Here is a 122,438-nt window from a genome sequence, read left to right on the forward strand (position 1 = left end):
GGTTGAGGAAGACCCTGACCTCAGGTCTCCGGCTTCCTTTCTGAAACCACCAACTCACTTAAGGCACACGGTCATTGTCGTCACTTCTGCCTGCTCTTCCAGCAGCTGCATTTTAAAGCAGATGATCAAGCCCTTATGCTAAGACAGTGGAGGGCATGGAGACCAAGGGAGATGCAGCCTGTGAGAGACACTCTGGAACCAGGGGCTCCCTGGCCAAGGCGCCAGCCTGCACCCCTGCTCCAGGCACTGAGGTCCTGCAGCCTGCATGCGTGCCAGGTGCTCAGACACCACTGCCGTGTCTAATCCCAAGGACTTTCAGCCAGCAAGGGATGGACCTGAGAACCCCCAGTTCCCTCTGGACCTCAGACAGATCAAAATCCCTGCTACGCCCAAGCCTAGGAGCGAGCAAGGTTTGTAATTGCCTTGGGAATGAGATGTACTGCATGCGCCTGGAAACCTCGTTCCCGCAGCGCAGGCTCTTGATCTTACGGAAAACATCCAGAAATGGGAAATGCGAGAAGCGGGGGCGCCGGCCCGGCAGGCCCTTCCCTGCCCGCAGCCCGGTGAGAAACAGCCCGGTGGCCGAAGGGCACGGGTGGGCACTGAGCCGGGGCAGCCCGAGGGGAGCAGGACAGCTGTGGAGGGGAACACGGGGCTGCGGTTATAAGTGGAGTGCAACGTTACCTCCTTGCCAGTGTGAAAAATAGAATAAAAATAGAATTTTTTTTTTTTTCCCCTATTTTGCATTCTATTTTAAGACGGGGCTGCTGTTAGGTGGTGTGCAATATTACCTCCTTTGCCAGCGTGAAAAACGCAAAAGGTGTCAGAGTGATCAATCTCTAATCGCTATCGATAACTACCTTCATACCTGGCAGTCCTTGTGTGCGCAGTTGGTGAGACCCAGTGCTGGTTTCTGGCACCTGCTTGCAAAACCAGGCAGTCCCATCCAGTCACGGACCCGATGCAGGCAGCAAGCCCAGGCTTATTTCTCCCCCAGCCACTTTCCTGGGGAGTGAGGAACCGCTCCCTGCATCACCTCCGCACTCGAGCCTCTCTGCATCTCACCCACCTCACTCCTCACTTGAAGATGGTTTCACAAGGCAGTGGTGGAATCTGTGCACTCACAAGCAGGGAGCTGGGAAACTGGGCCCTTAAAACATGAGCGGCTGCTATTCTTGAGCTGGCTGTGTGTTAGTGGGGGGCTAGGACAGCCCCCTGCGAGGGGCACATCTACTCTGCCGTGGATTTTGCTGCTTGTTATTCACAGCTCTCATTCTCCTCAGCATCACTCAGATTTACTACATGGAAATTCACAGCGGAAGTCAGCTGCTGTCCCTCTTTATCTCCTTGCAACGCCAGTGAAAAACAAGGTTGTTCTGTGAAGATGTCACATATCTTATAGCCCTCCTGAGGCTACAGGCAATTTGGGTGGGCAGATGGCCCTCTTGAAATATGCTAATAAAGGACTGGGAGTGGGGAGGAATGACACAACATGGTAATTAACAAATGATGGAGGGGATCAGTAGAGCCTACAGAAATTTCCAAGCTACATAAATAACCTAAGGGGCACGGGCTTAATAGCTGAGAACATATGGGTGCTAATTGTGTATTGCTCCACCAGAATGGGAAGAAAAAGCGCCTTGTTCATAGACCTGCCTCTGTCCCAGCTCAGAAATTAACTCTAGGATTGCAAAGCTCAGCACAGAGTGTCCTTGCTCTGCCATCCAGGCAGTGGCAATTCTGACACCAGCTGAATCTCTCACAAACCCCCAGGAGGGTTGCTACATCACCACTTACTACAATAACTTTATACCTTTTGTGCAAGGGATCATCCAGAGTGAGTCTCTCTCTCCCCCCATGAACTTCCTACCGCCCTTTTTGAGGTGGTGTTCCTTGGATCCTTCATCCCATTTAGCATGATGTTAGGACACCTTCCTCAGCCCTGAGGACCATGGAATCTGGGACCGCCTGACCTCAGCACTTCCCCCTAAATCCACAGATCCTCTCACTGCCTCCACGGATGTAGCTGTGCTACCCTGGCACTTTGCAAGAAGAGGAGGGGAGGGAGACCGAGAGAAGACAGCCTGCTTTCAGGCTTCCCCTCCCCAAATCAGTGCTGGGAGGCTGCGCGGGTAACACTGCTAAAGAGGAGGGGAGAGCAGAGGCATGGGACAGGTAGCCATGGACAAGGCAAGCACAAGGAATACAGCCGCATTAGTGGCTACTCTTTTGGTATCATTTGGTGCTGCACGCGTTTGAGAACTGCAAAACTAGAACAGCAGTGGGAGACTGAAGACTGGTGCAAAAGTCTTAAGCCCCAGCAGCAAAGGTAGAGTCCTGATAGAGGTTTGTGCAATATCAGCTCTAATCTGAAGTCAGGCAGGTCCAAATTCATCCCTGAAATAATACCTTTAACTTCTACCACAGCTTAATTTGGTCCAGGGCTGCAAGAAAGCTGCTCAGCGGAATGGTTTGATTTAATTTCTGTCTGATTTCTCTGGTCTACATGAACTGCTTAGGTGTGGCCATGAATGTAGCACGGTCCTGAAAGCACAGTTTTGGGATAAAATAAACCATTATCTTGCTGGCATGAGAAACACTGATTTGACTAATCCCATGATCAGAATCAGTTCTCTTTTAACACAGCACTTTCAAAAGCAAGAAGTTAAACATGAGAGCAAGACAAGTGGCCAGTCAGACTCTAGGGAGACCTCAGTTTATCCACAGGAAGGGAACAATGGTACTTTGTGAGTTAATTTGGGATGCTCAGGGGTAAAGCAGATATGAAGTACTACATACACTAAGACAGCTGCACTTTCTCGGTTGGGATCAAGTCATCAGCCCAAGAGATTTCCTATTCTCTCCCGACCACAAGGATAACTGTTTCTCTTGACAAAGGAACCTGCTGTCCCCAGCACCAGACCCTATGGCTCTAACAGTGATGAATTCTCCTAAGCCTGCTTGGCCTGCCTTGTTTGCGGGTGGCCTTTGAGACAGAGAGTATCAGGGCAAACCAGCACAGCAAGGGGCTGCCAGCAAAAATGACTGGGAGGTTAATTTTAGCGAAGTCTTAAAATGTTAGGAATTGCAAGCCTGGTTCCCTGAAGCTTCGGGATTTAACAAGCATACCCTGAGTGGTGATGTCCCCCCTCTGCTCTGTGCAGCCTTCTGGTGTTTTATTCAGTTATTTCAAACCCTCCTCTGATGTTAAAGCCTTTGAGACAACTTCATTCATCTCCTTACCACTCTCAGGCAAGGTCTCCTCTGTTTTCAGCTTTCAGTTCCTCTGCCACCAATCTTGCCTTTTCCCTAGAATACACTTTAAAAGAGTATTCATAAAGTTTGCCATCACTTGACCCTGTCTGAGCGATATTACATTTCCAATTATTCTATCCTGTGTAATGCACTGACTTGCTCCTTGTTTCCTTTACCCAGGGCTCTAATTATTTTTGATTTTTTTAAAAAACCTCCCCTGCCTCCTTTCTGAATTATATTCCCCTCTCTCTCCATTCAGCCAAGATGAATGAGTTTTTCCTCTGTTCAGTTCTTGTTCTATAATGAGATATTCTTGCCTGATTTTCTGATGTCATCCATCCATCCCAAGACTGTGAAAAAGCACCCTCTTCTGACTGTCTGTATTGTGGTAACACAATGCAATCCCAAAATGTCAGAGAGCATCCTACACATCAGAGACTGGAGCCTAGAGGATTTCCAGGAAAAACTGGGATCGCAGGTAGACATTAAGCTTTATTTGCACAGTGTCACTTTTGGGTACTTCCATGCTCATTCCTATGAATCACGTGCTGATTGTAACTTGGTTCCTCCTAGCACAACTCTCTCTGCCCAGCCTTGCCCAGAGGCAAGCTGAGTGACTGAGAAATAATGACAGTGGTGAAAGAGGAAGGGGGGAAGAGGAAGGAAATTTGGGTTGCACAAGTAGAATGAATGGAAAGGGGCAAACACACCATGGTATAGGTGAACAGCCTGGAGATAGGGAAATCTGAAATGGAGGGGTTGGGCGACAGGAGAGTGGTCCACAGGGCGGCTGTGGGAAGAGGGGGATTGGAGGAGGATGTATAGTCCCTGCAGCAGTGCAGGCACAAGCCTGGCTCTTGAGGCTCTTGGGGCTTGGTTTTCAGTCAGCAGCTGGAGTTACACCATTTGACACCTGCGTAGCCTCCAGAGGGCACTGGGGTGGATCTTGCCAACCCTGCTGCTGGCCTCCCGCCTCCCAACAGCCTCCCTCTGTCCTGCTCTGAGAGGCAAGCCATGCTGGTCCTGCCAGCCAGATACCAGTAACTACTCACCGGCCAGCTCCAGTTCCTGGGGACCAGCTGAAAAATCCTGTTTCTGGAGTCACAGCTGTGCCACGTGCCGCTGAGCCACTGCTCTGCTCTGTCTTGGAGAGGGACACGCTTCACACACTGACAGTAATACTCTTTCAGATGAAAATGAGGTTTACAAGAGGGAAGAAGTTATTTCATAATTAACTCGAGGTGCCTGAACCCAAGATGAGGAACACTTTTTAACCAGCAGCCAGATGGTTCTACAGGCTCCGTTTGTTAAACCGTCTATCAGCTTTTCATCCCAGAGACTGGCAGTCAAACAGCAGGCCCTGGAAAGTATCTTACCATCTCTCCAGCAGGGTTTTTTGTATAGAGGTCTTGCTGGTGGGTTTGCAAACTTTATGTAAGTAGCTTCGTTTACTACAACAAGACTTGCTTCACTAAGGGAATATAGGACAAAGCCTTTTGTTTTGCATGGGAGGCACCTCTCTAGGGTTGCAGTATTAAGCTTTCCTTCCCTTTCTTACCTAAAAGAAAATTAAAAACTAATCACTCCTTAAAAAGAAACATCAGTTAAAAGATTTTCTTTGAGCCCCCTTGTGTCTGTTACAGACACAACTTTCCAGATCTTATTTGCTCTTTGGCATTTATGCTTTTGTTACAAGCTTTCTCACAGCAGCCCAGATAGCTGTTTTCCTTCACCTACTGGTGCTAGAAACCTATTCAAGAGAAACTGCTGAAGACTTCCCGTTCTGTGGCTCAGTCCTGGCATGAAAACGCACATAGCACTGCAATCGTGCTCAGGCCATCAGCAATGAAGGATAAATGCAGCCATCCACCACTCCAACTTACACAAAATTATTTTTTTTCTTAGAGGAGAATCATAGAAACAAGCATCTGCTGCTCTGCACAGAAACTGATGCGTCTGAGAATGCTGACTTCAGACATGAAGCATTCGTCGCAACACTCGGTGTCAATTCCAGAAGCTCCAGATTTTAAGGCCCACAGGAATCCTCTCTCCCCACCTCCTGCATGGCACAAGCCAGAAAATTCTCCCCATGATTCCTGCATCTGAGCCCAAAGCACCTGCACAGTCATATCTTCTCACTGCATCGAAGGAGTCGCCCACTTACTCTGATGGTTAACCATCCCTTTATCATTATGAATCATTTTAACATCAAATTGTCATGGGATGCTACTCTGCGTTGGTCTGCCACACTGAAGAGCCATCAAGTTCCATGTTTACTCCAATGAAAGTAACTCACTTTGATCATCATCTTACTACCAGATAGCTCAATTCTTCTCTCGTGTGGGCCTCTGATGCTTTTTCAAACAAAATGGATACTATAATGGGCTTGTTTTGTTCTGTTTTTTTATAGAAACACTTTATTGCTGCAGTCAATAACCCTGTGTATCACACACAACCAATTACAGTTTAAGAAACTAAAAATAATTCTGCAAGTGGTAATACTGAGAAAACGAACATACATGAAAGGATACAAAACTATACATTTAAGTTACTAGAAATTTACTAACTAAAAAATTCTGCAGAAGTGTGAAGTGTCTTGTATAAACTATACAACACATGCCAGTGTAAAGTTGTTTAACATTATACAATCACCTATCTACAAATGTTTTACCTCAATACAAGATCAGCTGCAATTTTTAAACAGTTATCTTCTATACAAAGACAAGTGCTTTCAGTACTTCATTGGAATATACAGACACTGCAATACCTCAAAACTAAAAAGTAATCACAAAATAAAAGGTCCCGCTTAGAAGTTTTCTTTGCATATCTAGTATAACGCTGTGAAAATCCAGCCAGCAATACCCTTGCTTTTGTATTTGCCCTGTTTCACCCCCGTTTGTGAGGGATCCCACCCAGAGTCACCGACCTCCCTTTCATTGCTGGCCACAATCTCCACAGCAGACTACACCAGAAATCTGTATCTTAACACACTTCAGCTTTAGGAGAAATTTGGACCCGGGTCCCACTTTGTTATAGATACTTACCCAGCCAAACACAGGGCAGAAGCAACCGGCTCCCATGTGTGGCCATATCCACGCATCACTTCAAAGGTTTCTGAAGAGTGGCACGCCAAGCAGATCCCTTCCTTACAGCACCGCCACAAGTGGGACTGATGCCCTGATCAGTACAGGGCATGGGCAGAAGTGGGCTTGGACAGGGAGTTACTATTGCTTCCCAGGATTTCCCAGGTACAGCCCAGCAGCCCAGCACTTCTCTAACCACTTGCAGGCTCAGTGTAACCTTTGTTGAACCCCTCCTGCTGAAGCAAAGCCAAATCTCAATGACATTCAACCAGAGGAAGCTGTCCCCAGGTCTGGCCATCTCTTCAGAACACAGGGCAACATTTTAAACACCGTCCCTGCTCTCAAAATACAGGGTTACAGTTGAAGAAAGTCCTGAGAATTCATAGGAATTCAAGGTCTCACGATCTCTTAAATGGGATCAACCTTCTGCAGCACACACCTGTATTTCTAACATAATGCATGTTCATGACCTGGCAGATATACCAAATATGACATGGCGGGCAAATTTCCTTGGCACAGCTGGCACTTTTTGGACAGGATTTAAGTCAATAGAACAGGAGTCTGGTCATATGTCTAGGGCATGGGACATGTCAGCAAAGGCTCTGGCAATCTAGGGAAGGGATCGCGGTAGACGGTATTAAGCCTATATTCCCTCCTACTTAAATTCTGGTCTCAGAAAAGTCCCAGGTAACCTGAACTAACTTTGGCCAAGGAACAAGGACCAAAAAAAGTCAGACTTCTCTTTCAGTCATTTCAAAAGCTGCCAGAAGGAAGTGTTGGAAAGCCTGACCTGACAGGGGGTGGTTGTTCCCCTTACTGACATCTGGTCAGGAAGGACAGAGCTCACCTGAGCTCATCAGTGCCTCGCAGCTGGAAGCTGAAAACAAGTCAACAGTATCTCCTTGAGGAGAAAGAAGGAAAAAGCACCATTCAGTCTTCTCACACCATTCGATGGCACCATGCAGAAGCAGAGAACTGCAGCTTCAGAAGCCCACTGTTAACACCAAGCAAGAATCAGCGTGACAAGTGTGACCAGCATAAATGAAAACCCCTGACAGATGGATCTCTTCTGCAGCCCTTCCTGGTATGAGCATTCCTAAGCAGTATAAAGAGTTTAAATATTAGGCTTTAATTTTCATTCAGAAAAGACCTGCTGGGAGACAGAATGGTTAGCAGCAACACTGGCTAAAACAGTTTCATCCGCAAATATTTTTCCCCAGATGATTTTGCTGGAGATGATTTTTCTTCCCAAGTTAAGACACACAGGATACCGAAGGATTTTGCTGTTCCCCTGAATACACTGAACACTACCTGGCATGTGCCACATGGAGCTTCCAAAACACCAAATGAGATTTCACAATGTTTCACCAAGAATCAGGTATGACAGCGATTGAAACAGGACCAGCACGTTACAGTATGCCATATCGGCACTTGCCAGATCATCGGTCAGTGCCTCTCAGGCATGAGCTGGAGAACAAGCAGGTTTCATACCAGAACTTGTCCATTTTCATTTCACCTACTGGCCACAGATCGGATGAGAACGTGCACAGCATCAGTCGGCAGCTGATTCTGTGCATCTTGCAGCTGTAACGTGAGCATCTTGCAGACATGTAAGCCTCGTGCACTTGGGCATTTCAGAATGATGAAGGTGTGCAAGACCTGATATTTAACCCACCTGAGTTTTTCTAGTAAATCTTTTCACAGAACAAAACAGAAAACAAAACAAGACAGTGTATTACCTGGGTTCTCTAATAGAGGATCACCCACAGCGAAGTTCAGGAAAGGGCCCAAGTAATTGCACTTTAAATTATGGCAGGCATAGGCAACAAATTCTACGTGCGTATGGTCATGAAGACTGCTGCCCCGATACTAGCAGGGTATGCAGGGTTTCTCTGCCTGTATCATGTAAGCATGGGACATCCTGACACCCAGCACAGTACACAGACCCATGCCAGCGCAGCTTTGCTAGGACTGCCTAGAAGTCCGAGTATTTTAAAACATCTCAAGAACAAGGTACCATGTTGTTCATGAAAATCACAGCCAGTAAGCTTCAAGCGTGAGATCACGCAGAGGCACGCATGCACACACACGCTTTTCCTCTAACAGCTCTTAGAAACCACTGGTGTGTGTTCTCTTACCATAGTCCCTTCTCTGCCTTCTTTTAAAATATTAATTTAGAAATAAATTAGTATTACATTTTAAGGAAAAAAAATCACCGATCTCTTACTGTTATTCTTTGGGAAGTCTTAAAGCAACTACTTTTATTATGAAAAGAACTTGCCCAATGAAAGTTGTACTTGAAAAAGACTAAGTAAAACCTGAACCGGAGATGGGGATTTAGTTCAGTATCTCAACAAGTAAACAGAAGCTTTTACCTAACTGTGAAGTCCAGACAACTCCTACTAAGACCTACCAGAGGATTATCATTGACTTTACAGAGATTTAGATAGGGCTCAGGTAGGGAAAGTCAGCTTTCAAATGCAGAGGCCTCGTGTGCTGACTTTTCGTGAGGCTTTGTTTCTGCTCCAGTCACACTGAGACTTTGGTTAAATGAGGGCTTGAAGCTGGACAGTGGTTCAGCGAAGCAGATTGGTCAAGTGAATTAACAGCAAACACCCCAGGCTTTGGGCAACTCCGTCTAAAGCCCTGCAAACAGATTTTAGAGCTGTCCCTCTCTTTTCATTAAGGCTGACTGATTAAAAATCAGTCCCAAATTCAAAAGCACAGACAAAACTATGCTCTGACCACGTAATGCATCACATCAGGACTAAAACCAGGCAGGTATTTTTAAACTCATCCACTTCATGCAATATTTACTTCCTAGACTTTGATCTCAGCAGCTCCTCTGACAATGTCAAATTCTTGGGTAATTCACACATGACACAGCACTAAAGAAGGAAAACCAATTTCAGCTGTATTGACTAAGTATCTTTTTTTCCATAACAGCTCACATTTTTACCAGTATAGCAACAAACCCTTTGCCAATGGTTTGGAATGAAAGTTACATCAGGTATATATGTGCAGGTGTGTTGATGGTCTGACCTATTGAAAAAAATAAACAAAACCAATCCCCAAAACAGAGCACTGAAACCATTAAGCACTGAAAACGAACACTGTACACATCCACTACTCCCCATACACAAGTCACAAGTGCAATATCCTTTGAAAAAAATTGCTCCTCAAAGGAAACCCAAAGAGGCAGAGTTTTTTAGTGTTATGTTTAGTAAGATAATGTGGGCATGTGTTGCAAATCACAGGTTGGAATTTTTTTTTAATTTTTTTTTTTTTTTAATAATAAGGCAAGAGGTTTATGTTCCAGAAGAACAGATGGGGTAAAGAATGAAGAAATGTTTCAAAAATGACACATTCTTTCAAGTTTCATTCTCATTGGACATACATATTACAAAATAAAGATTTTTAAAAGTGCTATATGCTTTGTAATTCTCATCACAATATGTAAAGCAAAATTTTACACCTGCTGCCTAAGACAAAATGTTAGTGGCAGTGTCAGCGGTGGATTAGACTCTAGCTCTCTCATTTCCCTCAATGTCTGGGACAACCTCCTTCATCACGCTTAAAGAACAAACAAACCGCACTCTACACATATTCCAGAATCATTTAGAGTCATCTTCTAAAGTAACAGACTCCATGAAGTTGATGACGGTTCACTAGCGGATTTCTTGATACCAAACCCAAGGCCCATTCTACCCAGTATCCTGTGGCCCTTTGATCAGCTACTATGAGAGACAAAACGTTGAGAGGTATGCAACCGTGATGACATTGACAGATATGCCAAAGGGATTTAAAAAAATTCCAACAAAAAACAAATGTAAAAAAATTCATCCGCCAGCCCTCAGCTGTTAGCCGATTTTAAAAAGGTAGAGTAGTTTGCAGTAAACAATGATATTTTAGATCTTCAAGGACATACAGAAACACCCCTCCCACCCAGCAATCAGACGTGAAGGATTTCTGCAGCACAGTCTTCTGGCTCTGTGTAATGTGAAGAGTTTGTGTCTGAATGGTGAACTCCAAGCATTTCTTTACTTTCGAAGTTTGGCTCCATTAGTGCAGGTTTTTCAAAAATATTCTTTTTGCTAGTTTCCGGACAGTTTTGTACATATATTACTCGGTTATAAGCTTTAAGTCTCTTCCACAGCTGTATGTACACTTTGCATTGCACATACATGAACAGAAGTCCTCCAGTGAAACCAATAGCCACAACCACCAGCTTAGTCCAAAATGGCCACTCTAGAATCCCTGGAAGAAAGAAAATAAAAAAAGAAGAAAGAAAAAGGACCTGGTCAATATTGGCTGGACTACATTGGATCTCTCAAAAACATCTTGCAAGGAAACTGTCACAGAGTTTGGGCCATGCAAACTATTCTTATTTTGCCATTTTTCTTGTTTGGCCTTTTTTTTCCCCTTCAAGTCAAACACATGCAGACTTCTACTTCACATACCAGATTTATTCTCACCCACCAGAGGAAAACCAAAACAATTGATTCTCTGTGTCTGAGCCCTCGTACACCACAATCACAAACAGAGTCAAGGCAACAGCCAGGAGTAAGTTTAGGCCCTTTTACACCTGTTTTTAAACAAAAATTGGATCAGATTATGAAAGGGATTCTATGGCATGGTTTCCTCTTCGTAGCAGGAGACTCAACTCAGTGACCCAAGAAGTATGTTCCACTCTGTGATCACACAGTACATGGAGTCATAGTCTTTAAACTCAAAAGGAAACGATTGTTACCATCTAGCTTGACAAGTTTGTTATGCAGACCAGACAATTTTATCTGCATCAGACCCAGTAACTTGTAGTTGATCTAGAGCATCTCTGATGATGCAAAACTGCAAGTGTTGGAGATACTGAAGCATTCTGGCAAGCTTACCCTCTGTCATTAAAAATGACCACCATTACTTTTCCTGAATTTGTCTAGCTTGAACTTTTAGACATTGGATCTTGTTACATCTCTATCAACTACTTTTAAATGAGAGACTATTCATTTTATACATATTCTGCTTACATAGGTCCTGTATCCACCCAGCCCCTCTCCTCTTTAAAGATAAGCAGCATCACAAGATGGGTATGAAACCATGCTGAATCACCCACTATCAGGTTTCTCAGGGAATAAAATCATGGCCTTCCAAATCCTCAAAGTTTTTACCAAGATACAGGCCAGTGTTCTTTTGGAAATGCATGGTAGCATGGGAGGAATGAAACTATTTTAGTCCCAAAATACAAAGGGCACTGCAGCGTGACTACTGATGAAATCCCACGTGTGATTAATACCTGAACCTCTGATTCACAGGTGAGCTATCTGATGTCATCTGTAGGCAGTGACAGTATATGCTTGCCCCTGTGCAGATATGAATGTATACCCACCCACACTCCCCACACCCCCCAGCTCATTACAGCACTCCCCAGATTTAGAATCCAAATGGAGGGAGCAAAGAAGGCACTATAACATGTACTAAATATTCACTATTCCTCCTATTCATGTTCATCTAATGTATTTATTGGCTAAAATAACCTGGAGATGATAAATCTTTGAAAGCATATGCTTTTCATTATCATATGGAAACCTTACACTGAAAGGCCAACAATTTTCACCGTACATGGAAGAGATGGGGTTGGATAGAACAGAAACTAAAAGATTTCATACAAAGCAGCTTCCTGACTGAAGTCACGAACAATCAAACTACAGCCCAAATGAGAAATGACAGCAAAACTGTTCAGTTTGAAGTGTGATTCTGCTCTGAAGAGACATTAACAGCTCTGTGGATTTGCAGGTTTATTGATGCTCAGCTACCTCCCCAGATGATGCTCTTCAGTCACCAGCAAAACATTTTCCACCTGTATGTCTAGTTGGCATGCAATGCTCTGTGAGCAAGGACAGCTTGCCTTCTAATGGCTCCCAGCCTTGGTAGATACCCCATCCCTTCTATCCCCACCTTCAGGGACAGCTCAGCTGCCTGAGAAACAGTTCTGTGACAGCTGCAAATTTGCAGGCCAGCATACCCAGGTAACAGATTTCAGTTTGGTAAGTTTACAGCTGGCATACTAAAGAAAACGTACTATTCAAGAAGTTAAGATGGCCCTGCAGTGGGGTGGCAGCCACTACATGAATTGTAGTGCACCTCATCTCAGTTGTGTGAATCGGAGTCCTAAGAATCAGCCTGAATTTCTTATGCTTCAGGCACAACTGGTTATAAAAATTTCTCCAGTCCAACATGGCTTTCACAGGAAACTTGTGCTAACCCGCCTCACAGATGACCAAATAGAAAGAAAACCCTGCTGATTTACCTCAAAGATTTGGATTTAGGTTCCTCTTACTTCTTCTCTTTTTAAAAACTGTTCTGCTTTTGCCCAGTTAAAACATAGCAAACAAATGCTTACATCCTTACCTGCTCAGTAAGTGTTCCAATTCAAAACTAAATTAGCTAAGGCAGTGCAATTTTGTGTCTGGCTACAGTGGATTAGCTCTCATATCTGTGCAGTTCACAAGTGAAAATTAAATTGACTTGAAATAGACTTAAAAAGCACCCACAGATGAATTTACACTGATTTAACTAAATAATTTTAGAACTGTGCTTTTAAACCAACCCAACCTCAGACTAAAGCTGACTAGTCTTAAGTATAAACATTACCTGCACACTCATGCTCTGCATCCTCTCTGCATTCAGGATAAATAATTATTCCAAGAGAATAAGTGGGAAGATAAGCAAGTAACATACCAGTAGTCTGTCCCTGTTTAATCTCTTCAGCGGTCCTGTCGATCAGGACATAGAGAGACCACACAACGCAGGTGATGGCAATGATATGGAATGTTACAGAGCACATGATCTTCCTCCTCTCGCTGGACGTCATCTGTAGCTTCTCCCACTGCCAAGAAAGCCAGAAACAGAGCAACAGATTAGGTGTTTATTGCAGTAACTAGAGAGTATAAAAAGAGAACATTGATAAGAACAAAAACCAGGCAGGAGACCAGTTTCCTCCTAACATGGATTTTAAAAGTCGGACGGCATTATTGCTCTGACCACAGCATATGTGCGATGGCTGGCAGCTCACCCTGCTGTGATGGGAGCCATACTGGTGCTGGAGGGGACCTCCAGCACTCAGCTCCGATCCGGAGCCTCAGCACAATGTCATCGCTTACCCACGCAGGGGCAACTCCAGCACGGAGGGACCCTAACGCGAGGCCTTGTGCAGCGCAAGCAAGGCTGCTCCCTTGTGTGTTCTCCACTCAACAGCGGGTACCCATAGTCACAGCTGAGCATCGTGAGTGGCAAAGGGTACCCTTGCTCAGGCAGGCATTCAATAAAACACTGCAATAAAAGTGGTACGTGATCCAATTGACCAGTGCGCGTTAAGACATCTCACGCTGAGCTCTGCTGGAGTTCCTCGGTGCACAGTCAAGGCTGTTTAGCTCTCAGCTCAAGGCTGTTTAGTTCTCACCTCCTACCTCTGGGGGTTTCATTCAATCTTCACATATATTTAACACTACTTACAGCAGTGACACCCATATTTTATTTTCAGTGTTTCACGTGCACTTAAATACATGTGCCCTAAGAATATATAGTAGAACTGGGATGACAGCTTTTGTAAGTGAGAGGACGCAGCAAATTAAATCCCCAGACCTGCATCTATCGTTTATAAAGCCCAAACAGAAACCACAAAGTCAGGTTGCTGTCATTTAGGAAAGATACAAAGAAACTAGACAATTATTACAGATGCTTCTAATATACAAGGAATTGTTCAAAACCAGCTTTTTTTTTTTTTTTTTTTACCTGAGACACCCAGAAGCTTTCTTTTTAATTATTTTTTTGGCAATCTCCCCTACATATATGATGAAAGTTTTTGCATGTGGAATACACATCCCTCAGCATATCTGCTTGGAACAGAGAGTTAAGATGGGCTTTTCTCACACTTTCACAAAATATATGCTGGGGCACGTAAGCTTCTCATACACACCCATGTGTTTCTAGAGATGTGCATTTGATGTCTCCTAGAATAACTTGTAGAAAAAGAGGACTTTGAAAAGGAGGAATAATGTGGAAGAGAGTGAGGATGACCTGACTAGTATGATTGAGATCACCCATTATGTTGAATTATTGTTTCCACTGCTACAAATACAAGAATGGTTGAACCCTGAAACAGAGACTTTGTGATCCTCTCTGTCTTGCCAACAATCTCTTTGGCCAGTCCAAGCCACATCTCCAGTGCTGGGGATCCAAATCTCATTGTGGCACAAGAATTGAAGACTTCCAGCAATGACATGCTAGATTCATGTCATGCTAGAAAGCTATATTCTTTCAATTGTCTTAAAAAAGATTGGACAAAACATTCCCTTTGGATGTGGTATTTTAAACAGAAAATTGCTTTTGCATCTAAACAAAAGGTGTTTACTTTTGATAGAAAGTATACATTAATTAATTTATTTTGCCAAAAAGTAAGCCTGTGAAAACTATTTGTGAATGCTTTTACAGAGCCACAAGGACTTGTGTTTTGACTAATTTATATTTCTCTTTTCTGTTCCGCAGCTTGAGCTCCTCCGCTGGACAATACCTCCTGTGAACTGCTGGCTCCACAGCCACCAAACCAACCCGCACCATCTTCAAGAGATATGACTGCACAGCAAAAGAGAAGATATTCTGCAAACTATGCACCAGCCCAGAGAGGAAACTAGAATATGTAGGTCCCTGCTGCATTATTCCGATGACACAGCATGCGGCATTTCCCAGTTAAAATAGTCAGCAGTTCTGTTTTTTTGAAGTGTTGTTAAAACAAAAAATTCAGCAGAAAATTTAGATCTAACATCTTTTTTTCCATTGAAATTTTAAAATGAAGCATCCCTCTCTTGTCTCCCCTCATCTTCACTTGAACCGTGACACGTTTTGTTTCTCATTCTCTTCCCTTAGTAACTTAGTGTTTGAACAGCCCAATGCTGCGATACAACCTTAAGATGCTGAGGAAGTTTAATTCCATTTCTACCCCACAGACAAGCACAAGCCCTATTATTTGTCCCATCCTGTTCATAATCACCAGTTCCAGACTGTTTTCTCCTGACTGACAGGATACCATAAAGGCTGAGTTGAAGATACGGAGGCAGCTTATCTTCTGGCTGCAGCTGAACCTCTAAACAGGCTCTTTAGATATATTTGAGAAGTAAATTCCTTCTTCTCCTTCTGTTTATGGCTCTGCCCCTACCTTCTGGCATCTGGTCTCTTTCCCACAGATGACCTGTTCAGATATAACTAATGGTGCTGAGTGAGTCATTTCTGAAGGTGCCCAACAGCTTTTTCTCACAGGGCACAAATGTTCAGAAAATATTTCCCACCCACTCCAGGGCACAGAAAAAACAGCAGCCAATTGCCAACTATAGCAACTCTTTTTACTTGGGATTCTCTAGAATAATTTCTTTAATGTCCTATGGCTGGGCTGTGCAAAGTGTTGTCTGTGCAGATAACAGAGCCTATGACGGCCAATATTGCAGCTCAGAGGTATTACACTGTGCCAAGGGGCTACCAAGGAAAAATCTGCAGTTCTTAGAAGGCAACGATTCACCGCAGTCATAAGTGGAGGTCATCCTATCAACCGGACATGCTAAGCTATATACTTTGCAGACTGTACATCTCCGTAAAAAAAAAAAAAGAGGTGTTTGAAATCTGCTCTATTTTCTGCTAGGAGTCACTTTTAGGAATTGGACAAGTTCTCGTAACAGCTTTCGGATGGCTGCAGTCCAGACTTCCCACCCTACGTGATTTAGGCTCATCATAACTGAATTTAATGTTTCTCATTTATTCTAGTTCCAGACTGAGGTTATTGTTATTAACCTCTTCCACTTTGGTAGACGTGGCAAGATTTGTCTGTGCTAAGAATACCAGTGACTTCCACCTCAAAATCCTGATGGTAAGGACCAATTGAAATGGAAAGCCTGGAGGATGTGGGAGAACAAAAAGGATACAAGTGCAAAACTGGCCTTACAATACAAGTAGCATTTAAGTACCTGTGTCTTGTCCAGTACCTATACTTTAAATCACCAGATTTATGAAAGGTACTTCTCTACAAAACAAAAATACAGGTTCTAGCAACCTGAAGTACTAAAACCTAGTCATTCACAGTCTAAGAAAAGGTGAAAATGAAAACATTATTATTGGTGAACCTTCTTCTACTTACACTGTAATATTTTCACTAAAATAGGTTTGCTCCTTTAAAAAGAAAAAAGCTACAAATTTTAACCAAATTACACTCAGGAAGCATGATTTAAAGTAAATTTAACCTGAAAACCTCTTATTTTCAAGAGAACTTAAAAGCCATGTGGATCTCGGAGCAGCAAACTAAAGCAGATAACAGTAATACAAAACTCTGTATTTAAAAAAAATGTGGATAACCACAAATACCTTTGTGCATCAGCTTATAAATATAACTGTAAAGAAAAAAATCAGGTTGCTGCATGCACATATGTATATGTGTGTGTATGCATGTACATTTACACACAGAGAGCTGCCAGGCTATGATAGCTAACTCTCAGAGCTGGATTCCTCTGATGTTGAATTTGCCAGGCTGAGTGTTAATTTAAATCCTTTTGCACCTATACAAAACTGACCAGACTTACTAAGGAGCCACAGAAACATGATAAACACGTGGGGGGTGCTGCAGGCTCACGGGCAAGGACAGCCTCTTTTCAGAGTGGATCTGTGTTTCACAAAGCATTTCCTCGGGGAAGCAGGTCTTGTGCCTACCTTTCGCAAAGGCTTCAGTTTTGTCTCCATGATGAACTCATACTTGCACAGTTCACAGCATCGTGTATCTGAGCTCTTGATCCATTGCTGCAGGCAGGCTTGGTGCACAAAATGAAGACTTCCCGTGCAGTGACAGGGGGTAATCAAAGGGCTCTCATCATCTCCTTCACAGTGACATATCCTGAATCAGAAGCAAAGCTGCTCATTAGGAGAAGAGGAAGCAGAAAGGATGTGGAAGAGGCATGTAATATCTGTGATCACACACGGCTGTCCATAGAGGATCCTGAGACAGACATATCAAAGGAATGTGTTCCATAAAGGAGCTAAAACTAAAGAACTCCAATGCTGCACAAACATACACAGGCACAAAATAATTGAGCACAGACACTGCTAACTAGACAGCTGCTTTCTAACAGATGAGGCGGACACACAGAGCCTGACAGAAATGCAGTATCCAAAAGAAAAACAGGGTAAGAAGTGACAACACTTCATCTAGAACAATAGCACTTAAATGAAAATAGCATTTAAATAGATGAGACAGCACTTCCCAAGACAAAATATGCACAAAGACGTACAGCTACTCATGGATTACGATCTGAAACAGAAGATAAAACAAAATTCCCAAACCAATGGTGAAACAGCCCACCCCAGTATCATGAAGAGTTAATTTAGACAGCCTGGATTTTGCACAAGAGAAGTGATTATTTCTAGTGCCAATTGCTAAGAAACAGATCCACACTGCAAAGCTACAGCACTGAATCTCCCCAAAATAAACCTACTCTAAACGGACTAATGGTTTTGCTCTCCAATTCTTACTTTGCAAGAGCTGCTAAGGAAGCATCAGCTCTGCAAAATTCCCCATTTCCCTCACAGCCTAACTGTGCAGACAGCAAGGACACCCGATATAGCGTTACTACCAGGTGCTGGCATTTGATTTCCAGCTTCGATTTATACACAACCCTGGGGTTGCATCAAACATCACTAAGTCCTTCTAACCATGTGGAAGAGGTCATGAATTGAAAGGGGGATGGTACGGAGCTCAGGGAATGAATGTAAGTTACTAAGCATATGTGAAGTACATCCTGGCATGCTGCCATCCCTGTCTATTACTGAAATCTCTTACTGATGTGTAGCATCTTGCCTCTTGCGACCTTGCTGATAGCTGGCAAGCGGAAATGAAGGAGTGGGTGGATTACAACAGCGTCTGGTTGATGACAAGCCAGTACGGAACTAGATTTTGCTGGTAATGAGGGGGGAAATCAAATAATATTGGCAAGTAGTAACAAAGCCAGCTTCAGAAAGTGCTGTCAGGGAGGAGAAAGATTAGTATAGCAAAATGCTAGGTAGAGGGATGGGATATTTGCTCCTGTACTTGGTGACTCCTGCTCCTCAACCACATTTTGGAGCTGGGATGGGGCAGACCTGCAGGCAAGTCACCATGAAGACAGTCCAGAGCTGGCTGTTCTCACCACCTGTGCACACGATTAATCCTCTGTAGTTGGAACAAGGACATCCATTGTTTTTGGGCCTCACACTATGGACATCACACAGGCCCACCACTAACACCCAGTGCTCAGGTCCCCCTTTTGACTAAGGCATCCAAGAAAGCCAAAATAAAAGAGTGTGGTGGGATACAAACTGTGAGGGAAAGATGAAAAAAAAGAGTAATCTTAAGCTACATTGACCTGATCTCAGCAGCAATTTTCAAACAGTCTGTTTTCCTCCTGACTTCCCACCCTCTGACCAAACCATCAGTGACTGTCAGGACAACACATTGCTCCTTAAAAGCTAAGACATGTTCAGCTTGGCCTTCAGTATGTGTAGCTGATTCTCTCATGATATTCCCAGTTTGGGCACTGATAAGAGAAAAATACAGTCTCAGAACCCCAAACCTGAAACAAATTACAAGAGAATTTATTTGACTCCAGAGGAAATTCTTTTGCTTAGTAGCCTTGTTAAGTGCATCAGAGGGGTGCAGGACAGCAGAGAGAAGGCTGCATGCTTCAAAGTGCACATATTAAAGCAAGGTGACAGAGTGAAAGAAAAGACAGAAACAGCACAAAGGCAGGACAAAGCAGAACGGTCACGACTGCACATGGGAGGGCTCGAAGGTAGGCGGTTCTCTGGTAAACCAACCTGCAGGTATCCCCCGATGTGGACACAGGGGAGAGAGGGGGGAATTTTTCTGACAGGGGGGAAGGGCAGTCAAGGTCACTGTCCTTCTCAACTGAACAGAGCGGCGCCCGCTGCTCTTTTGTTTTCAATTTCACCGAGGTGCTGTCTTCAAAGACGTCATCGTCTCCCATATCATCAGAGCAGAAGTCTGTGCTTTCCACCAGCACGCTGGAGGATTTCTCAGCTTGGAAGTAACTGGAATAGCTCTCCAGTTCGTGGAACTTATGCAGGCTGCTGGTGCTGGAGGTGTGGGAGAAGGAAAAGAGGTAACGCAACAGTTTTTTGCTCCTTGAGTTGTCATGGTCCACTTTGTCCTCCAGCAAGGGGATATGTACAGCGCTGTGGTTCTCTGCTCCTCCTGATGCACTCGAGTAGTTGGAAAGGGAAGGGATGTAGGAGTGCTTAGAATTGCTAAAAGAAAGAGGCCTGAGATTCAGCGGTTTCCTCTCTTTAAGATGGAATTTGTTAATCCTTAAACACTGCTCTTGAGTCGGGGTCAATTTGCCTTCTGAGCATGTTCGCTCCACATAGTCAAAGCACTCACTGGTGCTCTGCGCCTTCTGGTCCACGTCATTGAGGGACTTGGAGAATTTCAGAGTGTGGGTGGGCTTTACATTCTTAGCAGACCTGAGCGCCTGGCCCCGATCCTGCCCACGGGAGTTTCTCTTTGCTGCATGTAACGTGTCCTGACAGATTACTGTCACAGTGACCCCTTGTGTCAGAGGGCTCTGGCAGTGAGGACTTTTCAAGACAACAGCAGACTGCACTGGACTGTGATGACAACACTCAGAAAACACTGCACTGGAACTGCATGCAGAACAGTGGAATAAAAGCACAGAAAGTAAAAAACAATTACATAACAGAACACATATAATTAAAAGTGAAGAAATGAGAATTACGGCTAGTGTGGGAATGGCGAACATAGCGGGGCCAAACAGTCAGTGGGATTCAACGAAGCAGTGTTAGACAGCAGTCGAGTCAAACAAATGGGATGCTTCATATGGGACCCCCACATCGCTTACTTCCCCATACACGTGCTTTTTCAGTTTTGTTTTCTCTTAATTTGAACCTCGCACAAGCCTCACTGCAGCCATGCAAACAACACACTTTACCTGCAGATGTCCTGGTTGGATGGTGTCACAGAAGTCCGAGAGAAGCTATGAGGGGCAGAGATAGAGGTTGGACTTCCAGCCTGCAGTGAAATTAAAACAAACAAACAAAAAAAAGCAAGTCACAAGTCGGAAGAGTTTGGTATGCACAGCAATCACCTTCAGGGTTAAACACAGCATATGGAGTCAGATATTCTACATGAAATATTCAAGGGCTAGTTGCAAGAAAGTGGCTTTGTTGTCAAATGCTAGAAAGGGAGGGCACACAGCCTCATCCTTGGAAAAGTAGTAATCAGAACAGAAACGTTTTCCCCCAAGGTCAAATGCAGCCATCTCTAGAGCAGAACCTGCCAGCTGTCAAACACTGCACAGAACAATAGCTCAGTAAATGAGCAATGCTACAGTAATTAGAATAATTAGATGGAGGTGTGTGTATAGACTAGTCGGAATTTAGCTACCACATAATAGCTAATCCTTCCACTTACAACGATGACAAGAGATTAGAGGCTTGGGTGTTTTTTTCACAAGACAGAACCATCAGTAATTCAGTAACTCACACGCTATTTGGGGACTTACTTTCCGTCCTAGCATATGCACATAAGCACCATCTGCCAAACCAGACCATTCCCTGAAGTACTCTTTGTACTTTGTGAGGCCTTTCATCCTGCTCTTACTTTGACAGGATCTTCCACCTGCTTGGAGAAGAGGTGTGGCAGCAGTCACATTCGTAAGACCCAACAAGAGCACAGTGAGAAACAGAGTAACTGAAGAATTCAGAATTCAGCTGAGCTAACTCAAAAGAATAAAGTTAAGCTCTTGGCAAATTTAACACTTAATAGACAAGCCTCTAAAATCAATATGGTAAGAACAATCATTGTCTCAGAGTTGGGACTCGATGGGCTATTATTATAGGCCTTTTCTGCTGCTATATTCTGTGGGTCGCTAACAGAAACTTCTCGACTCTTCCTAGAGGTTTTGGTGAGGAGACGGGTGTTGATAACCTCGTAATAGAGAATCTTTAAACCTGGTTCTCCCATATTCCACAGCTGCTGGAGAGGCTGTGCCGCTCACCCACTGCTGCAAAACACTGCTCTCATTTCAAAATTCAAACAAAAGTTTACAGCTCTTTTGATCTGCAAAGCGAAGCGTGAAACCCAGGAAGGAACAATGCAATCACCAGAACAACGGAACTGTCAACACCATGCTGGGCTGCACAAAAACCAGCACAGCCAGCACAGACCTGGGCCAGGCAAGTGCACAAAGCCAGACTAGGAGAGACCTCAGGTCATGAAAGGTGTGTTGCATGTTGCCAGAGAACCATGCTGTGCCCAGCCCTGTACTTCAGCTTGAGACGCCAGAGCTAGCTCAGTCATCACTGCTTTGATGATCTCTGGTCACGGGGCAACACACACGCACTGTATCTGTTGCAGGTCTCTTCGATTTTATACTTAATTTATTAAAAGCCCCTATGGTATATTTAAACAAGGCCGCTGCAGGCTTTTACACTCTCATAGCAAAAGCAAGGTTCCTTGTCACACAATATACTCTTACTTTGTGAGAGAAGATGGGTATACTAGAATACACATGCTACTTTATAAATACAGATACAACCACCATCTTCCGTGTTACAGGACTCATCTGTTAAGGTTTTGTTTCTCTACCAACAGCACTACAGAGAGCAATGTATCTGGCCTCACACTGGGATGTCTCAGGTGCACCGAGCCTGAAAAAACAGGTATCTATTTACAGCTGGGTCTGCAAGAGTCGAGGGCAAGACCCAAACACACACCTCTTCATCCGTAGCAAGACACTGTAACTTATTTCCCATCCTACCCAGCTAGGTACATGTACAGAATAAAAACCAAGAGAATAACCTTGGGCCAGAAAGCAAACTGAACTATGTTATGACCGTGACAAAACAAATTAAAGACTTAAAGATCAATTATTGGCTTTATCCTGGAAACTATGGTTCTTTACATTTTACATCACCCTGCACATGCTAATGATATAGAATGCTGAACATACAGTAAGGTGAATTCAGGTATTACTTGGAAATTGGCTATTTGATGCTTAACCTGTCCTAAAAGCAGGTACATCTCTGACTTCAAATCCTATCTTTTAAAAAGAGTTTGTGCAGTAATTACTTTTTTTTTAAAGAAAGACCGACAAGTTTTAGCAGGGCCTGTTGCGACAGGACAAGGGGGAATGGCTTTAAACTAAAGGGGGTAGATTTAGACTAGATATAAGGAAGAAATCTTTTATGCTGAGGGTGGTGAAGCACTGGCACAGGTTGCCCAGAGAGGTGGTGGATGCCCCATCCCTGGAAACACTCAAGGTCAGGTTGGACGGGGCTCTGAGCAACCTGATCTAGTTGAAGATGTCCCTGCTCATTGCAGGGGGGTTGGACTAGATGACCTTTAGAGGTCCGTTCCAACCCAAACTATTCTATGATTCTATGATTCTGTAAGTTAGTGAAAGACCTGATGCACTATAATCTGCTGCTATAATTATGCAAATGAAAATTAATAAGACTTACATAATGAATTATTTAAAAAGACATATTTAGCAATCTTCTAAAAAACAAAATATTGAACCAGTAAAACAGCGTGTTACATTCTGCCATGGAAACAGAGCCACACATTGTTGGAACTGAAGTCACAAATCCATTAATAAATCTGTCTCAGGTTTTATGTTATGAGCAAATCACAGAAGGTAACTTGCTTAAAATGAATCCAATATCTCTAGTCCTTTGCTTTAGCAATGAAGCTTTCCAAAAAAAGACAGCGATATATATGATGTGACAGTCTAATAGCAGATGACTAGATTCAATGATCCAAAATTTCCCTTCTGAAACCATGTTACCGGTTTCTTGATCCAATTGCCTGGCACCAAGACAGTATCAAAGTCTCGCCACTTGGGAAATCAAAAGGCTGTGACAAACAAGAAACTGTGGAATTTCATTTGCATTTCAAGCTTACTGTTCTGTTTCTAGATGCCAGCACTGTTCAGGACAGCTTGCAAAAACCCCACATCTGAGGCACATTTCCTTTTCCTCCTGTCTTCCTGCTTCAATACAAGAGGTCCTTTGCTCCATCTTTATACATAATGCAAATGCAACCAAAGTATGAACAGAAGTTAACACACTTGGAAAGGCACCACAATTTTGGAACAACAAAACGTTGGAGGAAGTTACGCCCCACCCTCGGTTTAAGCTAACGTAAGCTGTGGCCACCACCCAAAGCCATGGTTCAATGAGCCTCCAGTCTCTCAGACCGTCCTCCTTTCCTCCCATGCTTTTTGCTCATGAAACTATTTCCACAGCTGCATTGCAGATCAGATTAGGATCGTGAGGTGAGGTAAAACTAACCACTTCTTTTACTGAGCTTTTTTAATGCCAGTCACTTCCCTAGCTTCAGCTGCTGGAGGAACCTCAGTCAGTTAGAGCAATGAGCCTCTAATGGTGAGGCACAACTCACTGACAAGAGAAGAGCATAGTAAAATGCAAGCTGCTGCCAAGAGACCAAGAAGTAAGTTCTGCCGGTCCTAGAAGCAGAGGTGCATGCAGCTGACACTCACCAGTCCACACAGCTCACCTGGATTTACTGACTCAGATACAGCAGCTATCAGGCAGAGACGTGCCACAGAAAAGAAGCAGCACTGGAAGCCTTGGGCCAGAACAGGGCAAAGAAGAGGCAATGTGATGGGTGAATGCAACAGAAGGGTGGATCCAGCTAGCTCGGAGCTCTGACGTTGCTCCCACGCAAGGCTCAGCTCTGAAGAGGCTGGGAAAATAAGCAATCAAAGCCTTCACCACTCTGTAGCTTCTGGCACACACACCATCCTTAATGCCCCAGCAGCAGCCTCCCAAGTAGCAGCACCTTTGGTTGAACTGGCTACTTACAATGGTGACAGCAGTAGTTGGTTTTAAAGCACTCTTTGGCATAGGAGGTTTCTGCCATGCTCATTATGTGATGGGTAGCCCAAGCCTTGATAGCCTGAATTCAACCATTCTAAGCCCAGAATCACTTGCTGAATCTCTGTGGACTTTCATGCCCTTCACATTGAGAAATATCACCTCCGATGACAAGCCTTGGAGCTATGTGCTAGTGAGTTACTCTGTACAGCCAGGCTGGGTGCCTAAAATAGCTCAGGACTAAAGGTCAATAGTTAGTTAAATTGTGTATATTGACATTCCCATATAATGCAATTCAGTGAGGTCACAGTGTGACCTTCTGCACTGGTGTTTAGATTATCACAGCAATTCTGAAGGCAGCAATCCCTGGAAGCCTACAGCTCTCTGGAGGGTTGCCATCCGGAAGAAATATGTATCTTTTTACATATATACATATATGTGTGTGTGTATGTATGCATGCATATATATGTACATGTGTGTATATATATAATTTGCTGCCATAGCTGGTTGTTCTCATTCTGCCTCCACTCCATGAACAGTGTGATCTGTTGGTGAAAGAACTCAGCCTTTTCTGATTACCTACTTGTGATTACATGCTGCACACCAAAAACCAAAAAACCCACCCTGCCTCAGAAAATAAAGTCATCTTTGAAGTAAGCCATAGTGAACATGCCAATGGCTTGGGCATATTCCAAGATAACCTGCTTATCTGAGATGGCACTTCTGGGTACAGTTGCTGTCGTCTCACTCTGGCTGCACTTCACTACTAGCAATTATACCTCATTTTAAAGAACAGGGCCCATCACATTCTAAAAACCTTATTAAATTATTCATTGAAGGTAAAAAGTTAGAAACAACTTAACTCCAGAAGAACTCCTCCACTGATTGGAAGTCTGAAGGAAACAAAAACGTTTTCCCCCACACCTGCAAACTTCATAATTTCTAGGTATTACATGAATAGGAACAATACTGTGGCCCTACTATTCGTGCTACAAAAACACCTAGAAGTGTCAGCTAAGGATCTGGTACTAACATACTAAGCACTATACACATTTAATAATGGAGCACACCTCTCCTTTGGGCAGACAAAGGGTTAGAGAAAAGAAGAACAATTTTAAGTCTTTTACTCAGGAGGAACTACAGCACAAGGAGCTTCAGACAAATACAAATTTAGCAATAGAGCAAGGAGCCAAACACCCCACAACCCAAATTTCAACCTGGCATTTTGACTGTGGGTTTGCCTTTATTCTACACTGTGATGAACTCATTTCAAAACCATGCTCTTCCACTGGGCTGACAAAAAAAAAAAATAAAATGAGAGCAATAAAAATCCTAAAAGGTAGCTGCACCTGCTGTCAAAAAGACTGATGCTAAAAGATGTCTCCAGCGCCACTAGACCATTACAGCAGTTTCTGTCTGCCTCCCTTCCCTGTAAGAACAACTGGAGCACAGTGATGGTCGTCTCCACTGAGCCAACTCCAACTACCGCCAGTCCCTCTGGGGATTAAAGAGACACAGCTAACCATAGTAGGTTTTGGCTAAGTGGAGACATCTCCCACCACTGCCCTGGAGTTGTCCTCTCCCAAGCACAACCAGTGATCGAGGCCCACTACCTTTAATCCCCCCACCCCCAGCCCCAAGCAATCCCCCTGCACTGCGATGCTTTTTCAGCACCGAGATCACAGTGCTGCAATCTGCAATGGGCCGCTGGGAGTTTTGTTCAAATCAGGTTTGTCTCTCCTGGTATTAACACATCAGAATGACGAATGTGGCAGAACCACATGGGAAAGACAGAATCAGAGGGACGGTTATCACACCCTGTGTTTTAGAAGAACTCATTGCCAAAGAGCTATTTTATCTCTCTCGCACAGATCCTATTTAAATGTTTATTAAGAAGGCAAGGCTGCTGCTAGACACGGACATGGCAGGCACTTATCTTGCATGGTACATCTCCAGAGGCAGCGAAAGCCCCAGGCTCTGCTCCCTCCCTTAGTTTACACCACAGAAACCAAGGCCAACCACTCCATACCTGTTCCTCTGGCAGGATCTAGGTACAGACAGTGATCTAGGAAAGAAAACAACAGTGATGGGCCTTGTGAAAAAAGGCACCAAGTGCCACTGCAAGGCGCTCCATAGCTAACCTGGCTAGTCTTCAGATAGGGAAAGGACATCTACAAAGAGACCCAGGGAATCTGACTCTGTTTGTGCCACCCCTGCCCCATTCACCTCCCCTCCCTTTGACAGGGGCAGCCCCAGCCCCATCTCATCCACAGTGGCAAAATTCAGTTCTGCCTGCTGTGCTGAGAAGCCCTGAGCCTGGGCTGAAGGCAGGCAGGGAGGTCCTGATTAAACCCAAGGGACACATCCCTCATTTCTCTCGAGCCACTGCAGAACAAATATAATGGCTTGGCTCCAGCCATCCACCAGGATGCAACATATTTGTGTTTTTATGCTTTCAGCAAGTGCTGTATTCCACCTACACGTTGGCTGAGGGCTCTCGCTGAAGTGCACTGCAGCTGTAACGTCTCCAAAGCTCATCTGTGGAACAGACATGGTTGTTTCACTGCATGCATGCCAGAGGAGGACTCCAGCTGAACTAGCATATCCAGGCAGCAGTGCAATAAGACCAACCAGCTGCGCCAAGTTTACTAACCTGACACGTGAGATAGCCAGAACAGGCCACCTACGGCCAGACTGGATGTTGTGAAGGGCAGACAGCCCTGCTGACAGGCTGTTTTTGAAAGCTCTTCCTAAATACCAACATGGCAGGAGCAAACATTAGTAACTTCTGGTCTTCTCCATTAAATTCTCCCTCCCAGACTCGTACCATTTTGACTTCCAGCACATATTAAAGACAAGTGTCTTTAGCTGGGATAAGATGCATTATTAGAATGGAGAGTGGTTAAAAAAACTGGAGGGGGGGGGAAGGTGTGGGAAAGAGGCATCTGAAATTTTCAGGATGATCAACTCCACCACATAATTTTGACAACAATTCAATAGGAACCAGCAGTCAGCTGCTGGAAGAACTTTGTTCCGTACTTTATGTAATGTATATGACTATAATTAAAATTATAACTAGAAACTAGAAGTGAAGTTGAAGTCAGCTTCCCCTCATTCTTCCTAAAGAAATCTAAAGGAGGATTCTGGCAGGAACTTTCTCTAGAGATACCAGAGCCGAAGGCACTAGAGAAAGGAGGCTATCCATCCTTTCAAAATCTCCCCAAGCGTAATTCAACCTGCCTATAGCACAGGATTAATGTTGACTAAACCCAGTAACAACTACGCAGGTTCTGCAGGGAGAAGAAGGAAAAAAAAAATATGGCCCTTTGACTTTAAAATCTTCCTCAAAATACCTTGAATGGACTGAGGGAACAAAAGAGGAAAGGAAACTCCTGCGGGTTCCTCCTTCACAGGGTGCCCTCATACCTGTATGAACTAAGAATCCAGCCTGAGGCAGAGGGAATTTATCACAGCACAGGGAGACTGTCGCACTCCTTACGAACATGACTGCACCGTGCCCCAGCATGAGATTACTTGCTCTTGTGGGTGGGGAAAAGAACATACCTTAATCTTCACACTATACAAATTTTCCTGTCTTTTCCTTTTCCCAATAGTTCAGTAGAGGGATTTTTTTTATTTTTTTAAGCAACTTCTCTTTCCCTACCCCCAGGCTCATGTACCTGAACAGAACACCTTTGAGCAGCAGTTCTTTTCAGTAAGCCTTGATCATCTGATAGACTACAGGATAGCTAAGCTCTGCGACCGAAAAACCTGAACTGCTTTTCTACGGGCGAATGCTCACTGAATCCATCAAAGCTTCAGGCAACAGTGGACATGTGTATTCATATGCTTTTCTAAATCTGTTCCAGGCTGATGAACAGCCCAAATGGATTTTAAATTTCATAGCAAGCTTAGGCTACCACTTTGCATCTGCAATGGCTGCCATTCAGCCCAGGAATAATTTAATACTTTACAGCGTGCTTCTGCTCAAAAGATAAAACTGTACAAGCCTTCAGAAAAGACAAAGCATTTACATTTTTTAAGAAGTGCACTTCTGATTCCTTTGCTGTGATCCCAGTATTAGCATTTTCAAAGTTTACCCCTTAGAGGACCACGAAAATAAGACTATGCTAAAATCAGCCCTCCAGAGCAATCAGATGACAGGAACAGCACACAGATGACCTGAAGATATTTCCATACGTCACCTCATCAGTTTCAGGATATATCAGACACTTTAAAGCTAAACAATATCACTAATTTGAGGATAACTGTTTACAGACCAGCTTTGCTAGCGACCTCATTCAATCTGCTTGTAAGCACAATTCCTTTATCTAAGAGCAGAGGGCATGGATTACCACCACTGTGAAAATCCCTTTTTTAGCTGCTCTCAGTGACTAGCTGTGTTTTAGGGTCAATTTCACCTATATTTAGAGGATGAAGCTTCTATAAAGCTTAATTATTTCTCTGTGTGGCTTGTATGATGAAGGCACTTACCAGTGAATGGTGGCTTCTTGGCAAAAATGCTGGCTTAGGGTGAACAGTTGAGATGTGGTTCTGGGCTGTATACCCCTGTGCCAATCGGGGGTGTTTCAATCAGCATCCCTGTGCTTGAACAGCGCAAGCTGGGAATTGTGCCGTGCCCAAGTCCCATGACTAAATCAATTCAACCTGCCTTCAACGCTATTTTTTTTTAATTTCAAAACAAACATAGAAAAGATTCCAGAAATTAAAACGTTTCACGTGGAGCAGATTTAAAAGGAGTTTTTGAAATACACACACCAAAAAAGCAAAGAAGGGCCTGGAGGAATGCCACATCCCCCAGTGTGCAACAGACTGCACAAAACCTAATGGCACCATATGAAGATCCTCCTACATCTTATTCCGTCCTCCTTTTTCTGCTGCTTCTGGCCTCCATCCCTAGCCAAGTATTCAGGTGATTGTATTTTTCTTGGCCTGCCCACATGTACCAGCATCTCTTCAGCCTCTCTTAGCATCTGCCTCTTGGAGAACTGCCTTTTTGCCCCTTCCTCCCAAGGGACGGCTCCACCTGGCCCCAGCACTTGGGGTCTGTGTTCGGAGAGGTCCTGCTACCTCTGTCAGCTGATCTCATTTTCAGTGGCACCATCTGTCTGCCTCCCTCCTTGATCACTTGTAGCCCTAGGGCATTGCTTTCCTTGGTCACACCGAGTAACACAGCATCCTCTCTTGGCTAGAGGCTGAGTTCTGACTCAATCCTTTCCACTCGTACTGCACTGTGCAACTGAGAGCAGTGGAAAGATACACAGTAATAATCACAGCAGGTTCATAATGACATATCAGCACCAGAAAGGCTTTGAATCAAGTATCAGTGCCAAGCATTTGTAGCAGATTTGCTACATTGCTATGCTGTAAGCCAGATTTGGGTGGAAAAATAATAGCTGAGACTGTCGTCTGCAGGAAGCGTGATCATTATTTCCGTACACACACACACACATCAACGTATCTGGAAATGCAGCATATAATTGATTAAACTCAACTTTGGTTAAATGGCTCCTCTTAAAATGGTGTAGTATCAACAAGCTCTGAGGATTTGTCCTGGTTAAACCACGACAGGATTTCAGAAAGGGCTATACAGGCAGCCAAGCATTTCCATGCTTTTTCCTTTACATGTATTCAATCTGCCTTATTGGCCAAGTTGTTATACTATTCTAAACAAAAATAAAAGGCACTTTCCTATTAAACCTCAGAACTAATGAAAAATTTTCCATGTACTTAAGCTTCCACGCAGCATCCCACTACTATAATCTTTCCTGTTTTGTCCTACAAATTGCTTGCAACAACCAACCCACCTGCAGACTGCAAAATAAATTGTTGCAGCTTAGCACTGAACTGCCTGGATGCGCAAAGCAGCATTTGGATGTATGAGGCAAATCAGGGGACTGATTTCACCGATGGGACTTCCACCTCTGTGCTGGTTTTGGCTGGGATAGAGTTAATTTTCTTCATAGAAGCTAGGATGGGGCTGTGTTTTGGATTTGTGCTGGAAACACTGTTGATAACACAGAGATGTTTTAGTAATTGCTGAGCAGTGCTTACACAGTCAAGGTCTTTTCTGCCTCTCACCCCACCCCACCAGCGAGCAGGCTGGGGGGGCACAAGAAGCTGGGAGGGGGCACAGCCGGGACAGCTGACCCCAACTGACCCAAGGGATATTCCACACCATGTGATGTCATGCTCAGCATACAAAGCTGGGGGAAGAAGAAGGAAGGGGGGGATGTTCGGAGTGATGGCGTTTGTCTTCCCAAGTAACCGTTAGGGGTGATGGAGCCCTGCTTTCCTGGAGATGGCTGAACACCTGCCTGCCGATGGGAAGGAGTGAATGAATGCCTGTTTTGCTTTGCTTGCACGCGCAGCTTTTGCTTTACCTATTAAACTGTCTTTATCTCAACCCATGAGTTTTCTCACTTTTACCCTTCAGATTCTCTCCCCCATCCCACCGGGTGGAAGTGAACGAGCAGCTGTGTGGGGCTTAGTTGCTGGCTGGGGTTAAACCACAACAACCTCTTGCCATTGTTAGAAGCTATCTCCAGAGTGGAGTAAGTGGCCAGAATGGATCAGACAGAGGCGACAGAGGAGCAGTAAGAACATCAATACCTCTGGGAAGCTCCTGTTTGCAACCAAAAAGTCTCACCCATTGAACTGGCAAAGCTGACTTTTTCTCCCCTTGAAACTTTAGCTTTTGCAACACACAGCAATCATGCTGAACGTTTCAATGTTTCAAGATGAATGCAAATATTGATGTCTCACCCACCAGCACTCCCAGGGAGAGCTTTGCCAGAGTGTAAGGTCCTTCCCACTGCACTGCCACACTACCAGTTCTCAATAAATTAAGAATAAACTGTGCAGCTTTGTATGGGTACCAAACTGCTGCTGCCAAAAGGCTTGTTGTGCTGAATTTCAGACACTCTGGGAAAAGTACAATGACAATGATAAAACTACCATCTCTGCTGAACAATGCCTGAAAATCCAGTTAAGGATCCCTAAGAGAAGAGCCAGAGTAAGAAAGAACAGGCACAGTCCCATTTTAGAAAAGCACAGATGAGAAGTTATACTCACATGGTATTTATTTACGTGAATGCACATTTTCTGATACTGAATGCAAAACACAATCCCGCATCACTGCATGATAACACCACCTTCAGCTTGGTCAATACCTTGTGCACTGGACAGTTGCCCTGCTCATTATTTAAGACACCCGGTAATCTTGTCTTTCTGCTCCAAAGTGAAAGTTGTCTGGGCCCATATAAACCGTAAATTAAGTGCAGCCACTGTTTCCTCTGCTGGATATAGGCATGAATAGCTTCCTATATCCTGAAGTACCCAGAATAGAAAAAAGGGACTTAAGCTTGTCACAGCCATAATGACTCAGTCTCTCATTAAAAGTCACTATTACCAGCAACATCAACTGTCGCAACGAAGGGTTGAGGCTTATGCACCCCATGAAAAATACTGGTCAACCAGCACAGCCTTGCTTGCATGAAGGCTTTAAGCAACTGTACTTGTGTAAGCAAAAAGGCATCAGGCTTCCAGCTAATTAAAAATCTTATTTGTAGAAGTAGGAGTAGGGTATGTATCGTAATAAGTTATCTTGGACAGAAGATACTTTTTTCCTAATGGCATAACAAAGCAACTGTGCTTTGATGTGTCCATCAGCTATACTGAAGCGTGACTAGAATGGGTAGAGCATCGTGCTTCCCTTACAGGATCAGGGCCTGTAATAGCAAACACTTTAAAATACTTACATAGTCATGCCCTGATAACAATGCATTTCATGGTGCTAACAATAATTCAGTGTTGAAGTGACAATAAAATAATGTTTAACCACACATCCAATACATATTACGGGATGCATGGCTATACATATCTTACAGAGAACATTACATCAGACAGCTTATGGTATAAAAGAACATACTTGACTGATGTTTTTGGAGCGATTTTCCCCCCAAGATAAGATCTCAGCCATCTGTCATCTTGCTCCCACCAAGCTAAGGAGGCTGACAGTGTGAAAGAGAAAACCTACTGTAGCTTCCATTTCATTTGAACTGTAAAGAGAGTCTGCAAAACACCAGAGTTCTAATGTTTCAGAAGTGACTATCAATGACAGAGAGGCATAAGAAGCATTTTCTACTGGTCACATTGTCACATGTATCACCCCAGTTCTGAAATGAAAGAAATCCCAGTATCCCCAAGCATATCAAAGACTGAGTTATACCATGGAACATACCTTTGAGATGTTACTAGAGCGGCTCACGGAATGCCCCAAAGCCTTCTCATTCTGAAAGAGGAAGAACAGGATCACTGCAGCAACAAATCACATTTATGAGGATATTTCAAAGCTGGTATTAGAAACCAAATTCCATGGAGAAAGACTTACAGCTGTGGCTTTTAAGGATTTTGCGTCTATTGACATCAGCCTGATTTACCACAATCACTAAATTGCTTTGTTTGCTTAACAAGATTTTTTTTTGCAGAAAACCACATTGGCAAGACAAGTACAAACTGAGAAATACTAGAACCATTATTTCTTCTCTCTATGAATACTGCAAAGCCCTTTCCTCAGATGGCATCTATTTTGGAAAGGATATTTCTCAGCCCTGCCTCACCTACACCCAAAGGCAAACATCCAACAACTACAACTGAAAGCTCTTGCTTAAACAAAAACAAAAGTATCACAGTGATGTCCGGAAACGATTGTGAATAACCACATGCATGTCATTTCAGGAGACGAAGCAGAATTCCTGAGGAACTTCCTATTTACCGCAGAACTCAGAATTAAACTGGAAATATCATACAAGATGAAAATGCAGAAGCTGCAATTCTCAAAACTGAAATGAGTGACGAAATGTATCAGTTACTTACTTTTCAGTGCACAGACCCTGACTGATAAGGATGACAATCTTACTTCCTACCAAAATAAACCGTAGTTTTCACCAACATATTTCATCCTTTAAGAGTTCCTGGTTTCTGAACATCGATGTACCGTAAATATAACAAGACATGATTGATCCACTGGTAAGAGCCTAGAAATTGCTCTGGAAATGCTTTTCTGAATAAAATACAACAAGAAATACTTTCTTCTAAACAAATATTACAAACAGAGCAAGTCATAACGGTTGGTTACAGAACAGTATCTACGTTCCTCTAAGTCTGTGAAGCTGGCATGCAAATTGGTTTGAGATTTAAACCCCCTGAAAAATGGGGCAAATTTACTACTTTCTCGTAGGGACTCTATGCTGGATTAGAGTTTCTAGAAGAGCATCCTTTCATCTGGGATTTTAGGAACCAAACTCTTTCACATTTATTCCTGAAGATAATTTAACCTGACAGAGACACTTCAACAGCACCCTCTTTCAGTTCTCATTGGCACTGACTGATCAGACAGAGCTTGAGATCAGAAGTCCTGCACAGATAACAAATGGGGACATAAAAAACCCAGTCAACTGCAGTTACTCCTTGGTCAGCTTGGATATAACACACTGGTTTCAGACCTTCTGCCTGTGGTTTGTTACAATTCAGGCGACCTTCAGTGACTGTCAAGTCAGCCCGGGTGGCTGGGCACCCAGATGCTACACCCACACTTTGAGATCCCCACGCTCCCCAGACATTTCTTCCTACAGCACATCCCCAGAACAACTTCAAAGCTTTGTGCTGAGAAAAGAGAAGGCAAGGCAACAACTTCAGCATGTGCTTACAAAAGCAGTCAGTCCCTTCCTTACAACACCAGTTGCCTCTCAACACAGCCCTGGGCACTGCCTCAGTTGATGGATATAAATTGCACCTCCTCCCTTAAAGCCGTGAGGAAGCAAATACTGTGTTCTGAAATCCTCTGTATGTAGGAGTTTGAGTACCCAGAAGACAGTAAAATAGTCTTTCAGAAGAAGAGAGGAGAAGCGACCAGAGAACCCCCCTCAATTTTGACTGATGGCCAAATTAAAAATCAGCAAGGATCAGTTTAAGGTCTGGAATAGTTGTGGCCTAAATTACCATTGACTTGAATGCCAGATTTGCATACTGCAAGGCTGAGTTTGATTTTTGAGATGACTATGAGCTTTTGTTACAGAGATAATAGTATTCCTGGAACAGAAACAAACATGTAAAGACGCCCAAAAATATGGACATAATGGTTATGTGAAGACTAACATTGGACAGGACTACTGCCAGAACCGGTATGGCTAAGAACTGACTCCAACCGTAAGGGATGGACCTAACTGATTTCATCAAAGGCAGTGTAACTATAGCAACAGGGAAAAAAAAAGTTCATTGAAGCTATGGAAGACAGGAGGAAGAAAAAAGGGGGCAGGGACATGTTCTCAAGCTATGACGAAAGGAGACCAACACAAACTGGCAAGCACAAAGACTTGTCATTATATATGTGTGAGGTGTGGGAGGAAGTCGGCTATGCTTGGCCTTCTAGGGATGCAGGGGAGGTAAACGAAGCAAGACTATGTGGGACAAGGGAAAATGATAGTGAAAAGTGGGACCTGTGGCCAAGAAGTCTGCCTGAACCAACACATACGCCTCCACACAGGTGACAGTCTCAAATCCAGCCCTAGATGTCAAAGACTTCTAGGTGAAACAGAGCAGAAGTTTCTTCGCGTTAACTCAACGCTCCCCAAATACTGTTGTCTAGCTGAAGAAGATGCCTGCAAGGGAGCATGACTGAACTTACATCTTTTTCAAACACAGGTGCCTATGTTGAAAAGGATGTGCTAAAATTCAGTAAGCATGAACAGGCTGGAGGACAATACCTACATTTGCACAACACGGTAAATGATGCAGAGCAAACATACTCTTAGCCATGCCACAGAAACTAGTTGTTCTGCTCTGCTCCCAGAACTGATTTTATCTGATGGATACCAGCAGCCTCTAAGAGACAGATGCTCTTATTATCTTTATTGATCTACTGTTGGAAACATACCTGTCAGAGATTTCAGTCAGTAGGTGACTGCGTACAGTGGTTTTGTTATTGAAAGAGTGATCATTTTTAAACAAAAAAAGCGGTCTTGAAAAATATTCCCTTAAGGGTTACGGAGCACGTGCACACATATATTTAAGTATCGGTGATATTTCTAAAGGACTCCTAGACACCTAAATGCTCTTCACATCTCAGTTGCTTTACCACATAAAGCTGGTACATCCATAAAGTCAACAGGAAATTCACTACAGCCTTAGGCCAGGCTGGCCAAAATCTGTACTCTAATGGGCTACTTACGCCAGCTAGCAGGAGAAGCACCAACTCAGCCATATTTTCAAGGAGTGACAACTAACCCAATAGCCGCTACCAAATCTAATGCAGACTTGCAAATAAACACACATTTTCCAGTCTGGTTGGCCTGTCAACTACCAAGCAGCCCCATCACCCAGATAAAATTGCTTCAGCCCTTGGACATCAACTGACCCTGTCTTAGCCTGTCTTCTAATCAGAGGCATTTTTTGAAACAGCTACTCCAAGTCTCACAGTTTACATACACGCAGACTTTAAAATGTGTTGGGCTGAAAACAGATAAACAACTGAGTTTCGCTGTGCAACAGCAATTTCCAGTTCACTATGACCTCTCAAGTAGCACCCCTGCTGAAGGAACGTACAGTGCTTTCTTGCCAGCTTCTGCAAAGGACCAAAAAATTGTATTTTTTTTTTTTTTAAATCATTAAACACCAACAGAAACACCTCTAAGTGATACAGTTCATGAAGCCTAGCTGTGCTGTTTAATTCTCTTTTGCAAATAAAATAATAAACATCTATCCTTCAGGAAAAAGCACTGTGGAAGCCATTAAATAGAGCCAGTGCTTGCTCATGTTTCCCATGCTGCAATACATTAAGGATGCCATATGTTTTCCAGTTATTAAGACAGAAAAGAGCTGCAAAGCCATGGAAGGAGCTCCTGGAATAGCTAGATTTTAATGGCAGGCACAATTACTAAATGAGGAACAGAAACGTTAAATAGATAAAATTTATTTTTAAATGCAAACAAACAAAAGCTCACTTTTCATACTATATCCATTACTGGTACATTCACCCTGGGATCTTTCACCAATTATTCACAAATTAACACCGACATGGGAGTGGAAAGGCTCAACTTCTGTTATGGTACTATCACTACTCAACAAATAAAGGTCTTCAGAGACTTTTTCTAGTATGTTCCCATTGCACAGTAAGACATATTCTAGTCTGGTAATTACAGCTCCAAACAAGATCTCCCTCCCTCTTGCAAAGCGTTAGTCTTTGCACTTGAATGAAAGGTCAAGACAAATGCAACATCTGCCAGCATAGACCATACAATTATCACCAGTTAAAGCAAGTGTCACTCTACTGTAGCAGATCAGTCTTTCTGTATGGGATAATGGGAATCCTGCCTTTCAAAATCATCCTACTCAACTAGAACCACCTGGCAGGCACTTAACAAAAAAAATCTAGATAGGAAAAAATTACAAGTGCAACTTGTAACTTCTCCTGAGCCACTCACTGCCAGCTGCTGCTCTGAGATCCCCATCAGAGCCTGGCTCTAGGGAAACAAAGAGGAAGGCAGAAACAGGGAAATGACTGAAAAACAGAAAAAACTGTTACCCATTCCTACAGTGACATGTTTCTCTAAACTTTGGATGCACTTGCTTGCAATTGCCTGAATCCTGCTCCCAACTTTCCTTTCTTTTTCTTGAATTTGCTCCCTACTGTGAGTGACAGAGCTGCCTCCTTCCTTCAGCAGTTACTTCAGCTCTCATCTGCTTTCCTGCACAGCTCTTCATCTTGCCTTCTCCACCTTGCTGGCTCATTTTCCCTTCTGCCACCATTCCTTGGTTACTTTTGCACGACACCTCTCCCTTCTCAGTTCAGAGATCTAGAAGCCAACACCTCCCTCCCATCTTCCCATGTACCTCAGCCTTCCATATTTAGCACTTCAAGTTATTTTACCCTTGCTTCCCTACCATAACATATCCATTTTCCACTAAGCACAACAGCTATGTAACTTACCCAGCCAAACCCAGAAGCTGCATGAACCCCAAAACACCAGTTCCTATCACCTGAGCCAGAAGGAGGGTCCCCACCCACTGATAACAATTCAGGCAGCCATAGCTGCTCTTGTGCACTTACAATACCAATGTATCATGCTGACCTTTCTCCAAACTCAGCTGTAGACTTAATGCAGCCTCAGCAAGTGGGCACCCTAAAGAAATACAACTTGGATGTCCTTGCCAGGGTGGAAGGAGAAAAATATCTTGGTAAAATGATTTGGATTTTGTGTTTCCAACATTTTGGTTTTCAGTCATTAAGGCAGGTAAATAGAAGACAACAGAGGAAGCAGTCTCATCGCTTGTGTAGCCACCTTCTGGCTACATCCCTGACTACACACCTACATTCAGTCCTAAGTATGGCTAATCCTAAACCCATCTTTCTCTCTGCTCATAGACCTGGAGGCGAAACTGCAAGCCAGATCCCAATGGTTTAGCAAGGTGATTTTTATTCTCTTCCGCTCTGGGAAAGGAGGGCAGAGGGCAACAGAGGAGGGTCCTCCTTCCTCCTCAAGCCACCAATGGCTATGTGTGAACCTAGCACGTGCCTGCTTCCTCAAGTCTTAATTCTCTGACACACCAGTGACCTTATAGGGCAATATACTCCCCATTTTGCAATACAGCTGTTATGTTAACATTATCTTACATGATAAAATGGGTTAAGATCCTCATCTAATGATGAGTTCTCCAACTAAAATCTCAGTAATGAAGAGCAGAGCCCTTCATTTTGATGATGTTCTTACTGCAATGCCCCAGCTGCAGATCCCCACAAGGTAAGTACTAATGCCTCAGCCCAGTAGAGACACAGTTAAACAAGCCAGGGCAGACTGGCTAGGGCACTGCCTACTTGTGGTTTTCTACCTGGAATCTGAAAGCTATTTTAATCTCATTTTGTGCATTACAATTGCATTTTACAATGATAGTTTAAGCACAAGATCGGTATCTAGTAAAATCACTTACTGTTATCAACAATGAGTAGCACACGCACCATTTCAAAAGTCTTCTGGGTAAATGGTTGCTTTCCTTAATACAAAACTTTGCAGAAGAGAATGAATATGCAATAATTGCTCCCATTCATACAACAATTCTCATTCTTAGAGAGAATTACAGAATGGCACACAGAATGGCATTGCTTGAAATGGTGAGGTGCTGAAGTGCTGAGTAGCTGAATGACCCTTGCATGGCAAGTGAAACTCAGTTCTTCCATCAAGTCCCATGACCAGAGCATGAATGCACAGTTGTTCTACAAACATGCGGCCGTACACACCCAGATATTGTATCAGGTTTCATAACTGTGTCAGATTTCCTAACAACCTCTTCCCAGAATTTATGCAAATCTTGCAGTGCAACCCTATACCTGAACAGTAGAAATTAAAAAGAACATATGCTTTTAGTTTGGGGAGGGGGGTTGTTGCTGTTGTTGACAATATTGGCACGTGCACTTAATTGTCTGAAGCAGACAGAATGAGAGGAAAGAAATGGGAGAAGGCTTTGTGAATTATTTTCTTCATCTGTCAAAACCAATGGATTGTTAAATTACAAAAGCTTTTTCAGCACTAGATCTCGTGACTGACAGAACCAAACATTTAATTACTTCAGTAGGAAATTGTATTTTGCATCATATCAACTGAATATGCCCTTTATCTCTTTGGCAGTCACCATGTCATCATGGAAGAGCAATAAACCTACTAACAGTTTATAAAGCCAGTGCTTGGCAAAATTCTTAAACCTTGCTCATTTCAAATTTTTGTCCATAAAATATGATGAAATATCATCAAGGCTCGTCAATGATTTTTGCATGCAGCTAGAAGAATAATGGCATCTAATCAAAGAACAGTAATGGCATCTGTGCCTTGCATCTCTGCTCTTGTGCAGTATTTACCCCCAGACATTGGAAACTGAGGGGGGTGATGGAAATCACGCCACCTGTTTCTTTTTTACACCTGCGTGGAGACCCAGTATACATACTGAAAAAGGAATCCAAACAATCTGTCCCATCCATCTAGTCCAGTATCTTCTGTTCTTGGATGATCCCACTTGATTCTCTCGGACCAGCAGTTCACAAATGAGTGCAGAAACCCAACATAAGATTTCAGATCTTCCATCACAGTGGAAAATCTATACCAAGTTCACTGTGGATTACTCAACTCACTAACTTGCTCATTCATGTTCACATCAAGCCACTTCGCATAGTGGGAGACAAACTCGGAAAAACAACCTGAAGGCAAAAAACAAGGCTGGAAGTAAAACATAGGAGAATTAACAAGCTTTATTCCAGGTGCTGAACTTACAGCTGTCCCTGAGAACATCAGCAACAGAAATAAAGTCACAAGATCACAATACGGCTTTAAGAGAAAAGAAAGACCAACGAAAGGAAAAGATGACAGACTAAATGGCTTTAATGGCAGAGTTCAAGGAATTCAAAGAACAGGCCCCTTGGGGGTTGGGGAGGGGAGTCAAGGAGGCTAACAGATCACAAACAAGGAATATAAATGAGAGGAAACGCAAAGAACAAGGCAAACACAGCAGAATGTTGAAGTTAAATAAGAATCTCTTGCCTTTGTCTGCACCACAGCGTGGTCAGAAGCACAATGTGCTTCATCTCCAGTCTGCCTTGTGAATAGCTCTTAGAGTTTGCATGGATGTGTCCAATATTTTGCAAACCTGAGAGGCACGCAGGTCCCTACATGTTCCAAATACGGTCCACTAAGTCCAACCATACACTGGACAAGATGAGGAGAGCATTCTCTTCAAAAAGGCCCTTTTCTCCATGGCTTTGTTCTCCAGACTTTTTTCAACATACCATTTTTCTGGTTTTTGCATTGCTTTGCTTTACTTCCAAAGGCTCCACAAAGTGCATCTGATTATGGATAACCTGCATCTCCAGCTGCCATTTCAAAATGGAGATCTGATCTCCATCTCCCCTCTTTAATTGTTTTAGCTAGAAGATGACATAAAAGCCTCCCTCTTGCTGAGCTGAGGCTGCCTCACATGGAAGAGCAAATTTTAATTTCTGCACAAGACGATCAGTCTGGTACATTTCACTAAAATTACATTCATTTGCACACTTACTATATTCACATGCCACGTGCCCAATTCCTAACAAAGAAAGTAAACTGCGAAATTTGGTATTCAACGTTTTATGGATCATAGAATCATAGAATCACTAAGGTTGGAAAAGACCTCTAAGATCATCGAGTCCAACCGTCAACCCAACACCACCACGTCCACTAAACCATGTCCCTAAGCGCCTCATCTACACATCTTTTAAATACTTCCAGGGACGGTGACTCAACCACTTCCCTGGGCAGCCTGTTCCAATGTTTCACCACTCTTTCAGTAAAGACATTTTTCCTCACGTCCAATCTAAACCTCCCCTGCCGCAACTTGAGGCCGTTTCCTCTCGTCCTATCGCTTGTTACTTGGGAGAAGAGACCGACACCCACCTCGCTACAACCTCCTTTCAGGTAGTTGTAGAGAGCGATGAGGTCTCCCCTCAGCCTCCTTTTCTCCAGGCTAAACAACCCCAGTTCCCTCAGCCGCTCCTCATAAGACTTGTTCTCCAGACCCCTCACCAGCCTCGTTGCCCTTCTCTGGACACGCTCCAGCACCTCAATGTCCTTCTTGTAGTGAGGGGCCCAAAACTGAACACAGTATTCGAGGTGCGGCCTCACCAGGGCCGTGTACAGGGGCACGATCACTTCCCTACTCCTGCTGGCCACACTATTTCTGATACAGGCCAGGATGCCATTGGCCTTCTTGGCCGCCTGGGCACACTGCTGGATCATGTTCAGCCGGCTGTCGACCAGCACCCCCAGGTCCTTCTCTGCTGGGCAGCTTTCCAGCCACTCTTCCCCAAGCCTGTACCGCTGCATGGGGTTGTTGTGGCCGAAGTGCAGGACCCGGCACTTGGCCTTGTTGAATCTCATGCAGTTGGCCTCGGCCCATGGATCCAGCCTGTCCAGGTCCCTCTGCAGAGCCTTCCTACCCTCAAGCAGATCAACACTCCCGCCCAACTTGGTGTTGTCTGCAAACTTACTGAGGGAGCACTCGATCCCCTCATCCAGATCATTGATAAAGATATTAAACAAGACCGGCCCCAGTACTGAGCCCTGGGGAACACCGCTCGTGACCAGCCGCCAACTGGATTTAACTCCATTCACCACAACTCTCTGGGCCTGGCTGTCCAGCCAGTTTTTTACCCAGAAAGAGTACACCTGTCTAAGCCGTGAGCCACCAGCTTTTCTAGGAGAATGCTGTAGGAGACAGTGTCAAAGGCTTTACTGAAGTCCGGGTAGACCATGTTCTTGTCTTGCTGTTGCCAGACAACCTGCCTAAAATGGATGCACACCTTTATGTGATGCAACACACAAAAATGAATCCTTCCCTCAGGGAACAAATTATATGAACTGCAAAAGACACGATCCAAAAATATAGACCTTTCTTGATAACAGAAGCAGTATGCATTAAGCTTACCTGACAGCGAAAATGCCGTTTCAAACAATTTCATGTATTTAATGGCAGAGAGAGAGAGACATACAAACACTGAGGAAGCCAGCAATTATAAACAGATGAAAAGGAATAACATTCTATCTTCTGTGAAGTAATTGCATTTAATGCAACTGCTGGAATTCTCATGGTACACCACACATGTCAATATGCCAAAGCAATTGGCTATTTTAAACGTTCACAGATTAAAAAACCCTCTAGGCGACTGGCAATTTGGAATTTCTCAAGCTGCCAACAGACATAGGAAGCCTGCAGCCTAGATGAAGTCTCCGAAGAGCCGGCCTTTCTTGGTGTCTACACAACTTTGCAGGTTCAGTCGCTTGCTGTGGGACCAGGCTGCGTGCTAGCATGCACTCCTCTGGCAGGGTGGCAGGCGGCTGCGCAGTCTGCACGTCGTGTGCAACTTGGATGCGACGCACGTGCCTGGATCACTGCCTCTGCTCAGCTAAGAAGGTCCACAAAGCCTCTCTGATTTCCAACTCATATTATACTATCGGAGTATACTGTTAAAACAGTGAATCACAGAATCATCTCTTAGCCAAGGTTACAAACGCCTCCTGCATCTAAAAACAGATTCAGAACAATACTAGAAAAGTGGATGCTTCCCAAAGCAAACTTGATACTTCAAGCTGCTTCTATCTTTCTCAAGGATTCTCTCTTCTTTTCCTCCCTTACCATCTTAAGATACTAAGATTGCTTATTAACCTACTTCTGACTGCATGGACCATAAGGGCAAACGATATTCCCTACAGCAACTAGAGAAATCACTTCCCAACTGATGCTGGGAAAGCATTCAGGATATTTTTGGTAACATTTAACATGATATGGCCAAAAGCACATGACAAAAGAGCTCTCAAAAGAGCACTTGTAGATATCAGATCTGTTTAGTGATACCTAACTCAGTACAGACCACCTTGGTTTTGCCTGAAATTTCATCTTCCCATTTTTATCAGTGTAGTTTGCAAAGTATTCTGACCTGCAGCATTTCAAACTCACTTAGTGTTAAACAATCACACAAACTTAGGTAAATGAGGAACTGGGCCCTACAGATCCCATTAAAGTTACTTAGCCAAACACTGGTTAGAGTGAGATCCTTGTAAAAGTCTAACCTGTAATGTTCTGGAGAGCTTTAAGCACATTACATTTCTTACAACAATTGTTTGTAAAGTCAGAAAATACACAAAGAATAATATCTAAGAAAAACAAACACACTCAACCATCCTTACAGAAATAAGCCAAAACTACTTATGGAAAACACTGCTCTGGGAGGAAAGATGATGCACAGCTAAAAGAAAAGGTATACTCTTCATTTAAAGGGTAGTGCATTTAAACTGCAGAACAAGAATCTTTTAAAGCATAAATCTGCTAATAAAAAAAAAAATAAATTAAGTGACCGTTCAGAGTTCCTGGCTAATTACGTAGGAAATTCAGGGGTCAACTGACTATTTAGCCCAAGTCATTTTAAGAACACACGTGTGAATGCACACACTTACATACCTTTTTTTAGGTTAAAACTTAATAAAAAAACCTACAGAAAGCACACACACAGCCAACTACCCTCTCTTTCCCCAAAACGCAATCCCTGACACCAGAAACAAAGGCAACAAAACCTCTCTAGGTGCAGCAGGCTACTTCAACCAGTAACCCAAGAGCATTTTATATCATTTTGTCAGGGAAGCACCGTTGGTCTCACATGGGGCTTCACCTGATGCTTCGGGATGCAGCCAAGCAGCGCATGTCCAGAGAAGGCTACAAGGGACCAGGCAGAAGACCAGTACTGGGGACACCATCATTCATGAGCGCCTACTGGTGCTATCAGCATTTGGCACTGTTTGGTACTGTGAACATTTAAAGTCACCTTGCCAGCATATGGCAAGAACCTGGTAAGGCAGTTCTTTGAAACACCTGGCTACATCCCCAGCCTCCTAAGCCATCATTAACCACCCCCTCCCACAGCATAGCACAGCCAGGGCATTTTTTCCAATCGTGTATTTCATGGCCTTCTGAAAAACTCAGACCCGAAGTAGCCAATGCATGTCTCCTGCTTCCACAGGTCTGTGGTCCCTTTGCTATGAGTCCTGCGTGAACAACAGTGACTCAAGATGGCCATTTCTCACTGACAAAGCAATTCTATGATTTGCACAGCGCTAAAAGCTGCAAAAGCCTCTTCTCCTAAACACAGAGGATTTAACACGCTCTAAGTGTACTTCTTTTTTAGCCTAAAAATCTGTAGTCATTAACTTTATATCCACATTCAGGGTGCTGCACTTGAAATACCAACATGTTCAGTAACGTTAAAGGAACTGAAGGGTGCAGGTTCCTAAGAGTCACAGATAAATGAGTTTCAGAAATCAGCAAACAAGAGGTGTGCTGAGAAATACTGCATTCTTCAGTCACAAGCAGATACTCTGGCAGTCTCTCACTCAGATGATGTTTAGGACCTGTTACTCATAGGAGAAAACCCTGCTGATTCTGGTTACCTTCCAACCGTACAGTGGGAACGGGTAAAGTACAGCACCATACATCACAGATATCAAGAGAAGAAGAAGGAAAATGCAGGGAAAGTAAAGGACAGAAGCAGAATTTTAATGTGCTCCGTTAGTCTTTCCTGTTTATCAGTCATTAAGTGAGTCCCTGATAAAGGAGCAGGATAAGAATTCAGCATCTATCTGCAAGTCAGTTAACACCACCTAAATCCATGTCTAACAGCTGATGCTATCCAGTTTACTGATATTGATCATTTGTATATGTGTACATCATGTTCTAACCTTGTCCACTATGCCTGTCACGATAGCTTACGCCCACAAATGAAAATCGATTAAAAAAATCTTTTTGGTGGAAGACAAGGCTCGGAAGATTTAGATTCTCTAAATTTTTGATACCTTTCCTAGTCTCAGAGAAGATAAGGACAATTCAGGAGGCGAACAGGATGAAAACAAAATCCAACAGGAGATTTATCTTTGTTTAGGAAGGTCATTTCAACTTTTCTATTTAAAGAAGTTATTGAAGAAAAAAAGACGGTATGACCATACAGAATAAGGGGAAAGTCTTCCACAAAGGCACAGAAAGCAAAATGGTGAGCCCCATTCTGTCAGGGACATCTTTTTTAGTTCTCTATTCAGCAGCAGTACTTCTTGGAAAAGGAGACCTTATCAGATCTTTTCTCTCGTCAAAATGTAGCAGCAGTCAACAAAGCAAACAAGATGCCAACATGGGGAAGGAACAAGTGGAAATGAATATTGAAACAGTATAAAAACCCATGGCGGGTCAACAGCTTTTGCATATGGTCACTAGAAATTAAATCCTGGCTTCATGGAAGTCGGGGGGAATTCCACCACTAATGTTGACCGGGTCAGGAGTTCGGCCTCTGTTAGTAAGAGATACTGCAGAAATGCAAAGAGTTCAGCAGCAGAGAACTGTTATCAACAGTAAGACAAGTCTTTATATGAAGACAGCTGAAGCAATAGATTATTAAAAGAGAAAGTAAATAAATAAGGTGAAGAAAAGACATGTAGCTAAGTAACAAGACTTCACAGTTGTGTCCCATGCCTTCAGAAGAACACCAGGAAGCAGGTGACTCAAGCCAGCTATTGCAGGCTAAGACACATACGCTTGGATGAATTATTTCCTGGAGGAAGCAATAAACCAGCACTCCATGTGGACACAGTGGTCCCACCAAAACCAACAAGAAATGCCTGTGGTCTGAGGAAGACTCAGACTGAGCCATTATCAACATCCTGATGTGAAAAAAAGTATTTCGGTAACTGCAACCAGTAGTAGGCACACTTTAGCACATCAGGACCTAAACCAGTTTTAAAAATACTAACTTGCCTTAAAGATGAGAAGCAGAGAAGAAGAAATTGCAGTAAGAGTCAGCTAGAAAAACATGTGTTTGCTTTTGCACATGGAAATCTACATTTGCTTCACACTCAGCAGGGAGAAGCGAGAGCACTTCTAAAAGAACCCCTGTGCAGGAAGGGACTGCTGTGCAGTGCTAACACTGAGCAACACCAAAGCCAATGGAGCTGCGTTGGCTAAATAAAGCATGGATGACCCCAGTGACCCAGCACAGTAGGGCAGTCAACTTGAAGGCCAAAGAAACAGTAAAAGCAAAGGAAAAAAAAAAAAAGGGAAAAAAAAGGAAAGAGAAAAAAAGAAAAAGATTTTTTTGAGCAGGTGGTGTGAATACAGAGTATTGGTGCTCAGAGCACCCCAAACTACCACTCCTGGGCAGGGCAGCTGTAGCTGAAAAAGGGACGCTCTGTGTAGGCAGCCTCGTTTTCCATCACTGTAATCCTAAAATCATCAGATTACAGTGGAAGACTGTCTGAGGCAATCAGATGGGTGACTACCAAAACCTACCGGCTGAAGAGAAGCATTCCAAAAGAGCACTGCTCTTCACCCAGTTGGGAAACTTCAGCGCAGTCACTGTCTAATAAGGAGGGTTGAGGTTTTTGTGTGTTTGAATGAGCTGAATGCCAGCAGCTGCCTAAGAACTATATTTACCACCGCAGTCCCAGGAATGCCTGCATTTTCTGCAAAAATAAAATCTCCGGGCCATGAGCCTATTGGAATAGAAGCTTTTTCACTTAACTGAAGACATTTACTCATTCTCTTTCCGCATCTCTCATGCTCCAGTTCCAGTAAAATCCTGCTTAGTTTCAGAGTTTTTTATGGAAACACACATGCATCAGTTCAAAAGTACCGATATTATGCGAGTAGTATTAAACAACTCACTTCACTGGGTTCCTCTGCCTCTCGCATTTATTCCTATGAAACAGAAAATGAACTGCAGCTGTCTGACCTACTGGGGACTGTACTGCATTCCTGCACACATGCTGACATAGCATTTTCTAAAGTTTATTTCCCAAGGGGAACGGGTTATAAATAAGTCTCATATTCACAGTAAATCTCCTGCCCTTCATTCCCTAGAGCTTTGAGCACGGGCACTTTTTTGGTCACAGGAATTTGCATCAAAGTTTTCAGAAAAAGTGTATTAGCTTACACGATTTGCTTTTGTCAAACTGCCTTTAATTTGACCCCCACCAAAGCTAGATTTTAAAAATTCAGTTTCAACCTTCTCTATGTTCACTGCTCTACACGTTCATTATCTGCAGAAATCTGGACATCTATGAAATCTGCAGCTGTTTTAGAAGATAATAGATTTATTAAAATACATTTTGTATTTTTTAAAAGTAACTTTTAAAAGCCCACAAAGAACCGCTAAATGATAAGGCGTTTCTGTATACCTTCTGAAAAGACACATAGTCAGATCTCTAGGGAGGCTGTTTTCTCTTGGGCTCTACTCTTGAAATTGAGTGAGAAGCTGAAGCAATAAATATGGGCTTCACCATGGGCTCTAGAATCCAGCAGAGAGGATTCACTTGTGAGGTAGGATCCTCAGGTTGTCAGCTTTTATGCTTGGGGCACCACGTTGACAAAACGTTTGCTGATCCCATTACAACAAGGTTCTGATCCAGAGCTGGAACTTCCCAGTCCGTACCTCCCCCCTGCCCCCAACATCTATTTCTGATTCCTCTTAGTTTTGAAAAGACAAAAGATAAAATTATCCCTAAATGCAAGTACTATCCTTCCAGTTTGAAATGACTACTGAAGTATTTTCTAGAAGGTTAAAGAATAAGTAACCGCTGCTTTGGAAATCCATTTTTCTTAAAAGCTAAATCCCAGACAAGCAATATTGCCTATCTGGACATTACAAAATGTCAAAATTCCCCCTGAGATTTTAGTTTTAAAGGGGTCTTTCAGAAGGCATCCCATGAAAAAAGAAGTATCAGATAATGTGCAGGCATTCTCTAAAAGATGAAATAGATGATTTGGCCAAATAAGCACTCTGAGGAAAGGCGGGAGTCTGGGGGGAAGAATTAGATGCTGCTGAGCTGCATCAGTGCAAGCAGTTGGACTGATGAAACAGTAGCATGGGATAAGGATGCAACCTGCAAGAACAACTGGACTGTGCTCTGAAAGACAGACTTAAAAGCATGAAGACTCAAACCAGAACATCCTGGTCCACATTCAGATTCCCCCATATTGGAGATTCCCAATTTTGGGTTTCAGTACAGACATTTCCAGAAGGTGAGCGAGACTGATGTAAATTAGCAAGGAAAGGCTAAGGGTTAGATATGGTTTACATCATGTCTTTTGCATTTTAACCTTTTGCTTCCCTGTCACCATTCCATACCTAAGTGCTTTGCTCTGAGGGAGTTACAAACGTCACTGTGTTTTTCACAGGCATCCAGGAGGAAATTCATCTATGGGATTAAATAATTTGTTAGGTCAGGCAAGACCTGAGGCTGGTGAGCAGGGATTCCTTCAACAAAACAAGCATCGTGAACAATGGGAACCAACTCAGAGGAAAACGCAGGAAGGACTGGCACTTGGAAAGGGTAACCACTTAAAAACTGATCAAAAGGTACAGTTCACCCTGTAGTTATGACAGCTACCTATTAATCTTACAGATTAATTTTTAACAATCCTCAAAATAGGGAGATGGGGACATTTAAATATCAGGTCTGGAAAAGGCCTGTGGCTCCTTGGACATGCTCCCTGTAGGCTGTAAATAAGCTTCCCTTGCAAACTCTTGTTCAACACATGAAAGGGAAGAAAACATCTCTTCTCTAGAGAAAAGTAGCTGGACAAACCCCTTCCAGTCACTTAAAGCTCTAAAAACTCAAAGTAGTGAAAAAGGCAGTCTTATCCTGCAGCTAAGACCAAAGTAGCGCAGCAGAGAGGTAAATTACAAAAGCAAGAGTTCAAAGGGATAAGTGGCCAATTCTCTATGAACACACTCAGAAAAACTAACACTTTTCTTGCGAGGTTCCTTAATACCATCTGCTGCTAGTACCCTGAAGGACAGAAAGGATGACATCAAAAAGGGGATGTAAGATTGGAAGAACCTCTATCAATACAAACATGCATTCAGTTAACACTCAAATCGTCACTGAAAATAAGGCTGTACCACAGGGTTGAAACTTTAGCACACAATGAACGTGCTGCTTCTATAGCACCTTTCCTCCAAAACAGTATTCCCCCTCCAAAGGGAAATACTGCAGTTGTTCAGTGCTGAACAGCTGTAGGGAGTGGCTCAAAGTAAGCTGAACAAGACGATACCTAAGATAAACTGTAAGAGGGACATGATGAGGCCAGTTTGCAATTTACAGCCTCTTGCAAAATACACTCCTGGAGTCTGACATCAGTATCCTGAAGTAGGCAAACGTGGCGGTCACTTGGCAGAGAAGAAACCTGAGACACAGGGAAATTACGCTACCCTGAGTGAAATTCACCCCTACTTGTCCTACTCTTATATACGGTGTTGCTCAGTGTCACAGCCAGCAGCTGTGTCCTCTTACAGGCACATGGCTGAATAGTGCTGTGGTTTGCACAGGATGAGTTTCACGTACAGTGAAGCCGTGCCAAAGGAAGGAGAACATGATGGAGATCTCTCCCTTCCGTTCTTCTTGGTCGTAGAATGTAAATCTCCAAGCTGGATCTTGTCAGGGTATTGATTTTCACATGGAGTATCAGACTTTGGGATCTGCCTAAAGAGCTGCCTCCTGGAGCCCACCACCTGGCAAAGCACTAACTACACCTTAGTAAGTGCTTCCTCCAAGTCAGAAGAACGGTCTCATTCACCCCACCAATCTTTCCCCCTGAAACTTCTCTATTTGTCCCCACCACTTGTAAATGTGATCCCAAATTCTCCTTGCACTTCTCTGGCTGTACAATGGCCGTTAGATCTCTAACCATGGTGGTCCATGAGGATGCAGAAGGTGCTCCACAACGCCCTCATTCCCGTGCATGCAGGCAAGCAAACCAAGGGTAATAGAAATGTTCAAATTCGATTAACATTCAAAGATGCCTAATTTTTTTCAGTTACAGGTGAGGCACCACAGCATAAGGAATCTACAGGCTTTTCCAAAAAAGTTGGGATTTGGGATGTTGGGATCTTGGGATTCAAGATTAAGAAACACTACTTTGGACAACAGTTGTGTGGGGACTCCTCATCTAGGTACTTTGATATTTAAATTTTTCCAACCTTTGGCATGCTCAGAAACCCTGCTGCCCATGCTCCTAAGCACACGGGCATAACTGGAGCATAGCAGTGGAACTGAAGCAAGAGGATTACATTTCAGGAGGGACATGTTTTGGTGCGAGACTAGAGGCTTAAGGGGATTAAAAGACAGGAGCTGCTTCGGAGGGTGACAGGGTGAAAAACAGCAAAGCCCACATGTAAGTATTGCCTATAAGTAAGCATTGGTTCCTATCCTTCCGCAGCAGAGAGATACAGCGAGCAGAATAGCAAACGAACCAGTGACCACATCAGCTGCATCTTCAGCCACCTCCACTGTCCCCAGCACCATCTTAACTCACGTCATACCTGCATTTTCTGTCTCCTTGTGCCTTTTATCACACTTCTTCTTAGCTGCTGCTCTTCCCACATGAACCAGCCCTTTTCTCCTGTCTTTCTGTTATTATCGATATTGTCTTTCTCTGTATCATTCCCCGTCACCACTGGAAAACAATTTGGAAATGCTTTTTAATTCAATGCAAGAAAAGGATGTTGGGATGCTATATAAAGGAGGGTGACTTCCATATCAAGAAACTAGAATGGACAGAAATATAGCCGTCTTCATAAGATCTAATCCTGGGTACAAAGGGGAACTCCTGTAAGCTTCAGAAAAAAGAACTGCGACCATTTTTAAATCCAGGAGGATTTTATTTTTCTGCTAGCTAACACTCCTCAAAGGTGGAGCATTAGACTTGGCTTCCAGTTCAATATGCCCTTCTAACAAATACTTACAGAAGCGGTAGTTTTATTCCCTGAAAGATATGGAGTTAAACTCACTAACAAGAGTTACAAATGCCTGAGGGCCTAGCATGACTGGAACATCCTATTTGGATGTAATTCAGAAATCAGAAAACTGTGCCAAATTCAGCTGATGCTTTCAAGAAAGAAGAGAATTCAGGAGCAGGGCTCTGTGGTGCTAAGGATAACACATGGCAAAAGGCTGGAATTGCTTCAGAAAGCTTATAACCCAATACAAGAAAATTTAAAGACGACTACAGCAACCTGACAACAGACACCAAGAGGGATGGATACTGGTGTATTGAGTAACAGCTACCAGGCATATTTATGTCAAATGCATTAAAATATACACACATGTGCGCGTATATACATATATATTACAAAACCCCCTACAAACTACATTCTGGTTTCATTTAACGGAAAGAATCTGCACTAGACAGGGCCAAATCCTAAGGTCTACAGTGAACTAGGCCAAAGAAACCCTCTCGAAAGAGAAGTCCTGCAAGTGTCATCTGAATTTTAATGACAAGGTAGTTGATTTCATTTGTATCACAGACAGCATCAAAGAAGAGGAGCAACAGTTAGGATGACCATTGAGCCAGGGCTTGGGAACCAGGAGGTTCACTGTCTGTAGTCAGACCTTTATGGCCTTGGATACTAAACCTTCCCAAAGCTCGGCTGAAAAGAATGGGACAGAAAGTCAGAGATCACCTCTGAAAAGCGCTGACAGGTAAAACTGGTTCATATCTATAAATGGTAAAGAAGAGGACAACTTGCAAAAATGCTCGCATTACATTGGGAAGAGAATTTAAGTATGCTCACTGCTGTTCAGGAGTTCATGTTTCCTCCTTGTTAAATTCATACTTCTTGATATTGCAGATGCTCTGTTTTCATTTCAAATATATCTGTGTTCACCTCTCTTTTCCTTTCAGTGAAAAGCATGTTAACATCTTCCCTGGAGTCAGACATGTTAGAAGGCTTCTGCTTGTGCTTCCGCAAATCAAAAGCAGCTGCTGCATCGCATGGCGTGGCAGAAGTGAAAACTCTTTTAAATAAAAAGCAGAAGAGCAAAAAGGGGAAAGGAGGATAGAGCAAGTAATAAGCAATATAACCTGCAATACAACTGAGGAGAGAAAACCAAAAGAAACAATCCTCCTCTCCCCCTAATATATATTTTTTTTTTTTAAATGGCAAGACGACTCTTACATTTCTTTGTTGAATTTGGGATGAGAAATGCAGGTCTTCTGACGAGAGACAATTTGCAGAAACCATTAACGGTTTGAAGCATCAAGAAAAAGTGGACTAAGGGCCTGCTTCACATGCTTCTTCATGGGCTAGGGGAGAATATCTAATGGCAAAGAAGAATGAAGAATTTCCTTTCCAACTGTACCCACCCAAGCAATGCCCTTGTCCCTGTTGTACCTTGCCCACTTTCAAGATAATGGGCTGCAGAAATGAGACTGTTAACATCCATCCTAGAGCTGTTGCATCTCAGAAATCCTTTGACAAAAGGACCTGAGCTCCCACCACTTAAGTCCCTTCCAGTTGCCATCTGCCATAGTATTATAGTGAGTTTGTAGAATGTGCAGTTTCTTGATTAAAAGACATTAAAACGTCTTTTTAAAAAAATAAGAGACAAAAATCTGCCTATGGGTCAGATTATCACTGCACTTACCTAGCTTGATTTTTCTATAGCATTATATGAATTTGGCCTCTGTTCTATTTGTTTTTTAAAAAGGCTACCTTTGTTTTATTTCTTGAATTATCACATACATTGCTTTACACATGTTCCTCTCCACCCAGGACAGCTAGTGACACTGTATGCTAGATAACCTCGAGATAGTCTCGATCTTACCTCTAAAAAGGCTTTGCCCCAGTATAGCTGAGGGAAACAGAGAAGGAATAGAATGGTTTATAAAAATGGTTTATTCAGCTTGTAATGAGCTAGAATTCTCATTATCCGTAACACCGGTGCATAAAGTTTATTAGGAGGACTAATGTCCTCTTATTTTTAAACCACACTGTGTAGGTTAAGGCTATCTTGCTTAGGAATTAGCTTGGTCCTGGCACCGCTCTTCAACTCCCCTTTACATTTAACACAGCGTTTTTTGGCAGAAGAGAAAATGCCCAATGCATAATTAAGAGCTTGGACAGGGTTGTAATTTGTTTAAATGTCACAGGTATGCCATGAAAAAACATGGTGCAAAAGCAACTTACACCCACACAAAACTCCCTGCCTCGCACAGCCAGTAGTAGTTTTCCAGTCAAAATAAGCTTTATGGACAGCGAGATCTTTTTTAGTTTTTCTTTTGCCTGTCTACAGTGTGTTTGCCATTTGAGTACAGGTATGGTGGTAAATCACGAGCCTTCAAAGTACAGCTCAGGTTTTTAGCTCTCTTACCCTTGCAGCAGTAAGAAAAAAAACTGATAAAAAGTCTTTTCATTGTGAAAATGCTTCCAGTTGAAATACACAGGCAGCCTGAAACAGCTGGGTAAGTGGTGCAAGCCATTCAGCTGAAATGCTGATGTGGCAACGATGGAGTATAGTAACAATAACGTGTCAACAAAGTTCATTACTTTAAGGTTGGTGAATACCAACAGGGACAGTTGTAAACCGTTGCCCCTTTGATACCAGCAGCTCCCAAGCTTTCCCCTACACAAAGCCATTTCAGGGATGTTGACTGCAGCTAGGCTCATCGTTTCTTAATTTAAGAGCTTCTGTCCAACTGTAATAACTACAACAGACTGCAGGACAGATGATCACTAAGTCAACTCCTACTCTGACCCCTGATCGTAACCTGGGAAATGGGAAGCCAACAGAAGTCAGGAGACTAATTTGACTTGAAACGAGGGATATTTTTAGGGAGAGGAATGCACAGACAGTGGTCTCGAAGACCAGAATGAGTGCAGGGCCACAATTATGGGAGAGGGAAGTATTTAAAAAAAAAAAAATTAGCAGAAGCATAGTTCCTGAATAAAACAGACAGAGAAAACACAGGGATTATTACTCTAACCACAATGGCCCTGCCTGGATTTGAAAGCAGAGCTGGTGCCTCAAATAGCCTAAAGTATTACATCTGGTTCTTCAAACTAATCTGACCCCTTTGAGACAGACAAATACTTCCTTGGGGAAGAGTGTTGTTACATTTCAAAGTCCTAATGTTAACCACTGACTGTCAATCGAGATAAAACAAGCACCCCAATGAGTCATAAAACACTAATTTTCCATTAGACAGCAAGAGAGAAACCGATGACAAGAAACAACAAAATTAGCCATTAACAGAAACCAGATGGAATGGCAAAAACTATTCAAAGAAAACTATTAACTTGATATCAAGAGAAAGAAATAACAGTGTGTAGTAACCACAAAACGTCTGAATATGGAGACCAACCAACCATCAAGGTCAACATAAGGGAGCTTAAATTGGTTGGTTTTGAGGTTGCTTCCTGTTATGCTAGGCTAAGCTGGGAACTTGTTGTTAAATTAGAAAGAAAGGGAAAAAAGATCCCCAAACAAGAGAAATGCCAAAACCCATGTTGACAGCAGCCCAGCTGCCCAACAGAAGGTGCAGCAACCAGGCCCTGCAAGAACATTTTAAAGACATTTCTTCCTCTTCCCAACACTCTCCTGCTATGTCAAGTGCCGCCTTCTCTTGTGAACTGCCAATTTCTATCACTGAGGAGGTTCAGATTCACTTTTACTTAAAAAAAAAAAAAAAAAAAATTCATACGTCTCCACAGTCCACACTAGGACCTAGTATAAGGTTTGTCTAGGAATATGCCAATTCAAGTCACCAAATTGCCACCGAAGCACTAGTGGCTCTAGTACTCAGAAGCAAAACTGTTCACCACTTTTTGAATAACTACAATTCAGTTTCGTCAACCTGATACACAAAAAAACATGACTCAAGTTTCAAAATAATGAAATTAGCTTAAAATTTTAAACTGAGTGTGCACATCCCCAGTCACAGAGGCTGAGTACACCAAAATACACATGATAAAAGTATGTCAGCAACACTGCCTAGTAACTGCAAGAGACGGGAAGGAAATCTTAAAAATACATGTTTCAAGCATTAGTTTTTTTTTTAAAAAAAAAGGAGTAAGATTAAAAAACCCAAAAGGAACCTTTACCTTCATAACCTTTCTTTCAGTTATATGAAGGACGCATGCATGGGTATGGTGCTTCCATGCTCAATCCAGAGATCACAAAATTACCATTTCTTTTAACATAATCATCTCATTATTTCAGTACCACTGTTTAGATTTTGCTTTTGAAAGTGTTACATCTCGGGAAGAAGCAACAATACGCTTTTTTTTTCGTGGGGTGTGGGGATGGTGGGTTGGTTTGTTTGTTTTCTTTACTGGGACTGAAATTCAGGGTGGTTTTTTTTTTTCCACCAAATGAGGCTGCCATTCACAGAGGTTATCACCTAGCCAATAGGTTGAAGTCATTCTGTCCTTTGCCACAAGGCAAAATGGAGAAAGAAGGGATGAGACAAACCGGGGGGGGGGGGGGGGATAATAATAATGTGTGTAGTCTTTCAGCCCTGAACTGCTGAAGAAATGGAAAAATCACCCTCTCGCTACGCTCTTCTACATTACCTCACCTTTCCTGAGACAATAAGCTCTTCGGAGCACATCCTATGTCTTTAGGCACTTCTGGACAGCTTTACAGTACCCTTCTGGTGTCTGCAGATAACAACAAAGTAAGAGAACTTACAAGAAACAGCATCTGTGGATATGCTCTGTCCAGCTGTATGATGAAAGGCTTGAGTTGGGCCCTTCTGATTTCCTCATGGCTAGCCTCGTAAAGAAAGCACATTAATTTAATTAATTCAAATGCATGAAAAATTATTCACTACCAAGCAGGAGACAAAGTTCAGGACAAGGGTATTTTAACTCATTTCAAGAAGGGCAGCTCCCAATCAGACTTTACAGAGCCTCTGAAGCCATACTGGGAGAGACAACTGCTACCTCCTTCAAACCCACTGCAGAACTGCTCTTGTGAGGAGCTAAATCACTTCAGCGAGAGTAAAAGGTGACATGAACCTCACAGGTTTTGCTCCTAAGAGAGGCAGAGGAACTTTACAACATAGGTCTTCAGAGACCTACTCTTTTTTCTGCCAATCTGACTCATTAAAGCATAGTTTCTGAAATGACTGGCAAAGGCATTGATTGCTTCGCTGTTCTTGATCATCTCAGTTTAAGCCATGGAAGGTTCCCGCGCACCTAAAACAGCCACCAAGCAAATACATTTAGCAGCAGTAGTTATTTGGTGAGCTTGAAGTCAAGGTAATAAAGTAGTGCCAGGAAAGTCCCTAATCGTGGTCTTTGTCTTTCATCCAGGTATAGCAGAAAGAGGAGAGAGGGATGTTGCTAACAAAGAAACGTATGGATTCCAAGACACATTACAAAAGAGTATTTTTAGCAAATGCAACCATAAGAAATAAATGCGTAGCTTCAGCAACAAGTGGAAAGAATCTGTAAGTGAAAACAACATACCCAGAAGAAGTGATGTTTAACAAAAATTAAATCCCGATGTCAAAAACACATCAAGAAGAGACATGAAAGGGAAGGAGAGTAAGTCACAAAAAGACATCAAAAAGGAGAGGAGGTGGGAAGAACAGCATAATCTGAAATTCTCTCTGTTCTTTACAGATTTATGCTTGTTCAAGATCCATATAGAAAAGGTTACTCTTTTTTCTATTTTTTTTTTTGGTGTGTCTTGTTTTTCTCAGCAACTCAATGTAATAGTAACTTCGCAAAGTTTAGCTCTGCTCTACAGCTCTGACTGAATCGTCTATTGACAACTGCCTATTTTTGCCCTTCTCCAAATGCTCTTCTAACATTGTCATACAGTGGTAGGGTTTCCCCATTGAGGCTGACTCATATTGTAGTTGACAGGACTCCTGCTCTTCCAAAACCTCTGTAGTCCTTTGACACGGCTCAGAATGAGGGAGTCTGTGGCATGCGAAGCATCATTAACAAATAACAAGGTATGGCTTGGTAGCTGTAACGCTTGTGGCCACGCTGTATACGACAGAGAGGCAATTCTCCGTCAAACCACTCTTATCGCAAAAGCTTTAGCAATGTGCATCATCTTCTAAAAAGTTACTACCAGACACCCTTACTGAAAGCCACGGGGGCACATTTGTCTCTTGAAAGAAGAAAAGTGTGGCCAGACAGCAGTACACTTGAGTAATTTTCATGAAGAGATGACAAATTGTGCTCATCAGAATCACCAATGCTAGTTAGGGCCAGGCTGCCTTTAACAGGCGCAGTTAAAATCCACAGACACCACTCAGAAATCAACACATCAAAGCTTTGAGAATTACAGTAATCACATATGATTATTTAACAGGAAGCTTAAACAAGGGCAAAATGGGCAAACCTGGAGACAAGCCCTTTCCCTGCATTTCCAGGTACTCCTAGTACCTCTGCTGGAAGAGAATTTAGGCCTCAGAAGGGAACAGCCCAGCACCAGTTCTAGTGAAGGAAGCAGGCAAGGATTTTTGAGTCAGGGAGATATCTGTTCATGGTTTCATCGTTGTTTCTGCGTGCTCCTTGGGCAAGCCACTTCAATTTATACTTCAGTTCCTTCGGGGTAAAACGGAGCAAGCAAAACTTTTTCTTGCCGTGAATGCTTACTTCTTTAGACTGAAAGTTTTGAGAGATGAAAGGTGGTCTTTTCCTACATATCTACAATACCTAGTAAAACAAGATATAACGTGAGGGGGTCTTCGGTGCCACTGTCACACATCACCAAAAAATAATGCTTGAAGAGTGGAAGTACCTGTTCTCAAAAGCGAGTTTAAGTGAAGCCTTGCTATAAACCACACGGAGACTCTAAAAGTCACCAAAAACTGGAAGTGGAGCAGGCAAGGACCATACTAAGAGCTGAGCTTTGCTGCAGTTAAGTCCAAAGGAATACCTGGAAGGGCTTAAAACATAGAAGGTAAAAAATATTTCTGGACAAATCAGTAGCGGTAATAATTACCTCACCATGACTGACGCCACGGATCAGCCTTTAGAAAGAAGCGTACTGCCAGACAGCTCTACAGTGACCGCCCTACGAAACCAACCTTCGCTCAAGAAGGAAATGCGCTCATACAGAAAAGGCAAGTTTTGTACTAAGGCAGAATCTCTCCTAAGTCTGCATCCCTGACTCCTCCTGTTAACCTCTCGCTCTCTGATATACTTGAAGACTGTGTTGCCCTCCTGCTGAGATGGTTTGTCAGGCTTATGTTTTGGGGGCAGCAGGGCGGGGAAGCTACTTCATTTTCAATTAGAAGTTGAACTTTCTCTTGAGATCTTTACATACAAAGCCCAGGCCACATTAATTTCACAGCCGTTTGACAGACCAAGCCTGTACTTCCATTTGCAGCCCCATACCAAAAAAAAAAAAAAAAAAAAAGGCAAGCAAGCAGTGTTACTAATTGATTGAATTCATATTCCAAATCAGATGCCAAACATTTTGTGACTGAGGATCAGAACTTTTACATTTCGAAGAGGAAACAAATTTCAAATGGAGTTTAAAAAAAAAAAAATTACTAAATATAAAGAAGTTTTTTTAAGAACTGCCACTCTGGTTATGCTCATTTTCCTTTGAGTTCTTCCATCTTCAACATGGGTAAATAACAAGAAAACTTCAACACTCTTATTTCTTAAACTCATCTTTGAACCAGGTCTGAGAAAAGCTAGTAGTCTGGGACAAAAAGGCAAAAAAAAAAAATCTAAAGGAAAAATCAAGATTTTTTTCTAAAGGAAGTTTTGATACATGAAGTTACCAAAAATTTAGCACAATCATATTCGGTAAATCAGCTGGGAGATTTTCCGTTCTGTCTTTTTGAAGACAAGTGAACTAAGTTTAAAATAATTGTCACATATTATTTTAGTTTTAAGTGAATACTTGATTGTTCTATCTATCTACACATGGATGATTGGTCAAGAGGATATTTCTAAAAATCAATGGTATTTGTGAACATCTGGTTTTGAAATCCTAAATTCTATTACATTCTAAAAGTATCCTGGTCTCAAAGTTTAGGATTGATGGAATAGTTCAATTAATCACCATGGAGTATCACCTCTTGCTTAGAAGTGCTTTAGTAACAGGGGACTGGAAAGTGAGTAGTGCAACACCATTTTCTAGCAAAGGTGCCAGGAGATATTCAGGAAACTACAGAGCAAGAAGGCCAACCTCTATATTGGGCAGGATTAGTTAGGCAATCACTAGCAGTCTAGTGAATAAATCTTATATATTGCAGCTTTTGTAAAGGAAAGTTATTTCACAATTTAAATAGTTTGGGATTTTTTTCCCCCCTCTTCCCTTGAAAGCATCAATAGTCACATAGACTCTAAGATATTTTGGGATGAGATTTTGTCAAATTCTTTCTGTAATCCAGGTAGCGTAGGCTGACTAGTTCTGTGTTTTCTAAGCTACCACAGACAGAAGGAAAGGCTATCACATGGTAAATATCTGACTAAAGGTTAGGAGAAGTGGGTTTGGTTTTTGGTTTTTGTTTTTTTTAATAAAATCAGTTTTCACAGCAGAAGGAAGTCACCAGTGGAGTGTCACAGGGAGAGAGTTAATACAAAACAGCCTGAAAAGCAAGGTTAATAACGAGGTGGCAAAGTTTACTTCCTGTACAGCTTCCTGTCATTAGCCAAGGCAAGGTGCAGAACCACCCAATTGTACCTGCTAGTAAAACAGCAGATGACATGCAGGCTGGATAAATGTCAAGTGACAATCTCAATTTTACATATTCAAGGCTGGGGACCAGCTACTTAGGAATACAATCTTCAGGTCATAAAAGTAATTTTACAGAAACATCAGCTCAGTGCTCGGTAGTGGACCAAAACCCACCAAGTGTTTGCAACCATTAAGGAAAGGATAGAAAACAAACCAGGAAACCATTGTCGTCTTCTACAAACCCAGAAACGTCATTTTAAATACTGCGTGCAGTTCTCATCCCATAGAAATTGAACAGGAGTTAGTAAGACTGAAAAGGATATGAAAAGGGTAATGGGGTGACTGAACGAATGTATGAATGGTTTCCATGCCATTTCTTGAGAAATGACTAAATGACTGGGGCTCTTCAACATGGAAAAGAGATAACAGAATCACAATGGTCACGGAGAAAATAACTAGGAAACAGTCTCCCACCTCTACAGTAAAAGAACCAGGGAACATGCAATGAAATGAGCAGTTCAGAATAAAAAAGAGACTATTTTTTGCACAATCCATAGTTAATGGTGGGACTCTTTGCCCCAGGTGGTTGTGGATACTCAAAGTTTTATTTGGGTTCAAACAGCTATTGGAGAGATTAGTGGAACAGGAATCTATTGAGAACTATTAAACACAAATAAATAAAAGTCCTTAAGCTATAAATCAGTGAAAGCTAAGAGAGCTTTCTGGGGAGGCATCATTACATGGTTGACGATACGCCTACTTTTAGACATATTACATAATTATAGGCCTGTTTTTACACTAATCCCCAAGCATCTCCTGTTGCACACTGCCACAAAGTGCTTTGGTCCAACCTGGTACAGCAGTTCTCATGTTCTCAATTCTAGCTATGATCTTGGCTTTACTGACAACTTTAGCATTCCTGTTATTGTGAGCGTAACGGGCTGTTGGGCCTTTGAGTCAGTTCTCTGGAATAATCACCATTCATGAGATACGCATTTAGTCCTGAAGGGTTCAAGAAAACATTATTTCATGCTCCCGTATAGGGGATGACTCTCTCCAGAAACTGAATTTAGACCTTAGTAAAAAATATGCAAATCAGGAAAACAACAACAATGCATGACAGGAAGGGAGCAGGGAGGGGGGAAAAAAAAAAAAAAAAAAAAGATGCCACCAGCGCCTCAAAAACCCATAGTCCAGAGACCCAGGTCTGATGAAAATATCCTAGGATGACCCTATAAAGAGGACTGTGCTCCCCCTGCAAGATGGCAAAACAAAAACGGATTCCCCAGGCTGCAATAGTTGCTGTCAGTTCCTTCCTGACCTCCATTTTCTCAGTGCTTTCAAGCTGCCAGCCTTCACTAGCTTCACACAGACTCCTCCAGAAGCACAGGAGAGGCACAATGGCTAAAGCTCTCGGCAGAGTTCAACACGTAGGTGGTCTGACTTGGAGAGGTCTGCAGTCCCGAACTGGCCTATCCGTATTCATCATTTTGTATCTAAGCCCAAGGACATAAGCATCCGTATGCCAAAGTTTACAAACTGTGTTGAAATGTCTTTCTGTTAGCTTTTAGCTTGGATGTTGAATGAGCCTACAGTCATCTCACTTCAAGATTATTCTCTAAACATCGCTGAAAGGCAAATACACAACTGGGGAGCTCCAAAGCACAACTGCAATGACACACTACCATTTATTGTACACAAAACCTTGCAAAACATCAAAACACTACTTTACCTCCAACCTGTTAATTTGCTGTTACTTTAATATGAATGCACAAATAAGCCAGACCAAACCAGAGCTGTATAGCCAAGACAGCATGTCGCTGAGCCCTGTGCCCGAGACTTGCTCAGAGAGAGGCGTGTGTGGGTTGGCACATCTCCGCACTAATGTGCTCACACAAGCTCACACAAGCTTTTGCATTGGGCTTGTCTCTATTGGCAGTCAAGTCCTGACTTACTTGACTTGCAGTCAGTCCATGGAGATGCACATGGTTGCTCGATATCCCTCTGTCTCCACCAAATCTTACGCAGGGTCACTTCCCTACTGGAAGCTTTGTATTTCTGCCTGTCCTGCGGTCATTCCCAGGAGGGAGGAAAGGATGGGCGACATGGTTTCGGTCCTTCCTGCTCTGTTACCATGGCGTCGGTGCATCCTGTGCCTTTTAGACAATGAGACAGAGGGGTGTGGTTGCAGGGAATCAGTCTCTGGCCTTCCTCTTACCAACCCTTGCTTGTCACCAGTGGCCAAGACATGCCCATGATGAAGTAGCCAAATCCATCCCGGTGCTGAGGTTGAAGCACAAGGAGATGATGGCACTCCTTTGCCCTCCTCCACCAGACCGAGGTGCAGAAATCTCCAGCCTGGCATGCTGCACTTCCTCAAGGAGGGGCGGAGGATCCTCCCTCCTGCAGCCCCACTGTTGTTTCCACCCCCCCCAAATCACATCCATGACAGGGAGCCAGACACTGTCCCTCCCCACCGCTGGCAAAGGAGGGAGGCAGAGGGCCACCCCGCTCTGGGGCAAGGGACAGTGGCAAAACCATAAGGAAGCTGGCTGACACGGAGAAAAGGCTGGATGGGGGAGGGCAGGCTACAAAACTGACATCATGAACGCACACTAATATATGCTCCAAATAAATTTTACATCATTTGTCGTCACAAGCAATCTGATTCCAGCCCCACCATGGCACCAGAATACTGCCCACCATTAAGCTTTCTGGGAGACAGCTTAGTGGCAGGCAGCCATAGACTGAAAATATGTTCATTTTGCACTACTGAAAATTTGTTTTTCAATCTAAACTTATTCTTCAGTTATTCTTTTTTAATAAAAAAAACACAAACACAAACTTAGATCTGTTCTCACCATAGACCCACCTTTAAAATTCCTTGTCAGTGAGAAATAAAAAAACCCTGAAGTATCTCCTGCTTGATAGGTCCTACACAGAGGCCACCATGTTTAGCCTTCCCTGTTTTTTACTACTTTTCCCAAGGACATCACAGCTGCAACCATTTCATTTAAATGTTGTTACAATATGAAGCTGCCTTTATATCACAGAACTAGCTAATAACTCCTCTTCCATTCATTTCTTTAATACCAACATAAGCATACTCTTTATTTCAGTTTGCGTCATTTCTTGCTGCTGCCAAATACTTAACATTTTAATTGTATTTCTGACTCTACCATTAGGAACCTTCATAGTCCATTACAAAGAGACACTGAGATAGGAGACAAAACTGGTAAGGAGTTTTATCAAATAAGTCTCAAGTCCTGCTCCCTGCCACAGTCTGAACAGAGAGTATCACGTTTCCTGTTCTGGTCCGATTCCAGCTCTTCACAGTGATCTACAGAAAAATAACCAAAAATTGGATTTGTGCCCTTTTTTCCCCCTTATTCATTAGCTGTTTTTTTTTTGTTGTTCAGTGCAAACTCTCACCTTACTGCATCTGTAAGTAATGCCTGAAGTGCTCTGTGCAGTCCAAATATTTTCCTCACTCTTAGCTGAAGGAGCAAATCTTTGGGAACTTTTGTAGATATTTTGATCCAGAACATTTCCCTGACATGTGAAAGTTCCTTATTTTATTATTATTAATAATATAAATATTAATAATAATATAAAAAACCAGAATAAAACTCCTCTCCCCAAGAGTGAGATTTTACGATCTACAGCGTCATAGTCCATCCAGGTCCCTCAGCCTCAGCTGCACGAGGATTTTGAGGAATTTCTGAAGCATGGGCATAAGCCTCAGAACTTTCAGATGGCACATCAAAGCTGACACTCTTATCTGGGCCCAAATTGGTTTAAGCCGGAGGTGAACATAAGCGCTTGAGTCCTCTCTGTGCCAATAAGGCTGTAATTGCCGTTTTGTGCTACAGTATTAAATCTTATTTGATTATTAAAAAAAAAAAAAAAAAATAAAAAAAAATCAGCTGAGTGGGTGGCAGGGGGGCTGAGTACAAACAAAATCTGAACGTGGATAGTTGAAAAAGAACAACACAGAGATGCTTTTAGAAAACTTCATTTTAAACTATCAACACATTAGCCTAGTATATTAAACAGGCAAGTGCAGAAATAACTCTTCCTTCCCTATACCTTGATGACTAGACAACACAACTCTGGACTCCAGGTGTAACTGAGTAGTGAAGCAGCAAAATACACTTTAATGTTTAAAAAAAAAAAAAAAATCTTAAAGTTTAAAATCACATAATCCCAAATCCATCTCTTAATTCCACTGACTTCAATCAAGTAACTGAATGCATGGGACCTCACAAGTCTAATAAAATCAGATAAAGAATCCTGCTAGCGAGCTTCCATGAAACAAGGATCTTATGCATTGAAAGGTCACACAATCTGTTGTAAAAGAGTATTAGACTGTCACCTCTCTATCTCATGACAAATATTGAAGCATCCGCAAAGCATGTGCAAAATTCAAGTAGCAGATCAATTCTCGCTGCATGTACAGCATATAAATTTCCAGAACTTTAACATATGAAGTCAAAAGGAGCTTTTTAAATTTTTAAGTCAACGTTTCAAGTTATTTAGGACTCCCAAAAGTACTGATGTGTGTGTCCCCCCCCAAAGTCACAGGCTGATAATGTGTGTGACAAAATATTGTCACTCCCAATTGTTAACAAAAGGAAAAAAGACATGTCACTAAATACCATATTCTTGTGTACATGTAAATTCTATTTAGGCGATCAAGTCATCTTGGAAGACAACATACTGGCGGGAAGCGTACATTTAAGCTTCACCAAAAGCACATGATCATTAATCTCCTCCTGGGGGATTTCACATGAAGCTGACAATTTCTGCTTCCACCAGTAATGCTTATTTACTAACCCCTGGCTTGGACTTCAAGCTATCGTTTTGAAAAGAAAACAACTTGTCTGCACAGCAAAGCACCGTTTTGTCCTAGTTGTCTAGCAGGGACTCTTGATTTTTGCACTTTCTAGTTTGGGGGTTTTAGCAGCCTGTCTAAATAAATAAATAAATAAATAAAATCCTCCCCAAACTGAAACACCCCCCCCAGCCAGGGAAGGCAGGCAGGCGGGACACGCACACCAGTGCGGTTAGCAGCCAGAAGCAGCATACGTACTTAAGACACACAAAGCAAATAACATTTGAACGTTCTTGCCAAATGAGATTATGTGTTTGTATACCTCCCTCTCTCACACATGCACAAACCCCCACATTACACAGCAAATAACGCTCACAGAACAGAACAAAGACCCTTTGTCATTGTTCCATAAGGTTTTGCAAAATCCCCTTCTTTGTCTAAAACTGAACTAACAGTGTTGCTCGAGCTCTGATGATTTAAATATACAAAGCTTGTACAGAGAAGGAATACAGATTTCTTTTAGAACAACTGATAACGTTAGAAAATACAGACAAGCTTTTGAGAACAGAAGCCCCAACTTACAAGCAACCTTATTTGGAAAATTAAAAAAAAAAAAAAGTAGTAAATACTGCAGCCATTCAAATGCACACGCTCTGAAAGGACACAATTGGAGCTTAAGGCTTATCACACCCAGCTGTGTTTTAACAGAATCTCTTATGGTTACCTCCCCCCAAATAAAAGTGCTAATACCAATACAATTAAAAAGCCAGCTTAAATAAAAACAGCCCAAAAAATTTCCAAGAACCAGCAAGTTGTCTCTCTGCTTTTAATCCCCAGCACCTTCAGAAGAAGGTTAGCGTGAATGAAGGAAAGGTGCTTAAAAAAAAAAAGAAAAAAAAGGCAGCTTCACAATTAGAACTGAACAAAGTCTCACACTAAAAGGGATCGTTCATGTAGCACTCTAATGAGGAGCTTCTACAGCAGCCTCTCTTGACAGGCTGCCCTGACGTACATATTTATTTTGCAGGGCTTAACAGCACCCCTACAATGAACCGTAAAGCCAAGATACTCTGCTGACAAGGCATTCTCCTACCTGAAGCTTCATTTTCCAGCACGAATGCATGTGTGTATCCTCAGGGTAGCTTCCCCTGGTTGCATGACTCCCGTTACCCAGACTAAAGAGACGGAGCTGTGTAAGCAGAGCTGCTGACTGCCCTACATTTGCCTGCAGATGAAGAGTTGGTGCTGTACTTGCCTGGGCTTGCTTAAGCCCCCTAAATACAATACCAGTGTAGTTCAAACTAGACTATTTCCTCCAGCTGATCCCAGCGAAAAGAGCTTGTGATGAATAATGCATGAGAGCTCCTATGAACATGCTCCATTCCTTGCAGCAGCTGATGTCCACCTCTCCCTCCTTCCTGAAAGCAATCCCTAGCAATTCTTGTGCTATGAAGCATAAAAATTCGCCCAGTGTCCAAAGAGCAAGGAGGAGCCCCTCCTGGTATCTGGAGCCCCTCCCAGCTCAATTTTCTTTCCGCTACTCATTAGTCAAACCAACAGATCTGGTGATCTTTTTTTTTTAAAGATAAAAGTCTATGCAGCTAGAAGTCAAAGAAAGCATGATAAGCACAGAGCCATATCTCTGGACTACACAATACTAGTAAACTCAGTTGCTTAGTAATTAATTTTTCTTATTCTTAAGGGCTGTGATGCAAGAGAAGCTGTATGAAGTTGAACACCGAAGACAGAGAAAGAATGTGACAGACCAGAAAGTAATACAGCACAAAGAAGGTGGGAAAAAAAAAATGCTTGCTGTAGCTGGCAAGTTCAGTTGACTGTTTACAGAGAAAAGAGATTGCTTAGGAGAACTTAGTGGGTGGAAGAATATGGGGGATAAATTCACATGTTTCTTCTCTTGAGCAATAAATTCCGCTACGTCAGCAGAACTTTGCAAGCTAACTACAAAAATCATTTACTTTCAGATATTCTTCCAAAGAGTGAACAAACACAGGACTAATTCGCAAGTACTTTATTTGCAAGTGCAATTACCGCAATAGGCAAATGTCAATACATGCCACTTGCGGATTCAGTTCTATTTCTCAGAATTGTTTAGCTTTGATTTCGTTGTTAGATACACCACAAATTATTTGGCATCCCTTTATCAGTTACCTGCTGCAATCCAAGTCACACAGCCATCCAAACACAACTGACAAGGCTCTCACAGGCCATTAGTTTCCTGTGAAGGAAACGTGGCTTTAATGTATCATTGACGGTGAGAGAGAGAGAGTGCAGCTTCCTAAATCCTGAACCGTGGCTCTTCAGTTTGGGCATAACATAACACTCTAGACATTCGCATTTCTCAGGTCACATCAAAACTCAGAGACAGTCCCTGCTTTCCACCCACCCCCTCAGGTGACTTACGCAGAAAATGAGAGATAAAAGGTGAAGACAACTGAGAGAGACCAAAGAGAAAGGGATATTCAACACATTAGAGTCACTTAGTGCTGGGTCATGACTGGTTGTTACTTTCGAAGGACTCCTCTTTCACCTCTGCTAAGGGTGATCCTCCTGCAAGGATCAAAGCTAACCTTAGGACTCTCCAGATGACATTATCCAGACAGTTGCATTTATTGTCATGCTTTCCCTGGGACACCCTCTGACCCTGGGAATGCTATACACTCCACAAGGCAGAGGAGAGGATTTCCTTTCCCTTCAACTGCACTTTTTTCCAGACCAACTCCATCTTCTCACCCTCATCAGTTCCCTGCCACGTTCACTTTTAAACTGAGGTTTTCAGACGACTGCACCCCATTCAAAATTCAGTTTTACCACAAAATTACATGGTACAAGTCTTGTGGCCAGGACCACTCTGTACATACTTTGCTTCTCATATTCTCTCTCTCACTCATGGTCAAGAACAACACCCTGAGCTAGATGGACCTTTTGTCTCATCCACCACAGCTGGCCCCATATCCTGAGCACTCTGCATAACTCACTCTTTCTCCCTCCACCCAGACTGAATATTCCTTTTTAAAAAGGAAAAGTCCAATACAAAAATCAAATCAACACAAATATTATCAGATCCGTAACAAAAGCTATGAAAATACTGCACTTATCAATATTCTATGGATAAACCTCAAGGAGGCAAAGGTTCTTAACATTTAAAAACTGGGGCCTTAATGTCTTCCTCCAGCTCCTCCATCACGATTTTAAAAATGGGAACCAAGAAGCTTCCAGAGAATTAGCAGGGCTGCCCGAAGTCAGAAGGCAGGGGCTCTGCATAAACCCAGCCTCGTACCCCATGAACTGCAAGGTAAGCAATTGGGCTGAACATGACAGATGCAGGAGGACTACTTTATAGAGAGATCTTCTGTTTCTGCAAAGGAAGCCAAAAGGACTACACCTTGTTAGAAGAAACATACCGCATACTCAGATTCCACACTATAAACAAACAGTAGCAGATTAATCATCTGAAATTAATCATTTAGAGTGCAACACACTTAATAGTTTTGAAACAGGGTATGTTATGTTCATTTCTATACAACTGACAATTTCAGAAACCCCAGCAAATAGTAAATAATAAGCTGCAAGATTAGCTCTATCAATGGCAGGGTTCAAAACTCGCCTCTCAGTATTTTCATACCAGATGAGCTTTGGTTAAACAACAGAATACTCTTAACTCTCCATGTCAGCCTTGCAAGACTCTTGCATACCCTCAGAGCAGTGCCTGGTTTTGGTTTATACGGGACTAGTGCGAACAAGCACTTCACAAACAAAATTTCTGCCTTAGCTCAACCTGGGCAACTCCACTGCCACGAATTCACTCTCCAGATTTTTTTTTTTTTTAGTATCTTTAATACCTGGAAGATAGTGTTGAATTCTGAGATTTTTTTTTTCCAGAGGCTCTAATTCTGAGGCTAATAGAAATGAATCACTGGAGGGGAGGGGGAAAATCTGCCATAAACACTCATTTGTAAGGCTTTATATACAGGGAAGTACGTACCTAGTCTCAGTTAAGAATTTCACATAGCCCTTTGGATATTTACCCTCTTCCTCTTAGTACTTCAGGAGGTTAGGTCAAAGGTTATGAAGGTTGGTTTCTAAATTCAATAGGTGTATTACTACCATTACGAAGAATTATGCAAACACAGCAAGCTGCGAGAGAAATCTGGTTTAATTACATTCTGCGCCAGCGTTACACCAATGGACTCTCAGCAGAACTATGTCTGCACATGGCCCACGGGACTACTCCCATGACACCAGGTGTTATAAGTAAGTTTCTGGGAGAAGCAAACCAGAACACAAACAGATGAGCATGAGAGTATTAAATGCTTTTTATTATTTCAGATAGTTCTCTCCGCTGGGTATTCAATTTAAAACAGAACATGAGAGAATTAAAGCCTGTCTGCGTTCTAAAAAAGGGTCTTTCATAGGCATTTAAATAAAAAAAAATAGCGTTTTCCTAACTTTTTAAGGAATGATGAACTCAATTGGTTTCTGAATCCATCCGTTGATCTAATGCAGCGTACAAAGCTTGTGTTTCTTAAGACCTTAGCATCTGAAATGATGGGATTTGCACTAAAAATCTGATTGCCCATTTGAAAACACCCACCCATACACAAATCTCCCAATTTCCATGTATTACAGCTTCAGGAAGAAAAAACCTGAACACATTGGAAACATGGATACTGAAAGTCTAAAGCCACGTGGCAAACAACTCAGGTAACATGAGTTCACAGATTTTACTTGACTACTTAGGGTTAACATACTCCTGAGTCTTGCATCCCCAAAATAAAGCAATTTGGTTGGTTTTTTCTGTCAAATATTAAATATTTGATAATTTAATAAAATATTGGAATGTAACCGATATGCTAGTTCTTATGTTTATGAGGCTAAAAAGAGCAGTTCAAAAATTAAGGGAGTTCCACTGAACAGCTTTATATTTCACTTAAAATGAACAGCATTTTGTAGCATTCTCCTGCATGCCTGAACAATCACGTTGCCGCTGTGAAAGGAAGAGATGCAGGAGAGGCCTCACCACAGCAAGAACTCTGCACAGCAAAATCATCTTTCATTCATGCGCACATATTAGGTGAAACTTGAAATAATGTGCGCGGCGTCAGCTCACAGACACATCACTTCATTACATGCTTATGCTAGGGGCCAAGCTGAATCATTTTGGTTAAGTATTTAGCTACTGGCTGGCCAGTTAATTTTACAGTCAAATTTTGTACAGTCTATTTCGTTTCTCCCATTTTTAAATAACTGCAACCTCCTGGGGAAATTCTCTAGTAGACCATCTGGTCATTTCCTATAAATCCTCCTTTCAGACCTTATACAAATTTCCGAGCTGCCAGTCAGAACTTCTTTGATGTCTGGGTGAAAAAAACCCATTCTGAATTGAAACCTGCAGTACAAAAAGATTATCTATCCCCTAATCAGTAAAATAACGATAGTAAAGCGGGGCGTTTCTCTGCAGCCCACCTCAAGCGGCAGACACACCCTCAGTGGGATGAGCATTTATGGTCCTCCCTGGCCACAGGTTAGGAAAGAACAGTCATGATCCAGGGACGATTTATCTCACATTTTTAGCTCGTTATATTATCTCCCAAGTTTCTGTGTGCCCAAGCACCTCGTTTGCAACCATCTCAGTCGGTACTGCCTGGGAACAGCTGACGGACATTTCCCAGGTCTAACCCCGAAGGAGGGTGGAGGGAAGGAAGAACTAGTCTGGATGGCAGAAGCGTAATGGGGGGAAGACAGGATAAGGAGATGTCAAATACCGAGCAGCGTTTCCTGTCTGTGAATTCGCATAATCATGCTTGTGCAAGCGCTGCACTGCTTCCCCTCTGGCTTGTGAAACACTGCAGGCTGCGCAGATCCAACGTTACACCAGACTTTTTCCAAACAAACAAGGCTGGAGGGAGTTTCAGCAATCAGGAACACAGTGAAGGAGCCAACAGACTTTGATCCAGCAGATGTTTCTCCGAGCCTACGTGAATTCCACGGTGGAAAAAAGAAGTGAGGATTTTATATCTATTTTTAATGAAACTAGCACCCGTATCCAAACTCTCTACCGAGCATTAACAAATACCACGTAACATCCCATGCTTCCGTGGAATAGGCAGAAGACAGCAGTATCTGCGGGTAGGAGCTGACTTTTGGCTGCTGCCTGTGCCTAATTCAAATACTTATCACTGCAACAGTAAATTCACAATGCTGCAAAGCAATATAATGGTGCTCACCCAAGTACTGTGGGTGTCACTAATGCACCTACAAAACAAGAGTGGGGTATAACAATGTGGCCTGAAGAATTTTTACAAAAAGAATTAGAAGATTGATTGCCGAAAAAGACCCACCCAAGCCAAATCTACAAAAAGCACTTCAGACTAGAGAAAATTGGGTGACTGAACATGAAATGAAAAGGCCAAGCAACTAATGGGCATATTGAGCTTCCTAAATGGTTTTATTTCCCCTCACATCTACAGTTTTGGCTCTTTGTTCTGCTTTTTGGCCTCAGAAAAATATAGCTGAGTTCAGAATAGTGGATTGCATACAAATTCTCCCCAACAAAACTGCACATGCAGGAACTAGTTAAGACACTTTCACAAATGTTTGAGAAATCTAAGAAAAAAAAAGTAAAAACCAGAACTTTGTTATAAAGAGGAACTATAAGAGCTTCCTCAGAAGTTCCTCAAAAAAAAAAAAAAAAAGAAAGAAAAAGATCAGATTCAAAACTCACGACAGCTAAAACCCACCTAAATATTGCACAAGAAGAATTCACCAGAAAGGATGCAACAGACATGGGGCTCAGGGCTCTGCATTAAACACCCCAAAAAATTCTGGTTATAAACCAGAACCTCAGACTGTACAGTTATTTCTGTCTTAATGTCTGAACTGAAAAATAGCAGGGCCATAAAAATGGGTTGATCTCGTCTGCCTTCCTTCACTCCGTAATCCACTGACACTTGTGTGTGCCTTGGCTAGGTTTACTACAGGCAGCAAGACGGAAGTCAGTCTTAAAGAAGGACTTCAACCATCCACTTACTGTATTCCAGTTGGTTACCCCCACGTCACCCTTGGGGACAGACAGCATAGGGGCACCAGAGCCTGCGGCCGAATTGCCGGTGGTGGATGTGTGAGTGGAGAGACCACAGCGGACATTTGCTGGAATAGGATAAATTGTGGGAGTGCGTTTCAGAGAGGGCTGGAGGAAACACATCTGGGTTTTGCTGGATGAGGTACTAGAGGATGGCACTTTTAAAGTAGTTCCTTTAAATGAGTAGCTCTAGCGCCAGAGATAGGTAGAGGTCAAAGAGAAGCCTTTAAGGAACTGCAGGGCTCTCATAATGGTTAGCTACCTGCTAGCTGCTGCTTTACAGGTGGGCTTGTGTTGCAAAGGTCAGACTGAAACCAACCAAGTTGCTCAAACAGTTAGACCAATGTATCGGAATTCTTGAGCAAGTATTTGGATCTGGAGATGATGTCTAGCACATTCAATACATATTACCGATCTCTCTTGGGGGCAGCCGGAGGATTCCTGACAGTTCGGAGGCAAAGCAGCGGGCCGGGCAGAGGCTAAAACTGGGAACGCTTTCAGGAGATAAGCAGCTGCCACCAGTCCTACTCGGCGTGAGACTGGGTGGACTGGGGGGAGTTCAAAATGCTCAAAAACCTACGAGCAACAGCAGTGCTTCGTGCTCTCCGCTGTACCTACATTCAAACAGAAACAGAGGTTTATAGATAAGGGGGAAAAAATAGAACAAAACAGCATGGCATGGACATGATCCAGCAGGAACCGAAGCTCTGAGGGGGACAACGCAGCCCAACCACGCAGGTTGTGTCTCCGAGTTCCTGCTTGCTCCCAGCCACATTAATGGGAAAGGCCCAGTGTCCCATGGAAACTGCAAGCTCCTATATACTTCAGTCACCTCATTCTAGTAACTATTAAAAAGCATCCTTCAAAACGGCATTATTTATTCAGGCTCCAAAACACACAGAACAAACAGCGCAAAAGAAGGCCCTAATACCCAGGCACGTTACCCACTCCCTGCTAACTCTTGCAGAAGAAACATCCCTCAGACCAGCTAAGCTCAGGATGCGACTGGGAGAAAGCGCTGTCTTGCTGCAGACATGCTCGCCCCATCTGTTGTCTTTTTTTGCCAGCCTATCGTCTCCTATTAACAATTCCCTAGTGGTCTGTTTTAGCTCACCAAAACTCCCACCTTTACTATGTCTGATATCGTGGAGCATTCCCTTTTATTTCTTTTCCCAAACTTCTCCACCTAAAAATGGAAGAAGCGATACTGATAGAAGACATGTTAAATGGTGAAGACCTGACTCCTGACAGATCTGAAGCTGGCCTTGTCAACAGAGAATCAAATGAAGATATTCCTGCTAGTTCCACAAGATCAGTGCTAAGCCAGGCATTAGTCAATATTTTCAATAATCATCTGGAAATGAATTTAAAAAAACCATAGGAAAGTCGCTGCCAGTTACATTTACAGGTGACACAAGGCTTAGCAGGGTGGTAAAAAGGATGAGGCTTATAGTCACTTCACAGATGCTGAGCATCTGAAATTGATTTGGGGGGGGAGGGGGGAATGAACTCAAACTGTGTTTTACTTTCACCAAATCAAAGTGACACAGACTGTAACTGCAAGTTATACTGGCTTCAGCCTATAAAGCAGGAGTACAGAAGAGGATTTAGGAAGTTGCAGTGAAGTGACAACTGGAGATGAGAACCTGAATAGGGTTTGAGGACAGGATCAATGCCGTTTACCCCTGCATTATAGCAAGTAGAGATCAGTTTTCCCTCTGAAATCCAGCACTGCCAAGGTAGGTGCTGGAGAACTGAGGGAGGACATCAGCTGCAACAATCACAACACCCTAAAAGCAAGAGCAGCATAGCTTGCCTTGTAATTAAGACACTTGCACCTCCAGTGTCCCAATCTTTCTTTTCAAATAGAAGGAGAGGGGGCTGAAAAGGATCTCTTTCAATCCCTCACTCCCCCCAAACATTTTCAAGGCTCTAGGAAGCACCCTACTGGGAGAGATTCAAGAATATTACCTCTAAGCTCATCTATAAAGAGAGCGACCTAACTTGTTTGTAACACACTGATGGGTCCAAGAGCACAATTTAAGAGCCTGTTTCAATTATTGGAGAAAGAGGCACCAACAACCAGCAGCTGGGAGCTGAAGCCAGAAAAAACTCAGTATTAAAAAATAAAAAAATACAAGTTGGGTGTGGTTTCTGTGAACTGTGACGGTGGTTGGCATGGAAACAAACTACCAAGTAAAATAACAGAAGATTTACCCTTCATCTTCAAGTCAAAGCTGGAGGCTGAAGTGCTTCTTCCAAATACCATGAGTTATGGGCTCAGTGTACCTTGCATCTAGTTACCCCTGTAACACAGGTCGTTAACAAGTCAGATGTGACCATCCCTGCTGGCCTCCAACATCACAAACTTCAAAGGAGTCATTAAAATAAACCACGCCATTCTCAACCAGACTAATGGGAAAGGATTTGGGAGTGGGAGGTGCTGCTTTTATGCTACAGACTTCAGTTAAGACGACAATCAGCCCTTTATTACCAATGCCTAGAAATACATGAACATTTTGATTTTAGATAGCTATGTTCTGCTTTGCATATTAAAAAATTACATACAAAATAGCTGCCTTTTTTCTTTTTTAATGTGTACTCCAACATGCCTTTCCCTCTTCCACATGAACCTTATCATTGTATGATGATACAGATTTTTTTACTTGGTGATTTGAAGCAATATAATCCCAACAGTCAAGGTTTTCATATTAATCACAGAAGAGAACCAGTTCAGTTCTGTTTCCAGCTGTAAGGGGAGAGGGTATCTTATATTAGTTTAAGCACAAATTAACACTGGCAGTACCCAGTGGCTCTAATTTGCAAATGTTTCCATTAAGAACCCTAGTGCTTCCCTTTTAAGTGCTTAACTTAAAATAGCTGTGGTTTAAAGTTTACAGGTACACAGCAGCTGTGCTTCCCTTTTCCCAAATGTCCTAACCTTGGTGTCTGAAAACAGAAGCATCCTATTTAGGGGTCACTTCCACATTTCTGCCTGCGGATGTTTCAGTAACTCCAGCGTCTCTGGAGTACCTGATGCTTGTCGGCAGCCAAAGGGGAAGTCACGCTGCAGCATTTCATGCAGAATGAAGCTGTTTAACTGCTGTTATGTTAACCAGCTCAGAGAAATTAAGATGCAAAAATTAGTGAATGTTTCACTTGGTTGCATACAAGCCTGCCCTGCAATCTTTACCCGAATAATGTGCTTTCAGCCATCTGCATTACAGTAAACCTAACTAAAGAGGACTGTGTGGAAAAAAACCCCAACAAACAACTCTTTCTATTCTCTGGGATCAATCAAATGTTTTCACTGTTGTTATGCATAAAAACTGAAGCCAAAAAATATCACGTAAGCCATTTGCTGAGGGAAATGTACGGTGATGTTCCAAACTGAACAATCCAGAAACCACCTCCTCTGCCATCCACTGCTTAGGAATACTTACTAGAAATAGGCAGGCAGATGATTGCCAGAAAAAACTTTACAACTGGCGTGGGGTTTGTGCATCCAGTCAAAGCTGACTAAAACATTTCCTGTTCTGAAACTTTCCATTCAGGAAAAGCTACCAATGTGTGCTGAAAGGCTGTTCCTTGACTACTTTAAAAGAAAAATAAAAATCAATTGATTAGTTGGTATTCAAAAAAGCCAGAAGCAGCCCCTACAAACTTTTAAACCATCTTTTTTAGGCTCCTCTCTCCAAATCCTAGGAAAAGGATAATCTCATACTTCTTCTATGAATTTGATGCCAATCCATAATTCTGATCAACGTGATTGTGTGATTTAAAATATAGGATAGGAAGAGAAAAGAAAAGCTAAAGAAGAAGAAAAAAAAAAAAAGTATTGTAGACTAGTCACTTCCATGGGCTGTATGGTAAAGTCTGGCATCAACATACACTGCAGAGGTGACAGGACACAACTTCTCTTGGGTGACATCTATCCCTGTAGGGCCTCAGAGGACTTGTCTGGCATCTGCCCTGGAAAGACAGTATTGAACTATGGAACTACAACTTTCCGTTGTATACAACCACTCCCCAAATGCTAGAAGATATGCAGAGATCTGCCTCTTGTTCTAGCAAGCATCTTTTTCTCTCTTTAAGGGAGGTTAACATCCCCCACACAGGGAAGCACAAATCTAGCATGGGAGATGCTTCACAATAGCTCAAACTTGGGAGCCACCTCTGAAATGAGTCCTGGTACTGGCTGAAAAGCTGTCTTGAAATAGCATGAAAATAAGAAGGGACAGCGTGGGATGTCATTCTTCTAACTCATTTATTGTTTTCCTAGTGACAAAGTACAGAAGAAAGGATAGTATATTGGCTCAGAAAATCCTTGTTCAAAGAATAACCTGCCTCCGCACAGATTTGCGGTATAACATGGGCAAGCTTTTAATATCCATTTTTGACAGCTCTACAGAAACTAATCAATTAATTAAATAGCTAATACAAAGCTCCACTAGCAGAAGAAAGATCAACTACTTTGTTGCAAAAGATTTCCATGACTAACAGAAGTTCAAGGAAAAAAGTCCATGCCTGACTATCAGTGTACATGCTTCTACCGCACACAACCCCTCCTTTCCGCACCTGTTTCTTCACCAGCCTCATGAATCAGGTCCGCTTTAATCACACTTACAGGAATTACAGCCAACTAATCAGCATCCTCAGGAGCCATGATCTCATGTGCTGGGGTGTTTCTAATATTTATTTTGGCTTCTCACTTCCCTGTACACTCAAGCCTACTACATCTGTTGCTGAAATGGCTCCTAGCCTGGCCTTGCTGGTTGAGGTCACCTCTCTTTTGATCTACTGTCATGGCTGTGCAGCATTCACAACTCATCCCTCAACATCTACTAGTTCACTGCTGTAACTGGGAGACTACACATTGAAAAGCGCACTTGAACTAAGAATAGCATCTCAAGGATTTCTTCCACCTCATATGTTCTGCAAGTTTCCTATCTATCTACTAACATCAGCCACTGCTCTTTGTATCTTCGTCTGCGAATCTCAAGCCCGTTACACATGTCAGCTAACGTGAACAATCCTCCTGATACAACCGTGTAGACAAAGGAACTGAAGCATGAAGTAGTTAAAGCGGTGGCTGCCAGCACGCGAGCTGGAGGGGCAGAGCCGGAAGATGTTGAGTGGCACACACACGGCTGGACGCTGGTGTCGGAGGAAGGCAGGGACTCCCAGGAGGGGCTCCCACTCAGTGTCAACATCAAGGGTGCTGGGAAGTACTGCCTTACGCAGTAACGGGATAATCCCGGCTCGCAGGGAGGCATCACGTGCCTCTTCACTCCAAATTTCTACTGTCGGTCTTAACCTCTAGGCTGGGAAAGAAATTTGGTACATCCTGGAGCGGTAGACAATCTCTTGGATAACTGAAGTGTGTATGTGTGGGTGATGGTATTTAATTATGTGGTTATATACTGTTGCCTAACTTCCTGGGCATACCGAAGCTTGTCCAAGAAGGTTGGGATGAAGGGTAAACACAGTACTGTTACAAACAACCCTACATAAATATAGTAACGATGACTGAAATTAGCTGACATGCCACATAAACCTGTTTCCTATGTGGAAAGATCAAAATGTCTATTAAATCTGTGAATATCTTGCACAGACAACCCTGCATGAACACAATTACTAGTAATGTATAAACCTGCAGTAAAAGTTAAACCTGTAATCAGAAGAATGAATGATTTGAAAGACTAGTAAGAAACACATAGTTCTGATACTTTCCTCCCCATTGACAAGATCTCTCTGTTTGTTTGTAATAAGAATGTGATATGGGGGAGGGGGGGTTGCAAAAGCACAACAGAATCACAACCAAAAGACAACGCTCGGTCCTATGCTCTGTAGACTGGATGATATACTCTCCAATGTTACAACATATAAGCTAAAGGAAAAACATCTGGCACAAACAATGTGCTAAAGAGCCATTAAATAAGGAACAGAACATATACACTTTTTTCTTTTTTTTCTTTTTTCCTTGAAGAACGAGCTTGAAGGTGAAAGTAAAGGCAAAAGAAGTCTTTTGGCTTTTATATGAAAATATTGTAGATCTCTAAGGTTTCATCTTACATTGGAAGCGCATGAGTCAAGAACAGGTAACAACTACAAATGTCTGCTTATAAGCTAATTCAAGAACATCAAGCAGCAAGTAATTTTTCACACCTAAAGCAATTTAGAGTGTACTATAAAAATACAAATGGAGCCAAAAATTCCTCCGAAAACCCCACAGGTTCATTGAGATATTAAGTACAATATACTTAACTAAATGAACACAACCACACATTAGTTCCAGTTAACAGAGAGAGTGAATTTGACTTGAGAGTCAGAAAAAAATCTGATTGATTTTTTAGAGATAAATAGCCATAAATAATTCTATGTCTGCGAGATCTAGAGTAGTGATTTTCCAAGGTATAAGTATACTTAAGAGTATGAAATGCAATTATCCTTCAAGGCAGTAAGGCACACTGGAAATCTGCGTCTCCAAATCCAGCTTTGTAACAGACTCAAGTAGGTTACACAAAAAAATTTAGATGTATGTCCCATTTCTTTACTATAAGGTCCCTGAAAAACCTAAGCATAAGATACAAACTTACTACTGAAAATGTTCTAATGTTATAATGATACAAAAAACTGTTTCCACGCTCATAGAATCTGAGTATATGAATACCTGTGCTAAACGTGCACGCTTGCAGCTACACTGACAGGTGCATAATGTGCTTGCAAAGCATTTAGTGACACAGTCCCAGACTCCTGCCTCCAGGAACACCATAGATGCTCCACCCTTAAAGAAGACGGTGGGAGCACACAGCGCAGAGGTGAAGCCAAACACTGCAGACATGAGGACAATCTTCTCCCTGACCCACGCAGCCACCTGTTGTCAGGTCCACAAGGAATCAGATGCAGTCTACATTCAAGCATATGAAAAAATTATAAACAGGCCACTTTTACTCATTTGCATCAACATCAAAGTAGTGCTTATTTACAAGAAGAGAGAATTGTGTTGTAAATAAACTTAAACATCCACAAATAGGTGATCCCATTCTTCCCTTTATCTTTGAAGATGTCAAAATACACGGTTCCCCATAATATCCTTCCCTCTAAACTGGAGAGGTATGGATTTGATGGGTGAACTGTCCCGTGGGTGAGGAATTGGTTAGATGGTCGCATCCAGAGGGTAGTGGTCAACAGCTCAATGTCCAGATGGAGATTGGTGACGAGTGGCATCCCGCAGGGGTCCGTATTGGGACCGGTACTGTTTAATATCTTCATCAACGACATAGACAGTGGGATCGAGTGCACCCTCAGCAAGTCTGCAGATGACACCAAGCTGAGCGGTGCGGTTGACATGCCAGAGGGACAGGATGCCATCCAGAGGGACCTGGACAAGCTCGAGAAGTGGGCCTGTGTGAACCTCATGAGGTTCAACAAGGCCAAGTACAAGGTCCTGCACCTGGGTCGGGGCAACCCCCGGTATCAATACAGACTGGGGCATGAAGGGATTGAGAGCAGCCCTGCCGAGAAGGACTCGGGGGTACTGGTGGATGAAAAGCTGGACATGAGCCAGCAACGTGCGCTTGCAGCCCAGAAGGCCAACTGTATCCTGGGCTGCATCCAAAGAAGCGTGGCCAGCAGGTCGAGGGAGGGGATTCTGCCCCTCTCCTCTGCTCTGGTGAGACCCCACCTGGAGTACTGCGTCCAGCTCTGGAGCCCTCAGCATAAGAAAGACACGGACCTGTTGGAGCGGGTCCATGGAAGGGCCACAAAAATGATCAGGGGGATGGAACACCTCTGCTATGAAGAAAGGCTGAGAGAGTTGGGGTTGTTCAGCCTGGAGAAGAGAAGGCTTCGGGGAGACCTTATTGCAGCCTTTCAGTACTTAAAGGGGGCTTCTAAAAAAGATGGGGGCAAACTTTTTAGCAGGGCCTGTTGTGACAGGACAAGGGGGAATGGCTTTAAACTAAAGGGAGGGAGATTTAGACAAGATATAAGGAAGAAATTTTTTACGCTGAGGGTGGTGAAGCACTGGCACAGGTTGCCCAGAGAAGGTGGTGGATGCCCCATCCCTGGAAACACTCAAGGTCAGGTTGGACGGGGCTCTGAGCAATGTGATGTAGTTGAAGATGTCCCTGCCCACGGCAGGGGTGTTGGACTAGATGACCTTTAAAGGTCCCTTCCAACCCGAACTATTCTACAATTCTATGATAAAATTCAGTTCTTGACTCCTAGAAAATTAAATTCTCAATTTCAGCCACTGACCTCAAAGAACACACATTTGGGCTTTTTCAGTAATAAAAGCATGCTTTGACTTTTGGCTGTCATGAAAAATATCCATAAGCAACTTCCTAAAACAGGAGCAAGTCTGCTACCACAGAGAAACATGTTTAGTAGCAGATGCAAGACCATCACTTCTGGGATCAAGAGAAGCTAAATGGATCCCAAAGGTGGATTTTGTTTCTAGGTGTGAGGACTATTGACTCAGAAGGCTGTACTCCTAAGAGCTTAGATTTCAGCAAAGCATGGAGGAGCAATTTCTAAAGAATAACTTCGCCGCACCCCCATCAAGAATTCTTCATAAATAGCATAAATGCCAAGCAGAATTACCTAAGTTCAGGGGTGCAAATCTAAGGCTATATATAACTTCTCAGAAGTTATGATTTTAAACCACTTGGGTACAGGGTTTAAAGGGAAAATCAGCAACTTGAAAGCTAGACACAGTTTTAAAAACTCTAAAGTTCAAGTACTTTAAGGGCGCTACACCACAGGATACCTCCCTGGCAGAATTGTTAGTCTTTGTTCTTCTCTCAAAAAAACCCTAAACAAAACCAAAAAAAGCCCAAAACAACCCAAAACCCAACCTACTTTAAGTGTTTCACCAGGTAAAGAAATACACCTGTCTGAAAGAGCAAACCAACAAAGTCACTCACTATGCATCAATGCATAAGGCAAAACATCCTATACGGAGAAAAAAACCTGTACTTCTGGTGTCTCTCATTTACAGAAATTACCTTTAATGAACAAAGAACTTTAAAAATCAGTTTGCAGGAACCTGACAGCATCACTTTAAAGAAACAGTATAACCACTGGGTGATGAAAATCACTGCAAAGTATGAGTAGGACCTTGAACCACGTCTTTGTGGAGCTGTGATGATTTTGGAGGCACTCTGTACTGACACAGATATTTATACGCATATACAACTCACTGTGGGATCATGGCTGACACAGTTCTCATTAGAAAGCAAACAAGCAAGCGTGCTTTTGCCAGGGAAGAAAAAATATGAACTCTAAGTTCATGAGCTCAGATCCAGGGCTCCCTTTATGGAAAGCTGTTGCACATTAACAGACACCAGAAACATCAACAGACCTGCAAAACACCACCACCAAAACATACTTGGCTATCACATAATTAAACACCAGCACTTCTTTTATAAAACCATATTTTTCTAAGAACGACGCTCAGCTTGTTCAACTGAACTGCTAGTGAAAGCTAGACCAAGATTGTGTTAATATCAGAGAGGTGGTTTAAGGATTCAGGTTAATGCAACAGCTACAGATTATAATAATTAACTAAGTTTCTGGTCTTGAGACACGAAAGCAAGGAGTTCACATGCAATAAGCAGACAAGATCAAAACAGAGATCGTATATAAATGAGTCTGATTACAAACAAACAGCAAAACCTGAAACTTCCAAAGTTTCTTCTCTGAAGCATCGCTACATAAAAAACCCCTCTGCTGCTGTATCAACTGCTGTTAGTTTTTGTAATGTTTACTGAATTTTTAAAAGAAAGGGTTTTCTCCTCCTTCAAATCCCTTTCAGAAACCACTTCCCACAGTTTGCCTTTCGCAATTCATCTCCACTCAGAAGCCATCTGCTCCTTTCCTCACACACACATGCTGTACACACTCCAAGACAAACACAATGCAGAATCAAACGGCATGATCCGACTTTTTTTGTTAGGACTGCTCGAGTGGGAGCAGCTCCCTCCCTCCCATCCCATCCCATCCCCTCCCTCCCGCTTCCTGCCTCCTCTCCCCCCTTCACCAGGGGTTTGCTGGGAAGCAGCATGCTCTAGCTTCCAAGAGCAGGGCTTGAGAGGATCAGCTTCCCATCCTGCACACAAACACAGAAAGAACAGAATTTGGGGAGGTCACAGCATTTTGCACGTTCACCACGACCGAGATCAAGCAATGCCCACCTGCAGGAGGAAGACCCCTCCGCTCTCCATGCGCCCCATGCCCACCACGTTCTGCGGCAGAGCTTTGGGCCAGCTCAGCAGAACCGGCTGCAGAGCAGGACTCTGGCAAAGCAGTCATCTCAAAGGATCTAGTGACAAACACTTCCAGCTGCCCAGCTTTTATCCGTAGACCTGAAGCCCTTTACAAACAAGCCTAGTCAGCAGTGCTAGCCCTCTTTGACAGATGGGAGGAAGGATAGCGCAGGCACCTAAGGGACTTGCCCAACACCATCTAGCAGGGCAGTAAGAGACAAACAAATCCCGAATTCCACTGGTTTAATCCAGGCCTGGCTGCACTCTGTGTGCTTCTTGCCGGCTCTCCAGGTACCACACAGAAGGGGACATTAGCAGTGCTCTCGCCAGGAACACATGGGAGAGAAGAAAGCCCTGAAGCTGGCAAGGGGCGGGAATGGTGGCAACTGCCCATGGGGAGAAGGCAGGCAGGCAAAGGCAGAAGGAGCACCTCAGGCGTTCACACCACTACCAGATGCCAAGACGTTTATAGGAGTAAAATAGGCAATGCCCCGTGAGAACGTGTTCGCAGGGATATCCCAACAGCAACTGCAAAGTGCTATGCCCAGGAAGGGTTTGGTGCAAGTTAACAGTTAAGTCGTCTTGACAAGCACAAGAACGACTCTCCTAATAACCAAAAGGAGAGATCACAAGCAGGGTGGTGTTCAAGCATGTACAAATGCACCCATGGAGAAAAGAGGCATTTGGCGTGAAGCAGTTTCTCAAGCAGTTTTCCTATTTACTTAGTGCTCCTCACTAGACTGTTTACCTGCTAAAGGTAATCAGAGTAAGAGTACATTCAGGCACCTGCTCCTACACAGACATGTACTAAAATGTCTGTTTTAGCATAGAAATCAGCCATGGAAGTACCACGCTCTCAGCATGACAGCATCGCTGCAGGGATACAATTCAGAAGGATGTTACAACCATCCCGGTCATCTGGCGTATTCTGAAATGACGAGGTCTAGGCAATACTCCTACCTGCTCCCAGCCTGCAGAAACGAAAGCATTTTCACTGCAGCTCTTCAGGGGTGCTTCTGTCACAGGTTGTCTGCTCTGTCAAAAAATTGTCTAATTGCTACTTTTTAAAAAGTGGGAAGTGTGAAATCAACTTTTTCTGAGAAATGCTTTATGATCCATTGAAAAACACACTAAGTAAAAGCCAAGGTTTGAATTGTCAGGAAAGGACTTTGCAATTCCCACTTTGAGGCTAAGCCTATAAGCAGTACAGCAAGAGACATATTCTGCTTCCCACAGAAGAGTTAAAGGATACTCAGACAAAAATTCTTCAATAGTTAACCAGTTTCTATATAAAGCCAATTTAATAAAGAATACCAGGCACAGTGTTAATATACTACATAGCTACACATAAACACAAAAATCTCAGTATAAAAATCATAAGGGGTGAAATTCTCAAAGGATTTGCGGCCTGACTGCTTAAGGAATGATTTGGTTCAACGGTCAAGCAAAACCAAAACACACACACAGAGCCTTACAAATGCCTGAGTATTTGGATCAAGGTCAGCCAGTCTGAGCCCACATTCACAAAAAGTGAATGAAAAAGGTCACAGACTGCTTCTGTACCTTAAAAACAATGTAATAGCTCTCAAAGTGTCACGCTGGATTCAATAATGTAAAGCATGCAACTTTATATTGCGCTACTGATCTATGGCTAACAATTCTTGCAAATGCATCTATTGCTTTTTTTTTTCTTCTTCAAGTAATCCTGCTTTTCCAGTAAGATAGGGCTTATTTGAATCAATAGGCCATAGTGCCTTTCTTGTTACAGGATGCAAGAGATCATTAAGAAAGCAGAAGAAATTTAGCAAGATGCAGCACAATGTACTTCTCACCATAATTTCATCCAGACAAATTAGGTAGTCATAGTATCTCCAAGATGACAGCTTTGAGAAGCACCTGGAGATGTTTGAGATGATCATAGCATCTCTGCTGAGCACATAGCAGCCAGTAATACCACACAGCACTTGGAAGACGAAGACAGTTCCTCTAGAGCAGAGGACAGAAGGGAGTTTTGATTGATGAAGTGGAATTAACAAGTTTAAATTTGACTAGAACATTCATCTGCTTCTGGGATAAATGCTACGTGATCCTTGATGACAACTCAGTATTGCTTCCCAGGTCCAGGCCATTGAGAAGAAGGGAGTACTGCGCACCCAAAATGACTTGCACCAACATCTCATGATCTCTCATTCAAACACTGATCCCGTCCATCCCTGATCTGCTTATGAGATCTGCAGAGATCATAGCACAGGAGGCCACGGTTGTGAAGTTACTCACACATTTTTAAAAGAGCAGTGTAAAAGCTATTGCTCAGGGAGCTTCACTCACTGCAGTAATGTTTACTAAGAACTTGTGGTACACATCAGTCTGCTTCAGCGAGTGAGGCACAAAGCCCTCAAATAGGCAATGCTGTAACAAAACAAAACCAGAGCAACACCTCAACCACATGCCAGCTTCGGTTCCTCATTTCCAGTCCAAACCCTGAGAGCTGCTAGCTTTTGGATACGTTAGAAAACATCGCTGCCAGCACGTTACCCACCAAACAGAGGCAGGGGAGGTTGTAGCATCTCACAAACACTACAGTGACTCTCCCTTAAATCAGGTAAGTATGAAGCTATTCCTAGTGAAGGATAAGAAGCTAATGATGGTTATTAATAGCCCTTAAAGCTAACAGTTCATCTGAGTTAAATGCAAGAGTAATAATCCCTTTATGACCTTCCCCATTTTTACTGGGGAAATGGACAAAGTTCCATGAGAGACTCCCGTTAGCCACAGTTTTCAACTATTTCAAATCTTGAAAATTACACTAAACAATCAGAATCTACCAGGCTCTGCTATTTATACATATCACTGAGGACTTAAAACAGAAATGGCAGGCAGGAACTTTGCCTTTTACCACCTCTTCTTTTGCCCCAGACTTCCACAGGTATTGAATCTACATGTTAATCTGCCATGAGGCATGCCTGGTGACTACAGATCACCCCATTTGAGAAACTGGATTGCAGTGATAAAGATGGTAAGGATTTCTTGCTGTTCTTCACTGTTAGTCACAAATCATTAGCCCAGAAAACTTGCTCTTGTAGCAAGGAAAACTATTACTAAACCCAGTCAAGCCTTAACCTGAAATACAAGAGCTACATCTTGACCAGAAGCATGAAAGAGAAGAAATAGTAAGAGATACGAACTGTTCAGCTTGAGAATTTTTCCTCTGCACCTCTACTACAAATGTGGATAATTAAACACATCCATAATCACAAAAGATAAGAGAACAGGATATAAAGCATCTTCCTTCTGGGGAACAGGACAAACACTGATTTTTCACAGACTGGCAAAGTTCCCTCTCTAGGCACGCTGGTACTTCATTTTCCACCGCTGTGCTTCTTGAGCCTTTCCTCTGAAGGACTTCTTACGATGCAGGTACAGACAAGCCAAAGGTTGAAATAGCAAGAACAAAAGCAACCCAAAATTTCATCTGCTAGCTGACACTCCACCTTTATTCACCTTGGCTTTCGCCAGAGCTTGGTAATAAACAGGGGAGATATGTACATGAGCCTGCTCAATCTACAAAGCACACACCTGGCAATGCACTTGGTCTAAGAACATAGCCTGGTATTACAAAGCAAACCTACATATTTATCTTTGAAGCAGTAATATTGGTTTTGACTGTGGTTTGGGGTTTGTTTGATTTTGTTCAGACTGGCAAGTGGCTTTGTACAACTCAAAACACTTTAAGACCACAGTGTACACATTTGTTTGAGGTGCTTACTGTTGCTCCTACACAAAAAAGGTAAAGAGTGTTTCTATTACATAGTAAAGGTAAGGTAAGAAAATCATGGCACTTCAATCAAACTGTGAAATGTTGCACTTGCTCCAGAAAAACTGTTATATGTGTTTGCAGAAATCCATGAGAACTGTGCCTAGGCCATCCACAACACGAAGAAATAACTTTGAGCTCTGTAATGGAAAGTTATGCAACTGAAATACGAAAGTACTGCAGTTTCACTGACTTTGTACTGAAGTGGCAAAACTGAAATGCAAATGCCTTCTTTCTCAGTTTTACCTAGTGTCCTTCTCTTGTAAAGAATATGTTACCTAGGGCACAAAAATCATCTACAACTGCTCAGCAGATTTGCTCAACACAGGATCATGCTCGCTCCGCATGCTGCTCTTTATCTTGCTCTTTCTCAAACAGAAAACAGGCATTTTGAAGTTACTACAAATAAGGCAGACGATAATCTACAATTTATTTCTCTTGCACCCTATCTCCCCTTTACTGTATACTTTAAATATAAGCAAAACTCACAGTCATGGCCAGCGGGTCCTGATTGCACCCAAGGGTTGACAGGGACTCTGACTAGCAAGTAGCCTTGAATGTCCTAACTGATGCAATACAAAAATTTAACTGGATTGGTCAAAGTCAGCACATTAACAACTTGACTGCCCTCCAGCTCATTCGTTAGATCCAGCATTAAAGGTTAACACCAGAAGCAATGCAGTTTGCAGGAGCGGGGAGGAGCGCACAGGGGCCAGGCTGTGGCTCATGTGCACAGGAGCAGCCGCAGTGTCTGTACAGCTGCGCATCAAGGACGGCAGGCAGTTCACCCGGTGCTCCAGCTGTTCCAGCTGTGGTTTTGGCAGAACACAGGACACTGCAGGGATGAATGAATATGCTTATGGAGACAAGAAGGACAAGACTTGGGAAACAGGAAGTTTTTCCAGGTTAGCCTAATTTATTGCTTGCATAGTCCCAGTCCCCATTATTTCCTCTGCAATATTGCACATATTTAAATAAACATTCTGTTCTGTTTCAGATGTCCCAAGGCATGAAAGTACAATAGCAGCCTGGCAACAGAAACAATAATCAACACTTCAACTAGTTATCATGAAGGAAACACGGGGGAGATTTGTTAACACTGAGGTCGCTGTGTCAGAAATGAAGAACAGGTTTAGAAGGAGACTTGGGACTCGCACTTCTGGGCTCACTGCATGGTCAGAGTTGCCACAAGTTGTTTCGATCTGATCGGCCTCCTAATCCCCATCACCCCAGGGGAGGGTAGTCAGTTCACAGCACTGCCCTGCATTTGGCAGAGGGGCTGTTTCACTCTCTCTCAGCACATACAGTTTCTGTATGGGAGGGGACCGAAGGGAAGAAACAGCAAAGCCCTCTTACCTGAAGAACTGCCCAGGCGGCGACTACGTGCAACAGGTGGGAAAGTGAGAGATTCCAGCAGGCTCCTGAGACAAGGTGCTTCATGGATTTAGAGCACCTCATCTGTGAAGACAACTTCTTGCCTAGTCCTGGCAACCAAAAGCAGCAGCGTGCCAGCCTAATTAATTACTGGTTTAAGAATCTGAAGGGCTAGAATCCATTTTAAGACGTTACTAAGGAGAAGATGCCAAAAACCAACAATGGGACAATTTATTTTTACTGACTCACCGGTGACTTTTGTAGGTGCAATTTGGACAGCTGACAGGTGAGAAGGGTAGTCAGGGCAGATGATCCTAACACATCAGAAGCAACTCCTTTTACCCTACCCAAAGTTAGTCTTAGCGAATCCCTTTCTGTAACATGACAGTGCCTTTCCAGCCACTTATACTTAAGCTACGCCCTATCTGTAATCAGTATCACCCTAGATCTCCTCAGAATTAACCACTCCCGAGCAGTCCACAAAACAAGCCCTGCAGTTGTACCATAATGTGAATGTTCTCTTGACCTGATTTTATGCTGGTGTAAAGCTAAAAAACCACAAAGAGGTTTCTGTGGAACTGACAGATAATGTAAAATTCAATGCAGTATGGTGTACACTAACGCATGATGCACACTAAGGTCTTTGCGTTTGATCAGAGACGCAGTCCAGGGGTAAAATAAGGTTGACACGTGAAGACCAGACACAGTATGCTATTAAAAATTATTAAGTAGCCTATTAATTAGATTCTATTACACTTATAATCATTAGATACTTCTGATATTTTTGCATTCTGAATCTCAAAATTATTCCATTCACACACATGCTCCCAAGTTAAGAATACAAATCATACCTCCAGAAAACAGCAGAGTAAGTATACATATGGAAGTATACATATGGGTGTATATTTCCTTCCTTGTGATATTCCAGTCAATACGAACCACAACACGGCTACTAGATGCTGCCAAGAGCAAAGGAAAACAGGATGCATGGCTACATATAGGGGTTCACACCCCATACTATTTTTCTTTTAGAAAGGTAAAATACACCTGTAACAGCTTCCGTGACAACAGTACTAGAGCCATCATCCAAAAACCCTATCTGCCTTGAATTCTTATGAAAAAATAGAAGGTTGTAGCTTGGATTTTGCAGAAGTTACTCAACAACAATTTCTAGAATTTTGCAGCCAGCTGCTTTAAAATAGCAAATGTGAGAATAAAGAGATAATTTGGTAACATTTATCTTCACTAAAAGCAGCAGCCATGCAAGGAGTTGGGGCTTTGGAACAGAATCAGGTCTCATTTGATAACCCCTATCATTTTATATTTAGATAACTTCCTGTGAAAATCAAGCATATCTGACAGTACCTGTTCCTCTTTTTCTTTGGTCTTGCTCCTGGAGATTCTGGAAGAGGTAACATCCTGAGCCGGAATGACAGAGATTTGATGCAGTGGCATGTTCATCACACCGCCTTGTTTGGTCCTATCATTTACAGGAAGGAGGTTTGAAGGCAGTGCTCATTCGGTGCCATTGTCAGGCCTTGCACCTAAAAAATAAAAATATTAGATGATGTTAAAGTAGCTTGAAATGCAATTATTTCTAAACCAAAGCTAAGCCATCAATTGGACCAAGGTGCACTACTTATTTTCTCTCTGGATTCCAAACAGGAGAGAGTTTGGTGCACTGGCTGGGTGAGAAAAGACACAGGAGTTTTAAAGAGCTAGAACTAGACAGGTCAGAGCACAATTTATGCAAATGAATGAATAAATAAATTATCAACCAGTTCTGAAAGTGGTCCAAGAGCAGAGCCAGAGGGCAGGGATCACACTCCAGTCTGCGTGAATAGGGAGGAGGAGGAAGAGCAGCGGGAATGGACTACCCGGAGGTGCAGAGAGCAAAGCTCGTGCAGGTAGTTTCCTAAACTGCCAACCCCACCATACTGGATCAAACTGCCTCAGGCATCGTCCTGAATCAGGCTGAATGCCATAGCTTTGGTTAAAAATGGTCAGTGGCCTGCATTTGGCTCCTGTCGTTCAAATAAACGTGTACCAGCTGGCAATAGGAAGATGCATCACGTGAGCTGTTCCTTTCTTAAGGCTATTAGAGAATAATATCATCAAAACCCCTCGCTAGGAATCGGGAATCCACTGGACTACACGCACTTTATCCTTCTTTTACTAATACAACAGGGAAGCATTACACATAGGAAAGACAGTGATAGACATAAATTAGCCAAAATTGGCAACACTAATCTGAAAGGCAGGCATAATTAGCCATACCTTTTGTTAGATTAGCGAAGTTACATTAAATAAAAAGCTTTTTGAAACATGTAGGATCATGTTTATTTGGAATGTAACCTGCCACAAATGAGACAATCGTGTTTAAAGAAAGGATTAGAGGGGAATTAACACAGCAGAGACTATACTAAATAGGGCAACTGGGTGATGCACTGTTCTTCTATTTCCATAACATATCAGCTTTCTGTTTGTTTGTTTTTGAACCTGTGACAGCAGAAAACAGGGAATAGGTAGATGGCCTATATATTATTATGTTGCTTAACAATTTGGAAGTAGTATAGCCTACCACTTAGTGCATACCCTTAACTTATATTGCACACATTTTTAATTGAATATTTAATGAATTGGAAGTTTTAAAGGTAGGCCAAGCTTCCTAGGTTTCTGATTCTGCGAAAGATGCCGGTCTGGTTCTATTTCCATTAGACTCCACAGGAGTATTGCAGTTGTGTAAAATAAAAACAGGATCAAATATTTTGACTGCTTTCGATTAAACGGCAAAAAAAAAAATTCATTACCTATCCCAAGGCACTTTATACGAGGAATGATATTTCAGTATCCTCTTTGCACTGAGGGAGAAAGAGTTATCAAAGGTCATAGAGCAAGTCATGAGCAAAAACAAAAATGCAGGTAATGCCTGCTGCTCCCCAGTCACACACTCCATTTGCTGGATGATGCTATCCGCCCGTTAGAATGCTCAGCCGAATTCAGAAGCGTTACTGACACGTGGTCAGGATTTATATTACTTCCACAGATGTCAAGACAGCGCATCATAAAGCACGCATGAAAGCTTTGAAGGCAATGCCTCCATAACTTCTAGGCATCACTGATTTAAAAAAAAAAAAAACCACAACAAAAACACATCTATATGCATAAACAAGCAACAACAAGGACACTTCTTTATTGGAGGACAGAGGGAAACATGGGACTTACCAGCACTATTGAATCTCAGCATAAAGCATAAAGACAAAACATCGAACCTCCCCAGGTCCTCTACACACCTCTTTAGCTTCATCCTCTAAAGGAGTCAAGCCAGAGGAGAGATAAATGTGGGCTGAGATAGGGATATCAAACTGCAATAAACAAAGCTGGAAGGGAAGGTATTTTCCCAAGAAAATATAAGGAAATGAAATCCAGAGAACATTAAGCTCCAATGAAAATATGCCAGGTAATGTGTTCTGTGCTACTGCCAGCGATAGCTGAGCCAAGGGGAAGGAGATGGACTCCACTCTGTGTCCCCCTCAAAAAGGGTTCTGGGCTTGCAGGCAAGACATGTTATTACCCTAGAGAGAACAAGGAAAATTATTAGAAAACACAGTTAAACCTCTCTGATGATAACAAACAAGTCCAACCAGTTTTTCTGCAGGTACTTCGAGGATAGCGTGTGTTAGAATTTCTTTTGAAAGAGCTCAACCAGCAGATACAATCCAATTATATATTCAAAGATGATGTGAAACAGCCCTCCTCTGGTAAAGAAGCCTGGCAGACGCTCTAATAAAGCCTGCCTTTGTTCAAGGGTGGCTTAGAAAAAGCTCTAAACTTAACCCAGATGCTACACTGTAGCATCCCCAGTCTGGAAGGCCCCTGGCAACGCACACACTCAAAGCCTGTCGGTATCAACCTGAACCACGTTAACACCACGGTGCTAATTAAAGGATAAAGTTACATGAGTCAACAGACCATCTGCAGTACCAAGTGCGAACAGACAAGGATGCCAGAAAAGCAATGCCGCTCAACACAAAGCAAGTTACGACAAGCTCCACAGGAGGTTTTCCACAGCTAAATTAACACACCTGCTCCCTGATCCAGGGGTGAGGAGTTGGGCACCTGCAAAGAGGGATCCACGCTTCAAGCATGTCAAACTGGGGGCCTGCCAAAAAGGCCCCCGGGGAAGAAATGCTAAGGCAAGGGGGCTGCTCCTAGATAACTCCCTTCTCTTCAGGATTCCCAGTTAAGATGTTCAGGCCATCCCTCACACAAAGTAAGGGATCCTCATTGTCACAGCACCTCCACCCAACAGCTGAGTACACTCACCCAAGAGGTGGCAGATAAAGGCTCAACTTCCTCCTCCCTTGTGTGGGATTCGGTTCATAAACCTCACACGCAAGGGTCTGTTCACGGAGGAGGGACTTTCCAGCTCCTTTTTGCCTGGAAAGCTGAAGTAATCATGGGATGGCAGGATAGGGAAGGAGAGGGCACATGCACCAGCCAGGTCCCGTAGGGCAGGGCGGTCATCTGCCTGTGAAGGAGGAGGGATCCTGTTCTCCTGCCCCCATGGCTGTTCACATATTATCCACTGGAGGAAAATACTTAAGAAAACCTCATAGGAGTTTGGGCATTCAGCAAACAATAATAAAGTTAAGCCTGTTTTCATATATCTTTAGAGATTTCTTTACTGATGCCACAATAAGCCACACATACAGATTACTGTTCTTGCCCAAGGAGGTTTCCTGCAGACCTGGTGGGGCACATGGGAATGCCAGGGCAGAGAACAGCCTGAAGCTCTACTGTTCCCCCTTTCTATAGCCACACTGGTTCCTGCAAAATGGATTCCAGCAATACTGCCATTGCAGAGAGCCTTCAGAAACCAATGCCATTTCAAAAGACAAAACAGATCAAAATCCTGGCCGGAGAGTCCTCAATGGAACTAAGATTTCACCCACCCAGGTAGTCCCGTTTTGCTTTCTGCAGGGCAGGCAAAACAGTAACTAAAAATGCCAGCAGACGCCTGGAACCACATGAGCTGGGTCCTCATTATGTTGCTAGGACCATGCAGCTGCAGCAAGAACAGTCAGATTCAGAGGAAATGAGACAAACTACATACTTTGAAGGTAGTTAAGAAGAAAAAAGGAAGGAAAAGCATGCACGTGACTTGGGCCCAGTGGCTGGGGCATTCCCCTGAGCAGTATGTCTCTGTTCTGTTCTGTTGCTCTGACAGCAACAGAAGCAGAAAATTAGGTTCCTCTGGGTTATCAGCATTAAGTACATGAGAGGGGACAACCAACAACAGATAACCTCCCTATAGCAGAAGCAGCTGGGAGACCATCTGAAACCCCACTTACATCATCCACCCCACCAGGACCCCAGTTTCCCCACCGACAAAACAAGAACGTAAATCAGCCATGAGATGAGCCTAACAGACTGTGAATTGCTGGACTGTTACAATGAGATGTGCCACTACAAGAACCCAGGCAGAGGAAACTATTCTGTCGTCCCTCACCTGCCACCCACTGCAGCTGCTCTGCCCATTACACATTCCAAAATAAAGGTTAAACTGCTCTTTGCCAAAAATTCCCAGCTAGATTGGGACAAGTAACCACAAATCATGGTTTCCTGTCTGCGGTTCGGTATCTGCCGGAATCTAAAAACATGCAGTATGAACCGTAGATGTTATTAGACCATTTACACTTCAGAAAGTCCACTGTATTCCCTTGCTACATGGCATATGCTGGAGAACTTCAGCAGAAGCTCTGGAGCTGCAGTGGCACTGGCCGCAAATGTACACAGGCCTTACCAAAAGAAAAGCATTCTGAGGATGTATGTAGGTGTGTACACATGCTTTGCATTACTCACAGGAAGGGGGGAAAAAAAAATAGCAGCCAAATATCACAGTTGTTTTCCTATTTGAAGTACAATAGGCATTCTGGATTATAAAAGAATCTGTCTTTATGTGCATGAAAGATAAACCTTGTAACTTGTGGTATCAGCAAGATGATAGTCGCTAACAGAAGGGAATCGGAAGGAATTTAACCTGTGAGTCATTCCTGCCTGCCCCAAGGCTTCTCACACTTTTCTTCAACTCTCCTAGCCCTCCTTAATGACAGCGAGCTGTATCACATAGGTCAACGGTCTGATAATCTGTTGGGGAGTGGGAAGGTTAAAAACAAAGCAGCAGATCGCTGCTGTCCAGATAATCCAGACACTGCCGCGCTGTGCACTGCCACAACAATCCTGCCATGGAATGGATGCAGTCTGTAGACTTCAGGGGACCTACCAGCTGCAGGCTGGAAAGCGCTGCCCCAAGGCTTTGTGGATCGCTGCCATGACCTCTGTTCTTCTGAAACTTCCCCTCTATGCAGCACGAAACCTGACCAACCCAAACAGGAATGGAAACCCTCCGAAGAAACCTCTGACTGCTGCAAGAGGGTGTAATGTCTTCATCAGATGGCTTACGTTCTCCTAGTGAGACTTGAAATAATCTATTAACACAGATTTGGAATCTGTTTTTCTGCTGGAGGCCTTGATGTGAAGTCTCAAAGCCCCATAAACATAAAAATCCTTTGGTTTTGGTTTTTTTTTGTTGTTCTGAAGGTAACAGAAGCACTCAACGAGTGAACTTAGCAAATTCCTGCGTGCATCTCAACTTCGCTTATGTACCCTGGCATTTCACCTGAGTATAGCTTATGCCTACTTTCTGTACACTACATTTTCCATATTTGCAAGTATTTGCAATCCTATTAGCTTGTGCTGGCTCTAGTTGGAAGCTTTTATTTATTTTATTTTGAGCTTGTCCGGACTCCTCCCCTACTAATGTAGCTTACATAATCCTTTTCTAGAGATGACAGATGTGCATTTTCAAAAACAGGATCCTGCATCTGTGTTTCATTTTGTTTTACTGTAGCTTAATCGGTACTTTAACAGCATTATTTAGGAGATGTTATCAAGGCTCATGCACTTCACATGCATTTGTTAACTTGACAAACAAATCTAATCAAGGGAGCTTTAAGGGAGAGAAACTAACACTTCTTTCCCTGCAGTACCTTTCACATTTCAGGGCTAGTCAACATTAGAAGTGAAAAGAACCCTTGTACTCAGACCAGGCAAATATAATTCTGGATTATTGCTATTTACAGCTATGCCTCTGCCCATATATCTTGCATTGTTTACTAGCTCAGCTGCAACTTCTCACTTTATTATCTCAGTTCCTCCTTTCCTCCACCTGCTAGTGTCCAAAAATAATCAGCTTCAAGACTTAAAAATATTTTTCTTCTAATAATTAAAAAAAAAAATCATGTTATGTAGTTGAAATCAAAAGAAAGACTTAGAAAGGGGACAAGAGATCCTTCTACATGTTCCCCATGTTCCCCTTGAAAGCTTCTCAATATACAGGAATATGTAGCTGTAGACTACACACAACACATAGAGAAATAGAGGTATCTGCCAGCTCTGGCTGACTCCTCTCAAAATAAGAATATGATTGTTTTTACAACCATAATGCAACTAGACAAGCAAGCTGTTAAACTACAGTATCAATAAATAATGGTCCCAGAGCTCTTCGCAACCCCCTCCCTTGATTTCAGTGGAAGCTGAGCAGGATCTGCACCTCTGAAAAACAGATTCCTTAAAATCAGCTGCTAAGTGCAATTATGAAGTAGCTTGGTAGCATTCAGAAGAAAACAAGTCACTTCCCTCTGTTCCGATAACAAAATAATAGTCATTACAGTCCCTTGAGAAAAAAGAAATTACTTTTGTCCGCTAATGCTACTAATAGCAACTTACCCACATCAGAAGCATAAGCAATCATTCCTGATGTCCCGTGGAAAGAACAAAGCGCCAGGCTCTCTCCACACACACACGGGCAGTAAGCTCCTGCTAAAGAGGCAAAACTTCTTTAACTACATCAGTGGTCTGCTAGGTAATACACATTTTTAAGTACTCCCTTTGTATATTTGTTGATGAAACAGTCCGTAATAACATCAGCAATAATCCCTGGGTCGGTCTCTAACCATAACAAGCAAAAAAACCCAGAGGTAAAGCAGAAGTTTCATTCTCTACGCTGGGAAGCCCTAACGGTGGGGGCCTGGGAGAGGTCAACAGCCCGGGCTGCTGCTTTCTCAGCCAGCAAGTTGCTCTACCTGCTCCACTGAATTTCCAAATCCATTTGCATAACGGGGTGCCACTCATTCCTTTGCCTAGATAATCACCGTTTCACCTCACCCCTTCACGTTTAACACACGATCCCGCCCCGAGGTGCTTCTGAACAGAGCAGGTCTAGCACACGCATCGCGCCGCAAGCTGTGAGTCTTCACCGCTTTGCTGCAAGCGGGATGCAATATCACAGCATGTACGGGACTTGCCTTGTTATCACTCTTAGCCATGATCCCATCAACTCCCACAACGAGTAGAGACTGGTTTCCTGAGAAATTAATGCCCCCCTCCAGAAGAGGCATTCTTCCCTCCAATTTGGCACTGAAGCCACCCCGCAGAGCAAAAATTAGTCCATCTTAATCACACAGCTCAAATGAAATTTTTCTTAAAAGATACGGATGATGACTTGCTTCTTCATAATATTCATTGCCAGATAACAACATGCCACAGTACCATGTCTATTGCCACAGTTTTTGAGAAAAGCTGTTTTTCCTTCTTCATTAAGTGTCCAAAAGCATTGCACAGCAGTAACCTACATGGATTCCATCACAGTGTGCACACTCGTGATGCGGTGGTCACTGCATCTTTTCCTTACTAACCCACAGAAATGGTTAGAGCGCGCAGCGGTGAGGTTTCATACAACTTGAAATTCTTCAATTAAAGGAAAATAAAAAAGGTCAGACTACTGTGAACACAGCTTTGGGAATGGCCCACTAAGATTGCCGCAGTTGGTCCCCTGCAATTGTAGATCACCCTGCAATCAGTGTAGAAGGGTCCACAGTACATCCATTGGATATAAAAAACACTCCCCTCCCCAATATTCATGGGCAAAAGCCAAAACCCACAGAACTATGACATGCCAGGGATGTCAAGGACAAGGCAACACCCCAGACCTCCAGAATAATAGCAAATCTATTGAGAAAAACGCCCATGTGATCATTATGATTTGGCAAAGCACTCCATATGATGATCGATGGTTTTTTTTTAAAAAAAAAATCTTAATGAAGGTTATAATCAAATGGAAAGAGGGACATACTAATACATGTATAGGCCTGTGAGAGAAATCTGCACCAACATACATTTGCAGGCAAATTTCTAGTCTAGTACACAAGTCCACGTGATATAATGTAACACCTATGGATAATTTACGATCATTTCCTATTCTCTATTATAATCCTTTTGGGGTTCACAAAACTCTAAATCAGTTCTGAAATCCAGTGAAAAAATGCTCTTTATTTTTATCTTCAAAAATTAATAAAGACTATTAAAAACAAATGCATAAATTTACATCTAAGACAACGAAAGCCTGTGTTTCTCAAACAGTGTAAATATTTACAACGCAAGATAGCGATGAAACAAAACAATCTCATCATTGTTCAGTGAAGACATTGCTCACATTCTGTATTGTAGACAGATAACAATGATGCATTTTTAGGAAAATCCTGTGCTACATCACTTATTTTCCATTACATCAGAGGCTAACAGTTGTAAAAGCTATTTATGAACAACAGGCGCCTAAGCAACATTCTTCACTATTGTTTAACTGCTACCAGGCAAAACATTCCTCTTAAGCCAGAGTAAAAAGAATGTACTATTGACTAAATGATTCTGTGTTTTGAAGAAGTATGAAATCATTCCTTCTTTGTCTCTGGGTGAATAAGAAATTTCCAAAGTGGTGCATGTAAGAATGTATTTCTTTTGAATGATTTGAGAGTCAAATGCCAGGTAAATCTTTATTTACAGGTTTAAGTTACAACATATCTTTGCTCTGGGAGTCTTAATAAAATCTAGATTTCTGGATCATTACGACAAACCTTTAAACTCTGAGGAAACAGCTATAAACCACACTCTTTAGGACTTGCACAATGCAATTGGAGAACCCAAACCCAGCATCTTCAAAAGTTCAAGCGTAGAGTAAAAAGGGCAACATACTAAGCATCCTGTACCCGATTCCTCCACAAAACTGCATGACATCAGTAAGTTATGTTTGCAACCATAATTTCCCACATTTTAAAGCAACCTGAACTTCTGATACCAAAATTAGCTAACAGAAGTCATTTGCTATCTCCTGAAGTTAAAAGCTTTAAATTTAAAATACATTTTAAATACAGGGGAATACTACGAGTCATTAAAATATAACAGATTTCAGTGAGAGCTTTTTATCGGCAAGTATATTCACGCATAGCATGTCTACTTTATGGTTTTTTGTTTCCATCTTCTTCCATGCTGATACCTTCTCTGTACATTTGCCAATGTCCAACAAGAACGCCCCCCTCCAGAGGGCAACACGGGAAGGACCGGTACTGCGAGCTGCACGAGAACTTGTGCTCCAGGCAGAATAACCAGCTGGGGGGGGTCCACAGTCCCATAGACATAAATGCCCATCTTTATTTCAAATATCACCAATACAAAGGTGTGCTCGCTGGCTGTGGTTCAGGAAGGCAAATCATTTAAGTTCTTCAGTTTAGTCACTTCTGCGCAATAGAAGGATAACAGTACTTCCACTTCCCCCCTCCAGGCTGTTTCAGCCACAGATAGCTTCTGTGGGGGTGGTATTGTTCCTTACCGCGGCAATGTACGGTACCTGGTACAACCAAGAGCACAGACTGAAGTGCTACAGTAAGACACGCGATAAGAGCAGTACACATCTGAGTCACTCCTTCAGTTTCACACCTGCATCCTCACCAAAAATTGCCAGATCTTGATTTGAGAGAGTTGCTAGCCAGACAAACGTGGTATTTCTTATCAATTTCAACATGAAAATTATGCTATGAAGAGTTTAAGAACCTCTGTGTCACAGCATTATCATTAAAAAGTAAAGCTGTATAAAGCCTATAGACAGAGCCCAGGTCTGTGAACAGAATTAATTCCCCTCCAGTGCCAGAACAAGACGGCCTCTTCCAGCTGCAACCTTATCATGGGATATGTTGCGCAGCTAAAAAGGCCGCATGTGCTCTTCTTATCACAAGTGTCCCTGGTGTGGTTTAAAGGCCAGGCAACTGATTTCAGATGGCTGACAAACAGCCTGGCTTCCCTCATGCCAGCTCCCCACGCCAGCGTTGACACCATCACGCACTGGCAGAGGAGAAGCATCAGCGCAGTTTCCCTTCATTAGGGTGTTATTTCACGCGAGCGTGCTGGCACACGTATGTCGGTTCTGCCCGTCCTCCCTCCACAACGGTGCTCTGTGCCATCCGAAAAGAAGGGACTGGCATTACTGAACCCCACAGACAAGGCACTCCTTACCATAGTCTATAAAGGGCCATTCATCCCCACCATACCTAAAATAACCATTGGATGCGATCATGAGATGAATACACAACTGTGGATTCCTTTAAATCGCTGCCTTCTTACACGGACAAGAAACCAGTGTCCAGCAGTTGCATCCTCACCCATTGTCCTCATTCTCAGTTCAGTAATCAAGTGTTGACCCTTTCTGTCCCATTCGGTATTAGTCCCTTGGTTTCTACAAATATTTAGAAGTTTAGAGATTTTATGAGAAGTTTAGAGAAACAGCACAAAACTCCACCGATCCATTCCTATGCACTTGCAAGATCCGTATACAATCCTATTAAATCAAATCCATCACGGCTTTCTATCACCAGAACTAAAGCAGCATTTCTGAAGTCCGCCCGTCATCCACTAGCTGCTCATTGCCAGTCAACCACAGCCAGCTGCAGAAGGCTGCTAAGACAGAGTGAAGTATCCAGGTACAGAGAAATTGTGCCTATTCATGAGAAACCCCAAGAATTGCACAGGTTTGTTTCTTGCTGCTGGAGAAGAGGCTGACTTGCAGTGCTCTGTTGCCCTACTGCTTAAATGACTTCTAGTTTTTCCTCCAGCAGATGCTTCAAGTGATCTTCAAGTATCTAGTAAGGGTGAGGAGAAGCCCAGGCCATTAGAGCGCAACATGCTGTCAGACGAAAGATGGTTTAGAAAAAACCTGGTGATAGCTGGGGCAATACGGTGAATGGATTCTGGGATGCTGTTGCATATCCACTGGGCGAGTAAAAGAAGTTGATATGGGAAGTTGTCCAAACAGGGAAAGGCTTAAAATAAAATTCAGGATCATGGCCACCCCACTGATACCAATTGACATGTCACATTTTTCAACCCAATCACATTTAGAAGTGGCTTGTCTGTCTTCTCTCCTAACAGATGCTCTTTGCTTTAAATTAGTTTAGACAGGAGCCAGAGAGATAAGCCAAGTGTGCTAAATAAGGCCCATGCAATTCTGGTGCACATGAGCACTATTGCAAAATCTGAAACATTCATGAAGACAAAACCTGGAAGGGAGAGCAGTTTCTATCAGGTATCTGTTGAAATTGAAGGCAAGAGGAAAAACTTTATCTTTTTTTTTTTTTCTTTTAAGCTAAAATCTCATCAGTCCTGGAGGAAAATGTACTGCTGGAAAGAGGGGAGCATTGAACCTGTTGAGGTCACATCAGAATTTTGCATCAACTGCATTCAGAGCTGCAGTGAGATAAACCCACCTGTCGTGGTTTAACCTCAGTCGGCAACTGAGCACCACACAGCCACCCGCTCGCTTGCTCCCCCTCCCCCCCCCCCCGAGTTGGATGGGGGAGAGAATCAGAAGAGTAGAAGTGAGAAATCTCGTGGGTTGAGATAAAAACAGTTTAATAATTGAAATAAAATTATAATAATAGTAGTAGTAATAATAATAATAATAATATACAAAGCAAGTGATGCACAGTACAATTGCTTATCACCCACCCACCGATGCCCAGCCAGTCCCCGAGCAGCGGCCCCCCCGGCCAGCTTTCCCCAGTTCACGTACTGAGCATGACGTCCCATGGTATGGAATGTCCCTTTGGCCAGTTTGGGTCAGCTGCCCCCTCCCAGCTTCTTGTGCACCTCCAGCCTTCTCAGTCGGTAGAGCATGGGAAACTGAAAAGTCCTTGACTAGTGTAAGCACTACTTAGCAACCACTAAAACATCGGTGTGTTATCAACATTATTCTCATCCTAAATCCAAAACACAGCACTGTACCAGCTGCTAGGAAGGAAATTAACTCTATCCCTGCCGAAACCAGGACACCACCCAACCCCACCCTACTCTCCTTCATATTTTCCAGGACCCATACCTGCTGACCATGTGGCTTCCTTCTCTAAGTAGTTACAATTACAATAATATTCAGGGACATCTGCTCTTCCAAAGAGTAGATAAAAAAAATTACTACAGACAAATAATTTGAATGTCTGCTGAATTAGGCTAATGGAGAGATAAGGACATATTTCTTTATTAACCATTTTTAAATGGCAGATGCAAGATTTTTTTTTTTTTGAAAAAAGAAAACTACTTCCTATTCCAAATGCAACAGATGTTAGAAAATCAAGACAAAGTCTCCTCAGTTTTCTGCTCACTTAAAACAGTTGGCATGTTCCACTCCAGAGACAGTCCCATCTTTGGCACAGGCTCCCACACACGGGCTGTGCAGCAGCATCAAGACGGTCATAAAGTATTTAAAGACGAAGGATATGAATTCTGCTATTTTTGAAGTGACATGAATCCACAAGTGACCAAAACGCTGCTGCCTTCTCCTTGGAGGACCTAATCACTCCCTTCAGTCTCCGGGCACTAGAGGAAGCAGCACTGTGCTTAGGAACAGGCATGGTCCCCTCTGCATCACAAGCGACCTCGTGCCTGACACAGTCCTCCTCCATTAGCCATGCTCTCTCTGAATGAGGAGGCATAAAGCCTCGGTCCTGAAGAAGTTACGCTTCTTGTTTTACAGGGACACATGCTATTCAGTGAATGGTATTACCTGGCGATGGCAAAAGCTCCCATTACCATCCTCTGCCGAAGAAGTAATTTGGTACAATCTCACATCACCTACATTCCCTGCAAAGTTAAGAGAAGTTTCACAGCTCAGTAAGGCCAGCTGATCTCTCACTGCACCATTACAGAAGACGGTAACCACCTAACTTAGAAACGAAACCCAAAAGAGGCTGAAAAGTATTCAGACCCCAATCTTACAAAATGCTAAATATCTCGGTTGAAAAGGCTCCCTCTTCCTTGTTGCTGAAATGCACTGCTTCTGCAGCAAAACCAGGCAGCTGTCTTACAACACTAAACCAATGCTACCTAACAGCTTCAAGCAGGAAACAACAACGTAACACATATATAAAGGTTTGTTTGCACGTTCATGGCTTGGTTTTTTTTTTTTGGGGAGTGGGGGTGTTTCTTTAAAGAAAAAAAAAATTCTCTAGGAAGAAGATGCCCACCAAGGAAGGCATCTTCGCTGCCTGAAAAAAAGACACTGCTGGTAAAACTGCATCCTACGGCATTTAGCTGGGGCAAAGACTCAGCATGAATCCAGTGCAACATCAGTACCATCACCCTTACAGCACCTGGTGTCCCCATGAAATTCCCTTCCCAAACATTGATTCTGCCCAGACTTTCCCAACTGGCAAAACAGAGACAGCACTTCAGTCTCTGATCTTGTCCTATCTGCAGGTTATGAATTAGAATACTTCTCTAATTAGAGATCAACTGTGGAATTAGAAGTTGGATATTTTTAGCAATTGTCTGATTGAGCTGGAGCTGCAGTCAGTTGTAAATTAGTCACTGCTTTTTCTAAGACTACATTTTACACACCGACTTCCAATGCAACATTTAGTATCTCTTCAAAAGCCATAATCTATCAGTCATCTTTGCAGGGAAGAGAGACAAGAAGCAGCAGCTATCGTTCAGCTGAGAAGAGACTTAAGATCTTCAGGTTTCTTGCTCAAAGCCTAGAAAGAATGGCAAGGGGAGATGAAGAGATCTGGAAAGGCACAGCCGCCTTCACACACCAGTGGTGAAGACACTTAAAAGCTCAAGTAACCCATCCCTCTGACAGCTGTCATGTTGGAGTGGCATCTTTTATAGAAGGGGTCGTAGAAGGCCCAGTGACAGCATACTGCGCTGTTTTATTGCTCATCAGGTTAAAGCATGACTTAGCCTGCCAGTGATTGTTGTCTTTTTTTGGTACTTTTCAATAAAGGAAGAAGAAAAGGCACACGGAAGAAAGGCTCCGCTCAGAAACTTGCCAACTCTCCTTGACTCACAGGGGTTGCTGGACACTGAGGATAGACAGCATCCCAGCAAAGCAGGTCTGTGCTGCAGTATGTCCACGTTACTGGCCTCGGTGGGATGTGCTGCGTACAGTCAAGCTGCTTTCCACTCCCATCCCCTGCTGACAAGAATTACTTTCAGACTTGAAACCCAACAGTTTCGTCATCTGATTAAATTCTCTGTTCCCGGCTCAGATGTCTCTCATACGCATTAGTTAGATTACATCAACCACAAAGACCTGTCCATGAGCCACACAGGATACAGCTCAAAGGAGGCCAGTCAGAGATTGGATCATCAACTGTCAGAGTTTCTCCTCCCTTGTTCACAGAAGCAGCAATGCAAACTGTTTGACAAGGGATGAGTGTATGCTTTGTGGGGGTCACGTGGAAAGGGAGAGAATACCAAAGCACTAAGATGCAACTGGCAAACGTACCTTCCCTGAGCAGAGCATCCACTCTGGAGCAGAACCTTCCCTAAAGGGAGGTTCCCTCCCTTCCCCTCCCACAACCTCTGCACCAGGCACAGCCAGTAAAGACAGGGTAAGCCAAACCCATGCAGGTCTTACAAACCAGAGAGCCTCAAGACAGCAACTATGGAGGACTTGAAAAGGCAGCTGACAAGCAGCCAACCAGCAGCCTAACTGGCAGGATGCCTGCAGGGCCTCACAGCCCTACCAAGTTTGTGCAAAGCACCTGTAGTACTGCATGGTGAGAACACGTGGACTGAAAAACTTCCCAGTAGGCATTCAAAGACAGACAAGACAGACTGAACACGTGTCCCAGCTGACAAGTAGAGCTCAAGTACACAGAGAAAGCAAGCAACCATAACAAATGTCTAACAGACACAATGGAAGATCACAGCCAAGAATAAAATGCATGATGTATCTAATTCCCTTTCTATATAAGGAACTCATTCTGACTCAGCTTCCTCGCTCTCAGGCAGCTGGGCCACACAATGCTATGCTTGCTTCTTGCCAGGGTATCACTAACGAAGGAAAGCGAGTGAGAAATCTTATCTTGAATCCAACATGTTCAACAGCAACTGAGCTGGGATCCTTGCCTTGTGGTTGGAGAAGTTGATATCAACACCACTAGTGAATAGAAGCCTAGGCCTGGTGCAGATACAAGTGCCTCAGGGTCCCCAAAACACCAAATGCTGACCATGGGAGACTCCGATCCTGGGAAAAAGAAAACCACCAAAAGACTACAAAGCATACATCAGACTTACCCTGCTGCATTTGGCACGTAGAGGAGACGCTTCCATACTTCACTACGTGCATCTCAGATGCAGCCTAACTGAGCAGGGGTAAAAAGCAAGGAGCACTTCGGCAACCCTGGTACAAGGCACAGGGCTCTGGCAGGGCCGTCTCCTGCTGCTTTGAACACACAGCTTTGAAGCGGCAGTTCTCATCTATCACTTGCATATTGCCTTGCTAGAAACAAAGCCACACATTTCATTTAAGAAAGTAATCAGATGGATCAGGAAAGGTCAAAGAGGAATAATTTTGAACCTCTTGCCATTTGGAAAATACAACAGAGTTGCGAACCCCACCCTCTCGGTGATTTGCCTGGAAAACATCACAGTGCAGTTTTCCTACACTCCCAGGAAGGCACATAAAAAGAATCTCATCTCTAAAAGGCCTTGGGAGCTGTAGAGCTCTGCAGGTGTACCAGAGCAGGACTCTCACACACCTGCCAAAGCATGTAGTGGCTTGCACAGAACAACATGGAGACCTTTCAAGCCTTGCAATTTTGTGATGAAAGCAACTTGGTGAATACTTCTGCAACATTTGAAAGACAACTCTAGCGGTCTCAGTCAGAAGTTATCCTCCCCTGTCAGGTCTGACCCTAGGACGAAGGGTACAAAATAGCTGAACATCACTGTCACAAGAATCACAGAAACAAAATACACGTCTCATGCAAAGGAACTGCTAAAAGGCAATATATAGAGTTTTCATGCCCAAAAGCAATGAGGTATTTCAAGGCCACAGTGTTAACACACTGCATAGAAACACTGATGCATTTCGAAGGCTGAAATTTGATCTCGTTCTTATTGGCTTCTGCTTTGTTATGCCAAAAGCAAAGTTAAAATCCCCTTCCATCTTTTAATCAAACATGCTACTTTTTTTTGTTAACTCCCAAGATCAAGCCAGCCTGACAAGACTCCTGTAATTTTACAAGGGAATCTCTCCTCCCTCCACCCCCTTATGTTATCAAACATTAATTTTGTGAAAAGTCTGCTGCACCGTGCCACGTTAATTTTGTGAAGAGTCTGCTGCACCGTGCCAGCTCTAATTTAGTAACAATACTTAACCTTTTCCCCCAGGCTCTCAGAAGGCCTTGCAATGGAAGAAGGCCATCCCATGGGCAGAAGGATTAGAACAGTCTGATATCCTACAGTTTGGTATCCTGTGCTTGCAGGCTTCATAAGGGCCACTCACCCACGTGAACTATCGTGTGTCTAAAAACATGCTATCTCCAACGGCCCTCAGCACGGGGTGAGGCTGCAGCTCTCAGGTCATGACATTGCAATTTACACTCCCTTCTTCCTGCGACGTCTAAAGTTCCAGCAAATATTTGACATTTAGCCAACAGGTTCAGAAGTTACTTGCAGTGTGATTGCATAAGCCCACTTCCCCTTGGAAAGCAGGCTAAAAAAATATTTAAAAAAAAAAAAATCCAAGAACCTTACGAAAAACATGATACAGGTGACAACTGAGTTGCAGGAAACTAAGGTACACATAGGTGCAATAGCTTAAACCAGAAAATAGAGGCCAGAAGCAGGAACAAGACTCAGATTTCCTGTCTCTCACAACAAACCTTTAGCTGCAAGTGAACTTCCTCTTCCTTTTAGAGCCAAGCAGATTTTCTTTTTCTCTTTGCAACAAGACAGCATTTATTTCAGTATGCATTTATGCTGTTTGGTGTAAGAAGACCCTCTTATCTAGAGATCTTTTGTGATGTCAAAGAGCAGCAGCTCCTCTGCAAGTCTTCAGCCTACTTGGTTTTTTACATATTACATGCATGCACGTATACACACACACGCGCACGTGTTATAGAAGCAGCTTCAATGTAAATGATCGGTCACAGATTGTACTAGAGAAAAAACACTGACAACTGTCCTTTCCAGTCCTGGCACTTCCAGTTCAGATTTGGCAGGCAAGTTCTAGACGAAAATGACCCTGAAAGCTATGATGACAATAATCACATTTAAACAGGCAACATTTTGGATGCAGAACTACAAGGGAAACTCACTTCATTTACCAGAAAGGAAGGAAAAACCAAAGCCAGACTGCTCCCATATGTATTTTCTTCCCTGTCACCACGTATGGTAAACTATTACCTAGTGCTCTTCACATTGCTCTGGTACGTCAGACTTCACCAGGTTTATTAAGAACAGAAAAGCCACTGCCAACTTTCACTTTCTATCTATTGTAGCAGAGTTCATCATGCTGTTAAGTGCAAGTCCCTTAAGAGTGGTTTGCTGAAGGAGGCCATGGGAAACAGGCAAGAAGGGGACAAAACCACACTCAGATATGGCAAGAGGAGGCATTATAGCAAGAATTTCTTGCTAGAATGTGGCCTATGTTATGAAAGCATGGCAGAGCCCTGTATTGCATCACTCCCTGTATTTCAATCCATCAATCTTCCCATAAATATATATATACACAGAGAAAAAAAATAATACATATACACACACAGAAATATGCCACATTTTTCCATTAGCCTTCCTCTTCTGACCGATGCGTTCGTAGTTATGAAAGATTATAACAAGGATTGGCCGAGTAGTGAATCACCCTCAATAGCACACTGCGCTTTTACAACTAGAAATAGAGGGATCAGAGAGACTAATCCTCTGTCCTGGATGACACGAGGAGCCAGTGAAAGCAAATATAAATAGGCAGAGAAGGCTCTTTGTCTTTCTACAGCCTCCTTTGGTTTCGAAGGGGGCTCTTCCACCAAGGGATGCCTTAAGAGGTCATTACGAATGAAATTAAACAAAGGCATCCCTTTTGTAAGCCCTGCAGTAACTGAGAGAGGAGAAGCTCCCACTAATAATCCCCATGACATCACCTTCCCTCTCCCAGGAAGGTAAAGGCCAGGTTCAGCCCCACTGCCAAGAGAAGCACTTACGGTAGCAAGATTTGACTGAATACTTCCTCAATATTTAATTGATGGTATAGGGCAGGTTGTACACGAGTCTGTTGCTTCCTGTTCAGTTAATACTACTCAAATGATCCTCTACAGGCAAAATTCACCCAAAAGCCACGTCTGGAAGTCAGTAACCTTCGGCACTAGGAGTCACAGCAATACGTGGACCCCACTGCTGTCCCCGCGCAAATTCTTGTGTAACAAAAAAGCCGAACTTAAAACCTAACTTTGGCAACAAGAGCAGAGGCACGTCCCCCCTCCTCAAGCTGCGCCAATGGCACAGAGTTATTAGCTGTAAGTCTGAGTGACAAATTATTCTGGTCATTAGAATCAGCAGATCAGACCAAGGGGAAGCCTATCTGCTTATTAAGAAGTGTTGGGTTTTTTCTACAGATACTCTTCCTTGCAGGCTCAGTACACACAATAAAGAGGAACAGAAAGGCTTTTTAAAAGTAAAGTACATTTGAGAGGGAGGCACCAAGGATTTGTATGCTTTTACAAAAATCAGCAACTTTGTGTGTAACCTTGCACCCGTATTTTTTTCTCCTGTTCTTCTTTTTTTTCTTCTTTTTTGGTTTGTCACCCTAGATCCTTCTATCTTTCTTTCCTTCCCCTCTGTCTTATCCAACTGACCCTTTGATTCAAAGAGAAACGTTTCTCGTCCTGTGTCCAGGACATGACAGAAGTCAAGCTACCTGCTCAGGCAAGAACAGCTGGGAATACTTTTATTCCTTGTAACGAACCTCTTATCCTTGATGGTGTGTAAACACACGATGTTACTGAAGCGGCGGCTAAACTGGGGGACAAACTCACCCTTACTGGTTTTCAGTCACCTGTTAAATGACATTCCTAAATCCAAGGCCTGTTTTCCCAAAGAGAAACTCTGGTGCAGTTGTTCACGACCAGCCTCACCTGCAGATTGGGCTGGTGACACGTATTCTATCCTCCTGATGCCTTTTGAAGGACACACAGAAACTTTAAGGGGCAGGTATCAAGGCATACCTAACTGATACATAGGATTTACCTACCCCAAAATATACGACATTTATATTCTATATGGATTCTGGCCTCATATTCTGCAAGGTTTACACCTGGGATCCTTAAATGAGTCTCCAGGGAAAAAGTGCTCATCTACTAGTTGACTTGATTTCATCACTATGGAAAATCTCAGCCACAATTTCTAGAATCTTTTAGTATTTTCCACCTATTAGACATATACCTGGCATCAAAATTTCCAACACTGTTCTCAGTCAAGTTCAATCAACCATGACATTCTGCCAGGTCTCTGGTTAAATTCAAGATGTGCTACCAAGCTCCCCTACTTGCCTGCAGGTATCAAAGGCGAACTCCAGAGAGGCACCTATTTTAAAAGACCGAGAAGTACAACAGTCATTTACATGTATCTTTGATCTAAAATGGCCCAAACCTGATAACCAGCTGGGCACATAATAAAGGCCAGCCTTCCCCCTGGTCCCTGGGGAAAGAAATTGCAAGCACTAGAAACTGCTGATGGTTGAGATATCTCTTGCTGTTTGTGAACTGTCTGGCTGTCTCGTGATGAGTTACATTTAAGAGTAACACAGCTCTTAAAGCCTATCTTTAATTGCAAAAAGACCATGCTTCCAAGGGGTCTTGTCCATTTACCTACCCCAGAATCAATAAACACCATGTAATCTGTTATTTGGTTTTTTTAATGCTTCACATGAATGCGGTTAGATACCTTGATAAAAGACCCACAAAAATATTGTGGGAAGCAGTGAAAAATAATCTGTTTTGGAAATGATGAGTTCTTCGGACAAGTGGTGTTTTCAGCAAAAGCCAGACAACAGAACTAGTAAAACTGGCCCTAACTTAGTGAAGAGGGTTGCAAGGACCTGTGAAAAAAAAAAAAAGCTGGAGCTGTGAAACTTCACAATGAACAATGCCCACCCAGCAAGTTTAATGCCAGCTCTGCTGTGCCAAAGCAAGCTGCCACCAGATCTTTGCAGTCAATGCACAGGTCAGCAAAACAGAAGTCACAGTAAACCCTGCACCGGTTCTGTCTCACTATGGAAATTAATACAGTGAATTAGTTGTGTGGTTTACGTGGTTCACTTGGTTCCTGCAGCAGCTAGCACTAGATGCTCCAGAGAAAGAACTGGAGCAGGCAGTAACTGGCTATCTTGTTCCCCAGGAAGATTGCCTCTCTAACACCTCATGCCCTAGAAGCGAAGTTTTTCCCAGAGTTGAATTTTTCCATTCTTTATAGCCTTCTACAGCTTTCCTATTCACTATTTGTCTGCCACATGCAGACACAGTCCAACCACACGGGTTGGATGTGCAGGGTTCCTGCAAGCTCCTTCCTTCAAAGCCTGCTCATTTTTTAAAGTAGCCCAGCTACAGCCTCTTACAGAATACTAGTTAGACCAGGATCAAGAGCTCCTTATATTCTTGGGGGAGGGAGGAAGGGCAGGACCAGAGCAAAACAAAACAAAACATAAATAAATAAATAAATAAATAAGGAGGAGCACACTTTGTTCCTGTTTTCATTTTTCCTGGCAAATGGCCATGCTCACTCTATTCTTCACCATTTCTGAAGCTGGCTATCAGTCAGTCACGTTAGAGCTGACTGCTTCTGAGGTATACGGCAGGAAACACCCATAGCAGGAGACTCCTTTTTCTTAGGCATCAGAATCAATTCAGGACTTGTATGAACCACCTACCGCTCCTTCCTTGAGCAGCATTACCACTGGGAGCTGCCACGCTCCTGCAGTGATCTGCCTCCCCCACTAATACCAGTGTTTGGAAGACCAGTAAGGAAATCACGCTGGCAGAGGAGACACTTCAGTACATTGCCCAAAGCACGTGTGACAGCCTCAGCAGCTGGGAAGATCGACTCCTTTCACCCTTGAACATGAGAGAGTTGCTTGTCCAAAAGGTTAGACCTAAAACAACAGAAGTTTTTTTTTTAAAAAAAAAATCTCATCCTGAAAATATAGAAAGTTCATCCGGCATGCTGAATTAATCTATCCTTGTAACACTTAAGACTGGGCAAAAGCAGCCAGGGAACAGGTGGATTTTCTAGCACTGGAATCGTAACTGCCTCATCTGGACACCTCCACCAATTCTGGCCACATATCCATACACTGAGGCATGAAAAGGGTTGCAGCCTTCCTTCCAATGTGACACCCCAAAACAGAAAATTGCTTCTTCTCAACTAGTTTACCTCTATAAGCAAAACTGCTAACTAGGGCTAGCTGAAAGCCAAGTTAAAAAACTAAAACAACAACAAAAAAACCCCAACACCATAACAACAAATACTCAGTGAATTGGGAATTTTGTAAGTTCACATCAGAGTGTAACCAAAGTCACACAAAGTCCCCAGCAAAGGGGCAGTCGTCCTTCAGTAGTCCTATCAGTTTCAGCAACCGTAGCAGAATCAAGTCCTGGGGAACATCTCACTTTCTCTGAGCAGCTACAGGGTCGCTTGGGGGGAGTCTGGCACCAAACGGTTTGGGCCACAGCTGAGAAGATGCCAACACCCCTCAGCAGGTATAACCCTGGGTGCTGGGGCATACCCTTGAGCCAGGGCCCTCGATGTTTCCAGCAATCCCGGTCCAGAGGCAGACTTAGCAGAAGTCCGCATCAGCGGAAATTCATCAGCGTTGACAGGTTTCAAAGAAAACACCTTAGGTTTGATAAATAAGCATTTTTCAAAGAAAACTTCTTTCCTCTGAAAATTTTTGACTAGGGCTATTACTGGATCAGCCTCAGCCTCATCTGACACTGCTCCAGAACTAATTTCAGCAGCAAGAGTTCACGAAGAGTGCTGCTGTTGTCAGACCAGCTCTCCTCTTCCACCCCCATCTTCCTTCCAAGATCTCTCTCCACCTCCACTCAAGCTCTACCCAAATTGTCCCTTCTATGTTTACGCTGCTGGGTCATTTCACAAATTTGCTATGCTCGGAAGTATACAAGTCCTTTGCCAACCGCAGAGCCTGAGCTGCGTGCCCTCTTGCACCGCAGTTTGGAACAAACTGATTTCGCATTGGCACGTTATAATCCCAGCTTTGCCTGCACTTCCAGCGTACTAAAAAGAGGAAGAGTTAAAGCGTTACAGTTCAGAACAACTTGAGCATTACTCTGTCTGCCAACTAGCTCCAGGAAGCATGAAGGAATTCTGACTGCTTCTCAGTCTGCCGTGAAACTTCACGGTTCGTTACGAACACGTTGTGACCAGCAGATCCTGCGTGCGTATCTCCGGCGTATCTTCTCTCCACATCGCTAACTGAACGCGAATTCGGGTCCTCCTCCAAATCGGAGCCCTAGTGCAAACACGGTGCCTCTCCCACCCAGCTGACCCGCTCTCGGTTTCTCCTAAGCGATACTAATACTCCCAGCGCCAACGCGCACGCAGACGAGCGACGGCTGAGCAGACAAAGACGAGGGAGCTGGGAAAGCCTCTTACCCGTGAATTAGGTGCCGTTCCCTCGGCTCCGACAGAGCAACAGCCCTGAACTCTCCCAGCGGAGCCTGCGCACCGGACAACGACGGGAGGCTCCGTCGCAGCCCCCGCCCCACGGGCCGGCGGGGGCGACCCCCGCGGCCGCGCCGCGCTCCCTCCTGCCCCAACCGCCACGCCACACCACGGCAGCCGGTCCCACACACGGGGGGGGGGGGGCAGCCGCGGGCCGGGCCACGCCACCCCCCGCACAGCCGCCTGTTGCTCGCCGCAGGCACCGGCCGGCTTTCCAGGAGGCGCCTCACCTGCGGGCGGGCGGTCCCGCCGCCGGACCCGGAGGGGCGAGATGGTGCCCGCGGGGGCGGGACGAGCGGCGGCCGCGGGGCAGCGCCCCCCGGGGCAGGCGGCCCCTGCGCCGGCCGAGCCGCACCGCGGGGGCGACCCGCCCTGGGCCACCCCCGCGGCCCGGCCTCGCTCCCCGCGGCGGCGGCGCCGGCCCCGGCCTCCCTGCGCCGGAGGGGCGGCGGACCCTGCTCGGCCCCCGCGGAGGAAGCGGCTACGGTTCCCCACGGCCAGGGCGGCGGCCGAGCCTACCTTGGTGCCCCGCACAGAGCCCGGGCCGGCGGCTCCTCCTCCGGCTGCGGCGGCTGCCGCTGCTGCCCATGCCCGGGGCCGGGAGGCGGCGGGCCGTGGCGCCGGGGGCTGGGAAGCTCCTGCGGGGCCGGGACACCCCCGGCTCTCTCGCCCGGCTCCTGTTTACCGCGGCTTCCCGGCCGGCCGGGCTGCCTGTCAGCGCGCCGCCCCGCCCCCGCCCGCCCCCGCCGCCATGGCCCGGAGGAGGACGGGGAGCGAGGCGGCCGCACCGCGCCGGGGACGCGGCTCCCTCCGGCGGGGAGGGCGCTGCCGGCGGGGCAGGGCCCGGCCCGATCGCCTCCCGGTTAAACTTTCCTCCGCGGGCGGGCTTGCCGCGCTCAGGAGATGCGTCCCCGCGTGAGGCGACGCTACCGCGCCCCCATCCCTGGTCCTCCGGGCACCTTCCACCAGAAACGCGCCGCGCACGTTCGCAGCGGCCGCCGCGGGGCCGGGAGGGCTTCTGGCACCTGCGCGGGCGGGGAGGCCGGGGGCCGGGCAGGGGCGGCGGCTTGCCGGGAACCCTGAGGTGCAGATCGGCGGCGAAGCGGGTGGTCTCCAGCTGTCCCGAGCTTTGCTCTCACCCCGGCCTCCTCCTGCCACAAATAGTGCTGCTAATGTCATGTCCGAGGGGAAAACGGCTTCCTCTTTAGCAGAATTAGAAGAAAAGAGCTAAACTAACTTCATAAGGTGCCGTTTAACTTTTTTAAAATTCATGTATGCTATAAGCCTGAAGATGGCTTACAGCCACCTTCAGAAAGTGTTTTGTGTTATTCACCTGCATGTATTGATTTATCAGCAGAAGATTACAAAAAGGTTCGAGTCCTAAAAGGATGCTAATGAAGTTTGCCCCATGGCTGGGTCTGGGTGCCATACTCTGTTGCTATTTTACACTTCCATTTTGCAAGTAGCATACTTTCGTCATTTCTTCCCAAAGAGGAATCTCCTCAGGAATCTCTCGATATATGCTGGAACATGTGAACTATACTATCAAGGTGAATTATACAGGGGAAAAAAGCAAAGTGAGAGTTTTACGAGAAAATGCCAAGGGAGAGATTTCCCCTGTCCAGACATGGTATCTATCCCACTAGGGAATAAGTGAAAAAGAATAGGAAGACGGGCAGCCTCGCTGAACTGTTTCTGTCAGTGCAGCACAGACAAGAACACGGGTACTATTAAGAGAAAAACTAGACAGAAAACAAGGAAAGCTCCTGACTTGACATGCAAGTTCATCCACTAAACTTAGTGAAAGTTTTTCATCTCCTGAGTCTGCACTTGTTCACATCAATAATTCACAGGACTCCAGGGAGATCACATTTACCCTTACTGAACAGTGAGAAAAGCATAAAATGAGTAAGGTAACCCCTTTTGATGCAGAGTACATGAGAAAAATGACACGTTACAATAGGTTTTCAGAGCACAGAGAAGCTGGGCTGAAATTCTGTCATTACATTTCAGAGTTAGGAGCCAGCACACCCATGCAGCGAAGGTGGGAGAAGCACCACCCACAGAGTACACAGTCAGTCTTCCTGGGAAGAGGAGAGTGTCTCTACAGCTCCTATTTAGTCCTATGTAGACTGAAGTTAAAAACCACATACTTAGATTGTGTCCCATTATAAGATAGGGTATGGTAACGTGCGTATGTGACGATAATCGTGTCCTCTTGATAGGTAGTGCATCGTAATGCTGGCTTGTAAAGAGAATCAGTTTCCATCCTAAGCTGTACTGCTGGCTCACCTTGAGGCCACGGGGATATTTCGGAGGAGACCGTTTTCTTCCTTCATACTCTCAGTCCATTTTGTTGTGGGTTTTTTAAAATTATTTTTCAGGCTAGGATTGTATCCCACTGTGGGAACAGCATAGCTCACCACCCAATACTGTGTGCCAGACTAGGAAAGGGGCCTGTAGACACAACCGAAATAGAAGTAGAAATTATACAGAAATACAGTTGCACAGAGGGCAGATTTTCCAGGCAAACTAGAATAACTAATTGTCCTGGTTTCGGCAGGGATAGAGTTAATTTCCTTCCTAGTAGCTGGTACAGAGCTGTGTTTTGGATTTAGGGTGAGAACAATGTTGATAACACACCGATGTTTTAGTTGTTGCTGAGCAGTGCTTACACTAGTCAAGGACTTTTCAGCTTCCCATGCTCTACCGACTGAGAAGGCTGGAGGTGCACAAGAAGCTGGGAGGGGGCACAGCCAGGACAGCTGACCCCAACTGACAAAAGGGATATCCCACACCATATGACGTCATGCTCAGCATATAAAGCTGGGGGAAGCAGGAGGAAGGGGGGGACGTTTGGAGTGATGGCGTTTGCCTTCCCAAGTAACCGTTATGGGTGATGGAGCCCTGCTTTCCTGGAGATGGCTGAACACCTGCCTGCTGATGGGAAGTAGTGAATGAATTCCTTGTTTTGCTTTGCTTGCGTGCGTGGCTTTTGCTTTACCTATTAAACTGTCTTTATCTCAACCCACGAGTTTTTCTCACTTTTACCCTTCTGATTCTCTCCCCCATCCCACCGGGGGGGAGTGAGCGAGCGGCTGCGTGGTGCTCAGTTGCCGACTGAGATTAAACCACGACACTAATGATTAGGCCTGAAATGAAAGAAACCACAATAAGCCACCAGTACAGCACCCTTAATTCTTCAGGGGAGCAAAGTGCCTAAATTCCTTTACAGACCTAAGCCTTCCCTGGGTTTTACAATTACTGCTCCACAGTCTCTACGTTTCCCCAGAAAGCTTGTCTAGTATTTTAACACGTGTTGCTGTTCTTGAGTTAAAAGTCTCAGCAACAACCTCCTGACCACAGGACTGCAGAGCCAGGACTAAAGCCTCAATGCTGAAGAGCAAGCACAACAGTGGAACATCCTCCCCGCATGCCTCGCAGCCCTCGGTAGAAAATGCAAACCTAAGCCTTTGCAAATGTTCCCCCCCAAATTTGCAACTAATTTAAAAAATAGGGAAGAAAGAATAAAGTTAAGCTAAAGGCCATTAGTCAAATGGAAATCTTAAATTTGTCTAGCAAGCGTTGCTTTTCACAGTCTGAGTAGGAGATACAAGGTTTTAAAAAAATTACGGGAACAGAATATCTCCACTTTGCTAACTGGATACCTCTGGCTCAAAGTCAAGGGAAAACCGTAGTTGGGGAATATGCGCCTATAAATCATTCTCATGCTTAGCTGAAGATACTGATGGGTCTGCAGAAAGAGCTGCCCCAATGCCCTGCACACAGGACCTGGACTGTGAGCGTACACATGTTGTCTTTGCAAATACTTGCCATCAACAATAAATTCAATTTGTTTAAAGTCACAATAGGATAAGGACCTCTGTGCCCAGGAGACTCCAGTTCTCTCTAGAAGCAGCACAGATCTAGCATATGGTTATTAAGACTATGCTTTTTTCAGAAATACTTTTACTCCTTTTAGCAGGAAGACCTGAAAAATGTTGTGGGGCAGAAACACCAAATGGTAAAAACTATTGTACAACTATGCCCTCTTTTTTTGTCTTTAGTTGTGACAATACATACAGTAGTTATGTGGAAAAGCATAATTATTTTTTTCCCAGATAATTATAAATGATCTTTTTATTCTACAGTATCGGCCTGAGCACCTGCATGTTTCCATAGCAACTCCACAATACTTTAGGGGATTACTTTAGAATTCCACTGCGGTTTGGTTCTCCAAAGTTATTTAGATTTTCTGGGGAAAATCTGTTTCCAAATACAAATTAAAACTACTGCTACCATATATTTAATGAGCTACACTAATCTCCTGTGTTACCATCTTAAGAAACTGCAACACTTCCTTGCAGCTTTTTGTACAAAACCACGCAATATTGTATCACTGTAATCAGAACAGCCATTAGGGACTCAGGGCTAGAAGCATCCCCAGAAGTCTTGCAGGGGATCACACTTATGTGAGGGGCTGATGGGAGACTGTAAATCCCCAAAATCCACATCCCTAAAAGACCCCTTGCAAAGAATAGGCAGGTGTTAAGCGCCTTCATGCACGCAAGTACATATATGCTCATTCGTTTCGCATGCATGTATGTGAATATGTGGCTATTAAAATGAGGAGAAACACATCTATTAGACTGGATAACAACTACTAAAAGAAAAGAATGTAAGCCTGATGACTAGGAAGCTTTAAATCCAGACATACGCGTATGCGCTCGCACATGCAAACATGACGTGCATGCAGACAGGCCAGGATGTGCTCCTAAGGCTGCTTCTTCCCTAGTTTTTCTCCAAGTCAGCTCAGTTCCTTTACTTCCTTCCACCTGCATATCCTGAGCTGTGTGTTCCCCCATCTGTTCGCTCTCTTCTATGCACGCTACTGGCAGAGTATTACAGTACAGAATTTCTCCAGAAGTTCTCTGATGACCCCTAGTTTTACTGAAGGTGAGCCCAGGGTTCACTCCTTCCTGCACTGTTGCTCTGCTGTTTTCTGCCTGTGCTGGATGAAAAAAAAATAGATTCTGCTAAGAGAAGGAAAAAGAGGAGCATTAGGGGAAGGTGAAAGGAACTTATGTGAATTCAAGTAGAAAGATTGAAGGAAATAGAAATAAAGTTTACGTCCTTCCTGACTGTTTTTCATTCATACGAAGACGATTTCAGGTTCTGAAAGGAAAAGGAAAGGAAACAACTTACTTCTGTAAGATCTGGAATTCCTTAAAACCTGTTATCAATGTGCTTCACACAGCATTGTTTTTAAGTCTGCTCTACAGGGTAGGTGGGAGCACTTTTTGCCGTTCTCTCCTTTAGAACGTCAAGAAAACTAGATTCATCTTTCTTGCCAATTTTAGGAGGAAAATTATTTGCTGAGATAGTTTCAAGAATACAGAAGTTCAGTGTTTTCCCGATTCTCTCAAGAATAGGAAAGGAACAACTACCACTCCCTTTCTTTGCCAGCCCAGAAGATCAATGTTATGACCAGGGATGTTCAGACATGTGATGACTGAAAGATGCTCACTGTCTGAAAACTGTATTCTGCTACAGTAAATGGCAACAGCTCAGAACCGAATGAAAGCCGAAATTAGATGATGCGTAGGAATTGCATGGCAGGCACCTGGAAGATGTTACAACACTGAACAAGCACCACACAGTGTTAAAGCACTGACCCTATGTGAGTTAAGAGAGAAGGGAGTAAGTCCAGAAGTGAGGCTATTCATCAAATATATACATGCAACATATCCAAAGAGCTGCAGTCACTGTAAAATAAACCATTTTTCTTTCTCAGATAATTTATCTTTGAGCGCCCCATTTTTGGTGACTTGCAAGCAGCGACCCAGCAGAATGCACTGTTCAAAGTCTGTTTCAGGAAGCCGCTTTTACCAGAAAAGCACCAGATTTCAAAGCTTCTATCACCTTTAATAAAAACACCACCAGAGCTCCAAGTAGGTGATTTGCAGACATCTTAACAAGTGTATTTCCGAAGTGCCTGAAATTTATCGAACCTTCTTCAGTCTCAGATGCAGGATATAAATTAGCACTGCGGTAAATACATTTTACTAAAACCTGGCCTTGGAAGGTCACTAGGGTGAGATCATTTGAAACCCGTCTCTGAGACAGAGTGGCATCAGCCATTAAAGTCTCACTTGGAAAGCAACAGGAGAAAAAAGCATTCCTGCCTGCAAACCAAACTGTAACCTTTCTCCCAGTACTGTGATGTAAGACCCTTGTACGCTGTGGATTCAGCAGACGACGACTGTACCCAGCCCGACATGCAGCAGGTTTAATCTGGCACGGCGCGTGGCAAACAGGCATGCGACTACACACCCCAGCAGACTTCAGCAACTCTTCAGTCATGTGAGGGTGCCTTTGAAGACTGACAAGATTGGATACAGCTTTGAATCTGCCTCAGAGCAGATAAGCTTTTGCAGTCGTAAAGCCTAACCCAGGCCTCATAAATGCTATCCTCTGTAGAAGCGTTAATAGGGATTTTCTCATTACTGAGCCTCAAAACTAAGGAAAAGGTTGGCAAATGCATCAAACTGACCTTTTAAGGTAGTTTCTCTAGGTAAAACTAATTGTCTAGGTATGGGTGAACTGGCTCTAGGGAAATCCAATCAACAACGTTAAGGTGCCAGACTTGATTAGGGCTTATAGCACCGCAAGTCATTTAGTATCCAGATAAAAGAAAGGAGAATTCCATACCTTAATCCCTTCTTTGTACCCCAGTAGATTTAATGCTTATTCAAGGCAGGATATGCGCCACTAGAAAAAAGTGAAGCTCAGTGACAAGTGATGCATCTTCAGAGGTCAGGCGGTACTGCAGCCGGGACTACAGCTCACCATTTGCTTCCTCTACTTTGCAAAAAGAAAAAAAAAAAAACCCCACAAACAAACCAAAACGGAAAGTTTCCTCCTCTACTGATCAGAACTCGGAAAAAGGACCTGACCGGTGTGCTGCACTTCCAGTCTGTTATTCAAACCATTGAGAAGTGTATTTAAAGTTATACTAACTTACATCCCCCCAAACCCAAATATGCAGAGGAGGAAAGACATTTTCTGAGGCTACCTCTTAGCAATCGCTATTTCGGCTTTGGCTCTCCCCGCTGCAATAAATAGATTGCATGCAGCCAACATGCAGATGTGGTAAAGGCGTAAAAATAGGCAGCCTGTTTCTGTGTAACAAAACCCAGACAACATATTTCTCCTAAGCACAGCTATTGTGCTGAACTCAGCTAGATGTTCCCCTGACAGAGCTTGCCTACATTTTCTCCTCGTACTCTAATGCTATTTATATCCTGTCCAGAGTACAGGCAGATTAATAATACTAAGCATTTCTATAGGACCTCCCTTGGAAGAACCCTGGGCATATTTTACCAGATATTATTTTAATCACAATTTTAGAGGCTTCCGTTGTAACAGTACCTTGAGCAGCTTAAAGCTAAATAGAGAAGACAGGAAAATGGGAACCCGGGAACTGAAGACGACAGAAGAATCTCTGAAAGTATACTGCAAAATTAGAGGAGATTCAGAGGACAGCAAGCATAATTAAGGCTCTGGAACAGCGAAGACTGTGAATTGCTACCATAAAAAAAAAAAAAAAGAGGAGATGTGATACAAACACAGAACATACTGAATATTCAGGAGACACTGTTCCCCCTTTCTCATAACACTAGACCAAATGAATTTCTATTAAAAAATGGTGGGAAATTCAAAACTACAGTGAAAGAAAATGCTTTTCACATTACACATAGATAGAAACAAGTGAGACTGTGAATCTATCAAGATTCAAAAATAGTTTTAGACCTTTATGGGCCTCCAAATTAATATCGTACTGTACACTGGGACAGCAAATTCTTCACAATTCAGACCAGTCATAAGCATAGGAGGTAAGATTCAGTGTTGAAAACAGGTTCCTGCACACTCAGTTACAGAAGAATTCTTGCACCTTCTTCTGAAGTGTCTGTTACGTCCTGTTCTCAGAGACAGATGCTGGACTGGATGGATCTCAAGCTAATCCAGTCTATTTTGACGAGTCCTGCGTTTCCCCTAAAGCAAACTACCCAGGATCACTGGCAAGACAGACAATGCTAAGAAGAAATCCTGTCACTCAACTCTCAGTCTCAAGACCATGTTTAAAAACAAAGACATGTCATTATACATCTCTGTGTTGTAACTTTGCACCAGCCAGTGCAGGTTTTTAGCAAATCACTACCATCTCTCGAATATAGCCCATTACGGGCAACAGTTCCAGCACTTGACATTAAGTACAAATTAGATTCATGCAAAATAAATCCAAGTCTACTGTTCAAACAACATCAGTTCAAGTAAAATAAAAAGACTGTCTGCACATTAAGTTTATGGATACAAGGGAGAGAAAAAAACCATAATCGTTCACATTTTTTAAAAATCGTATTAATTTGTTAAAAAAAAAAACCACAGAGAAAGAAGAGACGGTGTTTCGAAACCCCTGATTCTTCCTTTTAGAAAACTTTAGTGTTTTTATTTCCAACTCATCAGCCCTCTTAGTCACCTACCACGTAAATCATACTATTTTCGTGATTAGGTATTGTTTTGAATTTCTGGTGCTGGGCAGAACACCTAATTTCAGCAATAATTCACCATCCAGATGTGATTAGAATAGATAATCCTTATATAGCTATATATACACACACAATATATATATGATATATAGTAATCAGCCCTACTGAAGATTGGATTAAAAAGGATTGAAAACAGCCTTAAACTGTGGTTTAGGAATAAATTTCTGCTGCTGATGACCTGTAAAGCTTCTTGAATTGCAAGGCCAAAAAGGACAAGTAGTAAGGAGCGGTCAGTTTGTTTGAGCAGCTACTGGTGTACACTCCTCACACACCACTGAATTGATTCTTTCACATCCTCACCCTGTTTCCATAAGAAAAAAGAAAGCAGTATTTGTCATTCTACAGTATGAAATTATGGGGACAGGCAATATTTTCACTGCATGTATAGCATCCAGCGTAACTTAGGTAGCAGACACCTCTGAAATTCATACTTGCAGGGTTAGTGGGGAGGAATAGAGGAGGGCTCTCTATTCTGCAATACGTTAAGATTACCTAATAGCTTACATCATAAAACCCAGCATACAATCGTATGGTTTTGAGGCACTCTTCCATTCTTTTCAAAGTTTTTGGAAAAACTTTGGAATTAGGAGAAGGGAAGGAACGTACCCTATTGCGTACCTCCTCAGATCTGTTCAGAGTGGGCTGAATAAGGGTCATAAAGAAATAGCCACAGTTTTCCTTATCTATGCTTTTCTTTGTAAATCTCATTATTGGACAACACCAAAACTTTTCCCATTCTTAAATGCCTCCGCTGCCCCCTGGTGTCTCTTCAGTGCAGCTTCACACAGAAAGCTAACGCCTCTTCTCTGCCACGAAGTCCCTACGTAAGAGGAAAGTCATATGCAAACCAGCGGACCACACTTCTAGATGCAGTTCTTTTGCGGACTGATGCTTGTAATAATTTCTGAAAAAGATCTAATTACTAGGCAAGCCTCATTCCAGTAAGATACTGCAGAACAAACAAAACCTGTCTCTTATGCTGAACATTGACAGCAGAAATTGCTTCAAATTAGCCAGAGTACCAATAAACTGCACTGAAGACTTACGGTAAGCTGGGAAATAGCTGTCTTCCTCTTTTATGCAAACTTCTGTAGATAAGCTATGAAATTGCTGCTTATGCAAGGATTTTTCTTCTTCTTTTTTACAAAGAACTGTTAATGGCAAAGGCAAAACAATGACCTGAGCTAAAATACTTTCCAAGAAATATGCGCATAATGGCCGTATAAGAACATAGAGCAAAAAATTACCTGGTTGCATTGACAAGAAAGCCAAACATATGGGCTTATTTATGGACTCGCTGATAAAAAAGATGAAGGAGACCAAGACTGTCAGAGAAAAGAGCTGAAAATGCAGTCTCCCAGCCACTGAATGCATGTGTGTGTGTGGTAGGGAGAAGGAATGGCTGGAATAAGCAGAACCTAAGCTATAGACAGAGATTCACATATTGGTAAGGCAAGACGCACGTTGGATTCTGCAGTTTTCTTAAATAGTGCATTCCTTTTGATGCATTTGATGGCTTTGAAACAACTGCCTTTGAGTCTTTCTAATACGATGTAGCTAGTGGTCCCAAGAGAAACTGGTTACAATTGGTTTTTTATTCATGGAATTAGTTAGCTGCAGGAAAGAACTTGGCTCAATCCACATGTGGTTGGATGACGTGGTTTCATCTTTTGAGAGAGAAATCTACAGAAAATCTGGCACATAATTCTTGAAAGACTGGAAAGGCTTTGAAGTGCAACTTGTTCTTTAACCACACAACCGTCTTAGTGAAACTCTTATCAGATAGAAGGATTCATCAGGAAAAATCCTACAGGATCTCAGGTCCAAAAACTAAAGTGGGGGACCCCTTCTTTAACCTATGGCTGTAAATTCTAATAAAAAGGGAGTGAATTTCCCTCGAGGAAAAATAAAGCAAGGATCCACCCTACTGTAAACAAAGCAATGGGGGAGGACAAAGACCAGCTCGCTGAAATACTTTGCTCAAGAAGACTACCTGATAAATGAAGGAATCCACATTTCACCAACTAGGAAATAAAGACAGGCTAGGAATATAAAATAGGTCAAAACCAGCAATAACCTAAGCATCATTAGAAATACATGGTTTTGTCCCCATTTTGTACCTTTGACTGGTTTATCCCAAATCTGCTCTCAGACTGGGGTCTCCACTGACATCTCGTGGCCTTTGTGTAGGATGTCACAGTTGAAATGCAACCCTCCTTATCTTGTCAAGCAATTGCTCTTTTCTGGCAAAAGGGGTAGAAAAGCATTTCTGGTTAGTTAAAATGTTTTGCTTGCAAAACCCTTGATTTGTGTATTTGCTCAGTGTCTGTAGGGAAAAGGAGGATAAAAACTAATATTGTGAAAAGGAATGTCCCTTTACCTGTGCGCAGATATGCTTGTAACATTCAATGGTACACATAAGTAACCGTAGACACATCAAATATAAACTAGGAATTGAAACCAGCTAAAGAGAACAGGAGACTGTTCGGCAAACTTCTGCTGAGAAAGTGAATAATTACAGTTCTACATATCAGAAACCAAGAGTCAACTGTCCACAATATCCCAATGGCTCTAAACGCACCTGCTTCACAAGAAACAGCCTAAGTTCATCGTTCTATTGAGCACATCTTCTGATTTTTTTAGACAATAATCTTTAAACAGGACAATAACTACAGGAAGGAAATCACCTTTTTTCATTGTTTTCCACCCAACACTCCAACCATTACAAACGTTGCAAAACTACTCCAAACTAAAACCAGGGTAAGAACTACAGTCATCAGAAGCAGCACAGACTCACACAACTGTCCCACAGCTTCACATGGCTTTCTTAGTCACAGGAACGTGAGTTGCTCACGTGAGCAACTGTGGCTCAGTGCTAACACAGACACCAGAGAAAGTGTCGAATGCGTTTCAAGATGAACTTAATTTACATAAAAATTGGAAAAGCATGACCCAACACAAAAGCCGCAGGTGGAAGCAATTCCTTACAGGCACAAGCAACTCCAAACCCACAATTTACACCCAGGAGATGGGGCCCCATTATGAAAGTTGGAAGTACTTGGAAAGAAACCAAAGTGTGTAATTCACGATATGTAAAAAAGCTAGAAAGACTTCATTTTTGTAATATAAAGCATTAACAATTCTAGCCTTGTCTACAACTGAAGATTGTTAGCAGAAGGCACCAGT

At 43.2% G+C, this 122,438-nt stretch overlaps 1 protein-coding gene across 4 annotated transcripts; it reads right to left on the reverse strand.

Annotated features, from left to right (window-relative positions):
• Positions 1-5,650: 5,650 nt before the first annotated feature.
• Positions 5,651-111,304, reverse strand: MARCHF8 (membrane associated ring-CH-type finger 8). Of its 4 annotated transcripts, none has more exons than XM_076338661.1 (8): positions 111,163-111,304; positions 88,105-88,283; positions 32,542-32,592; positions 20,369-20,448; positions 19,218-20,063; positions 17,082-17,262; positions 13,074-13,221; positions 5,651-10,595 (listed from the first exon to the last, which is right to left on the reverse strand). In XM_076338661.1, exons 2-8 carry the CDS (start codon positions 88,198-88,200, stop codon positions 10,291-10,293), a joined length of 1,707 nt encoding a protein of 568 aa, XP_076194776.1. In that variant the 5' UTR covers positions 88,201-88,283; positions 111,163-111,304; the 3' UTR covers positions 5,651-10,290. The 4 variants fall into 4 exon arrangements, with proteins under 4 accessions (XP_076194776.1, XP_076194777.1, XP_076194779.1 ...); XM_076338662.1 differs by lacking the exon at positions 111,163-111,304 and adding an exon at positions 110,575-110,618; XM_076338664.1 differs by lacking the exon at positions 19,218-20,063.
• Positions 111,305-122,438: the final 11,134 nt, after the last annotated feature.

Source organism: Aptenodytes patagonicus, chromosome 5 (assembly GCF_965638725.1).
Source record: "Aptenodytes patagonicus chromosome 5, bAptPat1.pri.cur, whole genome shotgun sequence".
Taxonomy (NCBI): Eukaryota; Metazoa; Chordata; class Aves; order Sphenisciformes; family Spheniscidae; genus Aptenodytes; species Aptenodytes patagonicus.

Coding starts and splice junctions, on each gene's coding strand:
- MARCHF8 (XM_076338661.1), bottom strand. CDS start 88,200: ATGAACATGCCACTGCATCAAATCTCTGTCATTCCGGCTCAGGATGTT. Junction 20,449..32,541: donor GCTCTAGTAACATCTCAAAG/GTATGTTCCATG, acceptor ATTTCACTGCAG/GCTGGAAGTCCAACCTCTAT. Junction 13,222..17,081: donor AACTGAAGCCTTTGCGAAAG/GTAGGCACAAGA, acceptor CTTTCTTGGCAG/TGGGAGAAGCTACAGATGAC.